Genomic DNA, 144,179 nt, shown 5'->3' with positions numbered 1-144,179 from the left:
TTGAGGGGAGGCCTGTGCCCAGCAGTGGGACATATATAGGCTGTTTATGTATGTATACTTTATAAATAGGTAGTAAAATTCTTACCATTTATCCCATAGACAGCAATGGTCACAATAATAACAATGCTTTTAAAACCCATTTTGGCGACAAAGTATGCAAAAAACGAAAAAGTATCAGTTTAAATATAAATTTGTTATCAACGTTTTATTTAAATTAAATCGTAAATAAAAACTTGTTTTTTTTACTTTCGATACCTTGCGAGTTTACTTGAATAGAAATAAATAAAGATAATAAAATAATTATTAAGGTAAACGCTCCTATTAACGCCACCCAAAAATCGACATCGTTTACCGCCACCTTTTTTAAATTGCGGATATTTTGAATTGGGTCCGAGATAGAAAATTGATTCAAATGTCAAAAGATACATGTATTAATTGACCATGAAACGAACATACCCCTGAGCGTGGGCAACAACAGTCTAATTTGTGATTGGTCTGTAAGTGTGCAGTGTCCGCGCAAGCAACGCGCTCCATACAAGCCACTACTGAAATGCATAAGCATACAACATTTTTTTCTTAAGGTTTTGTGTCCGATGAAACATATTTTTCTTCATTTTAGTAATTATAACTACTTGTTAATACGTTTAAGAACTGAGAAAGCATGCTATATTTGATATTTGTGTTAGTTTTAAATGATTAATTTGAGTTTTAAAATGTGGCGGTGATAGAAGCATACATTTGCAGTTTGGTTACTATTACCGCCACCTATGGCGGCGATCGATATTTGTATGATATTTGTATTTTTTAGTTATTTAAGGTAACATGCCCAATCATTCATAATGTTATCATCTTATTTTATAGTATGGTTCATGAACTATATTAAAATCTATTAACGCCACACATTTGGTGGAATTCAAGTATCCTGTGCTGCATATAAGTTAATGTATTTTTTTAAGAAATGTTTGAACAAGTAGTTGAAGTAATTATGAATTTCTAATTTAAATACTTTATATATTTATTAAAATATGCTTTGAAACTGGTTATTACATAGGTAGCTCTCATTTTGAATATTTATTTGTTTTCTTAAGGCTAATTTTTATGTGGCGGAAATTGAAACACAGAAATTACATACATGTTTCTATTACCGCCACCATAGATTCCCTCTTATGATTTATAGACAGGGTGATGCATTATTCTTCGGACTGACAGAGACGGACGGACAGACCGAAACAGACGAACAGATAGAGACAGACGGACGAACAGACCGAAACGGACGGACAGATAGAGACAGACGGACGGACAGGGACAGACGGACGGACAGAGACAGAAGAACAGACAGAGACAGAAGGACAGGCAGAGACAGACGGACGGACAGAGACAGACGGATAGACAGAGACAAAAGGACATACAGAGACAGACGGACGGGCAGAGACAGACGGATGGACAGAGACAGACGGACGGAAAGAGACAGACGGACGGACAGAGACAGACGGATGGACAGACGGACGGACAGAGACAGACGGATAGACAGAGACAGACGGACCGGCAGAGACAGACGGATAGACAGAGACAGACGGATGGACAGACGGACGAACAGAGACAGACGGATGGACAGAGACAGACGTCAATTATGTATATAAATCTATGAAACCAAAAGATTTTTCTGTAGTTTATGTCATAATTCATTTAATAAAAAAATAACAATAAAGTTTATTGAAAACTCCTCATACAGAATCATTTCGTCGACTCCCGAAATCCTGAGGGAGATTGGGAGTTTCTATAGACAGCTATATTCCACGAAAACATCAGGCGAAAACATGGCTCGAGACCCTCGAGCCAAGCTTACCCGACACTACACTGAAGATATCCCGGACGTCAGCCTGTACGAGATTAGAATGGCCCTCAAACAGCTCAAAAACAACAAAGCGGCAGGAGATGACAGAATCACAGCAGAACTTCTGAGAGCGGGCGGAACGCCAATACTCAAAGCCCTCCAGAGGCTCTTCAATTCCGTCATATTTCAGGGCAAAACGCAGAGGGCATAGAGCGGAAGCGAGGTGGTCGTGTTCTTCAAGAAAGGTGATAAAGCCCTACTGAAGAACTACAGACCTATCTCGCTTCTGAGCCATGTCTACAAGTTGTTTTCGAGGGTCATTACGAATCGTCTCGCTTGCAGATTTGACGACTTCCAGCCTCCCGAACAAGCCGGTTTCCGAAAAGGCTTTAGCACCATAGACCACATCCATACGCTGCGGCAGGTTATACAGAAGACCGAAGAGTATAATCTGCCACTTTGCTTGGCGTTTGTGGACTATGAGAAAGCCTTTGATTCGATCTAGACCTGAGCGGTGTTGCAGTCTCTTCAGAGGTGCCAAGTGGACCATAGGTACATCGAAAAGCTAAGGGACCTCTACCAAAATGCCACTATGTCAGTTCGAGTACAGAACCAGAGCTCTAATCCGATCCAACTGCAGCGAGGAGTGAGACAGGGAGATGTCATCTCTCCGAAACTGTTCACTGCTGCATTGGAGGATATTTTTAAGCTTCTGGACTGGAAAGGATTTGGCATCAACATCAACGGTGAGTACCTGACGCACCTTCGATTTGCCGATGATATAGTCCTAATGGCTGAGACCCTGGAAGAACTGAACACCATGCTCGACCATCTCAGTAACGCATCCCAACGAGTGGGTCTTAGCATGAACATGGCAAAGACAAAAATTATGTCCAACGACCATGTCGCACACACTCCAGTTCAGGTTGGGAACGTTGCACTCGAAGTTGTAGACCAGTACATTTACCTAGGACAAATAATCCAGTTACGTAAGTCCAACTTCGAGAAAGAGATCTCTCGTTGGATCCAACTCGGATGGGCAGCGTTCGGGAAGCTGCGGAATATCTTCTCGTCCAAAATACCAGTGTCTCAAGACGAAAGTCTTTGACCAGCGCGTGTTGCCAGTGATGACCTACGGCAGTGAGACGTGGCCGCTTACTATGGGTCTCGTGAGGAGGCTCGGTGTCGTTCAGCGGGCAATGGAGAGAGCTATGCTCGGTATTTCCCTGCTTGATCGAATCAGAAATGAGGAGATCCGCAGGAGAACTAAAGTCACCGACATAGCTCGGAGAATTGCAAAACTGAAGTGGCAGTGGGCAGGACACATAGCGAGGAGAACCGATGGCCGCTGGGGCGGAAAGGTTCTGGAGTGGCGACCACGTGTCGGACGACGCTCAGTGGGTAGGCCCGCTACAAGGTGGACCGACGATCTGGTGAAGGTGGCGGGAAGCCGCTGGATGCGGGCAGCGCAGGACCGATCGTTGTGGAGATCCTTGGGGGAGGCCTATGCCCAGCAGTGGGCGTCATACGGCTGTTGATGATGATGATTATTGAAAACAGTTCGTTTACAGTTTTTGTTGGAACGCTGTCTTTCAAACTAGGTGAACCTGTATTTTGAGAGACAGTGTCTTCCCAATTTATGTATCTATTAACTACATTAACAGTGGTAAAAACAACTTTTTTTTAAAATAAAGTATTTTATTGTACCTACCTGAATAGTTGGTTAGATATCTCGTTGGCGGTATTCGATGCAGCAAAGGCGGTAATAGAAAGAAACCGCAATTTATGTGGCGGTAATAGAGGAAAGTGAGTTTTCGGACATAAAATTATTTTTTATCCAAAATATTCACTCAAAATTAAAAATTCGTGATGTATTTAGCAGAAGACAGTCATAACAATACAAATAAAATAAATAAGCTGCACTAGCAAATACAGAAGTACTTAATTTCTGAGAGGTAATCAGAGCATAGCTTAACCTGGCGGTAATAGGAGCGTTTACCTTAGTTAATTGAACAATTCAATGACAGATTTATTATGCCAATTAGTTGTATTAAGCTTCGATTATTAAGTAATAAAGATTAAGTATCTAACGAGTTGTTTTGTGTTCAATTAATTTTATTTTCTGTAGGTACTTAATTAAAAACTTTACACGTACGACTTTCCAGGCTACGCTCCAGACAAACAACATAGATGGCGTTGTACAGCTTTAATGTGATAATTACCTATTTTCTCATTACTCGGGTACATAATTATTCCAAAATACAATTTAATGGCAGAACCATACATAAAAATAATTGTTGCTTTATATTTGGAATACATTGGTGCTAATTCCTGTAAATACCATCTAATTTTATTTTAAGTTACCTATATCTGTCATTTTCTTATCCGCCGAAAAGGAAAGGGACGGGTAATCGACAAGCATAAAATTTATGGAACACACGTCAATTTTAAGCACAAATCTAAACCAACCGTCTAAAAATTTTACATCAGTCAATAACCCGACACATTCATTTACTCATTCTTCCTAAAATTAAGAGCTGTGAATCATCCGTCCCTTTCCTTTTCGACGGATATGAAAATGACGGATATAACTTAAAATAAAATTAGGCGGTGTCTCCAGGAATCGGGGCCATTATGTATAGAATTATATTGCTACTTATATTACTTCTCTTTATTTTGATCAAAATACCTAATAATTGAGGACCTCGGTGGCGCAGCGGTAAACGCGCTCGGTCTGCGATTGTTGAAGTTAAGCAACTTTCGCAAAGGCCAGTCATAGGATGGGTGACCACAAAAAAAAAGTTTTCATCTCGAACTCCTCCGTGCTTCGGAAGGCACGTTAAGCCGTTGGTCCCGGCTGCATTAGCAGTCGTTAATAACCATAAATCCGCACTGGGCTCGCGTGATGATTTAAGGCCCGATCTCCCTATCCATCCATACGGAAGGCCCGTGCCCCAGCAGTGGGGACGTTAATGGGCTGATGATGACCTAATAATAGGTGGAAAATGTGTTGTGCCTGCGTGCATTGCAGTGGACGCGAGCACATACATCTTCTTACAAAGCGATGCGTAAAACACGTGCGTAGCCTCTTCGTGCAGTGCGATGAGCCCGCGTTTTTATTCAAATTGTATGTACTTAGGTATGATCAACATGGACCTCCGATATGTAGGTAAGTAAGTATACAGCAGGGTTAAGGCTGTGTTTCGCTTTCTCGAAACGCTGTGATTGGTCAAATCCGCACATCTCCGTTCTTCTCCGCCCACCTCCGCGCCAGTGAAAACACGGCCTAAACGCCGTGCCTCGCGCCGTGGCTTGTCGTACCTAACCTTATATTGAAAACCACATTTTGATGTAATTTTTCTTCAACGAAACGTTAAAATTTAGACCACTTTTTACCTACATTAAAACTAGATTGTCCGCGCAGTGGAGCAGCTAGTGGAGTATGAGTAAGTAATTGAGTATGGAGGTCCAATAAGGTGAAGCCTGTACCCAACAGTGGAAACGTATATGGTCGTTTATGTTATGGTATGTATATTTATTGTCTATTGCGAGATTTACCTTTTAATTACTTCTTTATCGAATATACAAGGAAAGAACACAGAAGCAAAATCAATAAATAAATGAATCTGGTTTCATCACAGCGATTTCCAGTTTCTGTACTAGGATAACAGAAGCTGGTAGGAGTTCGTCAGATACAGCCGGGTACTAATGCTTGTGAAACCAGCTCTCCGAACAATACAGATCTCTTTCGCACTGGCCCGTAAGCTATCTTCTGTCTCTGTTGTCAAATTAATCTCAAAGTAATGCGGGTGGTTTAAAATTTTGTGACTTCACATCAACTCTTGACGGAGCAGCTGGCAGAATAATGACCGTCTCTTTCGCACTAGGCCGTACGCTATCTTTCTGTGCTGCTCACTGGCGTAAGCGCATGGTTGTGTGTAGTTCCGCCACTCGACAATAGATGGCGATTATATGTGTGCGTCAAGCTAGCGGCCTCAAAAAAAAAATGGGCACGAAAAAATAATTTGACCATACCAAAAAATAGTACTCTTATTGAAAAAAATAGTACCTGTTGTAAAAAAATTAGTACCATCACGGTTCTGGATTTATAGCCATGTTTTATTGCACTTGCTAGCTTGACGGTGAGCGAAATTTGGCGAGAGTTAACGACAAGGTCTTTCGCTTTGATTTAAACGCCAAAAAATAGTACCGAAATAGTACTCACCCCCTGCAAAATACCGAAAGTAGTACTTCAACGGTTCCAAAGTTATAAAGGCAGTTCTTTGATCCCGCTAGCTTGACGTTTTGAAAATACCTATTATCTGGGGAACGCTTGCATACTTCAGTATGTAACTAATGTCAATAAACTCGTATGAAATAGTACTCCCTACCATCATAATTTTGATCCGATTCTCTTTGTAGAAATGTTAAAAAATCATCATAACCTATGCCATACATTTGTTGTTGATACAGTCACGTAGACAATTACATAACCTCACAATTTATTCGTAAGTATTGCCATTTTGGAGGTCTACCCTACCATTTCTTTGCACTTCAGAGTGCTGCTATTACAAAAAATTCCTATTGCATACACCCATATGCACTAATTTTAATAGAAAATGGCTGCATGGGTCTAGTTCTTATCGAAAACAATCTGTGATTTTAATACATCATAATACATTTTTAATCTGCTGTTTTATTTTATAATTTATACCTTCATGTTGAATTTCTTACGGATCGAAGTGTTTGTTAATAAACAATTTGCAGTATTTGTAGAATAACTCAAAGAGTTTCAACAATGATATTACTTTCATCTGACAACATTCTTGACCATGTGTAATAATTTTGTTCGCGACTGTACTTGTCTTGATAAATGTATGACATAGGTTATAATGACTTTTTGACATATTTCTACAAAGAGAATCAGGTCCAAATTATGATGGTAGGGAGTACTATTTCATACGAGTTTATTGACATTAGTTACAAACTGAAGTATGCAAGCATTCCCCAGATAATAGGTATTTTCAAAACGTCAAGCTAGCGGGATCAAAGAACTGCCTTTATAACTTTGGAACCGTTGAAGTACTACTTTCGGTATTTTGCAGGGGGTGAGTACTATTTCGGTACTATTTTTTGGCGTTTAAATCAAAGCGAAAGACCTTGTCGTTAACTCTCGCCAAATTTCGCTCACCGTCAAGCTAGCAAGTGCAATAAAACATGGCTATAAATCCAGAACCGTGATGGTACTAATTTTTTTACAACAGGTACTATTTTTTTCAATAAGAGTACTATTTTTTGGTATGGTCAAATTATTTTTTCGTGCCCATTTTTTTTTTGAGGCCGCTAGCTTGACGCACACGATTATATTAACTATAATACACGTTCATAGATGTCGCTAGTTTCATTTGTTCCGTCATTCGCTGCACAAGTCACCTTCTATTGATGTATGAGGTCCTAGTACTCAAATTAATATTTCGGCAACCTCGAATGTGAGTATCGATCTCATTCATCATCAACCCTGATGTCAGGGTTATTTATTACTGAGCAACCAAATGTTATTAATTTACGCGGCTCATGTAACTACTTACATACTTAATAAATAGTAGTCAGGACTGACTGCTTAACATGCCCTCCGAAGGAAAATCTGGTGAGCAGCTTGCAAATGTCCTAACATTCCTAACCAAACTGGTTTTTGTGACATGTCCTCACCGGGATTCGAACCTGGTAACTCCAAATCATGAACCCGACACTCAACTCTGGACCACAGCGGCCGCAAATCTGGGTTATTTCATAAGAACATTGCTGTTATATATTGCTGTTATATACTATTCTATTGTTGACAGTAATTGCAACATTAAAATACCTTTTAAAAAGGTAAAAAAATAGTTTATTTTATTACTTTTCATCTCTTTAATTTATAATTTGGTTTTGTTAAGATGAGTGTGGTTTAATTAGCTTCACCACACGAAGACTGTAGTAAAAAGGCTGATTGTTTTGCCACTTCGCATAATTATATAATTCACTTTAAGTAATTACAAAATGTTACATAGGTACACGTCCGACATTAAGATAGCGATGAATAAAAAAAAAACACGTTCGATAATAGAGAAAACTGTCATTATACTGTTGACAATTGTAACATAAAAATACCTTTAAAAAAAAGGTTACAAAAAAATATTCATTCTTTACTTTTTAATTAAGTATCTTTTTATAACCTTTTTTTACTGTTCAGCCTAGCAGAAATAATTCTCGCTCTCAATAATTTTACAAATAAAGAAATCTTTTTTTATATTTTTGTAAGCAATTTGTAATCATATTGAGAATATTGAGAATACGACATTCTAGCTTTACTTCTTGTCGAATATGCACAAATAAGTGAAGCGCAAAAAACATAAACAATTCTAGTTAAAATTTTGCTTTCATCACAGCGATTTGCAGGTCTTGTAATAGGATAGCAGAAGCTTGTAGGAGTTCGTCATTATACAGCCGAGTAGAAATGTTTGACGGACCAGCTCTCAGAATAATTACGTCTCTTTTGCACTAAGCCTTAAGCTATCTTTTGTCTCTTTTGTCAAATTAATCTTAAAGTAATGCGGGAAGTTTAAAAGTTTGTGACTTTACATCAACACTTGACAGACCAGCTGCCAGAATAATCCACGTCTCTTTCGCACTAGGCTGTACGCTATCTTTTTGTCCTGCTCACTGGCGTGAGCGCATGGATGTGTGTAGTTCCGCCGCTCCACAATAGATGGCGTTTACATTAATTATAATATACGTTCATAGAGGTCGCTAGTTTCCTTTGTTTCGTCGTTCGCTGCACAAGTCGCCTTCTATTGATGTATGAGGTCCTAGTACTCAAATTATTATTTCGGCGTTTTGTAAGCTAACTTCTTCTCTTGTGTGAGAGAGATGTGAGGAGACCAATGATGGGACCCCATTAACCATGGTGTCAGGGTACTATTGAGCCTCTAAAGGCCTTTGACTTACGTAACGGATACATGCTTAAGTAAATAGTAGCAGGGACTGACTTCTTAACGTGCCCTCCGAAGCGCGGATCATCTTATTTGTGGACAATCGGGTAATCAGCCTGCAAATGTCCTAACCAAACTGATTTTTGTGACATGTCCTCACCGGTATTCGAACCTGGTAACTCCAAATCATGAACCCGACACTCAACTCTGGACCACAGAGGCCGCAAATCTGGGTCATTTCATAAGAATATTGCTGTTATATACTATATTCTATTGTTGACAGTAATTGCAACATTAAAATACCTTTTAAAAAGGTAAAAAAATAGTTTATTTTATTATTTTTCATCTCTTTAATTTATAATTTGGTTTTGTTAAGATGAGTGTGGTTTAATTAGTTTCACCACACGTAGACTGTAGTAAAAACGCTGATTGTTTTGCCACTTCGCATATATGTATAATTCACTTTAAGTAATTACAAAATGTTACATAGGTACACGTCCGACAATAAGAGACAGCGATGAATAAAAAAATACTTAATTAAAAAGTAAAGAATTAATATTTTTTTAAAGGTATTTTTATGTTACAATTGTCAACAGTATATTACGACAGTTTTCTCTATTATCGAACGTGTTTTTTTATAACATTGAACAATTTACATTCCTATAAAGCAAAGTGGATATCAAACCAGCATTTTATTTAGCTTACTACTTACTGTTCAACCTAGCAGAAATAATTCTCGCTCTCAATTTTACAAATAAAGAAATCTTTTTCTATATTTTTGTAAGCAATTTGTAAGCCTAAAATATTTTTTGAAAGATACACAAACTATTTTGATCAAAACATATTGAGAATATTGAGAAAACGACATTCTAGCTTTTCTTCTTGTCGAAATATGCACACATAAGTGAAGCAAAAAACATAAATAAACAATTCTAGTTAAAAATCTGGTTTCATCACAGCGATTTGCAGATCTTGTACTAGGATAGCAGAAGCTTGTAGGAGTTCGTCATATACAGCCGGGTACAAATGTTTGACGGACCAGCTCTCAGAATAATAACGTCTTTTTCTCACTAAGCCTTAAGCTATCTTCTGTCTCTTTTGTCAAATTAATCTTAAAGTAATGCGGGTAGTTGAAAAGTTTGTGACTTCACATCAACACTTGACAGCCCAGCTGTCAGAATAATCCACGTCTCTTTCGCACTAGGCTGTACGCTATCTTTTTGTCCTGCTCACTGGCGTGAGCGCATGGTTGTGTGTAGTTCCGCCGCTCCACAATAGATGGCGTTTACATTAATTATAATATACGTTCATAGAGGTCGCTAGTTTCCTTTGTTTCGTCGTTCGCTGCACAAGTTGCCTTCTATTGATGTATGAGGTCCTAGTACTCAAATTATTATTTCGGCGTTTTGTAAGCTAACTTCTTCTCTTGTGTGAGAGAGATGTGAGGAGACCAATGATGGGACCCCATTAACCATGGTGTCAGGGTACTATTGAGCCTCTAAAGGCCTTTGACTTACGTAACGGATACATGCTTAAGTAAATAGTAGCCGGGACTGACTTCTTAACGTGCCCTCCGAAGCGCGGATCATCTTATTTGTGGACAATCGGGTGATCAGCCTGCAAATGTCCTAACCAAAATGATTTTTGTGACATGTCCTCACCGGTATTCGAACCTGGTAACTCCAAATCATGAACCCGATACTCAACTCTGGACCACAGAGGCCGCAAATCTGGGTTATTTCATAAGAATATTGCTGTTATATATTATATTCTATTGTTGACAGTAATTGCAACTTTAAAATACCTTTTAAAAAGGTAAAAAATAGTTTATTTTATTACTTTCATCTCTTTAATTTATAATTTGGTTTTGTTAAGATGAGTGTGGTTTAATTAGTTTCACCACACGTAGACTGTAGTAAAAACGCTGATTGTTTTGCCACTTCGCATATATAATTCACTTTAAGTAATTACTAAATGTTACATAGGTACACGTCTGACAATAAGAGATAGCGATGAATAAAAAAATACTTAATAAAAAAGTAAAGAATTAATATTTTTTTAAAGGTATTTTTAAGTTACAATTGGCCCCGATTCCTGGAGACACCGTCTAATTTTATTTTAAGTTATATCTGTCATTTTCATATCCGTCGAAAAGGAAAGAGACGGATGATTCACAGCTCTTAATTTTAGGAAGAATGAGTAAATGAACGTGTCGGGTTATTGACTGATGTAAAATTTTTAGACGGTTGGTTTAGATTTGTGCTTAAAATTGACGTGTGTTCCATAAATTTTATGCTTGTCGATTACCCGTCCCTTTCCTTTTCGGCGGATAAGAAAATGACAGATATAACTTAAAATAAAATTAGATGGTATTTACAGGAATTAGCACCATTGTCAACAGTATATTACGACAGTTTTCTCTATTATCGAACGTGTTTTTTTATAACATTGAACAATTTACATTCCTATAACGCAAAGTGGATATCAAACCAGCATTTTATTTAGCTTACTACTTACTGTTCAACCTAGCAGAAATAATTCTCGCTCTCAATTTTACAAATAAAGAAATCTTTTTCTATATTTTTGTAAGCAATTTGTAAGCCTAAAATATTTTTTGAAAGATACACAAACTATTTTGATCAATCTATTGAGAATATTGAGAAAACGACATTCTAGCTTTTCTTCTTGTCGAAATATGCACACATAAGTGAAGCAAAAAACATAAACAATTCTAGTTAAAAATCTGGTTTCATCACAGCGATTTGCAGATCTTGTACTAGGATAGCAGAAGCTTGTAGGAGTTCGTCATATACAGCCGGGTACAAATGTTTGACGGACCAGCTCTCAGAATAATAACGTCTCTTTCTCACTAAGCCTTAAGCTATCTTCTGTCTCTTTTGTCAAATTAATCTTAAAGTAATGCGGGTAGTTGAAAAGTTTGTGACTTCACATCAACACTTGACAGACCAGCTGTCAGAATAATCCACGTCTCTTTTGCACTAGGCTGTACGCTATCTTTTTGTCCTGCTCACTGGCGTGAGCGCATGGATGTTTGTAGTTCCACCGCTCCACAATAGATGGCGTTTACATTAATTATAATATACGTTCATAGAGGTCGCTAGTTTCCTTTGTTTCGTCGTTCGCTGCACAAGTCACCTTCTATTGATGTATGAAGTCCTAGTACACAAATTATTATTTCGGCAATCGACGTCATCAATCCTGGTGTCAGGGTTATTTATTATTGAGCAAGCAAATGTTAATAATTTACGCGGCTCATGTAACTACTACATACTTAGTAAATAGTAGTCGGGACTGACTGCTTAACATGCCCTCCGAAGCACGGATCATCTTACTTCTGGACAATCTGGTGATCAGCTTGCAAATATCCTAACATTCCTGACCAAACTGATTATTGTGACATGTCCTCACCAGGATTCGAATCTGGTAACTCCAAATCATGAACCCGACACTCAACTCTGGACCACAGAGGCCGCAAATCTGGGTTATTTCATAAGTATATTGCTGTTATATATTGCTGTTATGTACTATTCTATTGTTGACAGTAATTGCAACATTAAAATACCTTTTAAAAAGGTAAAAAAATAGTTTATTTTATTACTTTTCATTTCTTTAATTTATAATTTGGTTTTGTTAAGATGAGTGTGGTTTATTTAGTTTCACCACACGTAGACTGTAGTAAAAACGCTGATTGTTTTGCCACTTCGCATATAATAATTCACTTTAAGTAATTACAAAATGTTACATAGGTACACGTCCGACATTAAGAGATAGCGATGAATAAAAAAAAAACACGTTCGATAATAGAGAAAACTGTCATTATACTGTTGACAATTGTAACATAAAAATACCTTTAAAAAAAAGGTTACAAAAAAATATTCATTCTTTACTTTTTATTTAAGTATCTTTTTATAACCTTTTTTTACTGTTCAGCCTAGCAGAAATAATTCTCGCTCTCAATTTTACAAATAAAGAAATCTTTTTTTATATTTTTGTAAGCAATTTGTAATCATATTGAGAATACGACATTCTAGCTTTACTTCTTGTCGAATATGCACAAATAAATGAAGCAAAAAACATAAACAATTCTAGTTACAAAATTTGGTTTCGTCACAGCGATTTGCAGATCTTGTACTAGGATAGCAGAAGCTTGTAGGAGTTCGTCATATACAGCCGGGTACAAATGTTTGACGGACCAGCTCTCAGAATAATTACGTCTCTTTTGCACTAAGCCTTAAGCTATCTTCTGTCTCTTTTGTCAAATTAATCTTAAAGTAATGTGGGTAGTTTAAAAGTTTGTGACTTCACATCAACACTTGACAGACCAGCTGTCAGAATTATCCACGTCTCTTTCGCACTAGGCTGTACGCTATCTCTCTGTCCTGCTCACTGGCGTGAGCGCATGGATGTGTGTAGTTCCGCCGCTCCACAATAGATGGCGTTTACATTAATTATAATATACGTTCATAGAGGTCGCTAGTTTCCTTTGTTTCGTCGTTCGCTGCACAAGTCGCCTTCTATTGATGTATGAGGTCCTAGTACTCAAATTATTATTTCGGCGTTTTGTAAGCTAACTTCTTCTCTTGTGTGAGAGAGATGTGAGGAGACCAATGATGGGACCCCATTAACCATGGTGTCAGGGTACTATTGAGCCTCTAAAGGCCTTTGACTTACGTAACGGATACATGCTTAAGTAAATAGTAGCAGGGACTGACTTCTTAACGTGCCCTCCGAAGCGCGGATCATCTTATTTGTGGACAATCGGGTGATCAGCCTGCAAATGTCCTAACCAAACTGATTTTTGTGACATGTCCTCACCGGTATTCGAACCTGGTAACTCCAAATCATGAACCCGACACTCAACTCTGGACCACAGAGGCCGCAAATCTGGGTTATTTCATAAGAATATTGCTGTTATATACTATATTCTATTGTTGACAGTAATTGCAACATTAAAATACCTTTAAAAAGTTAAAAAATAGTTTATTTTATTACTTTTCACCTCTTTAATTTATAATTTGGTTTTGTTAAGATGAGTGTGGTTTAATTAGTTTCACCACACGTAGACTGTAGTAAAAACGCTGATTGTTTTGCCACTTCGAATATATGTATAATTCACTTTAAGTAATTACAAAATGTTACATAGGTACACGTTCGACAATAAGAGATAGCGATGAATAAAAAAATACTTAATTAAAAAGTAAAGAATTAATATTTTTTTAAAGGTATTTTTATGTTACAATTGTCAACAGTATATTACGACAGTTTTCTCTATTATCGAACGTGTTTTTTTATAACATTGAACAATTTACATTCCTATAACGCAAAGTGGATATCAAACCAGCACTTTATTTAGCTTACTAATTACTGTTCAACCTAGCAGAAATAATTCTCGCTCTCAATTTTACAAATAAAGAAATCTTTTTCTATATTTTTGTAAGCAATTTGTAAGTCTAAAATATTTTTTGAAAGATACACAAACTACTTTGATCAAATATTGAGAAAACGACATTCGCTTTACTTTTCTTGTCGAATATGCACAAATAAGTGAAGCAAAAAACATAAACAATTCCAGTTAAAAAATTTGGTTTCGTCACAGCGATTTGCAGATCTTGTACTAGGATAGCAGAAGCTTGTAGGAGTTCGTCATATACAGCCGGGTACAAATGTTTGACGGACCAGCTCTCAGAATAATAACGACTCTTTCTCACTAAGCCTTACGTTATTTTCTGTCTCTTTTATCAATTTAATCTTAAAGTAATGCGGGTAGTTTCAAAGTTCGTGACTTCACATCAACACTTGACAGACCAGCTGTCAGAATAATCCACGTCTCTTTTGCACTAGGCTGTACGCTATCTTTTTGTCCTGCTCACTGGCGTGAGCGCATGGATGTTTGTAGTTCCACCGCTCCACAATAGATGGCGTTTACATTAATTATAATATACGTTCATAGAGGTCGCTAGTTTCCTTTGTTTCGTCGTTCGCTGCACAAGTCACCTTCTATTGATGTATGAAGTCCTAGTACACAAATTATTATTTCGGCAATCGACGTCATCAATCCTGGTGTCAGGGTTATTTATTATTGAGCAAGCAAATGTTAATAATTTACGCGGCTCATGTAACTACTACATACTTAGTAAATAGTAGTCGGGACTGACTGCTTAACATGCCCTCCGAAGCACGGATCATCTTACTTCTGGACAATCTGGTGATCAGCTTGCAAATATCCTAACATTCCTGACCAAACTGATTATTGTGACATGTCCTCACCAGGATTCGAATCTGGTAACTCCAAATCATGAACCCGACACTCAACTCTGGACCACAGAGGCCGCAAATCTGGGTTATTTCATAAGAATATTGCTGTTAATACTATATTCTATTGTTGACAGTAATTGCAACATTAAAATACCTTTTAAAAAGGTAAAAAAATAGATTATTTTATTATTTTTCATCTCTTTAATTTATAATTTGGTTTTGTTAAGATGTGTGTGGTTTAATTAGTTTCACCACACGTAGACTGTAGTAAAAACGCTGATTGTTTTGCCACTTCGCATATTATATAATTCACTTTAAGTAATTACAAAATGTTACATAGGTACACGTCCGACAATAAGAGACAGCGATGAATAAAAAAATACTTAATTAAAAAGTAAAGAATTAATATTTTTTTAAAGGTATTTTTATGTTACAATTGTCAACAGTATATTACGACAGTTTTCTCTATTATCGAACGTGTTTTTTCATAACATTGAACAATTTACATTCCTATAAAGCAAAGTGGATATCAAACCAGCTTACTAATTACTGTTCAACCTTGCAGAAATAATTCTCGCTCTCAATTTTACAAATAAAGAAATCTTTTTCTATATTTTTGTAAGCAATTTGTAAGCCTAAAATATTTTTTGAAAGATACACAAACTACTTTGATCAAATATTGAGAAAACGACATTCGCTTTACTTTTCTTGTCGAATATGCACACAAGTAAGTGAAGCAAAAAACATAAACAATTCTAGTTAAAAAATTGATTTCATCACAGCGATTTGCAGATCTTGTACTAGGATAGCAGAAGCTTGTAGGAGTTCGTCATATACAGCCGGGTACAAATGTTTGACGGACCAGCTCTCAGAATAATAACGACTCTTTCTCACTAAGCCTTAAGCTATCTTCTGTCTCTTTTGTCAAATTAATCTTAAAGTAATGTGGGTAGTTTAAAAGTTTGTGACTTCACATCAACACTTGACACACCAGCTGTCAGAATAATCCACGTCTCTTTCGCACTAGGCCGTACGCTATCTCTCTGTCCTGCTCACTGGCGTGAGCGCATGGTTGTGTGTAGTTCCGCTACTTCACAATAGATGGCGTTTACATTAATTATAATATACGTTCATAGAGGTCGCTAGTTTCCTTTGTTTCGTCGTTCGCTACACAAGTCGCCTTCTATTGATGTATGAGGTCCTAGTACTTAAATTATTATTTCGGCGTTTTGTAAGCTAACTTCTTCTCTTGTGTGAGAGAGATGTGAGGAGACCAATGATGGGACCCCATTAACCATGGTGTCAGGGTACTATTGAGCCTCTAAAGGCCTTTGACTTACGTAACGGATACATGCTTAAGTAAAAAGTAGCCGGGACTGACTTCTTAACGTGCCCTCCGAAGCGCGGATCATCTTATTTGTGGACAATCGGGTGATCAGCCTGCAAATGTCCTAACCAAACTGATTTTTGTGACATGTCCTCACCGGTATTCGAACCTGGTAATTCCAAATCATGAACCCGATACTCAACTCTGGACCACAGAGGCCGCAAATCTGGGTTATTTCATAAGAATATTGCTGTTATATACTATATTCTATTGTTGACTGTAATTGCAACATTAAAATACCTTTAAAAAGTTAAAAAATAGTTTATTTTATTACTTTTCACCTCTTTAATTTATAATTTGGTTTTGTTAAGATGAGTATGGTTTAATTAGTTTCACCACACGTAGACTGTAGTAAAAACGCTGATTGTTTTGCCACTTCGCATAATTATATAATTCACTTTAAGTAATTACAAAATGTTACATAGGTACACGTCCGACAATAAGAGATAACGATGAATAAAAAAAATACTTACTTAATTAAAAAGTAAAGAATTAGTATATTTTTTATAACCTTTTTTTAAAGGTATTTTTATGTTACAATTGTCAATAGTATATTACGACAGTTTATTATCGAACGTGTTTTTTTATAACATTGAACAATTTACATTCCTATAACGCAAAGTGGATATCAAACCAGCATTTTATTTAGCTTACTACTTACTGTTCAACCTAGCAGAAATAATTCTCGCTCTCAATTTTACAAATAAAAAGAAATCTTTTTCTATATTTTTGTAAGCAATTTGTAAGCCTAAAATATTTTTTGAAAGATACACAAACTATTTTGATCAATATTGAGAAAACGACATTCGCTTTACTTTTCTTGTCGAATATGCAATAAGTGAAGCAAAAATCATAAACAATTCTAGTTAAAAATCTGGTTTCATCACAGCGATTTGCAGATCTTGTACTAGGATAGCAGAAGCTTGTAGGAGTTCGTCATATACAGTCGGGCACAAATGTTTGAAGGTCCAGCTGTCAGAATAATCTACATCTCTTACGCACTAGGCTGTACGCTATCTCTCTGTCCTGCTCACTGGCGTGAGCGCATGGTTGTGTGTAGTTCCGCTACTCCACAATAGATGGCGTTTACATTAATTATAATATACGTTCATAGAGGTCGCTAGTTTCCTTTGTTACGTCGTTCGCTGCACAAGTCGCCTTCTATTGATGTATGAGGTCCTAGTACTCAAATTATTATTTCGGCGTTTTGTAAGCTAACTTCTTCTCTTGTGTGAGAGAGATGTGAGGAGACCAATGATGGGACCCCATTAACCATGGTGTCAGGGTACTATTGAGCCTCTAAAGGCCTTTGACTTACGTAACGGATACATGCTTAAGTAAATAGTAGCCGGGACTGACTTCTTAACGTGCCCTCCGAAGCGCGGATCATCTTATTTGTGGACAATCGGGTGATCAGCCTGCAAATGTCCTAACCAAACTGATTTTTGTGACATGTCCTCACCGGTATTCGAACCTGGTAACTCCAAATCATGAACCCGATACTCAACTCTGGACCACAGAGGCCGCAAATCTGGGTTATTTCATAAGAATATTGCTGTTATATACTATATTCTATTGTTGACAGTAATTGCAACATTAAAATACCTTTTAAAAAGGTAAAAAAATAGATTATTTTATTATTTTTCATCTCTTTAATTTATAATTTGGTTTTGTTAAGATGTGTGTGGTTTAATTAGTTTCACCACACGTAGACTGTAGTAAAAACGCTGATTGTTTTGCCACTTCGCATATTATATAATTCACTTTAAGTAATTACAAAATGTTACATAGGTACACGTCCGACAATAAGAGACAGCGATGAATAAAAAAATACTTAATTAAAAAGTAAAGAATTAATATTTTTTTAAAGGTATTTTTATGTTACAATTGTCAACAGTATATTACGACAGTTTTCTCTATTATCGAACGTGTTTTTTTATAACATTGAACAATTTACATTCCTATAACGCAAAGTGGATATCAAACCAGCATTTTATTTAGCTTACTACTTACTGTTCAACCTAGCAGAAATAATTCTCGCTCTTAATTTTACAAATAAAGAAATCTTTTTCTATATTTTTGTAAGCAATTTGTAAGCCTAAAATATTTTTTGAAAGATACACAAACTATTTTGATCAAAACATATTGAGAATATTGAGAAAACGACATTCTAGCTTTTCTTCTTGTCGAAATATGCACACATAAGTGAAGCAAAAAACATAAACAATTCTAGTTAAAAATCTGGTTTCATCACAGCGATATGCAGATCTTGTACTAGGATAGCAGAAGCTTGTAGGAGTTCGTCATATACAGCCGGGTACAAATGTTTGACGGACCAGCTCTCAGAATAATAACGACTCTTTCTCACTAAGCCTTAAGCTATTTTCTGTCTCTTTTATCAAATTAATCTTAAAGTAATGCGGGTAGTTTAAAAGTTTGTGACTTCACATCAACACTTGACAGACCAGCTGTCAGAATTATCCACGTCTCTTTCGCACTAGGCTGTACGCTATCTCTCTGTCCTGCTCACTGGCGTGAGCGCATGGATGTTTGTAGTTCCACCGCTCCACAATAGATGGCGTTTACATTAATTATAATATACGTTCATAGAGGTCGCTAGTTTCCTTTGTTTCGTCGTTCGCTGCACAAGTCACCTTCTATTGATGTATGAAGTCCTAGTACTCAAATTATTATTTCGGCAATCGACGTCATCAATCCTGGTGTCAGGGTTATTTATTATTGAGCAAGCAAATGTTAATAATTTACGCGGCTCATGTAACTACTACATACTTAGTAAATAGTAGTCGGGACTGACTGCTTAACATGCCCTCCGAAGCACGGATCATCTTACTTCTGGACAATCTGGTGATCAGCTTGCAAATATCCTAACATTCCTGACCAAACTGATTATTGTGACATATCCTCACCAGGATTCGAATCTGGTAACTCCAAATCATGAACCCGACACTCAACTCTGGACCACAGAGGCCGCAAATCTGGGTTATTTCATAAGTATATTGCTGTTATATATTGCTGTTATGTACTATTCTATTGTTGACAGTAATTGCAACATTAAAATACCTTTTAAAAAGGTAAAAAAATAGTTTATTTTATTACTTTTCATTTCTTTAATTTATAATTTGGTTTTGTTAAGATGAGTGTGGTTTAATTAGTTTCACCACACGTAGACTGTAGTAAAAACGCTGATTGTTTTGCCACTTCGCATATAATAATTCACTTTAAGTAATTACAAAATGTTACATAGGTACACGTCCGACATTAAGAGATAGCGATGAATAAAAAAAAAACACGTTCGATAATAGAGAAAACTGTCATTATACTGTTGACAATTGTAACATAAAAATACCTTTAAAAAAAAGGTTACAAAAAAATATTCATTCTTTACTTTTTATTTAAGTATCTTTTTATAACCTTTTTTTACTGTTCAGCCTAGCAGAAATAATTCTCGCTCTCAATTTTACAAATAAAGAAATCTTTTTTTATATTTTTGTAAGCAATTTGTAATCATATTGAGAATACGACATTCTAGCTTTACTTCTTGTCGAATATGCACAAATAAATGAAGCAAAAAACATAAACAATTCTAGTTACAAAATTTGGTTTCGTCACAGCGATTTGCAGATCTTGTACTAGGATAGCAGAAGCTTGTAGGAGTTCGTCATATACAGCCGGGTACAAATGTTTGACGGACCAGCTCTCAGAATAATTACGTCTCTTTTGCACTAAGGCTTAAGCTATCTTCTGTCTCTTTTGTCAAATTAATCTTAAAGTAATGTGGGTAGTTTAAAAGTTTGTGACTTCACATCAACACTTGACAGACCAGCTGTCAGAATTATCCACGTCTCTTTCGCACTAGGCTGTACGCTATCTTTTTGTCCTGCTCACTGGCGTGAGCGCATGGATGTGTGTAGTCCCGCCGCTCCACAATAGATGGCGTTTACATTAATTATAATATACGTTCATAGAGGTCGCTAGTTTCCTTTGTTTCGTCGTTCGCTGCACAAGTCGCCTTCTATTGATGTATGAGGTCCTAGTACTCAAATTATTATTTCGGCGTTTTGTAAGCTAACTTCTTCTCTTGTGTGAGAGAGATGTGAGGAGACCAATGATGGGACCCCATTAACCATGGTGACAGGGTACTATTGAGCCTCTAAAGGCCTTTGACTTACGTAACGGATACATGCTTAAGTAAATAGTAGCCGGGACTGACTTCTTAACGTGCCCTCCGAAGCGCGGATCATCTTATTTGTGGACAATCGGGTGATCAGCCTGCAAATGTCCTAACCAAAATGATTTTTGTGACATGTCCTCACCGGTATTCGAACCTGGTAACTCCAAATCATGAACCCGATACTCAACTCTGGACCACAGAGGCCGCAAATCTGGGTTATTTCATAAGAATATTGCTGTTATATACTATATTCTATTGTTGACAGTAATTGCAACATTAAAATACCTTTTAAAAAGGTAAAAAAATAGATTATTTTATTATTTTTCATCTCTTTAATTTATAATTTGGTTTTGTTAAGATGTGTGTGGTTTAATTAGTTTCACCACACGTAGACTGTAGTAAAAACGCTGATTGTTTTGCCACTTCGCATATATAATTCACTTTAAGTAATTACAAAATGTTACATAGGTACACGTCCGACAATAAGAGACAGCGATGAATAAAAAAATACTTAATTAAAAAGTAAAGAATTAATATTTTTTTAAAGGTATTTTTATGTTACAATTGTCAACAGTATATTACGACAGTTTTCTCTATTATCGAACGTGTTTTTTTATAACATTGAACAATTTACATTCCTATAAAGCAAAGTGGATATCAAACCAGCATTTTATTTAGCTTACTACTTACTGTTCAACCTAGCAGAAATAATTCTCGCTCTCAATTTTACAAATAAAGAAATCTTTTTCTATATTTTTGTAAGCAATTTGTAAGCCTAAAATATTTTTTGAAAGATACACAAACTATTTTGATCAAAACATATTGAGAATATTGAGAAAACGACATTCTAGCTTTTCTTCTTGTCGAAATATGCACACATAAGTGAAGCAAAAAACATAAATAATTCTAGTTAAAAATCTGGTTTCATCACAGCGATTTGCAGATCTTGTACTAGGATAGCAGAAGCTTGTAGGAGTTCGTCATATACAGCCGGGTACAAATGTTTGACGGACCAGCTCTCAGAATAATAACGACTCTTTCTCACTAAGCCTTAAGCTATTTTCTGTCTCTTTTATCAAATTAATCTTAAAGTAATGCGGGTAGTTTAAAAGTTTGTGACTTCACATCAACACTTGACAGACCAGCTGTCAGAATTATCCACGTCTCTTTCGCACTAGGCTGTACGCTATCTCTCTGTCCTGCTCACTGGCGTGAGCGCATGGATGTTTGTAGTTCCACCGCTCCACAATAGATGGCGTTTACATTAATTATAATATACGTTCATAGAGGTCGCTAGTTTCCTTTGTTTCGTCGTTCGCTGCACAAGTCACCTTCTATTGATGTATGAAGTCCTAGTACTCAAATTATTATTTCGGCAATCGACGTCATCAATCCTGGTGTCAGGGTTATTTATTATTGAGCAAGCAAATGTTAATAATTTACGCGGCTCATGTAACTACTACATACTTAGTAAATAGTAGTCGGGACTGACTGCTTAACATGCCCTCCGAAGCACGGATCATCTTACTTCTGGACAATCTGGTGATCAGCTTGCAAATATCCTAACATTCCTGACCAAACTGATTATTGTGACATGTCCTCACCAGGATTCGAATCTGGTAACTCCAAATCATGAACCCGACACTCAACTCTGGACCACAGAGGCCGCAAATCTGAGTTATTTCATAAGTATATTGCTGTTATATATTGCTGTTATGTACTATTCTATTGTTGACAGTAATTGCAACATTAAAATACCTTTTAAAAAGGTAAAAAAATAGTTTATTTTATTACTTTTCATTTCTTTAATTTATAATTTGGTTTTGTTAAGATGAGTGTGGTTTAATTAGTTTCACCACACGTAGACTGTAGTAAAAACGCTGATTGTTTTGCCACTTCGCATATAATAATTCACTTTAAGTAATTACAAAATGTTACATAGGTACACGTCCGACATTAAGAGATAGCGATGAATAAAAAAAAAACACGTTCGATAATAGAGAAAACTGTCATTATACTGTTGACAATTGTAACATAAAAATACCTTTAAAAAAAAGGTTACAAAAAAATATTCATTCTTTACTTTTTATTTAAGTATCTTTTTATAACCTTTTTTTACTGTTCAGCCTAGCAGAAATAATTCTCGCTCTCAATTTTACAAATAAAGAAATCTTTTTCTATATTTTTGTAAGCAATTTGTAAGCCTAAAATATTTTTTGAAAGATACACAAACTATTTTGATCAAAACATATTGAGAATATTGAGAAAACGACATTCTAGCTTTTCTTCTTGTCGAATATGCACAAATAAATGAAGCAAAAAACATAAACAATTCTAGTTACAAAATTTGGTTTCGTCACAGCGATTTGCAGATCTTGTACTAGGATAGCAGAAGCTTGTAGGAGTTCGTCATATACAGCCGGGTACAAATGTTTGACGGACCAGCTCTCAGAATAATTACGTCTCTTTTGCACTAAGCCTTAAGCTATCTTCTGTCTCTTTTGTCAAATTAATCTTAAAGTAATACGGGTAGTTGAAAAGTTTGTGACTTCACATCAACACTTGACAGACCAGCTGTCAGAATAATCCACGTCTCTTTCGCACTAGGCTGTACGCTATCTTTTTGTCCTGCTCACTGGCGTGAGCGCATGGATGTGTGTAGTCCCGCCGCTCCACAATAGATGGCGTTTACATTAATTATAATATACGTTCATAGAGGTCGCTAGTTTCCTTTGTTTCGTCGTTCGCTGCACAAGTCGCCTTCTATTGATGTATGAGGTCCTAGTACTCAAATTAATATTTCGGCAACCTCGTTTGGGATATAAGTACGGGGTATTTATTGAGCAACCAAATGTATAATTTACGCGGCTCATGTAACTACTACATACTAAGTAAATAGTAGTCGGGACTGACTGCTTAACATGCCCTCCGAAGCACGGATCATCTTACTTCTGGACAATCTGGTGATCAGCTTGCAAATATCCTAACATTCCTAACCAAACTGATTATTGTGACATGTCCTCACCAGGATTCGAATCTGGTAACTCCAAATCATGAACCCGACACTCAACTCTGGACCACAGAGGCCGCAAGTCTGGGTTATTTCATAAGAATATTGCTGTTATATACTATTCTATTGTTGACAGTAATTGCAACATTAAAATACCTTTTAAAAGGTAAAAAAAATAGTTTATTTTATTACTTTTCATCTCTTTAATTTATAATTTGGTTTTGTTAAGATGAGTGTGGTTTAATTAGTTTCACCACACGTAGATTAGTAAAAAGGCTGATTGTTTTGCCACTTCGCATAATTATATAATTCACTTTAAGTAATTACAAAATGTTACATAGGTACACGTCCGGCATTAAGAGATAGCGATGAATAAAAAAAAAACACGTTCGATAATAGACAAAACTGTCGTTATACTGTTGACAATTATTGTAACATAAAAATACATTTAAAAAAAAGGTTAGAAAAAATATTAATTCTTTATTTTTTAATTAAGTATCTTTTTATAACCTTTTTTTTACTGTTCAACCTTGCAGAAATAATTCTCGCTCTCAATTTTACAAATAAAGAAATATTTTTCTATATTATTGTAAGCAATTTGTAACCCTAAAATATTTTTTGAAACATACTTACTTCTTGTCGAATATACAAATAAGTGAAGCGCAAAAAACATAAACAATTCTAGTTAAAATTTTGCTTTCATCACAGCGATTTGCAGATCTTGTAATAGGATAGCAGAAGCTTGTAGGAGTTTGTCATTATACAGCCGAGTAGAAATGTTTGACGGACCAGCTCTCAGAATAATTACATCTCTTTCTCACTAAGCTTTAAGCTATCTTCTGTCTCTTTTGTCAAATTAATCTTAAAGTAATGCGGGTAGTTTACAAGTTTGTGACTTCACATCAACACTTGACAGACCAGCTATCAGAATTATCCACGTCTCTTTCGCACTAGTCCGTACGCTATCTTTTTGTCCTGCTCACTGGCGTGAGCGCATGGATGTGTGTAGTTCCGCCGCTCCACAATAGATGGCGTTTACATTAATTATAATATACGTTCATAGAGGTCGCTAGTTTCCTTTGTTTCGTCGTTCGCTGCACAAGTCGCCTTCTATTGATGTATGAAGTCCTAGTACTCAAATTATTATTTCGGCAATCGACGTCATCAATCCTGGTGTCAGGGTTATTTATTATTGAGCAAGCAAATGTTAATAATTTACGCGGCTCATGTAACTACTACATACTTAGTAAATAGTAGTCGGGACTGACTGCTTAACATGCCCTCCGAAGCACGGATCATCTTACTTCTGGACAATCTGGTGATCAGCTTGCAAATATCCTAACATTCCTGACCAAACTGATTATTGTGACATATCCTCACCAGGATTCGAATCTGGTAACTCCAAATCATGAACCCGACACTCAACTCTGGACCACAGAGGCCGCAAATCTGGGTTATTTCATAAGTATATTGCTGTTATATATTGCTGTTATGTACTATTCTATTGTTGACAGTAATTGCAACATTAAAATACCTTTTAAAAAGGTAAAAAAATAGTTTATTTTATTACTTTTCATTTCTTTAATTTATAATTTGGTTTTGTTAAGATGAGTGTGGTTTAATTAGTTTCACCACACGTAGACTGTAGTAAAAACGCTGATTGTTTTGCCACTTCGCATATAATAATTCACTTTAAGTAATTACAAAATGTTACATAGGTACACGTCCGACATTAAGAGATAGCGATGAATAAAAAAAAAACACGTTCGATAATAGAGAAAACTGTCATTATACTGTTGACAATTGTAACATAAAAATACCTTTAAAAAAAAGGTTACAAAAAAATATTCATTCTTTACTTTTTATTTAAGTATCTTTTTATAACCTTTTTTTACTGTTCAGCCTAGCAGAAATAATTCTCGCTCTCAATTTTACAAATAAAGAAATCTTTTTTTATATTTTTGTAAGCAATTTGTAATCATATTGAGAATACGACATTCTAGCTTTACTTCTTGTCGAATATGCACAAATAAATGAAGCAAAAAACATAAACAATTCATTCTAGTTACAAAATTTGGTTTCGTCACAGCGATTTGCAGATCTTGTACTAGGATAGCAGAAGCTTGTAGGAGTTCGTCATATACAGCCGGGTACAAATGTTTGACGGACCAGCTCTCAGAATAATTACGTCTCTTTTGCACTAAGGCTTAAGCTATCTTCTGTCTCTTTTGTCAAATTAATCTTAAAGTAATGTGGGTAGTTTAAAAGTTTGTGACTTCACATCAACACTTGACAGACCAGCTGTCAGAATTATCCACGTCTCTTTCGCACTAGGCTGTACGCTATCTTTTTGTCCTGCTCACTGGCGTGAGCGCATGGATGTGTGTAGTCCCGCCGCTCCACAATAGATGGCGTTTACATTAATTATAATATACGTTCATAGAGGTCGCTAGTTTCCTTTGTTTCGTCGTTCGCTGCACAAGTCGCCTTCTATTGATGTATGAGGTCCTAGTACTCAAATTATTATTTCGGCGTTTTGTAAGCTAACTTCTTCTCTTGTGTGAGAGAGATGTGAGGAGACCAATGATGGGACCCCATTAACCATGGTGACAGGGTACTATTGAGCCTCTAAAGGCCTTTGACTTACGTAACGGATACATGCTTAAGTAAATAGTAGCCGGGACTGACTTCTTAACGTGCCCTCCGAAGCGCGGATCATCTTATTTGTGGACAATCGGGTGATCAGCCTGCAAATGTCCTAACCAAAATGATTTTTGTGACATGTCCTCACCGGTATTCGAACCTGGTAACTCCAAATCATGAACCCGATACTCAACTCTGGACCACAGAGGCCGCAAATCTGGGTTATTTCATAAGAATATTGCTGTTATATACTATATTCTATTGTTGACAGTAATTGCAACATTAAAATACCTTTTAAAAAGGTAAAAAAATAGATTATTTTATTATTTTTCATCTCTTTAATTTATAATTTGGTTTTGTTAAGATGTGTGTGGTTTAATTAGTTTCACCACACGTAGACTGTAGTAAAAACGCTGATTGTTTTGCCACTTCGCATATATAATTCACTTTAAGTAATTACAAAATGTTACATAGGTACACGTCCGACAATAAGAGACAGCGATGAATAAAAAAATACTTAATTAAAAAGTAAAGAATTAATATTTTTTTAAAGGTATTTTTATGTTACAATTGTCAACAGTATATTACGACAGTTTTCTCTATTATCGAACGTGTTTTTTTATAACATTGAACAATTTACATTCCTATAAAGCAAAGTGGATATCAAACCAGCATTTTATTTAGCTTACTACTTACTGTTCAACCTAGCAGAAATAATTCTCGCTCTCAATTTTACAAATAAAGAAATCTTTTTCTATATTTTTGTAAGCAATTTGTAAGCCTAAAATATTTTTTGAAAGATACACAAACTATTTTGATCAAAACATATTGAGAATATTGAGAAAACGACATTCTAGCTTTTCTTCTTGTCGAAATATGCACACATAAGTGAAGCAAAAAACATAAATAATTCTAGTTAAAAATCTGGTTTCATCACAGCGATTTGCAGATCTTGTACTAGGATAGCAGAAGCTTGTAGGAGTTCGTCATATACAGCCGGGTACAAATGTTTGACGGACCAGCTCTCAGAATAATAACGACTCTTTCTCACTAAGCCTTAAGCTATTTTCTGTCTCTTTTATCAAATTAATCTTAAAGTAATGCGGGTAGTTTAAAAGTTTGTGACTTCACATCAACACTTGACAGACCAGCTGTCAGAATTATCCACGTCTCTTTCGCACTAGGCTGTACGCTATCTCTCTGTCCTGCTCACTGGCGTGAGCGCATGGATGTTTGTAGTTCCACCGCTCCACAATAGATGGCGTTTACATTAATTATAATATACGTTCATAGAGGTCGCTAGTTTCCTTTGTTTCGTCGTTCGCTGCACAAGTCACCTTCTATTGATGTATGAAGTCCTAGTACTCAAATTATTATTTCGGCAATCGACGTCATCAATCCTGGTGTCAGGGTTATTTATTATTGAGCAAGCAAATGTTAATAATTTACGCGGCTCATGTAACTACTACATACTTAGTAAATAGTAGTCGGGACTGACTGCTTAACATGCCCTCCGAAGCACGGATCATCTTACTTCTGGACAATCTGGTGATCAGCTTGCAAATATCCTAACATTCCTGACCAAACTGATTATTGTGACATGTCCTCACCAGGATTCGAATCTGGTAACTCCAAATCATGAACCCGACACTCAACTCTGGACCACAGAGGCCGCAAATCTGAGTTATTTCATAAGTATATTGCTGTTATATATTGCTGTTATGTACTATTCTATTGTTGACAGTAATTGCAACATTAAAATACCTTTTAAAAAGGTAAAAAAATAGTTTATTTTATTACTTTTCATTTCTTTAATTTATAATTTGGTTTTGTTAAGATGAGTGTGGTTTAATTAGTTTCACCACACGTAGACTGTAGTAAAAACGCTGATTGTTTTGCCACTTCGCATATAATAATTCACTTTAAGTAATTACAAAATGTTACATAGGTACACGTCCGACATTAAGAGATAGCGATGAATAAAAAAAAAACACGTTCGATAATAGAGAAAACTGTCATTATACTGTTGACAATTGTAACATAAAAATACCTTTAAAAAAAAGGTTACAAAAAAATATTCATTCTTTACTTTTTATTTAAGTATCTTTTTATAACCTTTTTTTACTGTTCAGCCTAGCAGAAATAATTCTCGCTCTCAATTTTACAAATAAAGAAATCTTTTTCTATATTTTTTCTACTCCTCTACTTTAATCTGGCATTTAAATAACCAAAAAGTCTAATATAAGTACATACATAATTAAACTCTTTGAAAAAGTGTATGCTCTATGGCCTATAAAAGCATTGTTTACAAAGTGTAACTGTACTATAATGTCGCCAAAAAAGCATTGTTGTTGTTTTTTTTTTTTTTTTGACCTGGAAACTGGCACCTTTACTTTGTTTGGTGCCATAGATATACTATAAAAAAAAAGTATACATTTGCCGCCATTTTCCCGCGCGTTGGAAAATAAATTGGAAAATTTTTGTTTCATTTAAAATTACGTCGTCGTAGAAAAAGTATTGTATGCAACGTTGTATAACTAGGTCAAAAAATGCTCGTGGCGTCTCTTATTGCGATGTTCGCCAAGGCTCACATCGCAACTCACGCCACTCGCATTTTTTGACCCTTCTTATACAACTGTTGCATAAAATACTATTTGTAAGCAATTTGTAAGCCTAAAATATTTTTTGAAAGATACACAAACTATTTTGATCAAAACATATTGAGAATATTGAGAAAACGACATTCTAGCTTTTCTTCTTGTCGAATATGCACAAATAAATGAAGCAAAAAACATAAACAATTCTAGTTACAAAATTTGGTTTCGTCACAGCGATTTGCAGATCTTGTACTAGGATAGCAGAAGCTTGTAGGAGTTCGTCATATACAGCCGGGTACAAATGTTTGACGGACCAGCTCTCAGAATAATTACGTCTCTTTTGCACTAAGCCTTAAGCTATCTTCTGTCTCTTTTGTCAAATTAATCTTAAAGTAATACGGGTAGTTGAAAAGTTTGTGACTTCACATCAACACTTGACAGACCAGCTGTCAGAATAATCCACGTCTCTTTCGCACTAGGCTGTACGCTATCTTTTTGTCCTGCTCACTGGCGTGAGCGCATGGATGTGTGTAGTCCCGCCGCTCCACAATAGATGGCGTTTACATTAATTATAATATACGTTCATAGAGGTCGCTAGTTTCCTTTGTTTCGTCGTTCGCTGCACAAGTCGCCTTCTATTGATGTATGAGGTCCTAGTACTCAAATTAATATTTCGGCAACCTCGTTTGGGATATAAGTACGGGGTATTTATTGAGCAACCAAATGTATAATTTACGCGGCTCATGTAACTACTACATACTAAGTAAATAGTAGTCGGGACTGACTGCTTAACATGCCCTCCGAAGCACGGATCATCTTACTTCTGGACAATCTGGTGATCAGCTTGCAAATATCCTAACATTCCTAACCAAACTGATTATTGTGACATGTCCTCACCAGGATTCGAATCTGGTAACTCCAAATCATGAACCCGACACTCAACTCTGGACCACAGAGGCCGCAAGTCTGGGTTATTTCATAAGAATATTGCTGTTATATACTATTCTATTGTTGACAGTAATTGCAACATTAAAATACCTTTTAAAAGGTAAAAAAAATAGTTTATTTTATTACTTTTCATCTCTTTAATTTATAATTTGGTTTTGTTAAGATGAGTGTGGTTTAATTAGTTTCACCACACGTAGATTAGTAAAAAGGCTGATTGTTTTGCCACTTCGCATAATTATATAATTCACTTTAAGTAATTACAAAATGTTACATAGGTACACGTCCGGCATTAAGAGATAGCGATGAATAAAAAAAAAACACGTTCGATAATAGACAAAACTGTCGTTATACTGTTGACAATTATTGTAACATAAAAATACATTTAAAAAAAAGGTTAGAAAAAATATTAATTCTTTATTTTTTAATTAAGTATCTTTTTATAACCTTTTTTTTACTGTTCAACCTTGCAGAAATAATTCTCGCTCTCAATTTTACAAATAAAGAAATATTTTTCTATATTATTGTAAGCAATTTGTAACCCTAAAATATTTTTTGAAACATACTTACTTCTTGTCGAATATACAAATAAGTGAAGCGCAAAAAACATAAACAATTCTAGTTAAAATTTTGCTTTCATCACAGCGATTTGCAGATCTTGTAATAGGATAGCAGAAGCTTGTAGGAGTTTGTCATTATACAGCCGAGTAGAAATGTTTGACGGACCAGCTCTCAGAATAATTACATCTCTTTCTCACTAAGCTTTAAGCTATCTTCTGTCTCTTTTGTCAAATTAATCTTAAAGTAATGCGGGTAGTTTACAAGTTTGTGACTTCACATCAACACTTGACAGACCAGCTATCAGAATTATCCACGTCTCTTTCGCACTAGTCCGTACGCTATCTTTTTGTCCTGCTCACTGGCGTGAGCGCATGGATGTGTGTAGTTCCGCCGCTCCACAATAGATGGCGTTTACATTAATTATAATATACGTTCATAGAGGTCGCTAGTTTCCTTTGTTTCGTCGTTCGCTGCACAAGTCGCCTTCTATTGATGTATGAAGTCCTAGTACTCAAATTATTATTTCGGCGTTTTGTAAGCCAAGTTCTTCTCTTGTCAGGGTAACTAACTATTGAGCCCCTAAAGGCCCTTAACTTACGTAACGGCTACGCTTAAGTAAATAGTAGCCGGGACTGACTTTTTAACGTGCCCTCCGAAGCGCACGTCATCTTATTTGTGGACAATCGGATGATCAGCCTGCAAATGTCTGGGATTCGAACCCAGTAACTCGAAATCATGAACCTAACGCTAATTAGTGAAGCAAAATCAAACAACTCTTAGTTAAAAATCTGGTTTCATCACAGCGATTTCCAGATTTTGTACTAGGATAGCAGAGGTTTGTAGGAGTTCGTCAGATACAACCGGGTACTAATGTTTGATAGACCAGTCAGAATAATCATGTCTCTTTCGCACTGGGATGTAAGCTATCTTCTGTCTCTGCTGTCACATTTATCTTAAAGTATTGCGGGTGGTTTAAAATTTTAAGACTTCACACCAACACTTGACAGACCAGCTGTCAGAACAATGCACGCCTCTTTCGCACTAGGCCATACGCTATCTTTCCGTCCTGCTCACTGGCATGGGTGCATGGCTGTGTGTAGTTCTGCTACTCTATAATAGATGGCGTTTACATTAGTTATAATTTACGTTCATAGATGTCGCTAGTTTCCTTTGTTTCTTCATTCACTGCACAAGTCGCCTTCTATTGGCTGCTAGTACTCTCAAACTGATATTTCAAGAAAATTATAAATGAGGTTGTTAAACTTTTGAGGCCCTAACTACTGAACCGATCATCATGAAATTTTGCATTTGCGTTGTCATGATGTCAATGAAATACTGGGATTGACAGGAGCACATACATTTTCTTAAATGACGGCAATTTTTATTGTTTTTCGTGTGACAGACACTATTAATGTCTAAAAGGGATCACTTGGAAATGAAAACACAGATGGTAAAGGCTTAAAAATCATTTTATTCATAACTATAGTACATTAATATAATTATCAGTATTATTAACCGTTTCAATACAATATTACGTGTATGTTTGACACAGCGGCACAAAAGCTGTTAATTTAAAGATAAATGCAATGGATCCTAACTTGCTTCTTGAATATGTATATGACACTTCAATATAATTATGAAATTATGGAAAAATAAGAAAAAGTAGCAGAAATACATTTCCGTTACAAGAAAAAATACGAAAAACTTGTAATTAGAAGTCAACTTTTATACAAAAAAAATGTCAGAAAAGTAAAAGTGTATTGTCTATGTATAATTTACAGCAGATAATAAATATAATGGACGAGTCCCACACATTTTCAAGAAGCAACATCGTTTTACACGGATTTTTCATTTCATAAGAACATTTTCATATATAATTAGATTTCTATTTCTATGCTATTACAAATGACGAAATCTTTTTTCTATATTTTATAAGCCTAAAATAATTTTCGAAAAATACACAAAGTATTAAAAATATTAAGGCGCCATATTGAAAAAACGACATTCTAGTATTACTTAATTTGTCTATGTACAGACTATACAATGACGCCTGTTGTAACAACTTTTCGACACGATATTTTAAGTCTAATAAATTATTTTATTGTAACAGACGTTTCTTTTTGTATTTTTCGACAATTATTATTCGTTTTTTTTTTACATAATTTCGTAATATATTTATTTAGGAGATTTGTAATTATTTAATATTAGATCCGTAGTATTCTTATGAAATGAATGTTTGTGTAAAACGGAATACAGAATACAAATTTCAATGTATAACATATTTATTAATAAATAAAAGAATAGAGAAATGAAACATTTTCTACAACATTAAATAACAATTCTGTAATATTGGTGAAATATCAATTAGTATTGGAATATTTCACTAATATTCAAAATGAGTTTTAAACATGATCACACTTTTATAAAATATTGTAAAGGTGCATACATACAGACGTTTCGCATAGCTTTTTTTAATTTTAATTATATTATACCAATTTCGTATGAACATTAAGTTTTTTATAGCGAAATCAACAAAGATAATACAAGGTTTTATTTTCCGCTGCGACTTAATTCTAAACGACACTGCCCAATGAAAAAATCAAATCAATTCAAATCTAAATAAAAAAAAAATGTGTTCTGTTACGAAACGATCACGGAATTAGTAAAAATATATGAACAATGAAAAAAAAAAAGGATTTGGCTTCCTGGGTAATATTGCTTTCAAACTCTTTTACATATCGGCGATGAAGTGTAATGAAGTCCTTTCTTAAAAAAATGACATGTAATGTTTTATTTAAATGTTCAATGTTCTTCATGACCCCGATTCCTGCAGACACATCCTAATTTTATTTAACTTATACCCGTCATTTTCTTATCCGCCGAAAAGGAAAGGGACGGATGATTGTCAACAAGTTAATTTTAAAACGAATGAACAACCCGCGCGAACAAAATAGGCATCTCGCTGGTATGCAATCCTTTTGACGTGCTGTATACTTAACCCTGTCGGGTTATGGGCCAATGTAAAATTTTTAGACGGTCGTTTTAGATTTCTGCTTAAAATTGACGTGTATTCCATAAATTTTATGCCTGTCGATTACCCGTCGCTTTCTTTTTCAACGGATAAGAAAATGACGGGTATAACTTAAAATAAAATTAGATGGCGTCTGCAGGAATTAGCACCATTATGTGTTTAAAGCGAATAAATGAATTATTCATTAGTTAGGAGGTCATTACACTTTTTCGTTATCTTTAGATTGATATTGAGTGTCGATCGATTTAGAAGATTTTTTTGTCTGCTTCAGTGGACTTGGTAGGTTTAGATTCACTAGCGGACCCGGTAGATGGCGCTGCGATCGGACAAGACAACATCTCCCGGACTCACTAACATAGAATTGGTTCCGTTCCCTATCCGGTATATTTTATTATTGAAAAGTTTCCTCGTTTTAACGACTGCACAGTAACAATATGAAAAGATAATTATTATTAAAGACTAACTCACGATTTATCACTGGCGCATCGCTAGCCGCGGAAGCCAGAAGAAAAAAAAAAACATAGAATTGGGTAGTTTCTTAGGTCAAAGATGACTAAGACCGATCTAAATCTGACAAAAAGTTTTTTAACTTATTTATGAATTTTAATAAAGAAAACTGTAATAAAAAGCGCGAAATTTTATCACGTTTTTCTATGACGTCACAGGTTGCTTTTTCATACACATTCCATAGTAATTTGATCTTTTGACGTTTATTAAAAAGTAACTGATTTGACTAGTTGGAAACTACCCTATTCATATCAAACGCATTTAGTAGCTAATCTGTGTACACCTTTACACCGCACCTTTATAACGCGAAGTAAACAAAAATGAGATTCACCTGAAAAGAGTTTATACACTGAAATTTGTGAAACTATTTTACAATAATTAACATTAAGGTAAAATAAACATGATAAAAAAAAAAAATTAGTTGCTTACATTAAAGCGTTAGGAAAAAAAATATAGTTATTCCTTACGAATGACTGATGTCCAAAGAGAAAAAAAATACATGTCATTTGTACGAAAAGAATTTATAGTGTGGAAATTACTTTGTTATACATTTTGTACGATATAGCGAAACGGGCCTACGTACATAAACTCACGCCCATAATCATTAAGGGGTGGGCAGAGCCACAAGTAATCAAGGACAACTTGCAGCCACTGTTGATATGAAGTCCTAACGCGGATATGATGGATGCGAAAAGGCCCTGCCTACCCTAATAGGGAGTATAGGGATTATGATATTCGAAAAATGTATGTATGTATTTTATGTCATATATTATTTAACACGCACACGCGGTTTATTTTTTTATTTAGGCACGCTAAGCCGTTGGTCCCGGCTATTAGCCGTAAAAACAACCCGCAGTGGAGCAGCGTGGTGAAGTATGCTCCATACCCCCTCCGGTTGATTGAGGGGAGGTCTGTGCCCAGCAGTGTGACGTATATAGGCTGTTTATGTTTTATGTAATATATTATTTAATAGAAACTGCTGATAGATGAAACGATTGATGAATGTGGAGGAAGCAAGGGAAGTGTGTCAGGATCGAAGCAAATGGGTTTCCATAGTCTCTGCTTACCCCGGTGGGAAATAGGCGTGAAGTTATGTATGTACAGACAAAAGCGAATCAAGACAGATTTGTATATCATAAAAGTAAAGTTGCGAACATAGAGCAACACGGACCTCCGCGGCGAACGTAACTTTAGTTTTATGATTTACTAAATATTTTTATGTACTTTATGACATGTAGTTAATTTTCTTTCTTCTAAAAAATACTTTTGGAAGTGTTTTTCTATAATCTCAACCGTACTAAACACCGTCACAAAAATATTAAACCTACCGCCATTTTGTGAAAATATTTTTTACAATCTTCTTTTTTTTTTCGACAAATTAATAATTATTAGTTATCGAAAACGTGCCTTTTTGGCGAATATATTATTTTTTTGTGGAATATTCAAGTTTCACTGTACTGAATTTGATGAAGCTTTGACTAAGCGATTCTTTCGAGACAAGTATTAAGCGAATGTTGGACACCCGTATTTTTGGTTTCTACGAATATTTATCATTGTGAAATATTATTTATAAATCAAATAGTATTTTTAAATAGACCCTTCCGAAATGGCGATAAACTTGCCGCCTATTACATGGGATTTAAACATAGCCGAGTGGGTGTACTATACACTTCTGCCTACCCCTTTAGGGATGCAGGCGTGAAGCTATGCTATGCTGTCAAATTGGGGAGGAAAAAAAATCTTGTATTAACATTATTCGTATGATAAATCGATCTGTAGGATATCCAACAAAGCCAAAGTCACATTTACTATCATACAAAAAAGAAAAATACAATATAATACATACAATACCTCACAAACACGCGTAAACTGCGCCTCCCATACCGTACGACGTAGCCAATATCGACTGACGTCAACCCATAGATTTTCACACAACAACATTATTTTTACAACTTCCTATTTATACATTAATTTGGTTGAGTGGGAAGTTATGTTCATATAAAAGTTATTGGATAACCGTTTTCAAGTTGCTTCGCATATCTTAAAGCACTCAGAGATATTATTCTAGCTAGCCGTGGTAACCCGGTTGGAAAAATACAAAAATTTTTGATTAGTTTACGGCCACCGAAAGGAGACTGGTCATTTCGGCCCCAGGCCCGGCGCGAAACAAACTTATCTCATAATGTTCGTAAAATTAGGTAAATTAAATCAAAAAAATCCGCATCGCTGAAATAAATGGCGAACATACTAAATTTGCCTAATTTTTTTGTTAAGGCGCAACATTTAGTTCGTTCGCCAAATATTTCAGCGATACGGACTTTTTAGATTTACTTTACCTAATTTTACGAAAATTATCAGATAAGTCTCATTCGCGCCGGGCCTGGGTTAATTTTGTATGGGCCGTGACCAGTCTCCTTCACCTATTTAAATCCTTTAAGAATGTTGTTTACGGCCACCCGGTATGAGTTTTATGTGGCCGCTATCTAAACCGATAAAGATAGTTTGCGGCCACGGTGAAATTTTTGGTTGATTTTGGCGCTCCCTGCCCCCTATTTCGGCGCCCGGTGCGGTGGCACACCTCGCACTGCCCTAGGGTCGTTACTACTGAGGCCGAGTGGAGTGGAAAAGTACTATAAGAACATTTCAACCCACACAACCAAACGCTCTAAGTCAATGCTCCAAGCTTTACAAGTTAGAACGTAACGAAACGCAACTCAACAGTAAAGGCACGATCTATCATGACACAGAACACAGAATATTTGACAGTTAAATTTTGATACAAATTAAAATGACTTGTAAATATTCTTGGTAGGTGCCAAAAATGTCTCCTACTGGAATATCAACCAATTTTATGCAGAAAACGATAAATTATGTAGTCTATGGTCATAGAGAAAGCACTTGTAATGAATTTAAAAACAATTTATAACTTTTTTACGATATGGAGGAAGCAAGAGAATTCCATAGTCTCTGCTTACCTCGGGGAATAAGCGAAAGTTTAATTATGTATGTAAGTACATTAAACTTTTGTTTTATGACCAAATTAACTTTTATTTTATGATCAATACAATACAATACAATACAAATACACTTTATTGCACCAAAATAAAAAGAAATAATTACAAAAAGTCTCTTAACTAAGTACATGATCGTTGCAATTAAATGTTAAAGTGCAATTTATTTGTCTTGTAACTTCTCTATAACCATAGACTAAATGAAAAAATAAACAAACTTAATTTTCCATCAACATTTTTCGATCATATATTTTTTTTAATTTCTGTGTCTGTTAGTTGGAATGCATTTTCGAGTCATTTCTCTTCATTTTGACAAAACATTAACATTTACAAGTTGCAGACGCTATGCGATGGTTTTGACATAGTTATAAATTAATACCAAACGTGCTGACCACGACAAAGCACAGCTTTTGCTAATTATTAACGGAAAATATATATATTTTTTTTAATCAGGGTCTAATGGAAAGCTCTGTGAGGCGTGGGTACTAATTTAGTTCACCACGTGATGATTGTACCTCTGACTACCCCAATTGGAATACAGTCTTGACCTTCTGTTATGCGTCCAGCTATGATCAAACCCATCACCATACACCGACCACTTTGTACAAACATCGAACTGTGCCACTTACAACATCGATAACACATCTGTTATAACAAAATTGATTGAGTTTTAAGCGAAAATTCATTGACGAATTTGAAGTAGGATTTGTTCCATAAGCAGATGTATAATAGGGTAAAACAAAGATAAATTATAAAATGCTAATCTTCTTTAAATATGAAAATCAACTGCTGTTTGTTTGTCTCAGTAAAACTCGAGAACCAATCTAATGCGGATAATAACTGCCTATTTCTCCCATCAGGGCGGTTAATATGGCCACATCGAAGCAATTCATCTAAGAAAGCAATATTGCTATTTGACAGTTGTTTGCACTGCGCACTTACTTTTAAATTGCGCAAATGTCAAATTGCAATATTTCTTTCTTAGATGAATTGCGTCAATGAGGCCATTTTAACCCCGCAGGTGTCGCTCATGTTCCCCATACTATTTGAGTAAACAAACATATTGTTTTGGTTACATTTTTACATTATAACCCTTTGCGCAGCGTTCAACTGCAAAATCATAGTGGATTATATAAAAAGACGGATTATAACGTTATGAAATCGCTGTAAAATAATCAAACTTATGGTTCTGATTTAACACATATATTAAATTCGTCAATGAATTTCCGCTCACTCCTATACAATTTGAAACTCGTGTCAAACATCCATAGCCTTTTAAATATTAAAAAAATAATTCAAAAACACTTAACAGCAGAAACAAAACCTACCAATTTTAGTAATATTTCTACTCTTAAAATAGCAACACTGCTATCGCTCTCGCGCTGTCATTGGCTGAGTGACATTAATGTTGCCATTTGACAGAAATAAAATTGCAATTGGTAGTTTTATGAGCTTTACATATTTAGAAAAATCTAAGACTTAAAGCGGAATTTCGTACAAACATACAATTTGTTCATCGCACACCAATCTACCGTTATATACAGCCATCGGCGTCTCGTTTGAGCCACGTATTTTTTACTATGGCAACGTGAACCTATGGAAATCTAAAGTATGAAAAATTTATTCTAACTGTTGCTACACAAGGCGATTGGGTCTCATGGAGGCTTCTTGCGTTTGCTTTTAATTCGGGTATTATTGTTGGTACCTCGATCACCAAACTAGAAGTTACTATAAAACCTTAACACAGTTCAACATTTATGCTCCATACAATATAGCTCGATTAAAATAACAGACATTATATCTCGGCTTTTTAGCACATAGTAATAGCTCTGTTCGGAGAACAAATAATGACTTTCTGTCCAAATATTGTAATACAATTAAAAAGTTAGTTCGTGCGAACGCTCATAGATGGCGCCACGTGTATTTTAAAACGCATACGATTTTGTTAGGTTAAGTTGTGGCACCCAATAAATGTCGCCTCGCGGACGTCGAGAAGACAACTGGATCGATAAATGTCTATACTTTCCGGGATTTTGGAGTTTTATTCATATCCTGGGCTAGGGGACCCGTACGGTCACGAGCATTAATATGTATGCACTTTGGTACCATGTCACATTAACTTTTTTGACAAATTGAACTGTGAGTCTCACCAAATGTCGAATATGTTAGTGCGACAGAGTCCTAAAGTGGGTATATTATATTGCTCATGACTGTACGCACTCGTACACTTACAGTCATGAGCAATATCATGTACACATTTTACAACCCTGTCGCACTAATATATTTGACATTTGTCAAAAAAGTGACATGGTTTCAAAGTGTATACATATTAGTACTCGTGACCGTCCATCGTAATGTTAAGGGTTCGACTCTCAGCTCGGGATTTAAACCACTTGAATTCATATTTAGATGACAGATAATTGATATCACGTGGTTGTAGTAGGCTGAGCTGTAGGCCATCTACGGGGTCCACAGGTGGCGGATAGTGGAACGGCCATCAGATATAATGGTTAGCTGCGAATATAAAAATAAGCAGTCCCCGACCAAACAGCGACAGGATTAGCAGAACGTAGTGGGTAGCTCACTGGGACGGGCTAACCTATAAAATGCTACTTAGGTTCTATGACGATCTTGTGACGTAGCGAGTAGGCGCCGCTACTTCAAAAGGTTACCCCTGATGCCGGGCAGCAGCGGTATCAGTACTGGTTGGAGGCCGAGGAAGTGGATTCTGGTAGGGCTCTAGCTAGAACATCACCGATTGAGAAATTGGTCGGTGTACTGCGGAAAGGAAGGCGATTGGGGCAACCACCGTTCTACACGCCCTATCTATGGAGTAATGAAAATGGAGGCGATTACTCCACCGACAAGAGTGCAGCTCTTAAATAAAGAGAGTGAGGTTACCAGGACTTGTGCGGTTGATGGCAGGTCCGCCCCTTATTACGAGGGATTTAAACATAGCTGGCGAGGATTGGGTATGTATAACTGTATACCAAACACCTCTGCCAACAGGCGTAATGTTATGTCATTCTAATTAAGCTATATTCAACGAAGCATACTATCCAATTTAATGCTCCATACCTCATGGTTGGTTGACGAGGCCTGTGCCCAGCAGTGGGACGTATACAGGGTGTTAGTGACATCGTAACGAAAACTTTGAGGGATGATTGACATTATGATTCTGAGTTGATATCAAGCGGAATTTTCCGTCGCAAAAGTATGGAACTGTAAATTATAAAAAAAACACAAAAAAATTCTTGAATATTCAGACTGAAAATTCCACTTGATATCAACTCAGAATCATGGTCTGAATCATCCCCTCAGTATTCGTTACGATGTCACTAACACCCTGTATTGTATAGTTTGTCATGTTATATTATCTAAGCCTCAGCGAGACTGACTCAATTCGATTATCAACACTACCTTACCTATCCTTATCTAATCTATGACGCGCGCGATCCTTTCCCGAGATTTTGGCAAACAAACAAAAAAACAGTCAAAGTCATTTATTTCTGTGAAAAATTTAATATTTTCCTTGTGATTTTGTTCTGATTTTTAAGTAAACCTTAGATGACAAGGGCAAACTTTCTGCTAGTAGCTCCTTAGTAATGTATGAAACATCAAGCCTACACCATAAACATTTTTTTTATGTTTTCCCCGAAGCGCAAGGCAAAGGCAACTATGCCCGTACAGCCATGTCTTATGTTCTTTATATACATAAATACGGTCAAATGCGTTGGACAACATACAAAGGCCGAGCTATGCCAGTGTTAAATATAGCTGGCTAGGAGTGGGTGTGTATACTATGCACCTCTTCCCACCCCTCAGGAGATACAGGCGTGGTGCTGTGTTATGTCTGTATTTGTATCATTTTATTTGATTATTTTTTTTAAAGAAAATATTAAATTCAGCACGTACCGCAATCCGTAAATAAATAATAAATTAAAATCAAATCATCCTTATACAAATAAGAATTAAGATCCATAATATATCGTCGATTCCAATGGTATTCTATCGGCATATTGTTGACTTTTTTGTTTATTATTAGGTAACCGATTTTTATTCAAATTATTTTTATTAATATTTCTTTTTATTTTATTTCTGTGTATTATAACATAACCTAAAAACCATGTTTTAATAACTTTCCCCATTGTAAGAAATCCACATTCGCGAATGCGTTTCGGAGGTATGTGACCTAACCTGTATTGGATTGGTTATCCTTTCGCGGGTTAGAATGTCAGACAGGTAGTCGCTTCTGTAAAAAATCGGACCTGTCACATCTTTAGGTTACGTACGATAACGCTAGAGAGATGAAGTGAGGTTTCTCACAGTGCGATACGACATCGCATCGGTCTGCAATTCTGGAGTAACATTGCAATGGTAACCATGGTAACCACCCGTGACCTTGGCGCGTCGAGCCTGTCGGACAGGTAGGTGCAATAACCGTTTATATTGAAAGTTTCGTCGTCAACGAACCGCGTCGTACTGTGAGGAAAGTCACTTAGGTGCCAGTCAATTTGTTATTTTAATTGGTAAAGGAAATGTTTATTTTCATTCTGCATCCAATACTAGACAAATACTGTATAGTTTATATACCAATTTCGTTATAAATACAATGTTAGGTTTCCCGTGCGAAGTGTTATACATATACCGTTTGGGTGGCGAAGGAGGTAAAATAAACTTTCCGTGGCGGCAATAGGCGATAGAATACCAGCGGCCGGCGCCGGCGCCCGGGCCCGCCTAGCCTGTGGTCTGCGTGGCGCGGCTGGCGGTGCGCGCGCGGCGCCGCCGCTACGAGGGCGGCGCGCGCGCACACTCCTCGCGCTGCTTGCTCACGTACACCTGCGGGAGGGGGCGTCACTACTCCACATCACACATACTATATACAACTCTCCGCTCCCCACTGAGCTAGGTTTACCTCACCCCCCTCGGGCTTACTTTAGTCTCCAATTGTATAGGCGTCTCGTACGATAACGTTAATGTGTAGTGTCTGTGTAAAACTAAATGTTTTGTATGAAGTGTTCAGGGTTGCCAGCGGGGAGGGAGTTACTTAAAATTTGTCTTCTTTTCTCGTGTGGGTGAATAACTAACACTAACACTAACACCCTCTGTGTGGGCGTTGCACTGTACAAACTTCGCTAGCACTTTCTAGGCCTACATTAAGTGAGCGCCATCTGTTGATTATCTTCGTAACTAGCTGGTCAACTAGTTGGGTCCACAAACGTTCTAGGCTTGCATTAAATGCGCGCCATCTAGTAGCTATATCTACAAGTTATGTGACGGCCTCCGTGGGCCAGTGGTTGAGCGTTATGCGCACGATCCGGAGATCCTAGGTTAGAGTCCCGATAGGGAAAAATCACTTTGTGATACCTAATTCGATTAGGACATAACAGGCTGATCACCTGATTGCCCAAAAGTAAGATGATCCGTGCTTTGGAAGCCACGATAAGCCGTTGGTCCCAGTTACTACTTACTGATGTAAGTACGTAGTCGTTACATGAGTGATGTCAGGGGCCTTTGGCGGCTCAATAATAACCGTGACAGCAGGGTTGATAGGATTGGTAATCCACCTCACAACCCACACCATAGAAGAAGAAAGAAGTGGTTATATGCAGAACTAGCTGGTAGTACAATGGCCCCGATTCCTGCAGACACCGCCTAATTTTATTTTAAGTTATATCCGTCATTTTCATATCCGTCGAAAAGGAAAGGGACGGATGATTCACAGCTCTTAATTTTAGGAAGAATGAGTAAATGAATGAATAACCCGGGCGAATCAAAAGGTACGTCGCTGGTATGCAATCCGTTTGACGTGCTGTCTACTTAACTGTGTCGGGTTACTGGCGGATGTAAAATTTTTAGACGGTTGGTTTAGATTTGTGCTTAAAATTGACGTGTGTTCCATAAATTTTATGCTTGTCGATTACCCGTCCCTTTCCTTTTCGGCGGATAAGAAAATGACAGATATAACTTAAAATAAAATTAGATGGTATTTACAAGAATTAGCACCATTAAGTGCGCGCCATCTGTTGGATATGGGCGGAACTAACTAGCCAATTAGTCGGGTTCGTCACAGATCCTTACCTGTAACAGTCGGTACTTGCTAACGGAGAGGTGTTTGAGGTGCGGCTGCATGCGCGTCTCGCCAAGCGCGAACGTGAACGCGACCATACAGAACACGGCCGCCTTGCGCACCGCTGAGTTCTGGTGGTCGGCCAGCTGGGGACAATTGAATACATTATCATCTCTCTAGCATTATCCCCTTTATCACGGGGTCCGTTTACCTAACCTGAAGATTTGTCCAACACGCAAAGGGAAAACCAATCCAATTCAGGTTAGGTCACATATCTCCGAAAATGCATTTCTCGGGAATGTGGGTTTCCACACGATGTTTTCCTTCACCGCTGAGCACGTGATAATCATTTATAATCCAAACATGAATTCGAAAAAATATTCGACATTGGTTTAGGCCTGTGCGTTCTACCAACTGGGCTACTACCACGGCTCACACCTGACACCAAGGTTGATGAGGTTGGTAATCCACCTTATAACCCACACGATAGAAATTCAAATTCAAAAATATCTTTATTCAGTAGGTAACATAGTTACACTTTGAATCGTCAATTTTTACATAACGAACGCCTCATCCGCCTAAAACTACTGCAGCTTCTTACAACCTGTATAGCCGGGGAAAAGAAACTGGAAGAAAAACTTCGGCACAGGGCCCTAGACGTTCTTTAAAAAAAAACAACATAAAATATTGGTATACAATTGAGTAATTTAGCTGCCTAATATCAGTTCTCAGACAGTTAATCCCATGCATTCATATCTTCTAAATAATCACTAACTTTATAATAACCTTTTTTGTAAAGTTTTTGTTTAACTACTGTCTTAAAACAGTTGAAAGGCAAATTCTGAATGTCAATGGGAATGTTATTTTTATACAATTGAGTAATTTCGCTGCCTAATATCAGTTCTCAGACAGTTAATCCCATGCATCCAAATCCCATTACCTGCCCAACCCCCTCCATGAGTTGTCCGACAATGTCGTCTGTGAGCTCCGGCCCGCGTGCCTTGGCCACTTCAGCCGCCAGCTTCAGCGCGCACAGCGACGTGGGGTATCCTCGTGTACGGATCACCGGCTTCAGCAGGGCGAGCACCTGTGGAAGATACAGCATGGGCATAGAATTAGTGACAACACTATACAGGGTGTTAGTGACACATACATACATAAACTCACGCCAATTTCCCACCGGGGTATGCAGAGACTATAGAATTCCATTTATTTTCCATTTTTTTTTATTTTGGTGTTAGTGACATCGTAACTAAAACATTAAAGGGATGATTCAGAGCATGATTCTGTGTTGATATAAGTGGTATTTTTCGTGGCGTGGAAATTAAAATAATTTAAAATATACCAATTTTACCTACCAATAAAATTGTTATTAAGCGTACTTCCCTTACTCCAAGTCTATTGACAATTGAGAGAGGCGACATCTTTCGAGACAAAAGCGAACTTCTTACCCCACGTAGCCATACTTTCCATCTCCTGACACATTTTCAACCACGTGAATATAGCCAACCAGCAGCCAGCAAATGCGGATTGCGCCAACTTCGCTCCAAATATCAGGCGACGTCGCGCGAGTCCGCCATTTTCCTCATTGCGAATCAATTGGCTTGTTACCGACCCGATCGTGATAAATATGTATGCAAGTACGATCACGTCGGCTTACAACAAACCTATTACATACTGAAAAGAAATTGTAATTAGGTGCACAGCAGACAGCTATACAAATAGACTTGGAGTAAGGGAAGTACGCTTAATAACAATTTTATTGGTAGGTAAAATTGGTATATTAAGCTCCCTGTGCCTTACTCCAAGTCTATTGACAATTGAGAAGTGTTTGGTATCGGCTGCTGGATCAATCAATATCAATTTGTTAAATCACAAATTATAACACAACATATTTTATAATATAAAAAGCAAGTATTTATATAAAGAAATCAAAAAGAATCAAACTAAACTACTTGAAATAAATTAGATAGAGAATGAGAAGAACCACGAGAAGTCGATGTGGTAACTTCTTTTTTATAATACTTATGAAAGGTACCGGCCGATTGCCAATTACCTCTGGCTAGAATCTGATCAATGGGAGTGTTATCTAGCCAACTAGAAGAAGCGACCGCTGACCGCACGCTTCCTGGGCTACAGTGAATCCCTGCGTCCTGCAAAGCCCTTCTGATCCACCCACCTATGATAGAACGGGAAGCCGGTTTTGGTGGACCACATACACTAACAAATAAACTTTTAATGTCTTCTCGACGAGATGAAGTACAAGCCAGTAATTTCCTAACCCATAGGACGGGACAAATATTTGGATTAGACTCACATTTAAGTAAGCGCCAACCAGATTGCCTATACGACTTAGAGTCCGTCTTTGAGCCGTATTCTGGCCATAAAACGATAGAATCTTCTTCAAAAATCAAACTATTACGATCCATTCGTAAAAGAGTCAAGTCGTGAATCCGTCGACCGGAGCACAACAAAAGTAATATAGCTGTTCGCTTCGACACCTCAAATAAAGAATCGCTACATGGGTCATGCATTGCTAGGTAAGAGGCCAGAGTATTTACATCCCATACAGGTGGCTTGTGTTTTGGTGGTTGTTGCAAAGCTATTCCTTTCAAAGTTTGTCTAACTATGACATGTGAGCTAAGTGGATCACCTGCTACTGGTTTACAAAAAGTGGAAACTACAGATTTATGGAGGCAGATCGAGCTGTAAGATAAATTCACTTTCAAAAACAAATCTGTTAGAAAACGAGCCAAATCCTGAGGAGAAGGATTATCGACACTCACATTATTTTCTCTAGACCATTTACACCATCTCTGCCAAGCGGGCTTGTAGGAACCTAGAGTCGATTTTCTCCAACTCCGATCGAGAAGTTCTACTTGTTCCCGATTCCATGCACTTAACAGTGACGACCACCCTGTATCAACCACACTTCTAAATGTAACTGGCTCACCTGTGGCGGAGGACAGTTCGTTTTTGTATCTATCAGTAGTAGTAGTAGTGGTCTAGGTTGTGAATTAGCAGTGGAAGTTGCAGCGAACGAGCTTGGAGATCCGCTCTCCAGAACACCTTTTCCCAACGGGGAGCAACTATTATGTATTTGCCTATCGCCTGGTTCAAATGTGCTAACACCTTCGGAATTAGACAGGGGGGCGGAAATATCCATGCTAACCTGTATACCCATATCCGACTGAAAGCGTTTATGAAAAGAGCTTTCGGATCCGCTATTTCTAACGTCACGTACGACGGAACTACATGTGCCCTTCGGGACGCAAAGAGGTCTACCTGGGGTACGCCCCAAAGACGAAAAACCTCGGAGGTTAAGGGGCTCAAAAGATGCCATTCTGAGGTCGAATCTGCTCTCGAAAGTCGATCGGCTACGTAATTGTAACGACCTGGAATGTGATACACAGTCATATGAATATGATAACGATCTAGTTCGCCTAGAACCTTGTAAGTGAGATCGAGAAGGGACTCCGACTTCGTGCCGCCTTCGTTGCGCAGGTAAGCTACAACAGTTCGGTTGTCGCTTTGTACAAGTAGACTTGAGTTCTGCATCATCGCCCCTTTCAGCTGTAAAACCCGTACAATCGCTAACATCTCTAAAATATTGCCGTGAAAAGACGTTTCTTCCTTCGACCACCTTCCTGATAAAGTTTCCGTGTTGAGCTGCGCGCCCCAACCTTGACTCGACGAATCCGTGGCCAAGTAAAAGTTTGGAGGTGGGAAGTGAATTTGTGAAGAGGTTCTGTGATTGAGAAGCCACCATTCTAGATTTTGACAAGCACTGAAAGGTAATTTTATCACTCTGAGATTTAAAAGAGTCATTCGATGCAATAATTTTAATAACGCCCGCGCATTTAGGCGTCCTCTTGGGACTACAAAGCTGGAAAAATTCCATAAACCAAGAATACTCTGTACTGCTTTCAGAGTCACAGCCTTTGAGCGAAGCATCTTCTCTGTCTTGCCTTTCACACCAACTAACTTGTCCCGGGGAAGCTCCTTGCGGTTCAGCCAAGTATCCCACTTTATTCCCAGGTACTCGATGGATTTTTGTGGATTCAAAATGGACTTTTGGAAATTCACTGCCCAACCCAGATCCTGTAGGGTCCGAACAACCAGATTGGTATGGTCCTGTAGCGTCTCCTTCGACTGGTTTGCAATTAAAAAGTCGTCTAAATAGACTATAATCCTCACCCCTTGTTCTCGAAGCATTTGGGCTATCCAATTCGTTAGACTGGCAAATACCTTTGGCGCTGTTGCGAGACCGAAAGGTAGACATGTCATTTGATACAGCTTTTCCGCAAACATTAGCCTTAAGAAAGGTCGATGGGAGTTCAAAATTGGTAAGTGGAAGTAGGCATTCGAAAGGTCGATTTTTGTAAGCCAATCTTGAGGTTGGAGGAAATCGGGCACCCTGTACATGTTCACTAGACGAAATTTGGTAACATGTACGAACTTGTTCAGACATTTTAAATTGAACACTGGGCGATATGACATTTCGATTCCTTTCTTTTTCACTAGAAACATGTTGGAAATGAAGCTCGGAGAAACGCGAGCTCTTTCCAATACGCCCTGATCTATTAAGAGATTTATTTGAATTAACATATCTCGTGACAACTTGGTGTGAAGTTTTTGAGGTATGCGAGACGGGTGAACTAACGGGGGCTTTATAAGGAAAGGAATTCGATAACCCTGAATTATGTTTAATATGTACTGGGGTGCTCCTAATCTCCTCCAAACGTCTAGCCGATGTTTGATTTGGCCGGCTTGAAAAATCTGATGTGAACTGTCAATCGTCCCTTCTGCCAGAGTACCGATGAGACTTGCGGGAGAGCGATTGCTTTGCACGCTTCGCTTGCGAGCGAAATGCACTCTCCCCCTGCCGCTTCCTCCCTTGCGCAGGTATGGAAGTACTGGGGGCAGGGCCGAGGCCTCCTCCGTTGCGCACGGGGGCCGTAGGTTTGCGTGTTGCACTCCCTCCTTGCGCAGGAAGGGGGCGTTTGGTAGAGCCTTGCGTAGACTTCGGGTGAGAGAAGACCTTGAATAGGCCTCCATGTTTGGAGATGAGCTCGGAGAGCTGCATCTCATTGAACAAATGTTCATTTGTGGGGGGAATTTTTCGTAAAGACTCCCGTGTGAACAAGTTTGGAACACAAGTGAGAATAGCGTCGCGCCGTTGCTGAATAATATCGGCACGTCGGCCGCAAATCATCTGAAGGATATGTAAATTGACCTTTAAATAGGTAGATTCTTCGTTAGTAAAGATTTCATTTATTTTATCGCAGATAGCGTCCGCAGTGATTTCAGCCTGATCATTTAACCAAGAAACCAACATATTTAGCCCTTCCTTTAAGGAGTCGTATTGAATAATGAGCGCGTGGGTTATAGCGGCGATGGACCGCTCTGAAATTTGTAGGGCACGAGTACGGTCGAAAGATTTGATTAAGTCATTACTTTCGAGTTCAACAAAACCTGGTGTAGAATTGTACAGTTTTTGCGCATCCGAGAAACGAACTTGATGCCAGTCAGGGGAGTCAAAATGTTGCAATTTATTTAATAACTCTAAATGAGCTTCCGAAGAACGGGTAGTCTCATTTTTGAGGGTAGTTTCAAATTTTAGTTCAATATTTTTTCCTACGCTTTGTTCTCCCGTGACGACGCCCTGTTCAACTCTCGAGCACGTGCTCTCAAGGTCACTCGAAACGATACCCGGAACAGCGTCACCATCGTGTGACTCCCTATTCGAAATAAAGTGAGCATGCATTTCAGACACCTCCTTGCTAATTTTTTCAAAAGCATATTCGAGTCTACTTAGCCGAGATTTTGATGATCGATGGCGTCGGTGGTGCTGTCTCCGGCGGCTGCGGGATCGTTTCCGCCCTCGACGGCCGCTGCTCGAAGATGAAGACCGCGATGACTCGTCGTATTCGCTTCCGCCACGTGGGGGATCCATCACGTCAAAAATTACGCAAAAATAAACTTTTAACGCGACTTTTAACGAAACTTTTAAAATTTTGTAACAAAATATTTACTTGAAAATTTTATAAAGAATATAACGAAAAATGTATTCGATATTTAAAAAACTGTAAGAGTTTACGTCCGCGCTGTTCGAAAAACGAAAAGCCAATGTGGAAAATGGCGGACTCGCGCGACGTCGCCTGATATTTGGAGCGAAGTTGGCGCAATCCGCATTTGCTGGCTGCTGGTTGGCTATATTCACGTGGTTGAAAATGTGTCAGGAGATGGAAAGTATGGCTACGTGGGGTAAGAAGTTCGCTTTTGTCTCGAAAGATGTCGCCTCTCTCAATTGTCAATAGACTTGGAGTAAGGCACAGGGAGCTTAATACATAAACACAAACATTTTCAAGAATTTTGCGACAGGAAATTCCACTTGATATTAACTCAGAATCATGGTCTGAACCATCCCCCTCAGTTTTCTATGTATTGTTTTTAATATAGTCTATCTTATCCTATACCTAAAGGTTGCCTGGAAGAGATTGCTACCTTAGCAATAAGGCCGCCTGTTGTACTACCAATTTAATTATAATACTTTTTTTTAATGTGATTTAAGTGCAATAAAGAGTTTTTGTATTGTATTGTATCTCCCCGTCCCGCACCTATTCGAATTGGGCGCCGATCTCACCCCCTCTGCGACTGAAAGTCTCACTTGATATTTACTCAGAATTATGAGCTGAACAATCCCCCTCAGTATTCTGTACGGTGTTTTTAACAACGTATATTTCTGAAACGCGCTAACGCGTACAGGCCCTGTGCCCTGTTTCAAGTCTACACGTTCACATGCTACAAGTTACAAGTACGGGTAAATTACGTTTACAAAAACTACAGAGATTGTAAAATATACTTGTGAAATAAATATTGACACTTGTAACATGCAATTTACATGCATAGTTTTGATAAAAACATTCTTGTGATAATGAAATTTTTTACAAGACAATTGCTCGTAAAAGAGCTTGTAATTTCTGGGGGGTTAAAATGGCTACATCGAAGCCATTTGCGCATATAAAAGTAAGTGCGCAATGCAAACAAATGTCAAATAGCAATATTGCTTTCTTAGATGAATTGCTTCGATGTGGCCATTTTAACCCCCCAGATAAACAGGGCACTGGTGGTGCCGTCCCCCCACCTGGTGCGCAGGCAGCGCGTGCGCCACGTGCGGCATGCCGGCGTCCACGGCGCGCATGACCTCCTTGTTGAGCGCGCCGTACGCGTTGATGAGCTTCAGCAGGATCAGGTCGAAGTAGTCCAGCCACTGCGGCCGTGTCTCCGGCCGCCGGCACAGCCAGATCAGCACCTTCACGGCCTCCGCCGCCGCGCGCTCGTTGGCCGAGCCCCAGCCTGGACGACATCGACAGTTCTAATTACCAGCATTCGTAACAACGACTTTCGTGGTCCAGTGCTTGAGCGCTGGGCTCCCGGGTCGCGGGTTCGAATCCCGATGGGGACATATCTCAAAAATTACTTTGTGGTCCCTAGTTTGGTCAGGACATTACTGGCTGATCACCAGATTGTCCGAAAGTAAGATGATCCGTGCTTCGCAAGGCGCGTTAAGCCGTTGGTCCCGGTTACTACTTACTGATGTAAGTAAGTAGTCGTTACATGAGCCATGTCAGGGGCCTTTGGCGGCTCAATAGTAACCCTGACACCAGGGTTGATGAGGTTGGTACTCCACCTCATAAACCACACGATAGAAGAAGATACCATACCAGAAACTGACGACAATCAGCCCAAGCCCGGGAAGCTCACTCCACATAGGCTGTTGGTTTCACGATTTTTTTTGTCCAATGTAATAATGAGTCCGACATTTTGTCACGTTTTGCTATGACGTCACAGTGTACTTTTTAATACAAATTCCATAGTAATTGCGTGTTTTGACGTTTAGTAAAAAGTAACGGATTTGAGTAGCCTATTGATACTTTTTTGATAGTTATCTAGCCTACTTGATTCCACTGCTGGGCAAAGGCTTGATTTTTTCACACCTCTCGACTTTGCGCGATCTCCAGCCAATCCCTCAATTGTAGTATAATATATCCCAATTGCGGTAGTCAAAAGATCCATCGCAAGATGAACTAAGTACCCACACCTCACCGAGCTTTCTGTTACACCAACGTGATAGGTGATCCGTATCACCGTATCGAGTTTATGTGAATAAATAATGCAAATATAGAGAGATATTACATACCGGAAGACTGTTGTGCATTGGAAGCGTTTTCAGAGTTTTCTTTATCACCAGAGCTCTCCTCTATAGACAACGCCGCTAGCGCCACCCGCACTATGTTCCTGAAATAATAGTAAACGTGTTAGAAGCCGTGTAAGTGCAGTGTTTAGTGCAGTGTCTAGAGCAATGTCGAGTGTAGTGAGGACGTTTAGTAAAAAAGCAACTGATTTGACTAGTTGGATACTGCCTATATGTATAATTGTATATATCACAGCCAGATCTTAGAACTGATCATTTCATAATACAACATACATTTGCGCATATAAAAGTAAGTGCGCAATGCAAACAAGTGTCAAATAGTAATATTGCTTTTTTAGATGAATTGCTTCGATGTGGCTTTTTAACCTCCCCCAGATCTTAGAATTGATCATTTCATAATACAATATACATTTGCGCATATAAAAGTAAGTGCGCAATGCAAACAAGTGTGAAATAGCAATATTGCTTTTTTAAATGAATTGCCTCTATGTGGCCTTTTTAACCGCCCCCAGATCTTAGAATTGGTCATTTCATAATACAATATACATTTGCGCATATAAAAGTAAGTGCGCAATGCAAACAAGTGTCAAATAGTAATATTGCTTTTTTAGATGAATTGCTTCGATGTGGCTTTTTAACCTCCCCCAGATCTTAGAATTGATCATTTCATAATACAATATACATTTGCGCATATAAAAGTAAGTGCGCAATGCAAACAAGTGTCAAATAGTAATATTGCTTTTTTAGATGAATTGCTTCGATGTGACTTTTTAACCTCCCCCAGATCTTAAAATTGATCATTTCATAATACAATATACATTTGCGCATATAAAAGTAAGTGCGCAATGCAAACAAGTGTCAAATAGTAATATTGCTTTTTTAGATGAATTGCCTCTATGTGGCCTTTTTAACCGCCCCCCAGATCTTAGAATTGATCATTTCACGATGTGCTCGGTCATTTCATGAAATGGCCACATCGAGGTCTTTTTAGCCATCCTGGCGAAGACATATTGTGTGTAATATACTCACTTGAAGTACTCGCAGGGTTTCCGGCAGTCCCCGTACTTGAGTATCTCGTGTGTGGCCAGCAGTAGCCGTTCCCACTGCTCGGCGGGTGCTTGGGACACGTCCAGCTTGCAGAGGGCTTCCAGGACCTCTTGTTCGCGGAGGCCCGCTGTTGGGATATCATACGTACATTTTTTTTATTTTTTTTGTTCAAAACACTTTACAAATTATTTATTTACATAGTATAAGACGCTTATCTAAAAGCCTGAATAAGGCTTATGCGAGAAGCGAATGAAAATTTCTCCCTCGTTACAATAATATCGTAACATTACGTTACATCTTTAGAACCCAAGTATAAATTCCTTAAAGTACGTTTACATGTTTTTATGGTTAGTAAGTATGTCCGTTTGTTTGTCTTTAGGTAACTTATTCAATATATCGGGTAATATGTATTTCCACGTCCTCATGCCATATGCGTTATTAGTTTTAGGTAGTTTGTAGGTAGGCAGGTTGCATAAGTTAGGTTACATAAGGTCACGCTTATTTCAGAGACTATGGTATTCCATTTACTTCGATTCTGACGCACTTCTCTATACAGGTTGGCCCAGAAGTTTAGGTTCAAAATGAAAAATTAGATAGCGGTGCAAGGTCGACAGATTTCCAGGAAAATTTCTGAAGTAAGGTCTTCTTCTTATCGTGTGGGTTGTGAGGTGGAATACCAACCTCATCAACCCTGGAATCAGAATTATTACTGAGCCGCCAAAGGCCCCTGACATGGCTCATGTTAACGAAGTAAGAAGTAAGGTGGAAAATCTAGAAAAAGATACAAAATGGATCATATCTCCTAAACCGTAAATAATCGCTGAACATACATACATGGAAGTGTTTCTGGTAGCTAATGAACCCCTCTATCTAATTTTTCATTTTAACCGTGAACTTCTGGGCCACCCTGTATATCTTGCGATGATAGGTGCGCGGCTCGACTGCCCGTATCTGCGTAGATGCTGTGACTTGCATGTCATAGCATCTAGTATTAGAAAATGCTACTAACATCTAGAATAAGTTTACTAACACATATGAGACATATTTCTTGAAATAAATAAATTATTATTTGAAATAGACTACTCTAGGCGCCATCCCACTTGCGTCGAACAGAGTACTGCGGAAGGCAAGAGGGAAACCACTGCCTTATTTTTCCCTGAAAAATTAGGAAGGGGGAATGCTACAAGAGCATCATCATCAGCCCATTAACGTCCCCACTGCTGGGACACGGGTCTTCCCTATGGATGGATAGGGAGATTGGGCCTTAAACCACCACGCGGGCCCAGTGCGGATTGATGGTTATTAACGACTGCTGATGCAGCCGGGACCAACGGCTTAACGTGCCTTCCGAAGCACGGAGGAGCTCGAGATGAAAACTTTTTTATTTTGTGGTCACCCATCCTGTGACCGGCCTTTGCGAAAGTTGCTTAACTTCAACAATCGCAGACCGAGCGCGTTTACCGCTGCGCCACCGAGCTCCTCGTCCGACAAGAGCGTGGCTCTTAGTGTTGAGGTAATGCCCGGGCCGGGACTCGATAACCTGCCCCCCCCCCCTCTTTTTTTTTTGACGTGACTTATTGTAGGTTTGCCGCAGATGGCATTAACTACTTGGCCGGACAAATGGGGAGCGCTGAAGGCTCTCACCCGGTACAACGTTTAAGACAACAGGCCTGAGGGTGCTAAGTTGGGCGCGAACCTCGGCTCAGGGCATCGTCTAAGAGGAAAAATATTTGAAAGAATTAATCGACCCTAGTGGGTCGATAGCGATAAGCTCTGATTGAGGGAAATCGTCGACCACGCCGGCGGGGTCGGTATCGGGGTCCTGAAGTGTTTGGTGTGGCGAGCTGATTGGCTGCCTCTATGGCTAGAGTAATAGGGTTGTCGGGATTGTATATTCCCCCTCCCCTCGCCCCCCGCTTGCTCCACGATAAAGCGCTTCGCCTCGGACCCTACGCCCCCGCCGTTTTTACGGCAAATGGTACAATGTCAGTCGATTTGTCGATGTGATTCAACTTACATTTGGTAATTATGAAGCCGTTCTCATCCGTCTCGTACAGTTTCATCTTGTCGCGCGTCAAATGACCAGAGTTGTAATCTCTGAAACAATACAATAGAATTTATTTATTTATTAGGTACTACTTTTATATTTTTTATAGGCTGTTTATGTATGTTATGTAGGTACTACTAACGCCAAAAACACAAGGATCGTCCCAAACCCACCTACAGCTACACCTTTAACTCGGATGGATAGCTATTCTGCCTCCAATGTGACCGGGTTTTCAGAACAAAGTTTGGCTTTGCCAGTCACATTCGAGCGCACGAGAGAAGAGACTGAGGTCGCCGTTGTCAGATACGACAAGGAGGACTATATATATAGGTACTACTACATCAGCCTCCGTGGTCTAGTGGTTAGAGCGTTAGGCTCACGATCTGCAGGTCCGGGTTCGATTCCCGATGGGGACATTGTCGAAATCACTTCGTGAGACTATCCTTTGTTTACTAAGGACTTTTCAGGCTTGAATCACCTGATTGTCCGAAAAAGTAAGATGATTCCGTGCTTCGGAGGGCACGTTAAGCCGTTGGTGCCGGCTATTAGCCGTAAAAAAACCTCTACCAACCCGCAGTGGAGCAGCGTGGTGGAGTAGGCTCCATACCCACTCCGGTTGATTGAGGGGAGGCCTGTGCCCAGCAGTGGGACGTATATAAGCTGTATATGTTATGTTATAATTTTAAAGATGTTAAATCCGATACATCGAAAAAATGACTTTTTATAGTCGATAAAAAAGAAGAAAGACCCATATAAGGGATGACTTACGCATGCGGGAAGTCAAGACGGTGGTGCGCCGGTACCGGCGAGGACTCCTTCGTGCTGTTGGCCTCCTCTGAACTGTCTGCCGACGCCGCTCGCGCTACCTCGCTGTTGGCAAACAATTGGGTCGTGTACGGTCACGAGCATTAATATGTATACACTTTGGTACCATGTCACATTAACTTTTTTGACAAACTGAACTGTAAGTCCCACTAAATGTCAAATATGTTAGTGCGACAGAGACCTAAAGTGGGTGCATTATATTGCTCATGACTATACTAGGCTTAAGATAAATTATGAAATTCTAATTACTAAATAAAGACATCTAAAACTAACTAAAAACGTTTTCTTTTTTTCTCTTTAACTTGTTTATTAATTTTAATCATCATATCATTACGTTTTTCTATTACGTCGAAGTGTGCTTTTTCATACAAATTCCATAGTAATTTCGTGTTTTGACGTTTGGTAAACAGTAACTGATTTGACTAGTTGGAAACTAGCCTATTACGACACTTTTACTGAATTGAGTTTGAATTCACTTTTGGATCGTCACCGCATCCAATCAATCAAAATAAATTAAATACCGGGGTTCGGACCGGCGCTCCCCGTTTGAGAAGCAAGGTGGTGAACCACAGGACCACAGTGACTATACAGGGCCACAGTGACTATACAGGGCCACAGTGACTATACAGGGCCACAGTGATTATACAGGGCCACAGTGACTATACAGGGCCACAGTGACTATACAGGGCCACAGTGACTATACAGGGCCACAGTGACTATACAGGGCCACAGTGACTATACAGGACCATAGTGATTATATATTATATAGGGAGTATGTTACAGCAGATAATCAAGTCAACACTACTTACGCATTATAATGTCCATTAGGCACCCCGTTGGGTTTGTTGGAGAGCGTCGCGTCTGACATCTGGCTGATGCCCGAATCCTTACTGGACATGTGGTTACCGCATTCTGTCGAATGAACACACGTTTTCAATATAGTACAGTAGGGCCATCATTTATACCCAAAAACAATGATAAAAGATGCATTATGTCTGTTATCCATGAAATTAAAAGGTTAAACGAAGGAAAATCCTTACAGCGCCATCTATATTGATTTGTGGCACGTAGTCTAGAAAGTCCCGCATTGAAATTGTAGCGAAAACTGTCCAGGAAATGAAACTTACTCAGCTTATTGTGGCGAATAGTATATAGTACTATTTCTAACTCTAAGCAACACTGTTATTCTGTCAGCACCAGTGGGGGAACAGTGTGGGAAGTGTGTGGTCTGCGTGAGAAGTGTTTTGTCTTCATGGGAAGTGTATGGTCTGTGTGAAGTATAATATAACATAATATTCAACGTATACGTGTATATCTCGGTGCAGGTCTTGCGTGAGTACACGCCCTCTGCGGTATTTTTGTATTATTATATGTCGTTTAAGCCTGTACTGACGCTAAAATATTGATATGTTTGTCTTTAGTTCAGGTATGTGTAGCCCCTGTGGGGATAAGTGTGGGAAGTGTGTGGTCTTCATGGGAAGTGTGCGGTCTTTATTAGAAATGCGTGGTCTTTATGGGAAATGTGTGGTCTTTATGGGAAACGACCACAGTCTTTACGGGAAGTGGGTGAAAACAATATATAACATATTCACCGTTGGCGTGTTGCGCGGTATACGTGTGTATCTCGGTGGTGGTTTTGCGTATGCGGGAGTACACGTCCTCGGCGTTGGCGCAGTTGGATGTCGCGCTCGTAGTACGGAGCGGACTCTCGCTGCCGGCTGGGGAATTAAAAATAAATAAATAAAGGATTTGTGTAAACCAAAGCTTTAAATTCAAATTAAAAAATATCTTTAGTCAGTAGGTAACATAGTTACACTTCGAATCGTCAATTTTTACAGTCACGAGTACTAATATGTATACCCTTTGAAACAGTAACTTTTTGACAAATTGAACTGTAAGTCTCACTAAATGTCAAATATATGTTAGTGCGACAGAGTACTAAAGTGGGTACATTATATTGCTCATGACATTATGGGTACATTATTTTTCCCTAAAAAGTTGCATAGATGCTACACCGTTGGGAGCGTGGCTCTTAAATGTATCTATCGGTTTATGTATGAAGCTAAAACAACTTGTAAAAGACACACAGTGTAGATTTATAGAGTATGTTAGAGACTGGTACAACATTGTCACTATTTTGTATGACACTATGTTGAATTCGATAAATTAGTGATGTGATGAATATATTTAAGCGAAAGTTGATGGTAGGGCTGGCAGAGGAAGACCGAGAAGGACTTACGATGACCAAATTGGAGATGTCCTTAGAAAAGGTTTAATACGATCTACTCTGAACCGGCGTGCGTGTATGAAGCGATTGATGAATGTGGAGGAAGCAAGAGAAGTGTGTCAGGATCGAAGCAAATGGAATTCTATAGTCTCTGCTTACCCCGGTGGGAAATAGGTAGGAGTAGGAGTTTATGTATGTATGAATATACTTACTGCTGGAAGTTCTCCGGACATGCTGTTGCACCACGCCGTTGACTAGCGACTGTGTCTCCGGGGGCAGCTCGCCCATCAGCGCCGTGAACTGTGGACATCATACAATTGGGTCGTGGACTAGGTTCAAGATCTCTGAGTATTATTATTATTGCGTATGGCAGACAAAAAATCAATATCCTGGGTGGATCATATATCCAGCTGAAGCTCCCCTAACCAAGTCTCTGCCGCATCCGTCACACAGTGCAGCTCGGCTATACCACCTGGGAACCGGTGCAGAGGGCACTCGTTCACTATGTGAGATACGGTTTGATCCGAGTAAGTAATCTGAAATTCTGATTACTAAAGAAAGTCAGATTCAAAGGTAAAAAAAAAAAACAAAAAGCTTTAGGGGAAAAAGCGTTTTCTTTATTCAAAGTCTCATCCGCCTAAAACTACTGCAGCATCACACTGGGAAAAAGAAGCTGCAAGAAGATCTCTGTCCAAGACCTGCTGCTCCCTTGACAGCCACAAACAATAATCACTCTCTCTCTCTCACACACACACAAAGACAGACAATCGCTGCTGAGCCGCTTCATGCTGACTTCTGGCCAGAGGGAGTGGTGTTCAGAAGTTTCAGGGGGGCGAAGACGAATAATAAATTCCCTAAATAGTTTAAATAATTATAATATTGTATGTATTCTAAGGTCAAGGTATATATTGGGGCCTTAGTTGCTTAGTGGGGGTATGCGTTGAGTCGGTTATAAGAATCGGAGGGAAAAATCGGCCCGACTATCGGTCCTACAAAGTCTGACAGCCTAAATTCAAAAATATCTTTATTCAGTAGGTAACATAGTTACACTTTGAATCGTCAATTTTTACATAACGAACGTCTCATCCGCCTAAAACTACTGCAGCTTCTCACAACCTGTATAGCCGGGGAGAAGAAGCTGCAAGAAATACCTCGGCACAGGGCCTTAGACGTTCTTTTTTTAAAAAAAAAAAAAAATAAGATGCATGACTCACGGGCACAGGGTTGCAGTCGTAGAGGCAGGCGAGCGCCCGCCTCGCACACACGCGCACGTCGGCGGCGCGCGGGTCCGCGGCCAGCGTCGCCACCTTCACCAGGGCGCGGCCCGCGATGCCCGACGCACCGCCTGCACGGGACAAACACATTTACAATAACAATTATTATAATTAAAACACATAATAACGGGTTCTTACCGCATCTGAAATAGGGATATGAGACTCCCGATATTTCGACACTGTTGCAGATTGGAGTGGAGTAGGTAGATTTATAATTTTCTACGGGCAGACATATCTGTCTATTCTCTTTCTTTGCCGCTTATTTATGTATTTGATATCGGAATGTTCGGAACCATCTGAACAAAATCTGAAAACTCACTACGACAAACCGCACTCACTGTGTCCTCACGTTTTGTCACCACATCAGGCCGTTTTAAGCTTTTTACAACACCTACTACTGGATTCCACATACTAGATAATTTGAACCCGTCTTCGCTATTAAAATTTTTGTGTTTTCTGATTTCAATAACAATTATTACGCTAATGGCGTCATTACTATTAATACATTTCATATTTTATTTTAAAATGAAATGCACTTAATACGAATGAAAAGTATGTCTGTAAGTCCTACGTATAAATTCTGGTATAAATAGGATAACCTTTAACGAGTTACCATTATATTGACGTTGCACATCGAAAAATCAAGATGAGGATTCGGTGGTTGCGGTGTTACTTGTGTGGGGGTTGAGTAGAAAGAACCGAGGCCATTTGAGAAAGGTTTGAGATCTTTATGGGCGGTGCGGCGACTGTGTGCGGAATGTGTAGTGGCTAAGTGTGGAAAGTGTAGTGGGTGAGTGTGTGAGGTGTGGGAACTATGTGTGTGAAGTGTGGGAACTATGTGTGTGAAGTGTGGAGGGCTAAGTGTGTGAAGTGTGGAGGCTGAGTGTGTGAGATGTGGGGGCTAAGTGTGTGAAGTGTGGGGATGAGTGTGTGAGATGTGGTGTATGTGTGTGGGAAATATAAACCGTGTTACCGTGGAGAGCAACGGCGAGGCTGTTGGGCGTGCAGTAGTCGTGCGCGAGGTCCGCCAGGAAGCGAAGCGCGGCCGCCTTCGTCTTGGTCGTGGGCGCCGTCGCTGAGTCAGCTAAGAACCTGCAATAAGTTATGTATTATTCACTAAGATCATAGATTCCAGGTGGGATATTTAAGGTGAAGAAATAGTTATGGAGTAGTATATAAGTCGAATTATGCTTGGATAGCAAACATTAATTGGGAGCGGAAAAATGATAAAAATAACAGTCGTGTTAGTCGTTCACTCTATCATCGTCTTTTTTATTGACACCAATTTTAGCAACATGACATGACTCATGTAACGATTACTCACTTACATCAGTAAATAGTAGCCGGGAGCAACGGCTTAACGTGCCTTCCGAAGAACGGATCATCTTACTGTCGGACAATCAGGTGATCAGCCTGTAATGTCCTAACCAAACTAGGGATCACAACGTGATTTTTGTGATATGTCCCCACCGGCATTCGAACCCGGGGACTCAGGATCGTGAGACCAACGCTCAATCACTGGACCACGGAGGCCGTTATCGCCGATCTCCACTTAAGCCTCGTATACCTACATATTCGAGAAAATTCCACGAGAAGAAAAAATAATGTACCTGAATATATTATGTAACTGCAACTCGGCTGGGAAGCACTCGTGGATGACGTCAAGCGTCTTCATGATCTTGCTCTGTACCGAGCCCAGGATGTCTGTGCCCAGTTTCATTAGTAGCCTGCAAACATAAATATGATAATCAGGATAAAATCTGCCTATTTCTCCATTCAGCCGGCACTGTACGGAAACCGCGCCGCGCGCGACACGAATTACATCGTGGGCTGTTGACCAATAGCCATACGAAATCTATACAATACAATACAATACAAATACACTTTATTGCACCAAAATAAAAGGAATTAACTAGAAAAAGACTCTTAACTAAGTAAATGGCAAATGGCGGCCACCACTGCGACTATCTAACGTAGATAGCATTCCCTGCGTTTATTGGTGGAGATCCTCAATATAATTCGCGCCGGTTGTCATGCAAACCCTGTTCCTTCTATGCTTTTTGTAATTGTTTTGTAAAAAAAAAAAGTGATGTTATTGTCTTGTCTTTGTGTGTGGCGTCCTTTTATAATAAACGATTTCTATTCTATTCTTAAATTTTGACAGATCGATACTACTTGAGTGAGGTCTCCTCAGCTGCTGATAGAAATCAGTGAGCTGCCGTTCTATATATGCCATACATAAATAAACTCACGCCTAATTCCGCCGGGTTAAGGTGATGTGTTTCAGTCAGCTAGGTAACGCTGCGTCAGTAGATGGCGTTACTTCTGCAGTTTTCGTATTTTTTTCCATTTATTCGTTTAGTGTTGAGTTCTGACCCAGTGAAATGTTAGGTGGCGAAATCTTACATACATTATCTTTAAGTTAAGCTACAATTTTGAAGTATTTACTGAAGATATCATATTGAAACATTGCATCAAAAGTTGGTGTCATTTCAATTTGTGTACAAACACGAAGCTGTCACACACACATGCGAACTAGGTTAGCTATTAAAAGAGATGCATAATTTGAAGTCTACTTCTAACTTCTAAATGGCGCATTTGGTAAAGCAGTAGCCGCCATTCTTAAGGTTCACGGTTCAAACCCAACTGCATGTTCTAATTGTTTTTACTTTTTGTATTTTTTTTTTACAATTGAATTTGGCGAACCCGTCTATTTGTTACGGAATTTTCAAAAAGTATCACTTTTACCAATAATATTATAATTAAGTATACAATAATTTACTTTGCACTAAAGTACCTTCCGTAATTTCCGTATTTTTTATTTTGTAAAATTCTAACAGGCATTAATCGCATCAGTGAACATGCGGCTAACTAAAAAACTACTGAACGGATTTTCATACGGTTTTCACCAATGAGTAGAGTGATTCATGGGCGTGCTTTAGGGTTTATAATTTATACAAGTATTTTTTTTGTATAAAATGGTTCAAAAATGATGATGAATGTCAAACATAATTATCGTTACAAATATAGCCGACTTGGAGCTTTCGGCGAAAACGCTGCCTGAGCCCATTGAGATATAACAAAACAACGTATGGTTGAATTGTTCCTTTTTTGTAGGTATACCGAAAAGTCCACAATATGTCATAATAATTATATTGTGTATAAAGAATTGTGTATATGTATTGTATGATTTTACAAATAACGATCACAGTACAGTAATAATAAGGTAGATTTTTCCTAAATTGCGTAGGTTCAAACTTTGTCGCATCGCGTTTGAAAGATGTAATAGCGCTTCAGGACGTCCCGCAAGCACGGCGCTGATGTCGCAGTATCCGCATATAATTATTATGACTTGTCATTTAGTTCCAAGAAAATCCGCGGGACTTCATACGTATGTCAGTGACAGCTGGTGATAGCATGCGGGACACTTAGCACCTAATCGAATTCTATGTTGTTTTCGCGCCCAGTCCAGACGACTCACAGCGCATTTCTGGACATATATTTACGCGTGGTGTTTATTGTTAGGTTAGTTAGTTCAGGTTAGGACGTCTTTTTATAACGAGGACGTTAAAAAAAGACGAGGCTGGGACGTATTGAAGTAGTATTTCCATATATACGCGGCCTGAAATGGGCTGTTTCGGGGACCTGAACTGGTTGCTGTCGAACTTATTATCACGTTTTCTTGATTAAAATTCATAAATAAGTCAAATAGAAAAAAGAAAAAAGATTTTATTTAGTTTTAGATCTGTCATGATGTCTGTGATGTTTGTTTATTATACATAAGAATTTCAAAATTTATCTTATTTTTTTTCCCAAAGGGCAAGGCAAAGGGAACTATGAACATACAGCCATGTCTTGTGTTTTTTTTTCTTGATGATGATTAATGAAATGATGAAACCTAAGCCCCCACCCTCGGAGCAGACTCCTACTCCGAACCCCAAACGAAGTAATCGGCTTGTTGGCGCAAAGCGAAAATAGATAGGTACACTTTGTTTATTGAATATTCCGATTTAATAATACTATCGGGAATGTATTCCGACTAATGTGATCATTAACCACAAAACACCACTTCGTATTGATTATTTAGATTATTCAATGAAGAAAGCAACCTTCCCGTTCCCGGTCCCACCAAAAAGTCGGCGACAAAGAGAATATAAATAAATCTGTATGTTGGATGGAAAAACAATTAATTATAAATGACTACTATTTAGGCCGGCAAATGCAACAACTTCTTTTTTGATTTGGTTTTCCCCGAAGGGTAAGGCAAAGGGAACTATGCTCATACAGCCATTTCATTTTACGTATTGATTTTTTATTATAATATATGTCCTCTTTTAAAACACTATTTAAAAATGTTTAAATAAGATACGTTATTACAAAAATATTTTTCCAATATTCCTTTTCTCAGATTGTAGTATTTTTAGTTTTTTATTTATATTTATTCTCTTCATACAAAATCTCTTTATAAATTGTCACTGACATTCTATTACACTTGTCAAGTAGTCAAAGCCTTTAGAAAAAAAAAACTATCACGCACACAAACTAACATTGACACCTCTACACGCTCAGCAAATACACTGTAATCTGCACCACTACAAATGTAGAATTGATCAAAATTGAGGGTCTGAAATATGGTACTTCTCGTATTCGGACCCTAAATTTTTGTTAGTTTGCGAAAATAATACACCAAAATATTACTATTTATCGGTTTTATAACAATATTCCTCTATCCGTTTTCCTGTAGCACTGCATCAACTTTTGTATGGAAAACGAATCACCTTAATCAGATACTATGTAATTCCATTTACTTCGATCCTGACACACTTCTCTTGCTTCCTCCACATTCATCAATCGTTCCGTTCGTTGCCGTTCTATACATAGTATTATTCTATAGTAGTCAACATAACTGACCTGAACATGAGCTGGTATAGCCAATCCTTCAGCTGCTGCCAGTGCACCAGCAGCAGCTCGCAGACGGCGTCCAGCAGGAGGGAGAACACTTTGGTGTGCGCGTCGACGAACATCTTGTTGAGCAGCTCCGTGAGGCGGCGGAGCTGCTCCTCGGTGAGCAAGCGCCCGCTGTTCAGGTAGTTGGCCTGCAACGATGATTGAGGTTATCTGAAGGTCTTTTCGGTGTTCGGAGGGCGCGTTTAGCTATAAGGTCGCAGATTATTGCCTATTGTTTACGGCCTCCGTGGTCCAGTGGTTGAGCGTTGTGCTCACGATCCGGAGGTCCCGGGTTCAAATCCCGGTGGGGACATATCACAAAAATCACTTTGTGATCCCTAGTTTGGTTAGGACATTACAGGCTGATCACCTGATTGTCCGACAGTAAGATGATCCGTGCTTCGGAAGGCACGTTAAGCCGTTGGTCCCGGTTACTACTTACTCATGTAAGTAAGTAGTCGTTACATGAGCCATGTCAGGGGCCTTTGGTGGCTCAATAGTAACCCTGACACCAGGGTTGATGGGGTTGGTACTCCATCTCACAACCCACACGACAGAAGAAGAAAACTATTGTTATTTTTGACTTCAAAAAGAGGTGTAATTATGTAAGGAGGGATTATCCAGGGTACATTCCTCAAGAATATGGATGGCGCGTTAAAATTTTTCCTTCGTTTAACATTTTAATTTCATGGATAACAGACAAATGCATCTTTTTATATTTGTTTTTGGGTATAAATGATTACCCTTGTTATTACACCCAGGCCCAACACGTCTTCCACTCATTAATATTCTGATCAAAATAAAGAGAAGCAACATAATTCTATACCTGATCTGATCTAAACATTAACCAACATAATTGATGCTTTTGCAATTACATTATATTTTTGAATAATTATATACTCGAGTACTGAGATGATAAGTAATCATCACGTTAAATCTGAACAGCGCCATCTACATTATTTTAGTTGATACATATGCAATAACGTTTTGTATTGATAAGCTGTTGGTCCCAGCTATTAGCCGCAAAACACCTTCACCAAGCCGAAATGGAGCAGCGTGGTGGCGTATGATGCTACATATTCCTTGAAGGGAGGCCTATGCCCAGCAGTGGGACGTATATAGACTGTTTATGTTATCAAAATGGGGGTCTTGAAGATTTCTTTACGAGTAGTAGTACCAAATGCGTAAGTCCGTCCTTCCTCTCTGTCCAGTGCGTACACGCGCAGAGCGCGATGATGTCATCTGGGGGCGGCGGCGGCGGGGGTGAACACTCCCATCCTAGGCGAGACGCTGAACCCGACCATGATACGCTCTGAAAAAATAAGAAAGGTATTCGATAACAATGGAGCCGACGTGGCGGACCTAACTAGTTGACCAGCTAGTTCCGCCCGCATGCAACAGATGGCGCCACCATTCAATAATGCAGTCCTGACACTCGCTATCGAAGTTTACAGAGCGTGACGCATGTATACAACTTCCAACATAACACCGTTGGATCGTCGATCCCTATTCACACTACCAACTTGTCCAGGGTTCGCATTAGTTCCGTTGCTTAGTCCCATGATAGTATTACTGCTGGCTAGTGCAAAGCGCTTCGCATCATCCTTCATTATGCGCACTGTTAGGAAGTGGAATTCTTTGCCGTCTTCTGTGCTTTCAAGGCCAGAGTGAACAGGCAGCTTCTGGGCGAGCTCGCTCCATCTTAGGCGTCGTGAATACCTTTGGGCAAGTCTGGGGCCAAGAGCTAACCCATCAAAAGTAAAAAAAAATGCTCTGTTCGGTACCCCGATATCCTTCGGCAACAGCACACTCTCGCCGGCGTGGTAGCCCACTTGGAAGAATGCTTGATTCTAACTGTGAGGTCGCAGATACGTATCTATCACAGGCCACGTCATTAAGTAGTAACTGGGATCAACGGTTTAAAGTGCCTTCCGAAGCATATGTTTTAGCGTAAGACATATTTTTTGTGGAATTTTTGGCCAGTAATTTAAGTATATATGCGCCTTACCGACCCTTCCGAAGCATGGATCATCTTAGTTTCGGAGAATCAGAGAGAGAGAGAGAGAGAAAATGTTTATTCAACAAATTGTGACACATTACATACGAAGTGTAATCATCGTGTGTGTAGTGTGTGTGTGTGTGTGTGTGTGTGTGTGTGTGTGAAGTGTGTGTGTGTGTGTGTGTAGTGTGTGTGTAGTGTAGTGTGTGTGTAGTGTAGTGTGTGTGTAGTGTAGTGTGTGTGTGAATCAGGTGATCAGCTTGCACTGTCCTAACCAAACCAGGGCTCACAAAGTGATATTTATGACACGTCCCCTCCGGGATTCGAACCCGGGACCTCCGGATCGTGAACCTTCTTCTTCGAATCCTTTTATACCCTGTTGGGATGTAGAGCTCGAATAACAGATTTCCACTCCTCGCGATCTTTTGCAGCTGTAGTTTGCTCCCATGACATGCCGAGAGTTTTCAGCTCTCGGCCAACCGAACGTCGCCAGGTTTCTCTGGACCGCCCCCTTTTGCGTTTTCCACGCGCACACCAGGTCAGAACCCATCGGGACGGGTGTTCCACAGGTCTTCTAAGGACATGACCAATACACCGCCCATACAATGCTACTAGTTAGTGATACCTAACTAAATGAATAAATAACTAGGTGAACTCACATCATGCCTGCGGTACGAGTCGAGGCTCCGTTCAGAACACACGCTAGAAGCTTCGGAGTCATCGTCGCGCATGCGCCCGCCCTCACACGTCGAACTATCTTCCGGACTCTGTTGAACAATATGACATTAGCACCGGACACTTCATATAACCTTGTTTTACGCAGATACTACACATTGACATTATCGTACACGCGCAACATCACCGTACACACACACGTGTGACCTCTGAGATCTATTATTATTATGATCATTTCGACAAACATCCATCTTGCTTTTTTGTAATTGTTTAGTGGAAATTTGATATGATGTTATTGTCTTTTTTTGGGCGCCCTTTTATAATAAACTATTTCTATTCTATTAGCTGCCAATTACAATACCTAATTTAATCTTCATTACTTACTTAGATATGATGTCAACTTAATTCTGTCGGGTTATTGGCCGATGTAGAATTTTTAGGCTTGTTTTACATTTCTGCCTAAAATTGGCGTGTGTTCTTTTAATTACTTTCTTTTACAGCGGATAGAATTAGATAGTGTACGTAGCACCATTGGCTGTCTACTTGTTATACGATGCCTATGTTATGACATTATGGACTTACCCTGAGAGATCCCTCAGCGTCTCTTGTTTGTTGTAGCAGGCGTAGAGTGGCAGCGGGGGTGCGGGAGGGCGCAGTCCTCTCGACGGACTCTCGCCGCCTGATGGCCGAGCCCACCACGCTGCTTGAACGTCCGGTTCTGATGGAAAGATAAAGATCTTCTCTTCTTCTATCGTATGGGTTGTGAGGTGATTACTAACCCCATCATCCCTGGTGTCAGGGTTATTATTGAGCCGCCATAGGTCCCTGACATGACTCACGTAACGACTACGTACTTACATCAGTAAGAAGTAACCGGGACCAACGGCTTAACGTGCCTTCCGAAGCACGGATCATCTTACTTTTTGGACAATCAGGTGATCAACCTGTAATGTCCTAACCAAACTAGGGATCACAAAGTGATTTTTGTGATTTGTCCCCACCAGGAATCGAACCCGAGACCTCCGGGACCGTGAGCACATCGCTCAACCACTGAACTACAGAGGCTATCAAGGCCGTAAGATAAAGATTTTTATTGTGTATAAATGTAGGTACAGTTCTACGAATAAATAAGTACAGTTATAAATAATAGTTGCAGTTATAGTTGCAAATTACGTCTCACAAAATTTTACCTCTGCAGGCATATATATACACATTTCACACAGGCAATAAAATAAATAAAAAAATAAAAACAAAAAGCTATTGAAGAATATACAATGGATAAGTAGGTCTATGAATTAACTATTAGTTTTCATTCAATCACGTCATAAAAACATTTTTGTGCAAGCCATGTCTTAAGACCAGTTCTGAATCAATTCAAAAAATTTAAATTAATTATCATCAATTTATCATCATCATCATCAGCCTTAGAAAAGAAGAAAAAGGAAGAATAGGCCACTCACCTAGTAGGACTAGTCTCTCTGGAGTTGGCCAGAGAGCGGGGTATCCCCGAGGGTCGCCTCCGGGCGCTGGCCAAAGACATCGGACCGCTGCTGCGAGATGACGGCGATGATGAGCGGGATGTCGCTGCAAGTATAAAATTTCCCACATTCAGCGCGTCTGGCTATCGTCCATTGATATATAACTGCCATAAATAAAGCGCGTTATACAAAAATACGACGAAAACTTGACGCTGACATAGCTACATTCATACGCAACGATATATAGATTCAATAAACACATACATACATACATAAACTCACGCCCGTAATCCCTAATGGGGTGGGCAGAGCCACAAGCAATCAAAGACAACTTGCAGCCACTGTTGATACGAAGTCCAAAGATGGATATGATGAACCTTATGGTGACAAGGGATCAGCCTATCGCCCATAACATTAGTCCATCATGTTAGAGGACACAATCCCTCTCTCGGTTTTTACGACATGCCCGGGAAGAGAAGCAGCTGAACGTGTTCTATGTTTTTTATATGTTCCCAGAACAGCATAGAAGACAAGCAGTATAGATTCAATAAAATCGTCAAAAAATGCGTAGGTACGAGTACGATTTTGAGGAGCTCGTTGGCGCAGCGGTAAACGCGCTCGGTCTGCGATTGTTGAAGTTAAGCAACTTTCGCGAAGGCCGGTCATAGGATGGGTAACCACAATAAAAAAGTTTTCATCTCGAGCTCCTCCGTGCTTCGGAAGGCACGTTAAGCCGTTGGTCCCGGCCGCATTAGCAGTCGTTAATAACCACCAATCCGCACTGGGCCCCGTGGTGGTTAAAGGCCCGATCTCCCTATCCATCCATCCATACAGGACGTTAATGGTGATGATGACGAGTACGATTTCTGAATGGTGGCCAAGAGAGGAGGCCTATACCCAGCAGTGGGTGGATACAGGCTGAGTAGATAGTAGATAGAAGATCAGGGCCACAGATTGATCATACTTACGTTGTGACTGCGACACTCCGGGGCGGGAGCGCGAGCGCCCGACTACTCTCTCAGGGCTGGGAGGCACGCCACTGGCCGCATTCGAAGGGGATCTCTTCGCCCGAGCTGTTTCGACATTCAAAAATAATTAAAGTTTCGAAGGCCTTAACATAAACCAAACATGCAGTAGATTTTCTACGATATAAAAGTTACAAAGGCATAAAATATTAACAGTGTCACTACAAAACACAAACTAAAAATAAACTAGGTTTGAAATAGTATTTCGCGCCACGAAAGAAGTCGGCGGATTTGAATGAAAATAACTTGACAAGTCATAATAATTCTATGCAGAATCTACGACAGTAGCGCCGCGGCGTTCGTGACTTCTTTCGTATACGGATTATATTTGAAACATAGTTTATCTTTTAGTCTTTGTTTTGTAGTAGCACTAAACGTTTTGCCTCTTCCTTTTTGATGCGAAAAACAACTGTCTGGATCTGTCTGGAGTCGTCTGTTTTTCCAACTCGTTACAATCCGGGAGTCTTCAAGGCTAGAGTGAATAGGCATTTGCTAGGTAAGCGTGATCCACCTTAGACCACATCATCACTTACCATCAGGCGAGATTGTGGTCAAACGCGAGCTTATATTATTAAAAAAAAGGTGCTGTAGCAATAAACGGAATATGGAGTGAAGTGGAACAAAAAAGCTCAAGTAAGACAATAGCATGATAGAGTAGCGAATATACTACGCAAGACAGACCCTGTATGGATACTTGAAAACTTGCCGTTAAAACGCACGCAAATGGAGCGCAGGTGGCAAGCAATTCAATTAGGGACTTTCCAATCAGCGTTCCCCAAAAACACGATAGATGGCGTTGTTAAGTTTTTTCTTAGCTTAAACTTCTAATTTCATGAATAACAGACATAACGCATAACGCGCTTTGTTTTTGGGTATAAATGATGACCCTTTTTATTACACCCAAGGTACAATTACAACTTCCACCCATTATCATTCTGATCAGAATAAAGAGAAGCAATATAGGTAGCAACATCATTCTATACATAATGTGATCCAAATATCAAGCAACACTTAGTTTTATATATGCTTCTGCCATTACGTTACATTTTTGAGTAATTATCTATTTTCTCATTGCTGGGGTACACAGCAATGAGAAAATAGATAATTATCACGTTAAAAGTGAACAACGCCATCTATCGTGTGTTTGGGGAACGTCGATTGGAAAGTCCCTGATTTAAAAACACTTTCAGTCAGTGTTCATAATGATACGACACACTGTGTGTCACTAGATATTGATCAATTCATGTCTATTTTCCAATTATACTGAAAAACGTATAATTTTTAATATTTTTCAACTCCCACATACAGCTATTAAGATTCTATCATGCTATTGTGTTACTTGGGTTAAAGGCAACGAAATAAAGTGCCAGAGCAAAATACGGAACGACATAGGAGTGCATCTAAAATGGTATTTTTATACAAGTGTATGATGGTTGCAAAATGAATGTACAGCTAAACAATACAACACTATTTGAGATTTATGCGGTTAATACACATAATGGCCCTGATTCCTGCAGACACCTCCTAGTGATACCCGTCATTTTCTTATCCGCCGAAAAGAAAAGGGACGGATGATTGACAAGTGTTTCCTCGAGAATGTGGGTTTCCTCACGATGTTTTCCTTCACCGCCGAGCACGTGATAATCATTTATCCAAACATGCATTCGAAAACAAATTCGACATAAATTAGTTTAAGCCCGTGCTAGGATTTGAACCCGCGTCCTCACAAGACTGTACCTATAATATAGTCGTTTATTATAGAAATAACATATTGGTTGTAAATAACTTTAAGATCCCCATTTTAAAATGAATGAATAACCCAGGCGAATCAAATAGGCATCTCGCTGGTATGCAACCCGTTTGACGTGTTAATTCTGTCGGGTTCTTGGCCAATGTAAAATTTTGGAAGGGTGTTTTAAAATTCCTGCCTAAAATTGACATGTGTTCCATAAATAAGCCTGTCGATTACCCGTCCCTTTCCTTTTAGGCGGATAAGAAAAAGACAGATATAACTTAAAATAAAATTAGATGGTGTGTACAGGAATCATCACCTCTAGCAACTTAAAAAGTGCATTTGCAACATCTATTAACATAACGATTTATTTATTATCTGTACCTTGTTGTGCCATTTCACCCTCTTCCGAAACGCACAAACCAATATTTACATTATTATTATAATCCTTAACAAATATAACGTTTCATTCTTGATTTGATTTAATAATTGATTATTTCTAAGACTTGGATACTGAAAGGCGAGAATATTTCGTGTTATAAAAAAGACTTCAAATTCATAATAAAAATAAAGGTTGTTAGTAACACCGTACGGTCACGAGCATTAATATGTATACACTTTGGTACCATGTCACGTTAACTTTTTTGACAAATTGAACTGTAAGTCTCACTAAATGTCAAATATGTTAGTGCGACAGAGTCCTAAAGTGGGTACATTATATTGCTCATGACTGTACTAAATACTGAGGGGGATGATTCAGGGGGGTTATAAAGGCAACATCGATACAATTCATCTAAAAGAGCAATATGTTTTGATGTGGCATTTTTAACCACCCAGCAAATAATTCTGAGTTAATATCAAGTGAATTTTTTCTTCGCACAATTGACAACATTTCAAATTTTTAAGCCGTGGTTGTTTTGTGCTATTTCGAAAGTACTTGTTTAAATAGAAGACACGTATTTTTCCTTGTCAAGATTTTTCCACTAGAAGTTACAAAAAATATTTTTTGAAAATTGGATTCTGCCATTGATAGAATGAAGGCAGTATAATGTAATGTACCTTTGCATGCGTATTTAAAACAAGTCGCAAACAAAGTGTCATGTTATGTATGACATTTACTTTTTTTATAATTTTTATGTAAAGGTCTGAACTTATTATGCCTTCCTCTTCTGACCTCGTGGATTTTTCAATATATTTCTATTATTACTGAATTAAAAAATCTGAAAAAATGTGTTTTGTGTAAATCATAGAAATATCTCGAAATGGTTTTCGATTTAAGGCACCTTAGTAAAAATGAAATGTTGTCAATTGCCAGTGTCCTAGGTCAAAGATAAATTATGTTATTCTGGTTCCTAAATAAAGACAGATCTAAATGTGACATTTTTTTTTTCTTTTTAATTTATTTATGAATTTTAATAATGAAAAATGTAATAAGTGCGACATTTTGTCACATTTTTCTATGACGTCACAGGTTGCTTTTCCATACACATTCCATAGTAATTTCGTGTTTCGACGTTTAGTAAAAAGTAACTGATTTGTCTAGTTAGAAACTAGCCTATTCTGAGTTAATATCATGTGGAACTTTTCTTCGCACCAATTCACGTTCTTCTTTGTTTTTCAAGATTAATATTCAATTCTATACTTTTGCGACGGAAAATTTCACTTGATATTAGACTCAGAATCATGAGGTGAATCATCCCCCTTAGTATTCTTTACGATGTCACTAACATCCTGTATACATTATTGACATTTATTTAGTTTGGAGACTTAAAGACCTCTTTAGATCTTAGGACAATAAGACCTTTGTGTAGAGATTTTGACAGCCGTATTCTTAGATGTTAACTCGACAATTCCCTTTCGTATTTTTCGTCTCAGACAACGCCCTGACCCGAGGTTCGCGCCCGACTAGGCACCCTCAGGCCTGTTGTTTTAAACATTGTACCAGGTGAGAGCATTCAGCGCTCCCCATTTGTCCGGCCAAGTAGTTAATGGCATCTGCGGCAAATCTACAATAAGTCACGTCAAAAAAAGAAAACCCCAACTCTGTCCTCACCTCAACCCACCAACCTCAACTCTGTCTGTCTGTCTGTGTTGACGCGACGTCGATCTCTCCTCAAAACATCGCGAGTTTACTCCAGTAAGGTTGGGCGGAGGCATGACGTCATTATGTTCGTATTATTATGTTGGCAGTATTGTATTCTCGCCTCCAGTGAGTAAAGTATTTAAATCGAGGACGTAAATCGAATGGAGGAAGATTCGAGTTAACATCTTAGAGTACATGTGAAAGCAATGATGTGCCGTTCCCGGGATGTTCCCAAAGTGGGAATTTTCCCGTGGTTAACCCTTTCACGGGGAGAAACCACGGGTCATTGATGGTTCATAATAGATAGCATGACACCTTAAAATCGGAACGTCATTAGATGTTCTGTCCTTGAAAGTGTTTAAACTCTTTAATAGTAAGGATACTGGCTGCTTTCTTTTATCAAATTATTCTTTCTTGCAGTCTTAATTTTATTTACCTAAAGGTTATCTAATAAAGCTCTTTTTACACAACTTTAAGGCCATTTTCCTGCTGAGAACGTTCCCAAAGTGAGAACCGCACATCACTGGGTAACCAAGAGGTTTGTGTGGAAACGTTGATTAGGATACTCACGCAGGCTGGCGGTGCCGGCGGCCATCTTGGCGCGGCTCATGTGCGAGTAGAGCGCGCGTGCGCGAGCGCGCTGCGCCGCCGCCGCGTCCACGGCGGACACCGAGCGGGCCGCGCCGCCCGCGCTGGGGGACCGCTCTGTGGGGGACACGGGGGTCATGCGCGGTGGAACAACACCAGCGGGCTTAGCACCGTAAGGGCGCGACTCTTTCTCGCCTCAACATACGTCACCCGTCACTCTCTCACAGTACTACACAGAAAGAGACAGATGTTCTCTGACGCGGCGAGAAAGAGTCGCGTGCTTACGGTGCTAGGCCCGCTGGTATGCTCAATCCTATGATAAGCCGCCATTGCTAGCCATTTAATGATGCAAGTGTTACCATTAAATGGTATATTTAACATTCCAAGAACGTAAATTTTATCATTGAAAATTAAGCGAATTACTGGCTAATGTACTTAATTACTATTACTTGTCACATATATAAAATGATTAAATATGTACGTAAATCTTTTACTAAAAGTTCAAAATCTCCGAAAATGCATTTCTCGGGAATGTGTTCTCTCTCACGACGTTTTCCTTCACCGCTGAGCATGTGATAAATAATCATTGACGATCCAAACATGAATTCGCAAACAAATTCGACCATCATTTGTTTAGGCTCGAACCTGCGACCTCAAAGTGAGAGGCAAGCGTTCTACCAACTGGGCTACCGATGCTCCTATGCAATGCTATAGCAACGTCTGTATATTGTCATATTATTCTACTTTAAGGTTGATAAATGAAGTCTGTGGCTACACGTAAAATGTAACTATATGATGCTACCTGCCCCGCAGCATGTTCCCTAAATCGCGCGCGATAAGCGGTTTACGTCTACTGTATGTTAATGGGGGATTAAAATGGCCACATCGAAGCAATTCATCTCAGAAAACAATATTGCTATTTGACATTTATACATAGTTTTAAGTTTACGCGGTTATTATCATAATTAAAACACATAATAACGGGCTCTTACCGCGTTTAGTCATCCCGTGATCATGGCACTTGTAACAGTGTCGAAATACAGTTTCATATCCCTGCTTTAAACGCGGTAAGAACCCGTTATTATGTGTTTTAATTATTTGACATTTGTTTGTATTGCGCACTTACTTGTATATGCGCAAATGTCAAATTGCAATATTGCTTTAATGTGGCCATTTTCACCCCCCCCCCCCCCTGTTCTGACTAAATATGCGACTCTACGTGGATACCTCTCATGGCCACGGGTATGTGCGAGACTGGCGGTCTCTCCTGCGAGGCGCGGCGTCTGCGCAGGGAGCCAGCGCGACTCATGCCGCTAACTAAGTTCTCAGTCGAAGCTGTATACGTACCAATCCATAGAAGCGGGAAAAATGGGATAGTTTGTTAGTTAGGTTACGTAATATCTAAGGACTGAGATCGGTCGCACTTTGGAAGCGTTTTCCTATGAATTTGCATCGTGACATTGAATAAAGAATCAGAGTCATTTATTCAACGTCATCATCATCAATTTAAGAGCCACGCTCTTGTCGTTGCAGCATTTTCCAACGCATTTATTTTTTATTTTTTTTATTCAACGTAATAACATTTTTGAATCGGTTGGGGTTTGTCGTGCGTGTTCGTACGTGTATGCACGAGATTAATGCGTACGAATACACGTCCAAAGTGCGACCTGGCTTGAACACCAAATGGTGATTTTTGTTTTATAACCTATTGAAATATACCCTATATATTATATGACAAAAGTTAGTATAATTATTGATGTTTTAAATGTTATTCTCACCTGAAACACTGGCCGAAGGACTTCTCGGACTAGTAATTGTTCTTCTTTCTGTAACAACACAAAATAAAACTTAAAACATAGTTTATTTATTGCTTCATGTACATAATTATACAGGATGTTATAATGATTTATTATTAACAAGGTAAGAACATGACCCTGGTAGGGTGTTGCGAAATTTGAGCGGACTGCGTGATGGTCAAAATAAATAAAAACATTAAATATGTACGGTTTATACCACACATCGTTATAATTTGTAGTTATTGTATCAATTTACGCTGACATATTACAATAAATCAGTTTACGTATAACAAGCGCCGCGTGTACTTATTTGCGCTCCTTTCCAAACAATTTAATAATTTTAACATTTTAAATCAATCAAGTTACGGGGGGTTAGTTATGGGATTGGGCTGGACACGTGTGCCGCATGCATCCGGAACGATGGGCAAAGATCATCACGCACTGGGTACCACGGGACGGACACCGTAGACGTGGTAGACCCCGGAAACGATGGCGCGATGATCTCGACGGTTATCGAAAAGACTGGATAGAGCTCGCACAGAACCGGGATACTTGGAAAGATATGGGGGAGGCCTTTGCCTAGCAGTGGGATCCTACAGATAAATCTTTAAAGATAGTGCGGCAACATCAAGGACCGTACAAAATATATAGATATAAATTAGTGGTATTGGATCATGCTATATAGCATATTTGTCATTTTATTATTAGAATTATATATGATCATGCTGTAAACATACATAATATCACGACTATATCACAATTGGGGTAGTCAGAGGTGCATCGATCGCTGAACTAAGTACCCACACCTCACCGAGCGATCGAGCGGGGCGAATTTATGTATGTAATATTTTATGTTATATTCTTTTTGCACACATAAAAAGGAAAAAGAAAATGTTGTTATACAATTCAGTTATTACTGCCGCTTCCCACAACCTGTAAACGAGGAAAAGAAGCTGCAAGAAAAACCTCCGCACAGGGCCCTAGATATTCTTAAAAAAATATATAAAATATTGTTATATAATTTAGTAATTACAACATAAACACAGTTTATATATCTTAACATATATAAAATAAACAGCCTATATACGTCCCACTGCTGGGCACAGGCCTCTCCTCAATCAACCGGAGGGGGTATGGAGCATGATGCCAAATACCTCCACCACGCTGCTCCACTGCGGGTTGGTGGAGGTATTTGGGCTAGTAGCCCGGGACCAACGGCTTAGCGTGCCTTCCGAAGCACGGAATCATCTTACTTTTCTATGTCCGTACCAAACAAGGACAGTCACACAAAGTGATATCGACAATGTCCCCTTGGGAATCTGCCCCAGTTGACAGGCGGTTTTATATATCTTACCCTGTCCAATATGGTGCAGACTGTCGACACTGCCGACGTTTCTCTCTCTCTCTAACTGCTTCTGGGCAGCCGCGTCGAGGTTTGCGAACAGGTGTTCCGCGTCATCGGGGAAGAGACGCTTGTACGCCCAGTACGCTCTGTTGAAGGACAAATGGTGTTAGTGACATCGTAACGAATACTGAGGGGTATGATTCAGACCATGATACTGAGTTGATATCAAGTGGAATTTTCCCTCGCAAAATTCATGATTTTTTTGTGTTTTTTTTTATTATCTATTCTATACTTTGGCGATGGAAAATTCCACTTGATATTACATGTGTGTGGCAATGTGTCAAAATACTGAGGGGGATGATTCAGACCATGATTCTGAGTTGATATCAAGTAGAATTTCCTGTTGGAAAGTTCATGACAATTTTAGTGTTTTTTTAATTATTTTCAGTTACACTTTTGCGACGGAAAATTCCACTTGATAACTACTCAGTATCATGGTCTGAATCAAAGGTCTCAAGAAAACTCTTTGTGATCCCTAATTTGGTTAGGACATTACAGGCTGATCACCTGATCGTCCGAAAGAAAAATGATCCGTGCTTCGAAAGGCACGTTAAGGTGTTGATATGCTTATCGACTGCCCGTCCCTTTCTACTTCAGTGGATAAGAACTGACATGTATAACTTGCAGAGATCGTACAACGTCTGTCATAATCTCCCTAACATTATCCCGTTTTTCACAGGGTCCGCTTACCTAACCTGAAGATTTGACAGGTCCGGTTTTTTACCTAAGCGACTGCCTGTCTGACCTTCCAACCCGCGAAGGGAAAACCAGCCCAATACAAGTCAGCTCACATACCTCCGAAAATGCATTTCTCGGGTATGTGGATTTCCTCACGATGTTTTCCTTCACCGTTGAGCACGTGATAATCATTTATGATCCAAACATGAATTCGAAAACAAATTCGGACATCATTGGTTTAGGCCTGTGCTGGATTCGAACCTGCGACATCAAAGTGAGAGGCAAGCGTTCTACCAACTGGGCTACCGCGGCTCCGTACGTCTGTACGTAGTGCTATTGTTTATGTGTACTTGGTTAAAATGGCCACATCGAAGCAATTCATCTAAGAAAGCAATATTGCAATTTGACATTTGCGCATATAAAAGTAAGTGCGCATTGCGAACAACTGTCAAATAGCAATATTGCTTTCTTAGATGAATTGCTTCGATGTGGCCATTGGAACCCCCCAGCACTTACTTCCGGCCGCAGTTCCGCGCGTGCGCGTCGGCGTCGACGCATGCGCGGCGTATGGCGTCCCGCACCGCTTGCTGTTGCTTCTCTATAGTCTGCGCCGGCCACTTCTCGAGCAGTAGGACTAACACTTCACTGTAACAAATAAACAATACAATAACTTTTTATTCAAATCAAAGACACTTTATTGCACAGACCATTCTTTGATATGAAAAATCAAATCAATTTATTTGCGAGAACACATAAAATACAAAAAGGTGGTAAAATTATTCAGATAACAATCAAAATGAATGAAAATGAATGGTAGCCCTTTTATCTCGGGACGTTCAACATTCTCTATGCTTGTTGTAATTGTTTCGTGAAAGTTTTAAGTGATATTATTGTCTTGTTTTTGTGTGTCCTTTTATAATAAACAGTTTCTATTCTATTCTATTTTAACATAATAGGCTACTTGACAACCTAGTAAAATGAGGTACTTTTTACGAATCTTTGTGTGTGTGTGTGTGTGTGCGTGCGTGCGTGCGTACGTACGTACGTACGTACGTGCGTGCGTGCGTGCGTACGTACATACGTGCGTGCGTGCGTCCGTGTATGTATATGAATAAATACAGGTTATTAGTGTCATCGTAACAAAAACTTTGAGGGATGATTCAATCCATGATTCTGAGTTTGATATCAAGTAGAATTTTCCGTCGAAAAAGTATGGAATTAATAAAAAAACACTAAAATTTTCATGAATTACCACTTGATATCAACTCGGAATCATGGTCTGAATCATCCCCCTCAGTATTCGTTACGATGTCACTAACACCAGGATTGATATGTATACACTCTGGTACCATGTCACATTAACTTTTTTGAGGAATTGAACTGTAAGTCTCACTAAATGTCAAATATGTTAGTGCGACAGAGTCCTAAAGTGGGTACATGGTATTGCTCATGGCTGTATATGAAGTGAACACTGTACCTGAGCGTGGAGCGGATCTCTTTGGACTTGTTTGTGGTGAGGTTGGTGACGATTACGGGCACCAGCCGCGGCGAGTGCACGTACGTCACTATGTAACGCACGCACACCGTGCCCGCTGACGACACCACCTGCGGGGAAAGATAAAGATAAAGTAAGGAAAGAAAGAAAGAAATAAAATAATAATTATTATTAATTTTGTTAAAATTAAACAGATTATTAAAATTGGCATACAGAAACAATGAAAAATATTTGTGTTTTTTTATAAATAAAAACAGAATTTTCATACATAAAATAAAATACCTAATATTACAGGTTGTTATCATACGTTTACATACAAATGTACTTAACAGCGGCCGTAGCGAATTTAAGTAAGTAGATACTTATTCGCAGGCACGTACACAAGTTTTGCTCAATTAACTAATTGATTTATTAGTTTTAAAGTGTACCAACCTATATCGAATTCCATCGTGTCCGTCACCAACGACGCACGACGTAATACAATCTATCTACTTAGCCTGTATCCACCCAATGCTGGGTATACCCTTCTCTCTTTCACGCCATCTTACCCGGTCCTGTACAATACAATGTCAAAAAATATGCTACTTGACAACCTTTTTATGAAATCTCACTCAATTCAAATCACTTCTCCTTCTCTTCTATTTACGTGGGTTCTGAGATGAATTACCAACCTTATGAACCCTGGTGTCAGGGTTATTATTGAGCCGCCAAAGGCATGACTCACGTAACGATTACATACTCACATCAGTAAGTAGTTACCGGGACCAAAGCCTTAACATTTTAGGGTAAATTTGGTCGACGATGTTGATTTTTTTGTGTAACTCACCTTAGCAGCATTCTGTATGAGGTTGATGAGCTCTTGGAGGATATACAAGCTGAACTGGTCCAGCTTGTTACGAAGCACCTTCGCCATGTGAGCGATCGTTATGCACGCTTCGCGTACCACCTGTTGACAAATATATTATCAATGAGGATAAAAACTGCCTATTCCTCCCGTCAGGTGTCGCTTGTTTTAAGTTTACGCCGTTATTATCATAATTAAAGCACATAATAACGGGTTCTTACCGCGTTTGAATGGGTTTATGGGGGTATTTAAACGCGGTAAGAACCCGTTATTATGTGCTTTTGTTGACAAATATATTATCAATGAGGATAAAAACTGCCCATTTCTCCCGTCAGGTGTCGCTACTGTTGAGTGTTCTTATACTTTTGACAGTTCCCATACAATTTGAGTAAACAAACATATTGTTTTGGTTATATTTTTACACTGTAACCCTTTGCGCAGCGTTTAACTGCAAAATCATAGTGTTATATTCATTCCCTAAATGAAATATTTTAAATTTGACAGAGAATAAATTTAAAGCTCACGTGAAGCTTACTTTATGTAAAAAAGCTTATTATAAGATTAATGACTACCTAAATGATAAAAATGTCTGGTATTGAATGTGTTCCTCTAGTTATTAAATAACTTGTAATGTACCCTCCTCATTGATTTAAAAGATGTGTTGCTGTTGCAGATTCTTGTCATTTCTTCTCCTCAGCCATAACACCTTGCGAAATGACGGAAATTCAAAAATGTTACATTGACCTTCAACAAGTTTATCCATGATAATTACGTTGAATAAATGATTCTGACTGAATAAAACTTATTTCCAATCAAAACTGCCTTTTTCCAATTGGCTGCTTCAAGCAACAATTATTTTTATATATGCCTCTGCCATTATATCTCTGAACTAATCAAATCAGTTACTTTTTTACTAAACATCAAAACACGAAAATATGATAAGAAACCTGTGACGTCATAGAAAAACGTGACAAAATGTCGCACTTATTATAACATTTTTCTTTATTAAAATTTATAAATAAGTTAAATAGAAAAAGGAAAACGTTTTTCGACACCTTCAGAACTGTCTTTATTTGGTAATCAAAATTTCATAATTTATCTTTGACCTAGGAAATTACCCAATTATGTACCCAAACAATTGAGAAAATAGGCAATTATCACGTTAAACCTGGACAGCGGTATCTATATGTTTTTTGGGGAACGTATCCTGGAAAGTCCGTCATTAATGATGATGATATTTGAACACATACCTGACTCCTCAAATCCTTGATGACGACTAGGAACGGCACCGATAGGTCCTTGAGATGCGCCGCGAACTCCGTCGGATATTGGACGTGGGCGTTCGCCGTTAGCAGAGACCGGATTTTCTTGAGCTGGTGGAAGAAATAACATTGATTTATGAACTGATATTTTGGTACAACTTGGCGAAAACTAGAAAACCGCAAGCCGTCTATTTTAGTTTGGTTTGTGTGTACATCAATCACATTTTAGGAAGAATTACTACATACCGAAATAAAAAAAAGAAAAAAGCATATAAACATAAATAATAGCCTATGTACAAGGGGCTGAACAGGCCCCCACTTAAACGAAAGTTGGCATTTACCCAAATTTTAGGGTAAATTTTGAACGTAATATTTTGCCACAATCAATCGTTTCATATAGTCTGCCTAAAATATGATAATATATCTACATTTTGGAGACAGTTCGTTTCTCTCAATCCGCAATTTGATTCCCCGACGACTCAAGTCATCTAGACCCGGGCGCCATAGATATTTACCCCAAAAAGTTATAATTTACCCACATTTTAGGGTAAATTCTATCTTATTTGTTACTGCATCTCGTCGTTTCTCCCAATCCGCAGTTTCATCTTCCAATAACGGAGTCAATTGCTTTTTAGTTCGTTAGTACACATAACAATTTACCCTAAAAAAATATAATTTACCAACATTTTGGGGTAAATTTCTTGTAGTAAAATTCAATCGTTTTCCCAGTCCGCAGGTTGTTTTCTTAACAATGCAACGGGCATATCGACTTAAGTCACCTAGCACCCGTGCCATAGGTATTTACCCCAAAAAATATCATTTACCCACATTTTAGGGTAATTTCTATCTTATTTCTTACCGCATCTAACCATTTCTACCAATCCGCAGTATTATATCTTTCTTCAACGGTAGACAACAACAAAACAAATTACCCTCAAAAATTTTGATTTACCCACATTTTGGGGTAAATTTCTTACACTTACCGCATCTAATCGTTTCTCCCAGTCCGCTGCTCTATCCCCTAGCAACGCAGCGGCATGTCGACAGAGGTCGTCTAGCCCCCTCGCGCCATACACCGCTGCGGGGGCGCTGCAGGCGAAAGCTGCTTCGAATGCTTCGGAAGACACCGCGCCCGCTTCGCCGCCGCAACCGCTGCCGCCTACACTTGATACTGGAAAATAAGTTGATGGTGTTGTACTTATGAAATGGAAAGATAACTATAGGACGAACTACCTATTTTGATGTTTGTTTATGTGGTGTTTGTCTTATGTTAATCAGTATTATTTATGTTGCTCCACTGTGAATTGTTGGAGTAAAACTCAAGTCTCCAATCCAAACAAACAAACTGGGTGAAGAAATAGGTATTGAGAATAACTGAGAGCGCAAAATAAAAGCCGTGTTTCGCCTTGATAATCGTAATTATATAATAATAGGCGATGGTCAATAGCGACATCTATAAGGTTTTCTTGTTAATACTTTACATTTTCAAATATCTTGGACATTGTCAGAAAAATAAACGAATGAAGCGAACAAGTTCCTAAAATATGCGCTAGATGGCGCTATTCCGTGACACCTGAAGGGCTAACATGCGCAATGTAGTATTTTTTTCGATCGAGTGAATAAATACAATCGAAATCGACAAGTTAGTCATTTTCCTTAACATGCGCGTCACTGTTAAGATCGACAAAATTACCGTCATGATAAAAGTTTATTATTTCGAGAGACCGATGTAGCCATTTTGTAAATAAAAAACATTTTTGTATTTGGCAACTACAAAAAAAAAGTATAATGATGTTTAGGCCTGTCGCACTTTGGATGCTTTTTTTACCTTTGATGAGTTTGCACTTAGCCCCAGACTTGCCCGAATATAAATACATATAATATTATTATTTTTTTTTGAATATATATTCTTTGCTTCTAGCCTGTTCTGGGAGCAAATAAAAAACATAGAACACGTTCAGCTGCTTGTCTTCCCGGGCATGTCGTAAAAACCGACAGAGGGATTGCGTCCTCTAACATGATGGACTAATGTTATGGGCGATAGGCTGATCCCTTATCACCATATGGTTTATCATATCCAGCTTACGACATCGTATCAACAGTGGCTGCAAGTTGTCTTTGATTTTGTAGCGACATAGTAAATATTATATAAGTATAGCATATTAATCGCGTATCTGTATTCCGATGTCTTAACGGGTCGGCAGTCTTAGCCCGGCCGCCGCACTATGGATCGAAAAATGACTTTCATAGACATAGGGATTTAAAATTTTAAGTGGTGGTTTTTTTGCTGGATATAGCTTCTATTGCCTATTACTATATAGGAAAATGATACCCGAGTTGATTCTGTGCAAAAGCGGATGAATTATAATTTTTTTATGAAAAATTTGTATGGAGCTACTATGAAAAATCCGATTATCTCGAAAACGGCAAAAAAAACCGTAATATCCTGACAGATGGTTATTGTACTAATTATTTATGATTTTTTGACATAACTCATATAACGGTTTGAGATGCCGTTTTTTTTTAAAAATCGTCAAAATAAAAAATATTTATTTTTTGTTTAGAAACGGTTTCTTTCAAGTAACACAGGTATTTAACAACATTATAAGACAAAATGGCATCACGCCTGTATTCCTGATGGAGTAGGCAGGGGTTAAGTATACCCAAGTAAGTATAAAAATGGCTTTCATAGACATGGGGATTTCAAATTTTAAGTGGCGGTTTTTGTTGCTGGATATAGCTTCTATTACCTATTCCTATATAGGAAAATGATACCCGAGTTGATTCTGTGCAAAATAATCATAAATAATTAGTACGATAACTAGCTGTCAGAATATTACGGTTTCTTTTGCCGTTTTCGAGATAATCGGATTTTTCATAGTAGCTCCATACAAATTTTTCGTAAAAAAATTATAATTCATCCGCTTTTGCACAGAATCAACTCGGGTATCATTTTCCTATATAGTAATAGGTAATAGAAGCTATATCCAGCCAAAAAAAACCGCCACTTAAAATTTTAAATCCCTATGTCTATGAAAACCATTTTTATACTTACTTGGGTATACTTAACCCCTGCCTACTCCATCAGGAATACAGGCGTGATGCCATTATGTCTTATAATGTTGTTAAATACCTGTCTTACTTGAAAGAAACCGTTTCGAAACAAAAAATAAATATTTTTTATTTTGACGATTTTTTAAAAAAAAACGGCAGCTCAAACCGTTATATGAGTTATGTCAAAAAATCATAAATAATTAGTACGATAACCATCTGTCAGGATATTACGGTTTTTTTTGCCGTTTTCGAGATAATCGGATTTTTCATAGTAGCTCCATACAAATTTTTCGTAAAAAAATTATAATTCTTCCGCTTTTGCACAGAATCAACTCGGGTATCATTTTCCTATATAGTAATAGGTAATAGAAGCTATATCCAGCAAAAAAACCGCCACTTAAAATTTTAAATCCCTATGTCTATGAAAGCCATTTTTCGATCCATAGTGCGCCGCTCCGGTAATATGTACTGTGTGTAATAGGTACGTGCGCTACCTAACTCAATACAGTGAACTGATATCAGGAAGAGTGCTTTCATTTATTCTCCCGAACTAAAGAACTGAACATATAACTGAACACGATAAATCTGGCCACCCTACACAAAAATTTCTTGTGGCTCTGCCCACCCCATTAGGGATTACGGGCGTGAGTTTATGTATGTATGTATATATTCTTTGCTCAAGAATACAGCTAATTATGATATTAAATCTGTACAACGCCATCTATATTGTTTTTGGGGAACATATCTTGGAAAGTCCCTTATTGGTACAAAAACGCTTCCAAAGTGCGACCGGCTATAAAGTAACACGTACCAGTTCCGCTTCCAAGTTTCGAGGGCGGAGGCTTTCTATTAGCTGACGGCAAGCTATATAGCCCCGCGACTGTCTTCTTCGGAGGATCGCACGCTGTTTACCCCAATTTTCGGGAGATTCGCAACATTTACCCCAAAAAGTGGTAATACCTCACATTTTGGGGAGATTCGCAATATTTACCCCAAAAAGTGGTAATTCACCCACATTTTAGGGAGATTCGCAACATTTACCCCCAAAAAGTGGTAATTCACCCACATTTTAGGGAGAATCGCAATATTTACCCCAAAAAGTGGTAATTCACTCACATTTTAGGGAGAATTTTGATAGTGAAATTGGAAAAGTTTAGTGATATACGGTGCAAATAACAATGTGATTGCGGAATTAGTATGATACGGTATAAAGTGATAGATTAATTTTGTAATTATTGAATATGTACGGATCAATAAGCAGATATAAATTTATGGATAGGTGCAAAGAAATAGAAAATGGGAAAAATACATGATTCACCACGCAAAATACATAAAACAAAAAATATCGTAAAAAAATTATAATAATATAAAATATAAATAAAAAGGTCGATGGTATATAAAAAGTGATACATAATTCCAATAGTGACAGAAAAAGTGATGAAAGATGATCATATCACCAGATTTAGTTTGCGATGATGGTTACGGTGACAGCGCCGGCGACGATGCACATGGTGGAAGAAACATGTTAAAGTTAGTATTCATAATTATTATTTTTATTCACTTAATTAATATTATTATTTCTATTAAAATGCTCGAAAGTAATAAGGAGTTTTCCAGTAGGTATAGTAATTAGTTCTTTCAATAAGAGATGGCGATCAAAGCTTTGAAAGTTTATTCAAGCAAATGAAAACAAATTATGACAATCCATTTACTTGCATCATTCGCTATCATTTATGTTATTAACACGTTCAACGCCACACAGCCCACAGGTGGGCCACGAGAGAATACTCATATCTAACTCTCTTCTATCAGTTTTACATGAGATCGTTGCTTTGTGACCCGTAAATCGTGTTTAAATCGAAACCGTCTCTTGGTTCACGGGTGACCCCCACGGCCTAAATGGGTCAATACAGTTTGGCTCACCCGTGTCCCCCATGGCGTGGCATTGAACGTGTTAATAAGAAAAAAACATACTGGCCCCGATTCCTGCAGACACCTCCTAATTTTACTTTAAGTTATACCTGTCATTTTCTTATCCGCCGAAAAGGAAAGAGACAGATGATAGTCAGTTGTAAATTTTAGGAAGATTGAGTAAATGAATGAATAACCCGGGCGAATCAAAACGACATCTCGCTGGTATGCAAACCGTTTGACGTGTGCTGTCAACTTAATTCTGTCGGGTTATTGGCCAATGTAAAATTTTTAGACGGTTGTTTTAGATTTGTGCTTAAAATTGACGTGTGTTCCATAAATTTTATGCTTGTCGATTACCCGTCCCTTTCCCTTTCGGCGGATAAGAAAATGACAGATATAACTGAAAATAAAATTCGATGGTGTTTACAGGAATTAGCACCATTGTTACTATATCTTCATGCGGCCGAAATTTCCAGACACAATAGTTACAGGACATTCTGTTTTATGACTACATTAATGGATTACTTCCCTTCAAAGATAAATTATGAAATTCTGATAACTACATAAAAACTGATCTAAAGTTGACAAAAAACGTTGCCTTTTTTTCTATTATCGTTTAGTTAAATGTAACTGAATTGACTAGTTGGAAACTACCCTTTGTAATACAAGCGGCTTCCGTGGTCCAGTGGTTGAGCGTTGGGCTCACGATCCGGAGGTCCCGGGTTCGAATCCCGGTGGGGACATATCACAAAAATCACTTTGTGATCCCTAGTTTGGTTAGGACATTACAGGCTGATCACCTGATTGTCCAAAAAGTAAGATGATCGGTGCTTCGGAAGGCACGTTAAGCCGTTGGTCCTGGTTACTACTTACTGATGTAAGTAAGTAGTCGTTACATGAGCCATGTCAGGCGGCTCAATAATAACCCTGACACCAGACCCGGACACGATAAGAAGAGAATACAAGTGTATATTGTAGACACTGACCTGGAGTGGACGCGCCGGAGCTGTCGCCGTCTCTCGTGCGGGCCGACGTGGGTATCGTCATGGTACGCTTGACGGTGCGAGCCACGAAGTCCGCCTCGTCCACGCCTTGGGTAGCTGAGAAACGTTCAGAAATCAGAATCATTTATTCAACGTAATTATCATGGATAAACTTGTTGAAGGTCAATATAACATTTTTGAATTTACGTCATTTCGCAAGGTGTTATGGCTGAGGAGAAGAAATGTCAAGAAACTGCAACAGCAACACAACTTAGAAACTACAACTTTTAAAAACCAATGAGGGTATACATTACAAGTTATTTAATAACTAGAGGAATGGTTATCAAACCATATACGGGTACTAATATATATACACTTTGAAACCATGTCACATTAACTTGTTTGACAAATTAAACCGTAAGTCTCATTAAATGTCAAATATGATAGTGCGACAGAGTTCTTAAGTGGGTACATGATATTGCTCATGACTGTACATAAACGACAGAAACAGCCTACATAATCCCCACTGCACTCGCGTCAAACAGAGTACTGCGGCGCGGAAGGCAAGAGGGAAACCACTGTCCTATTTTTCCCTAAAAAGTAGCATGGGTGCCGCGGCTTATGCTGAGTGAAGTGAAAAGTGAAGTTACAAGGAAAGAGAGGAAGGGGAAGACCAAGTAGAGCTTACATGGAACAGATTAAAGAGAAGGTGAACGTCGTGTCTTATAAGGAAGTGAAAGAATTGGTCTTTGATAGACAAGAATGGAGAATGCCAAGAGCGTGGCTCTTAAATTTGTAATGCGATGAGCTAAATGCCTTCCAGAACACCTGAACGATGCCCAAGACAGGGATGGTTGGAAAGAGAAGGAGCCTCCTCCTTCTGGATCTTTCTCTTCCTTTGCCCAGCAGTAGGACATCAACTAGGCTACAGAAAAATAAATGAATATTATTATGGGAGCTTACCAGTAGGCAGCAGAAGTCCCGCTTCTCTAACTTCATCAAACTTCTGTTCCAGCAGCGCTAGCTTAGAAGCCGGTACCAGCTCTTTCTTCCTCAAGTCTTGACGCAACCTCTCACCTGGAATTAGGTATTACACATTTACACATGTTTGTATATTTTCGAATTGATCTAGTTAAAAACACTGTACTGCGCTCAAAAACCGGTATAGCTGATGTTGGCAAGAAGACCGCCAGGCTAAAGTGCCAATGCATCCGGAATGATGGGCAAAGATCATGGTACCACAGGACGGACACCGTAGACGTGGTAGACCCCGGAAACGATGGCGCGATGATCTCGACGGCTATCGAAAAGACTGGATAGAGCTCGCACAGAACCGGGATACTTGGAAAGACATGGGGGAGGCCTTTGCCCAGCAGTGGGATCATACAGGCTAATAATAATAATACATATTTTCACAGTACATTACCCGAGTCATCATCATCCCCCTAGCATTATCCCGTTCACAGGGTCCGCTTACCTAACCTGAAGATTTGACAGGTCCGGTTTTTTACAGAAGCGACTGCCTGTCTGACCTTCCAACCCGCGAAGGGAAATCCAGCCCAATACAGGTTAGGTCACATAGCTCCGAAAATGCATTTCTCGGGAATATGAGTTTCCTCACCATGTTTTCCTTCACCGCTGAGCACGTGATAATCATTTGTGATCCAAACATGAATTCGAAAAGAAATTCGACAATCATTGGTTTAGGCCTGTGCTGGATTCGAACCTGCGACTTCAAAGTGAGAGGTATAAATATTGTAACATAAACAATGTAGATGTATAACATCAGAACAGCCTCCGTGGTCTGACTTGACATTTTCTTATCAATCTAAGATGGTATGTGAAATGAAAAGCTTCCTTCTCTCTTTTAAACTTCTATTTTGTTGTGCCCGAAAGGGTCTATGATGTGAAACTCGTATGTAACTTACTTGTACACCATCATAGTATGCAAATAAAGAATATTGAATATTGGAATACTTACCATCATCATCATCAGCCCATTAACGTCCCCACTGCTGGGGCACGGGCCTTCCCTATGGATGGATAGGGAGATCGGGCCTTAAACCATCACGCGGGCCCAGTGCGGATTGATGGTTATTAACGACTGCTAATGCACCCGGGACCAACGGCTTAACGTGCCTTCCGAAGCACGGAGGAGCTCGAGATGAAAACTTTTTTTATTTGTGGTCACCCATCCTATGACCGGCCTTTGCGCAAGTTGCTTAACTTCAACAAACGCAGACCGAGCGCGTTTACCGCTGCGCCACCGAGCTCCTCAATAATGAATGAATGAATACTTACCAACATGTCTATATACATCGACCAGCAGCTGCATGGCGGCGTCTCGCACGGCACCGCTGGGGTCGCCCATCGACGCTGCTAAGCTAGGCACCGCGGCCCGCAGTTGGAGCTCTGACGCTCCATGACTGTTAAATAAACTCATCATTATCCCGTTTTTCACAGGGTCCGCTTACCTAACCTGAAGATTTAACAGGTCCCGTTTTCTACAGAAGCGACTGCCTGTCTGACCTTCCAACCCGCGAAGGGAAATCCAGCTCAATACAGGTTAGGTCACATACCTCCGAAAATGCAATCTCGGGAATATGAGTTTCCTCACGATGTTTTCCTCCACCGCCGAGCACGTGATAATCATTTATGATCCAAACATGAATTCGAAAAGAAATTCGACAATCATTGGTTTAGGCCTGTGCTGGATTCGAACCTGCGACCTTAAAGTGAGAGAATTCATCTAAAAACGCAATATTGCAATTTGACATTTGCGCATATAAAAGTGCGCAATGCACACACATGTCAATGCTTTTTTAGATGAACTGCTTGGATGTGACCTTTTTAACCTCCCTGGTGGCAGAAATAGGCAGTTTTTTATCTTCATTACTTAAACAGGCTCTGGTATTGTGAACTTTTTTTTAGTCTAGGGCCCTGTGCCGAGGTTTTTCTTGCAGCTTCTTTTCCCCGGCTATACAGGTTGTGAGAAGCTGCAGTAGTTTTAGGCGGATGAGACGTTCGTTATGTTAAAATTGACGATTACTATTACTACCATAACTATGTTACCTATAGAATAAAGATATTTTTGAATTTGAACTCACGTGTCTAGAAGCGCGTGTATGCACTTGAGCGCCTCCTCGCGCGCGTGCGGCGCCTTGTGCTGCGTGACGGGCGTGAGCCGCGCCAGCAGGGCCCGCGGCGCGGCTGCGCGGCACTCGCCCAGAGTGCACACGCACACGCGGGCCGTGTGGCGCACGCCCTCCTTCGTGTCCGCCAGCCTGCGGGGAGTGGGTGGCTTACGTGGGGTGCATTGGTGCCCGAGGTATGGGCCATGGTATAACAAAATGGGCCATGGTATAACAAAATGGGCCATGGTATAACAAAACAAGGTATGCTCGTTTGATGACGTGTTACCACCGTGTTTTAGACGATGCGTACCCGACATGTGCTTAATACGATTTCAGCTCGCCTCATCGAGGCAACTTCCGACCTTAGAGCGGTCAATTAGGCGGTGCATAGAAGCAAGGTGGCCAGTATTCTGGGGACTTTGCCTCGATGTCGTGAGCTGAAGGACATTTTGTATTCTTATTTTAAAAGGACGATAAGTCAAAACGTGCCCCTCCACCAACAGATTTCAGACATATCTCATTTGAAGCGTTGTAACAACTTGATATTTTGTCCTATGGGGACTTCTCGAAATACGAGGGGTTTAGCTGGAATTCAGGTTTTTTAGTATTAATTTTGGGTACCTCCTTTTACATCATTGTCATCATTTTATGACAAACCTTCTTTTAATTTTATTTGAAGTTAAGACTAGAATTAAATGTTCTGGGAGCAAACAAAAAACATAGAACACGTTCAGCTGCTTGTCTTCCTGGGCATGTCGTAAAAACCGACAGAGGGATTGTGTCCTCTAACATGATGGACTAATGTTATGGGCGATAGGCTGATCCCTTATCACCATGAGGTTCGTCATATCCAGCTTACGACATCGTATCAACAGTGGCTGCAAGTTGTCTTTGATTACTTGTGGCTCGGTCCACCCCATTAGGATTTACGGGCGTGAGTTTATGTATGTATGTGTGTTGTTACAATTGTAGTTGAATGGAATGTATTTGCTTATGTTTTTTTTAATTTATACAAGATTAAATGATCTATCTATCAGAAGTATGACATCATACTATAAAGTCTTCATCGAAGTCCAACCAAGCAGAACATAATAGGACTGTTGGAATCTTGACAATGGATAGTTAGAACCTTGCATAATGTGTTTCAATATGATTATTGTAATTATTTAGAAGCTATTGTAAAAAAGGTCAACGGTTTAATTACGATTATTGATTAACCTTCACCAACCCGCAGTGGAGTAGCGTGTTGGAGTATGCTCTATTCCCCCAACCAACTTGTAACCAACAAGTTTTTAAAGAATCTCTAGGGCTCTGCCGAGGTTTTTCTTGCAGCTTCTTTTCCCCGGCTATACAGCTTGTGAGAAGCTGCAGTAGTTTCAAGCGGATGAGACGTTCGTTATGTAAAAAATGACGATTCAAAGTGTAACTATGTTACCTACTGAATAAAGATATTTTTGAATTTGAATTAACGATATCAACCCTTTGGTTGGCATCGCTCCTGGCCAATAACTTCAAATTCTGGCTGGTTGTCTTGTTATCTTATAAAACCGCCCTTTCAGCATTCGTGGGTCACATGTGGTACACAGATAGGTCTCACCCGACAATCTTCATTAGAGGCATTCGTGGGGCACATGTGGTACATAGGTACGTCTCACCTGACAATCTGCATCAGGGGCATTCGTGGGTCACATGTGGTACACAGGTAGGTCTCATCTGACAATATGCATCAGGGGCATTCGTGGGTCACATGTGGTACACAGGTAGGTCTCACCTGTCAATAATATGCGGCAGGATGGTAGGCACGAAGTGTGTGAAGTCGTGGCCCATACGCTCCGCCAGGGCCGCTATCCCCTCCAATCCATTCTGGGCAACCTGAAAACAGACATAACACATTTAAGCGATAAGGCCGCCATTTGCAGTCATGAGCAATATCATGTACCCACTTTAGAACCCTGTCGCACTATCATATTTGTCATTTAATGCGACTTACGGTTTAATTTGTCAAAAAAGTTAATGTGACATGGTTTCAAAGTGTATGTTATATTAGTACTCGTGACCGTACCTAGTTAAGTCTCTTTTCTAACTCATCTATTCCCTAGCATTATCCCGTTTTTTACAAAGACCGCTTACCTAACCTGAAGATTTGACAGGTCCGAGGTCTGTCAAGGAGGTTTATCAAGTCTCTTTTCTAACTATTTTCTTTTAATTAAAGCACATAATAACGGGTTCTTACCGCATTTAAATGGGGATATGAGACTCCCGATATTAAACAACGCGGTAAAAACCCGTTATTGGTGCTAATTCCTGTAAATACCATCTAATTTTATTTTAAGTTATATCTGTCATTTTCTTATCCGCCGAAAAGGAAAGGGACGGGTAATCGACAAGCATAAAATTAATGGAACACACGTCAATTTTAAGCACAAATCTAAACCAAAACGGATTGCATACCAGCGAGGTACCTTTTGATTCGCCCGGGTTATTCATTCATTTACTCATTCTTCCTAAAATTAAGAGCTGTGAATCATCCGTCCCTTTCCTTTTCGACGGATATGAAAATGACGGATATAACTTAAAATAAAATTAGGCGGTGTCTGCAGGAATCGGGGCCAGTATGTGCTTTAATTATGATAATAACCGCGTAAACTTAAAACAATGTATTTTCTTTTTTGGTGCAATAAAGTATATTTGTATTTCGAACACTTGGTTATCCAAACTCCACACCATTATCACAACCCGGACACTTCATACAAAACACCTCGTTTTACACAGACACTACACATTGACGTTATCGTACACGCGCATCTGTGTGTATGACGTCTGACGCCCGTACGACTGAGTCTCTGCGTAACCCGGTGGAATATATTCGTGAGTTTATGTATGTATGTATGATATGTTTGATTAAAGCACTCACTACTTATAATTAAAGCGAACTATTCCAACACATAAAATATATCCGTTTAGAGCGGCATCTCGTAAGCTACTGGCACGTTCTAAGTTAGTCCCGGCTGCGGGAGTATTCTGAATGCATAAATATGTAAACTCGCGATGTTGTTACTACTCCGCTCTCAAGAAGGGTCACAAAGGCCATATCGAAGCACATAAACGGCCTATATACGTCCCACTGCTGGGCACAGGCCTCCCCTCATGGGGTACGGAGCATACTCCACCACGCTGCTCAAATGCGGGTTGGTGGAGGTGTTTTTACGGCTAATAGCCGGGACCAACGGCTTAACGTGCCCTCCGAAGCACGGAATCATCTTACTTTTACATCTTTCATCATCTCATCATCAATCATCTTTTTTTCATATCGAAGCAATTCGTCTAAAAAAGACAATAATGCTATTGACATTTAATCACATAAAAATAAGTGCGCAACGGTTAAGTTACATACATACATAAACTCACGCCTATTTCCCACCGGGGCAAGCAGAGACTATGGAATTCCATTTGCTTCAATCCTGACACACTTCTCTTGCTTCCTCCACATTCATCAATCGTTTCACGCACGCCGGTTCAGAGTAGATCGTATTAAACCTTTTCTAAGGACATCTCCAACGGTTAAGTTATACCCATCATTTTCTTATCCGCCGAAAAGGAAAGGGACGGGTAATCGACACGCATGAAATTTATGGAACAACTTAAAGTAACCTTTTTTATTTAACTTGTGAAAGAAGCGAAAGTGGTGTGTCAGGATCGTTAGTAAGTGGAATTCCGTGGTCTTTGCCTATCCGAGAAATAGGCGTGAACTTATGTACGTGTATACATCTAACTATTTGTTGTTTTTTTATCATTTAACCTCTATTGTGCGTGCGGGACTCAATCTTCAACAACGTTGCTTACTGTCAAGACTCAACGCTTTTTTTTTGTAACTAATTATTCTAATTCTGTTTGTGAGAACCTTTAATTGGTTCTGATGTTGTTATTCCAGTCTTTAACTTGTTTTTGATAACTGTTGGTTCTCCTAAAATTTAAAAATAAAAAAATAAAAATAAAATAAATAAATAATATGTTACGGCTAATACCCGAAGTACGGCTATACCTAGTTTTAGCCGGTTAGAACTAGGTGTAGCCACTCTTGGTTAAACCTAGTACGAGCCGATAGTTTTCGGGTAAAACTAGGTCTAGCCTTCATCATGCCGGCTATAACTAGGTCCAGCCATTCCCTGTTCCCCTACTAGGTTTAACCAAGATTAAGTGGCTACACCTAGTTCTAACCGGCTATAACTAGGTGTAGCCGCACTTCGAGTATTAGCCGTAACATATATATACTAACTTTAATCTAATTATACCTCGTCCAGAATACGGGTGCGCGCGCGCAATGAAGCGCGGCGCTAGTAATCACCGGCGGAATCAGAGTGTGTATGATACATGTTTTTCAGACGGGATGTCGACCAATCCAAGATATGGATCGCTCTACGCCCAAGTACAGTCATGAGCAATATCATGTACCCACTTTAGAACCCTGTCGCACTACTATTTCATGAAATGTTCGAACACATCATGAAGTGATCACTACATAGTATAAAACACTATATATTCTGTTCCTATGTCCCTATGTCCGCTTAAATCTTTAAAATTACGCAACGGATTTTGATGCGGTTTTTTAATAGATAGAGTGATTCGAGAGGAAGGTTTATATGCATAATAACATCCATTAAATAGTGGAGAAATACTGTTATTTTGAGGTTTTTAATGTGATGTCGTAAATAATTTAATTTTTTCCTCAGCATTGCACCCGAGCCTGAATCATCTCTCAAAGTTTCCGTTACGATGTCACTAACATCTATACCTACTTGTATGGCTACCTGTATGTACTTGTATGAGTCACTTACACCAAGTACTGCAAACCAACTGTGCAGCATGACTGCACGCCGACTGCTATTGAACTGCAATCGGACTGCCCGTTTGGTTTGCAGTTCTATTGTAGTCGTGTCAACTGCATTCAAACTGAACCTGAACTGCAAATTGCGGTTGGATTGCAGTTGAAATGCGGTCCGTCTGTCTAGCGCCTTAGAGAGTATGCTAGGTACGCATTCGCGCCGGACCACAGTCGTTTTGATCTCTTTAAGGTATAAATATAGATCGGACAGAGCACTCTTCATGTACATCGGACTCAATGATATGCAGTTCACTGGCATATTCCCGTTGTAAAAAAAAAACTCTTCAATAGTAAGGACTAGGGAATGCAATCCCGACCCGAGATCGCAAATTCGAGAAAGTCGCCATACAACAAAAATATCAACTCAGGCTTCTTATCGTGTGGGTGAGGAGGAATACCAACCTCATCAACTCTGATGTCAGGGTTAATACTGAGCCGCCAAAGGCCCCTGACATGGCTCATGTAACGACATCAGGGAGGGTTAAAAAGGCCACATCGAAGCAATTCATCTAAGAAAGCAATATTGCTATTTGACATTTGTTTGCATTGCGCACTTACTTTTGTATGCGCAAATGTCAAATTGCAATATTGCTTTCTTATATGAATTGCTTCGATGTGGCCTTTTTAACCCCCCAGTAAGTATTAACCGGGACCAACGGACACTACTCAGTAAGATGCTTCGAATGACGTGTCTGGAATCTGTTTAGGGGGACGTTTTGACTCATCGTCCTTAATTTCATAAGTTTCGCGCCTTTTTACAATAAGCGTTTTTACAATAAGATTCCATTGACATTCAGAATTTGCCTTTCAACTGTTTTAAGACAGTAGTTAAACAGAAACTTTACAAAAAAGGTTATTATAAAGTTAGTGATTATTTAGAAGATATGAATGCATGGGTTTAACTGTCTGAGAACTGATATTAGGCAGCTAAATTACTCAATTGTGCACCAATAATTTATGTTTTTTTTTAAAGAACGTCTAGGGTCCTGTGCCGAGGTTTTTCTTGCAGCTTCTTTTCCCCGGCTATACAGGTTGTGAGAAGCTGCAGTAGTTTTAGGCGGATGAGACGTTCGTTATGTAAAAATTGACGATTCAAAGTGTAACTATGTTACCTACTGAATAAAGATATTTTTGAATTTGAATTTACTGCCGGGAACGGCACCTCACTGATAGCACTAGTCGTGCCTCGTTTATCGCCCTTTCGTTTCAGTAATCGTGTCGTCGGATCTGCGTGAACTTTCGAAAGTAAAGACGCTTACTTTGATATAGCCTTGACTTTTGCCGTAATGCCTACACATAGTACTGCATAGTATAGTACTGGCCCCGATTCCTGCAGACACCATCTAATTTTATTTTTTTAAGTTATATCCGTCATTTTCATATCCGTCGAAAAGGAAAGGGACGGATGATTCACAGCTCTTAATTTTAGGAAGAATGAGTAAATGAATGAATAACCCAGGCGAATCAAAAAGGTATGTCGCTGGTATGCAATCCGTTTGACGTGCTGTCTACTTAACTGTGTCGGGTTATTGACTTTAAAATTGACGTGTGTTCCATAAATTTTATGCTTGTCGATTACCCGTCCCTTTCCTTTTCGGCGGATAAGAAAATGACAGATATAACTTAAAATAAAATTAGATGGTATTTACAGGAATTAGCACCAATGTATCTATAAATATGTTGGCGAAAACTTTTATAGCGCATTTTGGAAATGAGTAAAAGACGTCATACGTCGATCCCTCTGTTGGATTTTACGTCATGCGCAGGCTGTTTTTTTATTGGCTCCCAGGGCCATATTCATCTTTTTTGACGCGACTTATTGTAGATCTTAAATTCCTGGCCACAATTTAAGCAGTTCATCTAAAAAAGCTTATTGCTTTTTTACATTTTTAGAAATGAGTAAAAAACGCTGAGGGTTTAATCAGAAACCGCAATATAACATAAATTTTTTAACAAAAAAAACCGACTTCATACGCAAAACTAATAAGCAATAAATAAATTTACTTCGCACAAAGTAATAAGTACGTATTTTCAATTAGTTAATTAATTTTATAATTCTGAACTCGGTGCCAAGTAAAGAAAAAGAATTATCAAAATCGGTTCATACCCAACCCCCCGTTATCCCCGAACAAACATAAAAAAAAAATACGGTCGAATTGAGAACCTGCTTCTTTTTTGAAGTCCGTAAAAATGAAGATTAAAGGTAATACCAAGTTTAAATTATAGTTCACCTATCGTGGTGGTCTAACAGAAATACCACTAGTCTTTCTGAGGCCGACTAATCGACCAAAACCGTAGCCGACACATCCCTAAAGTAATCCCGAGCCTTCTAATTCTACAAATAGCAACCTTACGCACGTGCTAATCTGCACCTATTCAGGACGAGAGGTGAGAACGGGAGGCAAGGATTGCGATACGGGAACCGCCTCAATACCATCCAGCATCGACTGGCGAAGGCAACTCGGACCATCCACGCCATGAGCCCGCACGTTTACAACAGGCTTCCGGAATCCATTAGAGGCTCCGAGCACGGCATCTTTCAAAGTCCAACTAAAACGATGGCTCGTTGAACAATCGTTCTATAGCTACGATGAATTTATAAATCGGAATTGATGGTATTATATATTGTTAGTAATTACGATAAATATAGATATTATTACTAATTTATTACCTATTGGTTTTAGTACTTATTAATTTATTTATTTTTATTGATATTATTTTTAAGACTATTGTCTAATGCATTCTGTATGACGTATAATGAATATTATGAATAAATGATTTGATATGTTTGAGGGTCGTAAATAGTTTGTGAAATCGAAATATTTGATCAAGGGCAGTCATCTCGTCTGAAGAATCTTACCTTGAAGTTCCCCCCGTTGAGCCAGGATATGAGCGCATCTAACAGCTGCGCGGCGAGGTCGTTGGATATCTCCGGCTCGCGCCGCACCAGCGCCGCGAGCTGCTCGCCGAGCGCCTGCCGCAGCCGCAGGTCGGGCCGCAGGAGCAGCGGCAAGGCCGCCTCTAGCGACGCGGGCTGGGGGAAGTGCGCCATCTGTTGGCGAGCGGCAGTACTACGTTTAGAACCTTGTCTATTTAACGTTGATACAACACTAACACGCGTATTATAAGATATTTCCTCGAGTTTTCCACCACTCCGCACCGGTAGTCGCGTGTATCAAGGTCCTTATTGTATCTCGAGTCGCGTCGCGTCGCGCTTACATAGCGTGCTGGGCCTGCTGAACTCCAACTTAGCTATATTCGCAGCGGTGTATAGATTTAATAAAATAGTCAAATTAAATAGGTACGTCGTCGCCATGTAACGTCTATTAGCGCGTGGTTCTTCGTAACGCGGTCGGGTTATACAAGTCCACGGATTTAGAGCACGTATTGCTATTAGTGCTCAAACTTTTTGTCCCACTTTTTGAACGTTCATGTTCTATCTACGATAATTGTATGCCAATAGCACACCCCAGACACTTCATACAAATCATTTCGCTTTACACAGACACTACACATTGACGTTATCGTACACGCGCATTTGTGTGTGTGACGCCTGACGCCATACGATTGAAAACTAAATTAAGTCCGAGGGGGGTGAGGTAAACCTAGCTCAGCCGCTGGTGGGGAGCGGAGTGTTGCCGTTCTATACGTAGATTCCTTATTCTATGTCAATGGTAAAAAAAATTAGAAAAACAAGATGGCGACTCACCTTTTACAAATCTAGGTCCTCCTGGATAACTATCAAATTGTCCGTGTTTGAATACAAAACTGTCCAAGTCCAATCCCCTCTCATTTCACAGCACTAATTAGCACTATCGAGCACTAACCGCACTACAGGGCACTACACTAAATCACAGATGGCTTTGAGGCACTGGTTTTTGTCACACCTTCTGGAGCATTCTAGAATGTACTCGAGGATTTCTGGTAGCTGCAAAGAAAAAAGTATAGTTAATAGCATGGCGTAAGAAGACCAGAAACGCTGTTTGAATCATCTGATAAAGATGTAAAGGCCTGAGATGAAGAAGACCAGGGGGGTTAAAATGGACATATCGAAGCAATTCATCTACTTCAACTTCAACTTTATGGTTTTACGGCAACCGCTCGTCATAGAGTAGAGACAACCATTACTGCCAATGTCAAGAATGCAATATTGCAATTTGACATTTGATTGCATTGCGCACTTTTATAAGCGCAAATGTCAAATTACAATACTTTTTTTTTTAAAATGAATCGCTTCAATGTGGCCATTTTAACCCGCCAGGTATGTTCAATCCTATGACAAGCCGCCATTGCTAGCCCATTGATAACGTAAGTGTTACCATTCAATTGGTATCTCCAACATTCCAAGGACGTAAATTTTATTATTGAAAATTAAGTGAGTCAACAGCCTCCGTGGTCTAGTGGTTAGAGCGTTAGGCTCACGATCTGGAGATTCTGGAGGTTGTCGAAATCACTTTGTGAGACTGTCCTTTGTTTGATCAGGACTTTTCAGGCTTGAATCACCTGATTGTCCGAAAAAGTAAGATGATTCCGTGCTTCGGAGGGCACGTTAAGCCGTTGGTTCCGGCTATTAGCCGTAAAAACACCTCCACCAACCCGCATTGGAGCAGCGTGGTGGAGTATGCTCCATACCCCTTCCGGTTGATTGAGGGGAGGCCTGTGCCCAGCAGTGGGACGTATATAGGCTGTTTATGTAAGTGAATTAATGGTGTCTACACACCTCGTACCACCCTAGGGCCGCCACTGGATTTCCATTTGCTTCGATTCTGACACACTCAAACGGAAAAGCTTAAAATTAACGCTATGTTACGAAACGATCCCCAATAGAATGACTAAACGCATACTTGACGCCTACCTAGTTAACTTTGTTAATCATACTCATCAACAAACACCTAACGGCCTCTATGGTCCAGTGGTTGCGGGTAGGGCTCGCGATCCAGAGGTCTCAGGGTCGAATCACGATGGGGACTTAGCACGGAAATCACTTTGTCATCCGTAGTTTACTGGCTGATCACCCGTTTGTTCGAAAGTAAGCTGATCCGTGCTTCGGAAGGCACGTTAAGCCGTTGGTCCCGGTTACTACTTACTGACTTTTACTACTGACTGAAAGTAGTCGTTACACGAGCCATGTCAGGGGCCTTTGGCGGCTCAGTAATAACCCTGACACTAGGGTTGATGAGGTTGGTAATCTACTTAACAACCCACACGATAAGAAGAAAAATTGATGATTTGATCATCATTAAACGCTCTAAACTATGAGGCTGGCATAACCACCAAGAGTGGCTCAAGCCTCGAAAAAAAATTAGATTAAAAAAAAGATAAGAAGAACTCAACATAATAAAAATGTTGGATTTCCATAACAAATAATACCTACACACTCCAATATATCGGAAAGAGATAACAAATCTAATCAAACGTTAAGTATTATAATAGTTTATGAGGGCAATAACCATTACCAAAACGAGATATACTTTGAAGTCTATTTAAGTCATTCATAACATGTGAAAGAGCACTTTATAGATCATGTTTGATGTATAGGCTTCAGCACACCAAAAGCAGGTTAGAAGCAGCGCATTGTACTATGCAATGTACTAAATATCATATATGTGTTAGCATGTAACACTACGAAACAATATTATTAAATATCATCATATCCATTATCCCGTTTTTTCACAGGGTCCGCTTACCTAACCTGCGAAGGGAAAACCAGCCCAATACAGGTAAACTCACATACCTCCGAAAATGCATTTCTCGGGAATGTGTATCTCCTCACGATGTTTTCCTTCACCGCTGAGCACGTGATAATCATTTACGATCCAAACATGAATTCGAAAACAAATTCGACAATCATTGGTTTAGGCCTGTGCTGGACATGTAAGGTCAGACAGGCAGTCGCGTCTGTAAAAAACCGGACCAGTCAAATCTTCAGGTTAGATAAGCGTTCCTTGCGAAAAACGCGAGTGGGATGGCGCCCAGAGTAGATCATTTCAAAGCCGTGCAAGGGCTCCCGTCTTCCGCCTCTGAATAATACTAATTAAAACTCATAATAACGGGTTCTTACCGTGTTTAAAGTAGGGATATGAGACTCCCTACATAAGAGTCTCATATCCCTACTTTAAATGCGGTGTTTTAATTCTGAATAATACTGACAGTACTGGCAGTAGCTGTTCCTGGATTAGCATTTTATAATCTATCTTTGACCCAGTCCAATACCCTATTCTATTTTTAATATTCAAGTTCTACTTTTTTTTCACACAGCTTTCCAACATGCGCTTATAAGCATGAGAACTGCTTTATTGGTTATGGGAACTTACTTTCATTAAATATGTATTGTACGGCTTGATTTTGAAGATAAGTACACATAGGTAGGTATTATTAAACAGAACAACCAGTTCAGTGCAATGAGTGACTGTCCAGGCTACGTTCCCTCAATAAATATAGATGGCACTGTATAGAGTTGCCTTCGTTTAACCTTCTAATTTCATGACAGACATAATACATCATCATTGTCATTTTTTTTTATAATGCATCTTGTACCTTTGTTTTTGGGCATAAATGATGACCCTTTTTATTACACCCAGGCACAACACATCTTCCTCCCATTATTATTCTGATCAGAATACATGACAGGTCTGGTTTTTTATAGAAGCGACTGCCTGTCTGACCTTCCAACTGCAAAGGGAAAACCAACCCAATACAAGTTAGGTTAGAAAATCAAGCTGGAGAATATTTAAGGTCATGAAATTTTTGTAAAATTAAATACAATAAAAGTTGAACTCAGTTAAATAGTGGGATGTATAAAGAGTATGTCAGCAACATATTGACTTGTTTAATTATCTATTTATGTATTATAATGTCTACCCACACCTACTGCCAAGGCCCCAATACCTTATGTAAATTGATCATACATTTGGTACTTGTTTTTAAACTTATTTTAATGTATTAATGAAGATAAAAACTAGAAGCCAAATGTAGGCGGCAGCACTGTTGATTGTGTTCCTCAATGTTGACAGTTCTCCAGCTAAAATGCGCGGTAAAGTTAGGGTTGCCATCCGTCCGGGTTTCCCCGGATTTGTCCTAGTTTAGAGGACATCCGGGGAGCACCCGGGGATGGTTTCATTTGTAAACTGGGTTTTAAAAAATGAATAAATAAAAAAAAGGCCGCCCGCGAGCCACGCACACCACGATCAACTGACGAACTAAGTATATATATATGTTTTTGTTTAATATTTTAATAACGTTTTGTTTTCTTATTTTAATAATTAAAAAAGCTGATTTATACATTAATTTAAGTTTACGCGGTTATTATCATAATTAAAGCACATAATAAATCATATCCCCATTTAAACGCGGTAAGAACCCGTTATTATGTGCTTTAAGCTGATTTATATAAACAATTTGTAACAAATTGTAATATGATTTTGTTTTGTTAAAATAATGAATGAATAAAAAAGGTGATTTATGACTTTTCAACCGTTTTTTATTACATCGAATATGTTTCATTGATCTTGTTGCGTTGTCCGGCTTTCGGACTATAAAATCCGGGGTTTTCACGCGTCTTCTGTTTTCAAATTTTAGAGATTGCCACCCTAGGTAAGGTGGAACATGGAGTGTATCTCATCTGAAGGATTAATTACGAAAAAGAAAAGCAGTTAGTTGGAAAAAGGCAGTTTTGACAGAAGAGAAGTTTTTATAAGTTATCTTCTTTCAGATCTTTATGAAATAAATAGAACATTACGATTTTGGAGTTAAACGCTGCGCAAATGATTACAGTGTAAAAATATAACCAAAACAATATGTTTGTTTACTCAAATAGTATGGGGAACTGTCACTAAATTTAAGAACACCCAACAGTAGCAACACCTGATATGACAAAATAGTTTTTATCCTAATTAAAATTTTAAAACATTTTGTTGTGTAACTAATATGAAGCTGCAAATTATTCCTAATAACACTCTGTAATGTACATTGAATTGTCAATGTAATTTACAATTGTAAGTATTATGAAACAGGCTCCATAATACACCAACACATTACTATATTTTACAGTTATTTTTGTTATTCTTTTCATCAAAACATCCTTTACAAGCTAAAACTTGTAGAGAATCATTACAAAAACAAAATAACAAAAACAAAACTGCCTGCCCGAGATAATAATACATGTATACATACATAAACTCACGCCTATTTCCCACCGGGGTAAGCAGAGACTATAGAATTCCATTTGCTTCGATCCTGACAAACTCTCGTGCTTCCTCCACATTCATCAATCGCTTCATACACGCACGCCGGTTCAGAGTAGATCGTATTAAATCTTTTTTAAGGACATCTCCAATTTGGTCAATGTAAGTCCTTCTCTGAGTTAATAATAATATATTCTGAGAGTCTCCCGAGTGGCTCACCATCTTACAAGTTAACAAGGGGCATGAATGCAGCATACGTTTTTAAGAATTTGACATTCTACTTCTAGAATTTACAAGCGTTCAATTTTACAAGCTCTGTAATTTGTTTTGATAAACGTAATTTACACATACATGTGAGTAACGTGTAGCTTGTGAACGTGTAGACTTGTAAGTTTTGATAAACAGGGCACAGCTTGAAGTGTTTAAAACATAGCTAAGAAGCCAAATAAATAGAAAAAGAAACATAGCTCTTAATAACACACAACATAACATAAACAGCCTATATACGTCCCACTGCTGGGCACAGGCCTCCCCTCAATCGACTGGAGCATAATCCACCACGCTACTCCAATGCGGGTTGGTGGAGGTGTTTTACGGCTAATAGCCGGGACCAACGGCTTAACGTGCCCTCCGAAGCACGGAATCATCTTACTTTTCAGACAATCAGGTGATTCAAGCCTGAAAAGTCCTTACCAAACAAAGGACAGTCTCACAAAGTGATTTCGACGATGTCCCCATCGGGAATCGAACCCGGACCTCCAGATCGTGAGCCTAACGCTCTAACCACTAGACCACGGAGGCCGTTCTTAATAACAATATTATTTAATTTACTTTTTGACATGTACTTTCCCTGGATGAGAGACTAAAACAATGAATAAAATAAAAAAAAAAAAAAAAAAAAAAATATAGATATCAAATTCCAGTAAAACATAGCCTTGAGGATAGTAGTTACTGGACTGCACCTCTAAATAAATAAATATAACCACAAACCATCTGATAAAGACTTTCAAGTCGATGGCAGATCGCAGTGCAGTGCAACAAAGAAAAACTTTTTGACATTCTCAGTCTACACATCAATTTCGTACCAAATTAATGAATATTTAGGTCTAAATCTCAGAAATGATCTCAACTTGAGTCTCAGATGACCGTACAGCAATAAGAGCAATAATTTTACGACTGATATAAATACTTTGCCCTTCTTACTGTCTAAATAAGGAGAGGATGTCACGCCTACACCCATTAATGTGTTCAAGAAAACTAAAATTGACTGTGTAGTCTGTCCTTTTCAATAATACTTTTGGATTACCTGAAATAATAACGATTATGGTATAATAAAACCAGGTATGCTCAATCCTATTACAAGCCGCCATTGCTAGCCCTTTGATGACGTAAATTGGTACCTCCAACATTCCAAGGACGTAAATGTTATTTTTTTTAAATTAAGTTAATTACCGACTAATGTATTTAATTACCATTACTCGTCACATATATAAAAATCATTAAAACGGTAAGTAAATCTTTTACTAAAAGTTCAAAATTTCCTTGCAAAGTAAATTAAAATCATTGGTCGTAGGTATTTTTTTTTACGAAATGGCAAAGCAGGGTGGTATGATGGTTTTCTTATACCATGATCATGTTAATTAAGTAATATCCTAAGTCAAAAATAATTTATGAAATTCTGCTAATTTAGCTAAACAAAGACAGATCTAAAACGGACGAAAATAAATTCCTATTTTCTATTTAATTTAACTTAGGTATTTATGAATCATGAAAATCATAATAATAAGTTGGACATTTCATCATGTGTTTAAAGTATTATTGATTGATTGATGTTTTGACAGTGACGTCAAAGTGTGCTTTTTCATACAAATTCTAAAGTAATTTTAGTTTTGTTTTGTAAAATAAAAAGTAACTGATTTGACTTTAAGTTGGATACTAGCCTATTAATTTATCTGCTAATTCAATACTTTCTTCTTGACAAGAGAAACTTGTTGAAATAAAAAGAAATTATTTTAATTATTGTTTTTAAGATAATAAATAAAAAGTGCCAGAGAAATTTACTGTGTATATTAAGAATTGACCTACAAGGTTTAACCGCTTTAGAGTGTATCTTGGTAATGGTGAGGTTGGATGAGGAGTGATAAACTAGAGTTACCTATATCTCTGGAAGTCAACAAATGTGGCTGAAATTACTACCTTTACTACTTTTCCGTTTAAACAATTCACGGCACGGTTTTTTGTTGGCACGTTCAATTCATTTATTACTAATTATAAGTGTAATATGGGTACTGGCAGAATATCAGTGTTGGTGAGAGTGGGCATTCGTACCATACTCTTAGCAACAATATGCTGAGTCAGTCCCATTTCCCTGGGCAGTGTTAGCTACTAGTCATAAATTGTTAAACTTAATTTATGTAAATGCTTTTGTAACCTTCACTGTTTTGGGAATAAAGTTATTCTATTCTATTCTACTATTAGAGGTCTAATGCCAAATAGCGGGACAAATTACCTTTATAGAAGAAAATTCGATTCTGATAAGATTAAATAAATGCCATATTGGATGTTTTGTCTTCTTCCCACATTGTCGCAACCACATGGTCATGTATACCAGAAAAATTACATATGGATATAATTTTCCAATGTCGATACTGGTCCTATTTTGGACCCTAACTTTCATAACCTTTTATCGCAAATTACTATTGCAGAGATAAGACTTATTACCGCCTATTTCAGACAATTTATCCTGTTGTTTTACGACCATATAAAGTAGGTAACGAATGTCGTTTGCACGTATATAACATAAGTGATGTCATCTACGGACGAACAATTGAGATTTGTGGGCTAAAAATTAAGATGTTAATACGATGTTGCAACCTTGTATCAACCCGTGAAAACCTCGAATAATCGTACGCTGACAATTTCGACAAAACCCGTAGACCTTGTGTTTTGACTTCTACAAGAGATAATGCGAAAACGAAGGCCCTCAATGCAGATTCATCAACGAAATATGCTGTTGGACAAAGCAAACGTCAATTCGGCCAAGATTGACAAACCGTTCTAACGACCAATACAACACAAATATTTTATTACAAATGCTAAAATATTGTACAGTAACGACCAACATACCACTTTGGAGCAGGAAAACGTCTAGAACAAAGCACTGAATAAGTAATCCTAAAGAGAAACACCATTTGGAAAATATTCCTTTTCTAGATTGACCTTTGCAACAACATTTTTTTAACACACAATTTCACACACTAAAACCAATTATATCGTAGACTTACGGTCGGAAACACGTTAAGAACATCACACTAAACAATTTCCACTGGGTATTTTCACGGAAAAAATCTCACCGTTGCAAATATTACACAGAAAATTCAGCGAGCTTGCGCATGCCCGACAAAAATTTACATCACGTGACCTGTCATGGCGTCATGCAGATGTGTTTTTTAAGAATTTTGCAGTATAGCAACAGAATTGTATTCTATTCAGCCTATAAAAATAAATTAAAACACGTTTTGTTTTATGAATATTTGTTTTACTGACAATTTAACCCTTTACCGCATGGATTTTTTGATTAAGCTCAAATTAATTTACTAGGTAAAATGTACTTTTTAGAACATAGGAAAAATAAGAAAAAAATTAAATACACTAGGAAAGCTGAGAAAAATCCCAATAATATCAGTGTACCATATTTGGTACAACATGCAGTAACGTAGTATTAAGCTGACTGGCCAAATATGGTACAATATGCATTCATGTAAAAAAAACTGCTTATTTATATACATATTTCGTAATAAAAATTTATGTATGTTTGTTGCATTGTTTTTGCAAAGTATTTGTTTGAAAAATGAAATGAAAAATAGCCAGATAATATTTCTTTTACAAAAATCAACTTTATTTGAAAAACTTAATAGAAACTAAAGTATTATAAAATGCCGTTTATTAAGTACCTAATAACGAGATTATTATGAGTTGAGAGAATTGTCTGTAAATTTGTGCATCATTGTGTATGAAAACTTTGAAAGGAGTTTCTATCTTTATTAAAACATAAATTAACTCGGCATTTGCTACACTTTACGTGTGATTTTTGAGAACATCCTTCGCTTTTACATCTCGGACATTGGTCGTCAGTCCATATTAGCCAATGTCCAATGCCATCTAGAGCTACTTCTAGTGGAGGTAATTCAAGTCTGCGACGTCGCTTGATACGTTCTACCTGCCACCACATGTGGTGATTATCTTCATAAAACTTAAAAACTTTTAAAATAGGGACACCTAAAGTTGTAGCAAATATTTTTGAAACACCTAACATGTCTGCTCTATCTTACTGCATACTGTACCAAATTTGACCAAAGACAAAAAACTACCTTATTGCATACTGTACCAAATTTGCCAAGGAAAAATTACCATAAGTGCATGGTGTCCCAAATTTGGAACAATGTTTGGATGGATAAAAACCTGTCTTTTAGTTGAGCTTACATACATTTTTTGCTGGTTTTACGCAAAAGGAATGTTCTTCTTCAAAATTTATCAAAAAGAAGATTTATTACTCCATAAATTTCACAGATATATTTCTTTTTGCTATCCGATATCTCAAAAACGCACTTTATTCCGAACTTTCAACTACTAACTGAAAAATACGCAAGATGGGGGTACGATTGGAAAAACTATTGTGATTATGTGTTCGGATATACGATACTCTAAACAAATAACAAATGTCTTGCAAGAAAGGTGGAATGTATCCGAATATTTCAATCAGTAAGTGACGTGTACCAAATATGGGTCTGTATGCGGTAAAGGGTTAAGTATTTCATAGTGATTTGAACATTACGAATTTATTTATTTATATATTTAAAAAAATATTATCTAATCTTAAAATCATGCTAGCGTTATATTATAAGCAAGATGATTGGACACGATGAATTTATTAAAGGCCTAGGCGGCGCTAGTCTCATATAATTAAAAAGAGGTTAATATTCAGTTCAATTATTATCTCTGCTCTCTGCTGAGAAAACCGCACACTAAAATCATAAGAACTAGTTAGGTTGGTACATGTTTATTCAATCACAATCACAGAACTCCAGTATCTCAGCTTAGAATAAGTAAGGATAAGGCACTTCGGATACATCGCCGCAACTTTCACAGATACCCAGCATTGTTATTGGCATACCCAGGTGGCTACTCACACACGGTGGCAAATACGGGTACAGATCACAGTAACATTCTTCGGGAACTTCTTGGTCTTCTGCGTGTTCGTTTACTAACTGTCTTACGGCGCCACTGTGCTGTGGCTTAGCTGTTCGCGTGGTTCCAGTTGGAATGGCTTCATACTGTACGCCCGTGTCTGTAATAGGGACTATTGACGGTATTTGAGCGCTGATTTGTACTCCAGTTTCAGATATCGGCGGTGGTAGACGAGAAACAAACGAAGACTGCTGATCTAAAGATGAACGAGGTGTTGGGGGACCCAAATACTGACCGTTCTGTAGCCTCCGTGGTACGTACGTTCCTGTATTCGGAACATATTCTAAAGCATTCGGTCTATGAACGTCTACATTGACTTTCTGTTCGCCTAGCACAGCTCCGGATTCAGAGCCAGTCCACGTCTCAATAGCGTCTCCAGTTGGGAATGACATTATCAGGGGCTTAAGGGCTTTCGATGGACTAACTGGATCCAGTCTTACTCCTTGGTTCGATGCCGAAGTTTGGGTTCGGATGGACGCTGTCTGAGGTTGCATCTGACTGGAGGTTGAAGGTTGTATCTGCCTGGACGTCATATCGGACAGAACTTGACACGACGGCATTGAAGGTTGAATCTGATTGGATGGTATCGCAAGTTGCATTTGATTAGGAGTCATTGAAGGTACAATCTGATTGGGTATTATTGCTGGTTGTGTCTGATTGGATGGAATCGCAAGTTGCATCTGATTGGGGCTCAATGAAGGTTGTGTCTGGTTGCATGGCATGGCGGGTTGAATCCGATTGGATGGGATCGCTAGTTGCATCTGACTGGGTGACACTGCAGATTGAATCTGATTGGAAGCCATGGGAGTTGCTGAGCATGAACTTGGACATGGCATTCCAATTGGCAGAGACTGAGACATAGGCCCAACGTTATGAGCTGAATAGTTCCCTTCATGCATATATGCTGGTAAACTCAAATTACCATCACCACCTTTCCTTAAAGGTGGCGCTTTACGGAATTTCTCGTTTTCTTTTAACTTAGTAATAAATTCGTCAAGTTTTTGGTTACTTGTTTCATAACTTAGTTTCTTCAAAGTTTTAGAAATGAGACTCTTCATTCTGTTCTCGTTTTCAGGAGTGTATCCTTTTTTCTCGACATAACATAATTGCTTGGCTAAACTATCCTTCAGTCGGTTTCTGTGAATATTTTTATCTTCTTGGCCTCGTTGAGGAGAAATTTTGTTAAACAATTCGTCGACTTGTTGCTTCATTCTAATGTCTTGAACTTCATCGTTCAATGCCGGGTCGTTTGGTAACGGTATTTTGGCCATTTCACATATCAATTGATTTCCGAGCATTAAAGCTTCTCCTCGCGATTTCCCCACGTCTTTTTCCGTTGAAATCTTGTAATTATACCTCGCCAGTGTTTCCAACATCTTATTTTTATAGTACTGTTTACCTTCTTCGTCGTCTCGATTGTATTGGTATTCCACAAAATCATCAATAATCTTGTCTTTAACACTGCTATGTAGAGCTGCCTTTGCAGTAGTGCTGCGTTCTGGAACATCTATAAATATATTTATTGTATCTTCTAGATCTTTAATATAGTTATATCTGGTTTTTTCTTGACGTACTAACGGTTTCATTGAAACTATTGTCGATACGAGCTGGTCTTTCACTGCTTCTTTACTTTGTAACAATAAGTCACATTGTGGTAATGTACTGAGTAGCTTTTCGAGTTGTTCATTTAATAAATAGTTGTACATTTGATTCTCATTAAATGATTGGGGATCGCTGTTTAGTTCGCTAATTTTAATTAAAATTTTAGTTGCCAGATCGTCCCGAAGTGATCGTTGTTCTTCTTGTGGTACATTGGGAGGCAAAGGTAGATTGTTACACCACCTTTCTACAATATCTACTAATGCGTCGCCAGATTTTTGCATTTGTTTATTTTCAACAGGCCCTATTGTTGTGTTTGGATTTATCCAAACCTTAACTTCGCTACTAGCTCTCTTTTTATCTTTACTAGCTTTATTTGTATCACCAAATTTGAACATAATTTTACTTTCTTTTGATTTAACATCCCACGGTCTAAAACATTTTCTATCATTCTGAGTGTGTTTCAGTTTCTCATGAAGGTTACTTGCGTATTTATTAATATTATTTTGTTCGCTAGCCGGTAAAGGCATTTTATTTAACCATTTAACGATCTCATTTAATACTTTTTCAGAAGCCTTTTTTTCTTTTTCGAGCAATTGGATTTTCTTAGCTAATATGTCTTGTTTGCTGCAGTATTCTAGTATTTGAGCTATATCGGTTGGTTCTGGCATAGGCAAAGTTTCAAACCAGTCATTTATTTCACATTTTGTTTTTATCACCCGCACTTCATCACCCAGCGGACATTGGTCGGGTAACTGTATTTTGTACATAGAGCTATACAGCTCATTGTACAGTTGGTCCTTAGTCATTGGTATCGCATTCCTATGCAAAGCTTCCGGGGAAAATTTGTCAATTTCACTTTTAATTTTATTTTCGTACTTTAATTTGATGGCATCATTGCTGTGATCAAAATTGTCTAGCAGAAATATGCTCGCTAGATTAGATTTGTACAATTCAAACCCAGGGTCATCATGTTCAACTGGTAATGGATTAGGCATAGACGTTTCAATGATACCTTCCAAGCGTTTTTTGTAATTAATACCGGCGGTTATATTTTCTACTTGTGTTCTAGCTGCCAGTAAGCTGTCAACAAATTTTATTTTTAAATCTTCTTTCTTGCCTTTTAGTTTGAGGGTTTCAGGTACACTGTTTAACAGTTTATCAACTTCATCTGATATTGCTTGTTCATACACGGCTTCGTAATGGGTGTAACGAGTATCATCGTTTAATTCGCCAATCTTTTGATAAAGTTTGCTTGCAATATCGTCTTTCGCTCTTTTAATGTCATCTTTCTTTCCTCCTTCTAGAGGAAGATTCTTACACCAATCTTCTACGGCTTTAACAACCACAGCACCGGGATCTTCAGTAGCGGGACATGTAGCACAACCTTGTTTGGAGGATTTTCTTCGATTTTTTGTTTTTGTAGTATCTAATGAAGGTAAAGTTATGCTTTCTTTGCGTTGCACCTTATCTATCCTATTTTTCAGCTGCTGTATGACAAATGGCATATCAATTTCTTTGCTTGGATCTAAAGGAAGTTGTAAAATCCACTGTTTTATATAATCGTTTAACTCTTGATCGTACATAACATCTGGCTGTGTAGATTTATCACACTCATGATCAGCTATTTTCTTAGCTAAGTCATATACCATGTTAACGTCAATGGGACTTGTTACCGGGAAATTTTTCACCCAATCAGCTATTTCTTTGGCATAGTCTAATTCAAGATTAAACCTCCTTACACACTCATCTCCAGGTAGAGCCACTGTTGCAAGTTTGTTCTTGATATCTTCTGGACTCACATTTTCTAAATTAGTTTCCACTATCATTTTCTTTATTTCTTTAAGTAGGCGTGCTGTCCATACTTCTAACTTTAATTCATCGTCGGCTATTTCCTGACCATATACTCTTATATATTCTTCAATTATTTCTGGCACGCTGAGTCCTGTTTGCTGTACTGAACGTGGACTTTGATTGACCCTAGCAACTACCTTTGTTAGTAATTGGTCTATCATCAAACGTACATTCTGTTTTTGATCAGGTAGAACAGGTAATTGTTCTAAAAATTGCAAAATGATTCCTGCTAGATATACAGAGAAATCCATTGCCTCAGGTGTTCGTTTAACTTCTTCTTCAACCTCTACTATGTTTTTAGCAAGGCCGATGACCAATTCAATTCTTTCTTTGTTCCCAACTCTGTTGTAAGAACTCTCGATCGGTATATTTTTTAACCAATCAGAAATATCTTTGACGTATTCCAGTTCTCTGTTTAGATTGCCAGAAATAAACGCATCACCTGTTGCGCCTGCTTCTGCCTTATTATATAGTTCCTGACGCTCCAATGGGCTAAATCTTTGTAGTTCAGATTTTAGTAGCTGTATGTATGCTCCTTTGGCCAATGAGTCATGTGTATCGCAATTGTGTTCAATATATTTAAGAACAAAGCTTTTTATTGTGTTTTCATAATCATCAGACTCGGTAGTTTGACATACACTGTTTGCCGATACAGGTGGAGCAACTTCTGTTTTTGCTTGCATTTTTGCATCAATTTTAGCTTTTATAGTTTCATCTTGAGGCACTTTTTTAATTCTTTCCAAGAGACTATTTGACAAGCTATCTACTCTATTTCTTTCATTAGGTTTGATGACCTTCTCCATCCATTGTTTAATATCCTTCGGAACATCGTCGTTTTCTTTATCTGCAGCCAATTTTCCTTTAATTTTTTCAGCGATTTCATGAACCATTTGATTTTGCACGGTTTTATCATTGTTAGCATAAATATCTGGAGGTTGCTGGTTCATCCAAATCGATATTTCGTCTTCTAAAATATCTTGAGCCTTTGGAATGAATGGTTCTGTCCAAGCTTCTTCCGTTTCCATATATTGTAAATTTTTCATAGCTTGTCGGTTTCCATACTGTGATCTTGTCAAATCGGGAACATTTAGTTGTAGTAGCTGGGTTACTAGTACTTCAGTATACGGTTCTGCATCACTTATGTCCTCCAGTACCTCGAATTTTAGTAGCCATTTATATATGTAATAGGTAATAAAAGTTTTGGCGTCGCAATTTGGATTTGGTGCTAATTGTGATATTTTGACATGATCAACGATTTCACCGGCTAAATCATTTTTCATTAGTTCAAACATATTTCCGTCGGTTTCCACAGTGAAAGGATGTTTCATGTTCTTCATCCATTCTCCGATTTTCCTAGCAACATCACTCGTGTAGGCTTTTTCTTCAGGAGTAAACTTTTCAACATCTGCTATCTTTTTCGGGGTCGATGAACCTATTGGTCCAGTATTGAATGCAGATGTAAGCTCATGTTCAGATGTATAAATTGACAGCGTTCCTGATAAACAAGAACTTGCTGTGATCATAGTACCAAATCCAGTTCTGTTGTCAGTACTATTAATGATTGTTATAATTTCTTTAGCCCCATGCATGATACAGTTTGTAACATTTTCAATATCTTCGTCAGAAAGTTCATCTGTATGACTTAAAACAAATTTAATATCTTCTCTCGCGACATCGTCCATGCCTGTTCGTATGAGCTCTATTCTGGCAATAAGCAAATCAGCAATATCCTCTTCTACGAAGCGATTGTGAGCAAGCCTGGTATTTAACAAACATTCTTCTATTTCTTGTATTAAATCATATTTTAAATCAGCTTTGAGCACTTCGTTAGGCCCTATTGTGACTTGTTCTAGTTTATTAAATGGTCTACTGGCCATTACTCCGCATTTCCAACTTCCTCCTCCAGAGCATTCCAAACGGTTCATTATTCCAATAAGTCTATTTGTCAAATCATCAGCAAATTTATTAATATGAGACTTCATGTTAGTCATGTTGCTAGGACATATTCCCAAATTTTTAAGTATCTCAGCCACCTTCGCTTTAAGAACCGTTTTGTTTATTTGGTCACTTGATTTAGCCAAAAAAGGACCAAGCTGAACTAAAAGCGCATCTACTATTTCTTTTTTGTTAATGCTTGTTTCTTTCAGTATTGAAGTACGCTTCAACCAATCAGATATTTCTTTTTCCATGTCAAGTTTCTTAGGGCCGCAACAGACTTTTTTCTTGACTGATTTTTGTTTGTCACCTTGACAGGAGCATAAGTCTCCACTTGGAATTGTAGCTTTTGTTATATTTTCCAAACCAGCACAAATACCGGAAATACTGTATCTTTTTTTAGGTTTCCTTTTCTTTTGTCCATAGCTACAGTTGTCAAGGGAACATTCGTTCTTGTCTGCGTTTGGCATATAATTCGGTTTCGTGAAAATGTTTTGACAATTGTTGTTTCTATCAGTTGCATCTATATTACGTTTGAAGGTGTCACTGTTCGGATTATATAGATCTTTTAATTGATTTCCTCTGGGCACATTTATTCCGTAGCGATTCATCCCATAGCTATTAGAACAAGTCGGTCCGTAACCTTTGCTATCATCTTGGGGATCATAGGGTAAATTTTTACCGTTATTATTACTAATCACATAGCTTTTACTGGTATCAATATTGTTTGTTCCACCTGAAAATGCACTTCCCATTTGACTGTACTCCTCGGGGCTACTGCTAGGTCTAGAATTTTGATCATAGGTTAGATTTTCATCCAACGGCGTGTTTAATCCGTAGCCTGTGTTAGTCGTTGTTGTTCCGTCAGTCGTATTACTATAAGTTCCAGAAGCTGAAGTTGATTGACTAGTCGCAGATCCTAGCGGTTCAAAACTAATATCGAGGGTCTTATTTGGTGCTACATTGAGCTTCGTCCCAACAATTCCATAATTATTGCTATCAGTTTCGTACACTACGCCAGAAGTAGTTTTAGTTGGTAAATTAATGTTAAGTCCGGCAGGAGCTGTACTTGGTCTTTGCCCGCCAATTGCTATGCTCTGTCTTACTGCACCCTGTGTAATACTTTGTCTGGACCCTGGTAAGTAACTTGTCCTACTTCTATTATTCCCATAATTCTTGTCAACTATCTTATTAGATGTTATGGATGATCGTGTTCCGGTTGGCGATATACTTTGCCTTTGTCCTTGTGCGTAATTTTGTCTCTGATCAACATTGTTTTGTCTTTGTCCCGTAGGTAAAATACTCTGTCTTTGATTTGGTCCTGGGCCGGTTGCAATGAATGGGTTTTGCCTTCCTCCAGCAATGTTGTTCTGATTACCAGGTTTATAAGCATTTCGATTAGGTTCATTGCTTGTTGTCCGTTGGGTATCCATTTTGTTCTGTGCATAACTCTGTCTAGGTCCTGTGGGTACCAGGCTTTGTCTCGGAGCGCTAGGTGCGTTGGGATAGTTTGGAGTTGGTATACCGGGTGTAAAATTATTTGGACCTGTGTTTTGGTTTGGTGTGACGTTCTGGTTCAGAGGTGACGGACTGTACCTTGCTCCGCTTGAGGTGATACTCGGTCTTCTGACATAAGGTGTGATACTTTGTCGTTGCCCTCCTTGTGCGTAACTCTGTCTTGCTGCACCGCCATAGTTTTGGACTGCGCCTTGAGTTGGAGTAGTCGGTGAAATACTTTGTCTCACTCCTCCAAGTGCTATGCTCTGTCTTGGGCCACCTGGAGCATAACTTGGTCTAGGCCCACTAATGTAATTCTGCCCATTAGCTCCATTTGGTGTTGGTATTCCAGGTATAATACTTGGCCTCGCTCTTCCAGATGCAAAATTCTGCCTGCCACTATTAGGTACTATGCTTTGCCTTTGATTTCCAACATTTTGGTTGGTAGCTTGGCCCTGTCCTGTTTTTACTGGACTTCCAGGTGTAATGCTTTGCCGCGGCTCTCCTGGTACGAAGCTCTGTCTTTGGCCACTTGCATAATTTTGAACAGCGCCATCATTTTGTGCCTTACTTAGTCTAGGCGCGTCAGGTTGGACATTTTGCCTTTGTCCAGGTGATATACTAAGCTTCTGACCATTAGGTGTAATGCTCTGTCTTTGTTCGCGAGGAACTAAGCTCTGTCTTGGACCGCCTTGTGCATAACTTGGACTTTGTGCATTATTTTGAATTGGGGCACCAGGGGCCAAGCTTTGCCTAGGTCCACCGGCAGTAACGCCTTGCCTTGTTCCACTAGATACAATGCTCTGGCGTTGACCTTGTGCTATACTCTGTCTTTGGCCTCCTTCATAGTTTTGTTGCGGACCTTTGGAGTTAGCATCATTTGTTACGTTCGGTGGAAAATTTGGTATCTCCGTATTCGCTATAAAGCTCGGCGTACCGTCGCCTGTATAAACCACATCGCCTTTGTTGGAGGATGGATTTGGTCCATTAGCTCCAGATTCATACTTGTGTGGAGCAAAACTCAGTCTTTTCCCGCCAGCTCCATCATTCGCAGCAATACTCCGTCTGTTCTGTCCAGCCCCGTAATCATCAACTACATATGTACCATCACTATTGGCATCTACAACCCGATCTTGGCCTGATAAAAATTTTTCGTTCAGTTCCTTTAGTCTTTGAACCATATTCTCTCGCAAACCTTCTTTGAACGCAGCCTGGTCTCTTTTAGGGCCTGGATAAAACACTTCTAGCTTACTCACAGCATTTTCTATAAGGGTTTTTACTCTGTCGGTGTAATTCGTTGCTTGCATTTGACTGGCCAATCCTTCAAGAGAATTGATTAACGTGTTCACTGTATTTTCTCTTCTGAGTACGTCAGCTTCGGTCTCGTTGGGTCGGAACGGGATGTTTTTGGCCCAATTTTTGACTTGTTCTTCAACATTCATTCCGTAGCGATGCGCGAATTCCGCTGGAGTTTCGTTGTTTTCGTATAAATAGCTGTTTTGAAGAGCCTCCATGTCGAGTCCTTCGCTACCGTCGGTGATAGCTGGTCGTCCTCTAAGTGAATCCGTGGACCCCGTCTCAATACTGATAGTAAGGGTTCCTAGATTGGATAGTGTGATTTTGGTCTGAGCTGTATTTCCTTTGGTGTCACCGTAAATCTAAAACAAACAAAACTATCTGTTAATTCTACTACGGAAAATAATATAGCGATCCGAGTGCGCAATAAAGTAATTCTTAAGTTTAATCTGCTGATAAATCAAATTCCACAAAGGAATTTATTTATCGTGAGGTGAATGACCAACATCAGCCAAATTGTCCCGCCAAAGGTCCCTGAAATAGCTCATTTACCGATTACGTACTTACATCAGTATTAGTGTTCTTATCGTGTGGGTTGTGAGGTGGTATACCAACCTCAACAACCCTGGTGTAGCGGTTATCACTGAGCCGCCAAAAACACCTTACATGGCTCGTGTAACGACTACATACTTACATCAGTAAGTAGTAACCGGGACCAACGGCTTAACGTGTCTGAAGCGAGGATCATCTTACTTTCGGACAATCAGGTGATCAGCCTGTAATGTCCTAACCAAACTAGGGATCACAAAGTGATTTTTGTGATATGTCCCCACCGGGATTCGATCTCGGGGCCTCCGGATCGTGAGCCCAACGCTCAACCACTGGACCACGGAAGTACGTAACACAATCGTAGTATAAGTAGTTAGACTGAAGACAGTCGGGTAATCAGCCTGTAATGTCCTGACTAAATTAGGGATCACAAAGTTATTTTAGGATTTGGGTCCGAAATTGAGCGTCTAGGATCACTGGATTCACAGAGGCCAATAATATGAGATGAAAGCAACATTAGTAATGGCCTTACGAGTACGTCGTCATGATGATGTTGAGAACAGTGGTCTCCGAGTCGATGCTGTAGACTCGAACATTCGCGTCCAAGATTCTGCATTGGAAGAAGATTATTTTAAATACAGACTGTTAGTGACATCGTAACGAATACTAAGGGGGATAATTCAGACCACGAATCTGAGATTTCCGACGCAAAATTCATGATTTTTTTTATTTATTTTTTTAAATTATTTTCAATTCTATACTTTTGCGATAGAAAATTCTACTTGATATTAGCTCAGAATAATGAGCTGAATCATCCCACTCAGTATTCGTACATACAGGTAGCCATACAAGCAGGTATGGGTGTTAGTGACACCGTAACGAATACTGAAGGGGATGATTCAGACCATGATTCTGAGTTGATATCAAGTGGAATTTTCTCTCGGAAAATTCATGAAAAATTTGTGTATTTTTTTTAAATTATTTTCAGTTCCATACTTTTGCGACGGAAAATTCCACTTGATATCAACTTTAGATTCATGGTCTGAATCATCCCTCAAAGTTTTCGTTACAATGTCACTAACACCCTGTATATTTTTTTTGCTAATTCATCATCACTAATTTAAGAGCCACGCTCTTGTCGGTGTAGCATTCTCCAAGCTACTTTATAGGGAAAAATAGAGCAGTGGTTTCCCTCTTGCCTTCTGCCCCGCAGTACTCTGTCTGACGCGAGTAGAATGACGCCCAGAGTAGTCTATATATTAAAGCCGTACTAGGACTCCTGCTAATTAAGCAGCGAAAATAATAGAAAGCAATATAATTGCTATTTGACAGGTTGTTAACGTTACGAACACACTTTTTATGGGCAAAAATCAAAGCACCTGATGTACCTGTTCATCTGGTTGATAGTCCTCAGGGTGGTGCTGGCTTCGATGGTTGTGAAGACGCTCTTTCAGGGCTGGACACCCCTTGGGCTCGCAATTCTAAAAAAAAAACATACTTACAAAAGACTTATAATACAGAACATATATTTATGGATTCGGCTCTAATCCATGAACATAACATAAACAGCCTATATACGTCTCACTGTTGGGCACAGGCCTCCCCTCAATCAACCGGAGGGGGTATGGAGCATACATACTCCACCACGCTGCTCCAACGCGGGTTGGTGAAGGTATTTTTTTACGGCTAATAGCCGGAACCAACGGCTTAACGTGCCCTCCGAAGCACGGAATCATCTTACTTTTTCGGACAAGCGATTCAAGCGTGAAAAGTCCTTACCAAACAAAGGACAGTCAAGTTAGTGCTTAGAGCGTTAGGCTCACGATGTGGAGGTTCGGGTTCGATTACCGATGGGGACATTGTCGAAATCACTTTCTGACACTGTCATTTATTTGGTAAGGACATTGCAACCTTGAACATACATACATACATACATCAACTCACGCCCGTAATCCCTAATGGGGTGGGCAGAGCCACAAGTAATCAAAGACAACTTGCAGCCACTGTTGATACGAATTCCAAAGATGGATAACCAACCAACCACCACAACCAACCAACCACCCAACCAACCACCCACCCAACCAACCTTGCAACCTTGAATCACCCTGATTAACCGAAAAAGTAAGGTGATTCCGTGTTTCGGAGGGCACATTAAGCGGTTGTTAAAACCCTCCATCTACCCTCTCATCCCCCATCATGATGATGTTAAAAGGTTTAGTAAGACCTACTCTGAACCGGTGTGCGTGTATGAAACGATTGATGAATGCGGAGGAAGCAAGAGAAGTACCTCTGACAAGTATGTAGGAATTCCATAGTCGTGAATAAGAAATAGGCGTGAGTTTAATTATGTATGTGTTATACAATGATGACTGAATGTGGGACTGTAACCTGGAACCTGACAGAGGGCAGCAGTAACTGTCAGTACTATTCAGAGGCGGAGGACAGGAGTCCTAGTATGGCTTTGTAATAGTCTACTCTGGGCGTCATCCCACTCGCGTCAGACAGAGTACTGCGGGGCGGAAGGCAAGAGGGAAACCTCTGCCCTATTTTCCCTAAAAAAGTAGCATAGAAAATGCTGCACCAACAAGAGCGTGGCTCTTAAATTGATGATGATGATACAATGAGGAGCTCGGTGGCGCAGCGGTAAACGCGCTCGGTCTGCGATTGTTGAAGTTAAGCAACTTTCGCAAAGGCCGGTCATAGGATGGGTGACCACAAAAAAAAAGTTTTCATCTCGAGCTCCTCCGTGCTTCGGAAGGCACGTTAAGCCGTTGGTCCCGGCTGCATTAGCAGTCGTTAATAACCACCAATCCGCACTGGGCCCGCGTGGTGGTTTAAGGCCCGATCTCCCTATCCATCGATAGGGAAGGCCCATAGCAGTGGGGACGTTAATGGGCTGGTGATGATGATACAATGATATCGCAACAGGTACTTACGTAGATGGATTTGATCTTGTCAATGTAGCTCTTGAGTTGCGTGATGTATCGAACATCCATGTCTCGTGCTAGGAGCCGCTCCATGTACTGTCGACTCTTATCTCTACATCTTCTGTCATCGTATCTACGAACACAACGATAATCATCATCATAACGGCCTCCGTGGTCCAGTGGTTAAGCGTTAGGCTTACGATCCGGAGATCCCGGGTTCGAATTCCGGTGGGGACATATCACAAAAATCACCCTGTGATCCCTAGTTTGGTTAGGACATTACAGGCTGATCACCTGTTTGTCCGAAAGTAAGACGATCCGTGCTTCGGAAGGCACGTTAAGCCGTCGGTCCCGGTTGCTTTTTACTGATGAAGTACGTAGTCGTTACATGAGTCATGTCACGGGCTTTTGGCGGCTCAATATAGTAACCCTGACTCCAAGGTTGATGAGGTTGGTAATCCACCTCACAACCCACACGATAGAAGAAAATCATCATCATCCCCCTAGCATTATCCCGTTTTCACAGGGTCCGCTTACCTAACCTGAAGATTTTGACAGATCGGGTTTTTTACGGAAGCGACTGCCTGTCTGACCTTCCGGAAGGAAGGTAAAACAGGCAGTTTTTTGCTGTAGCCTAATCAATGTCCCACTGCTGGGCAAAGGCCTCCCCCCTCTCCTTCCAACCTTCCCTGTCCCGGGCATCGTTCCGCCTGGTGTGCCGGAAGGCGTCCAGCTCGTCCCTCCACCGTCGTCTTGGTCTACCTCGACGTCGACGACCCTGTGGGGACCAATCAGTTGTAATTTTGGCCCACTTTTCCGGACAAACAGGCAGTTGCCTCTGTAAAAAACCGGACCTGTAAAATCTTACAACGAAAACGGGATAACGCTAGGGAGATTACCTGGATTTGGACCTGATGTCTGGCGACTTGGTCGACCGGTGGACTCTGGGTTTGCAATCCCGCAGAGCCCGACGCCGACGGCGGATGTTTGATGCTGCAACAGCGAATGAACATTTATTTTACACGACGAATTCATTAAAAACATCATAGAAGGAAAGCTAGAAGGAAAGAGAGGAAGGGGAAGACCAAGAAGAGCTTACATGGAACAGATTAAAGAAAAGGTTAACGTCGTGTCTTATAGGGAAGTCAAGGAATTGGCCTTTGATAGACTGGAATGGAAAATGCTACACCGACAAGAGCGTGGCTCTTAAATTGATGATGATGAACATAACAAATAATAGTTTATTGCACAAATAGGAAAAAACAAAATACAAAACAAAAGAGAAATAGAACAGTGAGATACGAGGCCGTTTTTTGATATACATACATACGTACATAAACCCACGCCTATTTCCCATCGGGGTAAGCAGAGACTATAGAATTCCATTTGCTTCGATCCTGACACACTTCTCTTGCTACCTCCACATTCGTAAATCGCTTCATACACGCACGCCGGTTCAGAGTAGATCGTTAAACCTTTTTTAAGGACATCGCCAATTTGGTCAATGTAAGTCCTTCTAGGTCTTCCTCTGCCAGCTCAACTTTCGCTTTATACACCGCTTTTGCAATTCTACTATCCTTCATTAACCCCCGACGCAAAAACGACGGGGTGTTATAAGTTTGACGTGTCTGTGTAAATGTGTATTTGTCTGTCTGTGGCATCGTAGCTCCTAAACGGATGATCCGATTTTAGTGCGGGTTTTTGGTTTGAAAGGTATATCAGTCGAGAGTGTTCTTAGCTATGTTTGGTGGAAATCGGTTCAGGTCTTCAAGGTCATCAGGTCGTTTGTTAGGTATGATAGGAATGTTAGGCGCTCAGTTTGCTTGCAAATAATGCTAGGGGGATGATGAGTATGCCCTCGTGGGCCACAGTGAGGCTGAATGAGGGTCAACAATACAAAAAGCCTACAATCCGAGGCCACAAGTGCCGCTTCTAAGACTGTGACGTTGCATTTCCTGCAACCAGAGGGGACCACAAGAGCTAGACCTTCAGACGCCATGCTCACTTTATAAACATCAATACTGTCACTGGCTCATTTTACACTGGCTTAAATTTCGCAGAAGCCGAAAAATTTCAATCCTTTTCCTTGGCGTTTTTAAATTTACAATTTTTTTGCGGTTGATTTTCCTGGTTATTTTTCTATCAAAATATTTATAAATGTCAAAGAGTGTTTTGTTGTGACGTGTTCATTATTCATAAATAATTTTTAAAAAAATATGTAAGTATACCTCTCAGAACAATAACTAAAGCATAGAAGGAAGGCTAAAATAGCAACAGAACTCTATAATTCTGCTCTACTTTATCTTACGGAACCGGCGTAATGTTAGACAAAGACGCATACTTATACAAAAATTGTTTCGTAATTTCGTAGGTTGTCACAAGTTTTTCATTGCCTAGTGTTGGGTTTCACTTTACTAATATGTCGATAAAATTAAATTTACTTACAATTAATGTCGATATTTTTTTTTTACAAGATTTCTTTTTGTAGGATGCAATTATCTTCTTCTTGATGAAAGGAGACTCTGTCTCTGATAGGTAAGTATCTAACCATTTTTGGATTATATTGTCTGGTTTATATTAGTTTGGAGCTGCAGCTCACATTCAGGAAGGAAAGAAAATAGCCAACTGTTATCGTTTCATCGGTAAGTATTTTGTAATATTCGAATTTATTTATGATGTCATCCGCCGTGCACTGGTGTCGATCGACGTGCCGTGCAAATTGGAACCGCCGGGTCTAAGCCGCACAGACGGTAAGAGGCCCGATGGGCTCACGCCATAGACATAGAAAAGAGTATGGACTGGAAATACCTACAGAAAAAACGTGCCACTCTGTAAACATAAAATGCCGGTCTTTACTAGGGCTACAAGCTGTTTCAATACTAGGATTACCATACTCGTACCTACTAGATATAGCATTATACTTAAAAAAATACGGCATACAAGTATTCATAAGAGAACAGAAAGGGAAAGTAAAAGGTAGGTAGGTGGTGTACTGTATCTTTCGTGTAAAACTTGTAAGTATTGTATGTTGTGTGCAATAAAGTATATTTGTATTTGTAAAGGAAGGTTTAGTCAAGATTTATCTAAGTCGCTTACACAAATCTATAACATTCATTACATTCTTTATTGGGCGCAGTTCGTATCAACCTGGAGTGTTGGAATAGGAGTAAATAAGAACAAGAGGTAAAATGAAATATAAATTAGATCGTAAATCTGTTCATTAGCAAGTATTTATTTCACACGTTATTAATTATGTACATTATATTTACAATAAATACAAATTTATTAAATTTACAAATTTATTAACCCTGTCACATTGATTTTTTTTTTTCATTAAGTCGTTTGATCTTGAGGCGTGACTTGTTAAGCTTTTCTTTTAAATTTTTCATCTCGTCTTCTTGAACTGACTGAAATAAAGTTTAATAATAATGTTAAAATAGTGTATGTACAAAATAATCTATAAAAATAAAAGTAAAATATATCTGATTTAAGTGCATTGTGCAGCTGGTTGAATTATACACTCTATATATGTATATCATGTTAAAAATATAAAAAAGAAAATTATTTGATATACCTTTTCATGTAAATCCAGTCGACACTTTTGGATTTAATATCTGAAATCAAAGATAATAATCATTTACTTATATAAAACGTGTACAACTCATAATTATTTAGACAAAACAACTACAGACTTAGTATATACTAAGTTTATTAAGTACATAATAATATGTAGTTGAATGATAGATAATATAAACGTGTTGTGATAACATGATACAAATATCTTATCTATCTAGCCAGCAGTGAGATGATGCAGGCTAGGCTGAAATTTAAATATAAATTTAAACACCATTTCATCTGTGTGATCTATAATGTTCAATGTAGGAATAGCATCGTCTCGAAGACGCCTCCACTTTGAATTAGGAACACACATAAATGAATCCGCAGAAAATGTTTCGAGCAAATACGGCTGTACTTATTTGGAATCCAATTTCGTCTATTAATGCGAATTATCCATTCTTTCTCTTTGTTATCGTCTACAGGAAATCTAAAAATTAAAAGTATCGATAATTTTAGTACATCACTATGGACAATCAACATAACCTCAAATCAATTCCGTATTCATCGATAAAACGTATAATATAATGGATATCTCAAATATTTTATGCTACAAATCTATTCAGCAAAACATATTACTTTCCTAAAATTGTTCAGCAGTTCACATTTCACTAGAAAATTACAAAAAACTTACCGATGAAACGACAGAAGTTGTTGGCTATTTTCTTTTCTTCCTGAATGTGAGCTGCAGCCCCATACCACACAAGACATAATGTCACAGAGTCGAGACACTCAAATATTTGATATAAATAAAAGTTTCTTTCCATTTATTTGGAAAAATATTGTTAAATTATCACTTAAAACAATCTGAACACAAGACACTCGTAAACAAAGTTCACGCGACCGTGTCAAATAGTTCGGTAAATATAAGTAAAATCTTCTTATGTTATGTTACTATGTATTTGGCCGAGTTAAAATGAGTCCAATAGGTCCAAATGACATTTCATGTTGTGACAACTTGTGACAACCTCGGAAAAAATGAAGCAAAGAGCGAATCATTTGTCCTTTTCTCACTCATAGTTTGTGTCGTAAGCTAGAAGAGAGCCGGTTTATAGTTTCTGAATTCTTATTTTAGCCTTCCTTCTATGCTTTAGTTATTGTTCTGAGGTATACCTATCTACCGGTGTTTAATTCAATGTCTGTGGTTTTCTGAAGAGCTTTTTTCCTAGGTTGCGTGCAGGGGGGTTAAAAATTCAACATCGAAGAAATTCATCTAAACAAAAGCAATATTGCTATTTGAGATCCGTGGTCCAGTGGTTGGGCTCACGATCCGCAGGCCCCGGGTTCGAATCCCGGTGTTAACATATCACAAAAACCACGTTGTGATCCCTAATTTGGTAAGGACATTACAGGCTGATCACTTGATTGTCCGAAAGTAAGATGATCAGTGCTTCGGAAGGCATGCTAAGCCGTTGGTCCCGGTTACTACTTACTGATGTAAGTATGTAGTCGTTACATAAGCCATGTCAGGGGCCTTTGGCGGCTCAGTAAAACCCTGTCACCAGGGTTGATGAGGTTGGTACTCCACCTCACACACGATAGAAGAAGAGAACAAGAAATTGGGTAAGCTATCTAAGCCGGACTGCTTCTACTAAGGAAAAAAGTAAGAAGAACCGGACTCCTTGCAAGTTCCAATTATTTCATAAATCCAAAGACCTTGCTGACTTACCGTTTAGACCGATTTAGACACATGAAATCAAAGAAAAATTTATAGAATGTCCAATTTGAAACTTATTCATAGAAGATTTGAAATTGATTGGTTATGTTTATGTGAATATTGTAAATTTTGAGCTTGTTAAGGCTAAATTCTAAATTATCAAGCGAAATATCATGTTCAGTGGAGTTTGTAAGTTAATTCCGGATTTGATTTGAACTTAGTCGGGAAATGTAAGTTTTTTTTTCCTATTTTTAATACAGGGTGTTATTGATGCGATTTACTCATCGCCATTGCCCGCGGAGAGTACAGTCATGAGCAATATCATGTACCCACTTTAGAACCCTGTCGCACTATGAGTAACATCATGTACCCACTTTAGAACCCTGTCGCACTATCATATTTGACATTTAATGAGACTTACGGTTAATGTGACATGGTTTCAAAGTGTAGACATCCTACAGGGTGTTAGTGACATCGTAACGAATACTCGGGGGGATTATTCAGACCATGTTTCTGAGTTGATATCAAGTGGAATTTTCTGTGGGAAAATTCATGAAAATTTTTTTTTAATTATTTTATTTTCTGTTCCATACTTTTGCGACGGAAAATTCCACTTCATATCATCACTTTTCTTTTCGGCGGATAAGAAAGTGACAGGTATAACTTAAAATAAAATTAGATGGTGTTTACAGGAATTAGCACCTTTGACTGTTTGTAATAAGTGCTCTGTTACAGGCCAGCGCCCCATTCTGATGACTGGCAGGCTTGTTACCGGCCTGACGTGTGTTATTCCTGTCTCAGGGTGTTGAAGATGACAGTAAGGATTAACTTTTTTTCAATGATTGCTAAAAAAACACGAATTGGGTCCAATGTTGCAGATATGAATGTTATATTCCAAAGAACCTAAACCTAAACCTAAACCTATAAGAAAACCCGCGGGCCTAGCACCGTAAGCACGCGAGTCTCTCTCGCCGCGAGAGAGATCATCTGTCTCTTTCTGTGCAGTACTGTGAGAGAGTGACGCGTGACGTAGGTATGTCGAGGCGAGAAAGAGTCGCGCGCTTACGGTGCTAAGCCCGCAGGTATGCTCAAAAGTGACAGCTAACATTTCAAGGTTAGCCCAGCTAACGTCATCGCACCCTGTGTTGCCATTTCGTTAAAAATAAATTACCCACGACCAATGTTTTTATATTTACTTTGCAAGGAAAGGAGATCATCGGCTCTCCATACTTTGGCCGGCCCAAATTTGAAAGTGCCGGCCAGAGAAAAAAAATGTGTCGAACCTTTCGAGTAGATTGCTCTGATCATTTTTTACTATGACACCAAACGTGTATGACCATTAGTTTGGCTTTAATTGGATTTTAAAAATCTCGATTTTTCATACATTTTGTAAAAAAAAATATTATGTCCGTTTGGAAAAAGGGGATACAGGCGTATTACAAAGGACCGTTAGAACATTTATTAGTATGGCGCCAAACTTCTATGACCATTATGTTGACGTTTATTAGACTTTCCGTTTTGGTTAATATGTTAAAATGCCGGCAATCGAAAAGAATACGTCGAATCCGTCTAATAGTTGCTTCTCAATATTTTTTAATATGACACCGAACATCTATGACCATTATTTTGACTTTTATTGGAATTTACGTTTTAGTTCAAATGTGAAAAGTGCCGATCAGCAAAAATACCATGTAGAGAGTATCGAGTAGATGCCTATTAACATTTTTTTCTATAGCACCAAACGTGTACGATCATTAGTTTGGCTTTTATTTTATTTTAAAAATCTTGATTTCTTATTTATTTTGTTTAAAAATAAAGTGCTTTGGGCAAAAATTGCGATACGGCGGATTACAAAGGACCTTTAATACAACTTTGAATATTTAATAATCTGGCGCAAAACATTTTGACCATTATTTTGACTTTGGCTTTTATTGGACTTTTTAAAAATCTTTATTTTTTTATACATTTTAACAATGACAACAAGCAGAGCTTTCCCAATGACTAGTTATTAGTCAGATAAATACTTTGTTTTTGTTTTGTGTGTTGTTGGGTGAACTTCAATATTAATACTATCTAATCTTAGATATGATGTTGGCTGTGGTTTTTGCATTCCACTCAACGTTACGGCCTAAGTTTAGTTTGAATTATTATGACCGTAGATGGTTGCCACCCTGCAAAGATAAGCTTGCCATCTAGTGACGAAACTCGTAATTTGGTATGACGTCTGAAGTAGCTGTTAGGGAAGACAGGAGTCGGGCAGTTGTACTTTGCATGTATGCCGATCACAATGTCCTGGTGCTACTCGGCCAATAACGTAGTACCTCTATCAACCCACTGTATTTTCCTTGTATACACACTTTTCTTAAAAAAAAGTAGCTTCTAAAGCGTAAACGCAAACCTATTTTTAATTTACAAATAAATGTGTCAAAAAGACGACTATATTACGCCTTTAGCAAGATAGTTCCATTATCACCAGATAAAAGTTTTTTTCGCCAAAGTGTAGGTATCTATGAAAACACCAGATTTTTGAAAAATCGAATTAAGTTCAAAATAGTGGTCATAAACATTTAATTCCATTTAAATAACGCGCCTGTTATGTTTTATTTTTTACAAAATGAATCAAAAATCAAGATTTTTTTAAATCCAACAAAAGCCGAACTAATGGTCATACACGTTTTTGTCATAGTGAATAATGTTTACAGGTATCTTCTCGATAGCTTTGACATGTGTTTTTTGCTAACCGGCACTTTTCACACAGAAACTATAACGTAAAGTCCAACAAAAGTCAAAATAATGGTCATAGACGTTTGGTGCCCTAATAATAAATGGTCAAACGGATAAGTTATAACGGAGTATACCAATATTGTTTCTTGGCCGGCACTTTACATTTTCACCAAAAATGTATGAAAATTCATGTTTTTTTTTAATTCGAATAAAACCGAAAATATTGACCCTACAGCTTTGGTGCCATAGTAATAAATGCTCAGACGGATAAGTTCTAAGGATATATATCATTATTGTTACTTGGCCGGCACTTTACATTTTCACCAAAAATGTATGAAAAATACAGTTTTTTTAATTCGAATAAAACCGAAGATATTGACCCTACAGCTTTGGTGCCAAAGTAATAAATGCTCAGATGGATAAGATCTAACGGAATATAGCAAAATTATTTTTTGGCCGGCACTTTGACTTCTGGGCCGAAATCCGATGATCTCCTTTGAAACTTTTAGTAAAAGATTGACTTACGGTTTTAAACAATGTTTTGTCATCTTCCTAGTACTGTCCCGTTTCTCACAGAATCCGCTTACCTAACCTGAAGATTTGACAGGTCCGGTTTTTTATAGAAGCGACTGCCTGTCTGACCTAGCGAAGGGAAAACCAGCTCATTACAGATTAGGTCACATACATCCGAAAATGCATTTCTCGGGAACGTGAGTTTCCTCAAGATGTTTTGCTTCACCGCTGAGCACGTGATAATCATTTATGATCCAAACATGAATTCGAAAATAAATTCGACAATCATTGGTTTAGGCCTGTACTGGATTCGAACCTGCCACCCCAAAGTGAGAGGCAAGCCGTACCAACTGGGCTACCACGGCTCCCAAAAAAATAAATATTAATTAAAGCAAAATTATTTAAATAATAATGACACCTCTGTTATGGTAAACATTCAATGTATTCTTAAGTGTCTATCTTTGTATTTTATATGTACAAGTATTCCTTTGCTGCACTATTCAGTAATTCAAATTCAAAATTCAAAAGTATCTTTATTCAGTAGGTAACATAGTTACTACACTTTGAATCGTCAATTTTTACACAACGAACGTCTCATCTGCCTAAAACTACGGTAGCTTCTCACAACCCGAATAATATTATATCATATGCACCTCACATATGCATATCACATGCATGGGGCGGAAAGGTTCTAGAATGGCGACCACGTGTCGGACGACGCTCAGTGGGTAGGCCCGCTACAAGGTGGACCGACGATCTGGTGAAGGGCGCGGGAAGCCGCTGGATGCGGGCAGCGCAGGACCGATCGTCGTGGAGATCCTTGGGGGAGGCCTATGCCCAGCAGTGGGCGTCGTACGGCTGATGATGATGATGATGCACCTCTGCCTACCCCTTTGGGGATACAGGCGTGATGCTGCGTTGTATTACAGCACATCCCCCTGGACCACAACTGAGCGTGGTGCGGGCTGAGGGTGCGGTATGGACGGTATGGTGGCTGTGGTGAGGGGACTTCGCGACGCGGGGCTCGCCGTCACACTGCTCGACAACGGAAAACAGTTCACGCTTGCGCCCAACTGCTGTTAGTAGTTCAAATTCATTCAAATACACGATCCCGACGACCCGATTACTCTAGTCATAGAGGCAGCCAATCAGCTCGCGACACCAAACACTTCAGAACCCCGATACCCCGCCGGCGTGGTCGACGAATTCCCTCATTCAGCGCTTATCGCTTTCGACCCACTATGGTCGATTAATCCTTTCAAATATTCTTCCTCTCAGACGACGCCCTGAGCCGAGGTTCGCGTCCAACTGGGTACCCTCCTGAGTGTACCCACTTGAGGACTCTGTCGCATTAACATATTTGACATTTAATGAGACTTACAGTTCAATTTGTAAAAAAAAGCTAATGTGACATGGTACCAAAGTGTATACATATTAATGCTCGTGACCGTACTAACATAAATAGCCCATATACGTCCCACTGTGGCCTGGGCTCCCCTCAATCGACCGAAAGAGGTTGGAGCATATTCCACCACGCTGCTCCAGGAGTGTGGAGGCATTTGGGCTAGTAGCCCGGGACCAACTTCTTCGAACAACCAGGTGATCCAGCCTGAATTTGACAGTAGACCTAGCCAAACAAAGGACAATCTCACAGTGACTTTCGACAGTATCCCGGACCTGGACCTCCAGATCGTGAGCCCAATGCTCTAACCACTGGACCACGGAGATTGTTGATCGAATAAAACCTCAACAAAATTCCCCTTTTCAGACAACCAACCTGTAGCAGACGAGAGGGCAACGACCTCTACGATGCCACTTCTGAACATGCAACACGGGTTAGACCGACACGTGCAGCAAGGGTTAACCCCGCACATGTCCCAAATACCACACCTGCCTAACATGCAAATGCACATGCCTTATTCGGACGTGCCGCACTCATCGCACCTCACGCATTCGCACACGCATTCGCACACGCAACCCGTCACGCATACTCCGCACGCTTCGCATTTGAGAACGACAGCGACCGACGCAATGCCTGACAGGGCCTACAACAACTCTTCCACGCAGGCTATTGACGGGAGATACGCTTCTGTTTATCAGGTAACTGCAAATACAGATTACGAATTAGATTTCATCAACCAGCCCATTAACGTCCCCACTGCTGGGGCACGGGCCTTCCCTATGGATGGATAGGGAGATCGGGCCTTAAACCACCACGTGGGTCCAGTGCGGATTGGTGGTTATTAACGACTGCTAATGCAGCCGGAACCAACGGCTTAACGTGCCTTCCGAAGCACGGAGGAGCTCGAGATGAAAACTTTTTTTTTTGTGGTCACCCATCCTATGACCGGCCTTTGCGAAAGTTGCTTAACTTCTACAATCGCAGACCGAGCGCGTTTACCGCTGCGCCACCGAGCTCCTCAATCAAAAACTTAAAACAAAACAGTTTGTTTACTGCCCGCGTGATGGTTTTAGGCCCGATCACCCTATCCATCCATAGGGAAGGCCCGTGTCCCAGCAGTGGGGATGTTAATGGGCTGATGATGATGATGATGCTTGTTTGCTAATCCTATGCGTGTATCACGCTTGTAGAGTTGCATAAAGCTTTTAGAGTTAGGCAACATGTAGGTATATGAATGCTACAATGGAAACTATGTGCACGCATAGAAAGTGAGGCGCGAGCTGGAAATGGATATAGCATCAGAAATCACAATGCCAGAGAAAAACAACAGGAAGACCAACAAGAAAATCTTTAAAAGGCGACGAACAATTAGATGTTTGGTAAGAAATTCCCCAATGAGGAATTTTCCAGGCTATGTTCCACCGTTCAAAAAACCAATATAAATAGCGCTGTTCAATGTTGCTCTCGTTTAAGGTTCTAATTTCATGGATAACTGACATATGCATTCTTTTATCTTTGTTTTTTGGTATAAACGATGACGGGTTGTTCTTCTTTTTTATCGACAATGATCTGTCCTTCGTTCTGCTTCTGATAAGTTATGTTTTAGAATTTTATTTCATGTTTTGATTGTCCAAAAATATAGTTATCTTATTATACTCAAAATACAAGCAAAATACTAATCGGTTCCTCAATTAGTTATTAACGTAGCTTGATCGTTTTTCACAAAATTATGTGACAGAGTGGTAAATTGAAATGCTGTCTCCGATGAAAAGGGCCACTCTGTCACAATATTTTTTGGAATGCGCCTGCAAAGAAAAGTATGTTACCAAGATAAAGAGAACCACTAAATAGTCCTATACAGACACATCTTTATATGATGTTTTAAAATATTTATCGTCGGTATAATTTTAAAGATGTTAAATCCGATAAATCGAGAAAATGTCTTTTTATTGTCGATAAAAAAGAAGAACGACCCTGACCCTTGTTATTACACCCAGGCACAACACATCTTCCACCCATTATTGTTCTGATCAAAATAAAGAGAAGTAATATAGGTAATTATAATTATGTGTATTATTATTATGTAGTTTACGTAGTCGAAAGTGTATTTATTTTTATACGTACTTACAAGTATTCCCGTGCTGCACTATCCCGCTATATTACATAACATTGAATATCTTCTATACTTAATGGTTGCCTGGAAGAGATTGCTACTTAGCAATAAGGCCGCCTATTGTGCTCATTTTATTTCTGTTTTGTTTTGTATTTTGCTTTTTCCTGTTTGTGCAATAAAGTGTCGGGAAAACTGTAGTTCAAATGGACACAACAATAATTTCCGTTACACAAAGTACTTAGCACAAGTAATCACACAGTCACTGCTCTGAGCACGTGATAATTCGAATGAATAACTGACTCGTTTTACCGCCTTCGCCCCTTTTTATCATAAGTACGTCGTAAACAACTTTGACGGGTGAGAAGGTGGGGATATTTTCTGGCTTGACACCTTGTTATTTTGCGCCAACTATCGATTATCGACGATGTTGCCAACAAAAGTATTTGTTATGTTATAGGTAGCAACATAATTTTATACATATCTGATGCAAATATCAAGCAACAATATTTTTCATAAATGCCTTTGCCGTTACATTGTATTTACAATACAATACAAATACACTTTATTGCACCAAAATAAAAAAGAAATAATTACAAAAATACTGTTAACTAAGCACATGGCTAATTCTTTCTTTCTTTCAAATGGCGGCCTTATCGTGTATTTTAAGAATAAGAATAAAATAAATTTTAACCTTTAACCTTCTACATACATACATAAACTCACGCCCGTAATCCCAAATGGGGTGGGCAGAGCCACAAGTAATCAAAGACAACTTGCAGCCACTGTTGTTGTTGTTTAACCTTCTAATTTAATATATGAGTTCAGAGGGGCCTTCACTATCACACATCTCGATCCAAGTAATTTAAATAAAGTTTAGACACTGAATAAAACGATAACTTCAAGAAACACTTCAACTCTATATAATGTAATAAAAATTCAATTTAGGTAATTCAATAACATTACAAAGTTAATTACACCGACAACTAATCCTTAACTGCAATAACACAACAGTTCACAAATTCTAATTAAAATCACAATAATTACACAGGAATTTAGCGATTCGTCGCAAATCTTGGCGCGCTAGCTCAAAAAGTCATAAACAAGATGGCGTAGTGCTGCCAGAGACACGACGCTTCGCTAGAGTGTCGGCTGTCGAACACTCTGTTCCAAGTTCGTCCAGACGAAACCACCCGACGCAGTAGGATGCGCCGTCAAATACATAATAGACATATTTGTCTTTTATCATTGTTTTTATTTATTTTTGTCTGTTATTTGTTTTATACATATGATTCTGCCGTTACATTATATTTTTGAATAATAACGTACCTACCCGACAAATGACAAAATAGGTAATTATCACGTTCAATCTGTACTGCGCCATCTATGTTTCTTTCGGAGAACGTAGCCTGGAAAGTCCTTCATTCACTTGGTTCCCTGGTACACTTGGTTAAAATGCGCGACTACTGCAGCGTAAACGGAGAGGACGGATTAAGAGTTAGCATTTGGTCAACATTGAAATTATCGAACATACCTACTTATCATGAAATGGTCAATTCTACGATCTGGCCACGACATTCGTATTTTGACAGAACGACATTACTTATTTGCAAATAAAACACATAATAACGGGTTCTTACCGCGTTTAAACGGGGATATGAGACTCCCGATATTTCGACACTGTTGCAAGTGCCATGATCACGGGATGACTGATGATATTGGAGTGGAGTAGGTAGATCCATAATTTTCTACGGGCAGACATATCTGACATACTGTCTACTCTCTTTCTTTGCCGCTTGTTTATGTTTTTGATATCGGAATGTTCGGAACCATCTGAACTCGCACCAAACTCACTACGACAAACCGCACTCACTGTGTCCTTACGTTTTTTCACCACATTAGGCCGTTTCAAGCTTTTTACAACACCTATTACTAGATTCCCGTTATTATGTGTTTTAATTATGATAATAACCGCGTAAACTTAAAACAATCTATGACTTTATTTACACCAAGCGACAAAACGACATAATTATATCGTTAGAATAGTTTATTTATTTATTTATTTTTACAGTTTTACATTCAGCCATTACAGTAAAAACCAATTCGACTGAAACAAACACATATAAGACATAACAATTATTATTATTTAACTTGAACAATAGCGAAATGCCACATCTGTGAATTTGGCCACCGAACAGCTGTACAGGTCAACGTCCGGGTTGTCCTGGGCCAGGGCGTTAAGCATCCGCATCGCGCGAGTAACCAGCGAGTACCAACCAAGATTGGTTCTCGACAGCGGGACTTTAAACATTTGCGGTTGCCGTCGCACGTTGCAATAATTGTCCGGTACATAAAGACATAGTGACGACAAAATTTCCGGATTGGTAAATTGTCCTCTAAATACTTTAAAAATATATTTTAACAAAGTCACATCCCGTCTTACCTGTAACTGGTAGTACCCAACCATTCCTAGTACAAATAACGATGGGTACATAAGTGGGTAGAAAGGATACACACCATATTGTACTAAATATAAATACCTAGTGAATTTGTTTTGTATTTTCTCCACCATAAGACAATATTTATTCTCATGGGGAGACCAAATGATTGCACTCATTTCTAGCTTACTTCTCACTAACGCGTTATATAACGTTTTAACTATCGCTATACTTAACTCATCCCTCGATTGACGCAAGATGAATCCTAAATTCCGAAAAGCATGTTTACACGAATCGATAATGTGATCACGAAATGTCAAATCACAGTTCAAACGCACTCCTAAGTCTTTTATTGAGGAAACACGCGGCATCACCGCCCCGTCCACCAAGTAGTCATGCTGCAGTGGAGCACGCGCCCGACTGAAGCTTATCACGTTACATTTAAAATGACCGTGACAACATTTTATCACGTTGTGGTGAGCTGATTGGCTGAATCTTTGGCTAGAGTAATCGGAATCTCGGTTCTGTAGGTATGTTTACAATGACCTGTTTCAGACGACTGTTTGCAAGTTGAAGCCGACTAACCCCCCAGTCCAGCTGACGGAGTTCCCCCCACAACGACCGGGGCGAGAATCCTTACCTGGTAAGTCTGATCGTATTTTTTCCGGACCTGACAAGCTTACTGGGGCTTTCGGCATGAAATTGAACTGTAAGTCTCACTAAATGTCAAATATGTTTGTGCGACAGAGTCCTAAAGTGGGTACATTATATTGCTCATGACTTTACTGGAATCATTGCATAATAATCTATCTATGACCTATGTTATGTTTTTGTTGTCCAGGTCAAGACAACTTCATCGTAGGCGGCACAGGCAGCGGCGACACAACGTATGCTCCAGTCCGGGTAGCCAACAACTACAGAGGAGCGATGTGCTGGACCGATAGAAGTTAGATTCTTTATTACATACATCATCATCATCACCAGCCCATTAACGTCCCCACTACTGGGGCACGGGCCTTCCCTATCGATGAATGGATAGGGAGATCGGGCCTTAAACTACCACGCGGGCCCAGTGCGGATTGGTGGTTATTAACGACTGCTAATGCAGCCGGGACCAACGGCTTAACGTGCCTTCAAGCACGGAGGAGCTCGAGATGAAAACTTTTTTTTTGTGGTCACCCATCCTATGACCGGCCTTTGCGAAAGTTGCTTTTTTAACTTCACCAATCGCAGACCGAGCGCGTTTACCACTGCGCCACCGAGCTCCTCCAGGAGTTTTTATGTATTCCATACATAAACCTTATTATGTATTACATACATAAACTCCGCCTATTTCCCATCGGGGTAACCATGGAATTCCATTTGCGTTGATCCTGACACACTTCTCTTGCTTCCTCGACATTCATCAATCGTTTCTTACACGCACGCCGGTTCAGAGTAGACCTACTGAACCTTTTCTAAGGACATCTCCAATTTGGTCAACGTACGTCCTTCTAGGTCTACCACTTATTACAGTTTGTATTTTATTCATACATATTCATACAAATTCGCAGAAGTGGGCTCCTGACGACCCGATTACTCCAGCCATAGAGGCAGCTAATCAGCTCGCGACACCAAACACTTCAGGACCCCGACACCGACCCCGCCGGCGTGGTCGACGATTTCCCTCGATCAGCGCTTATCGCTATCGACACACTAGGGTCGATTAATTTCAAATATTTTTCCTCTCACACGACGCTCTGAGCCGAGGTTCGCGCCCAACTGGTCACCATCAGGCCTGTTGTCTTAAATTTTGTACCGGGTGAGAGCCTTCAGCGCTCCCCATTTGTCCAGCCAAGTAGTTATGCGGCAAATCTATAATAAGTCACTAGTATCTATAGTAAGTATGTTTATGTCCTTTGTATATGTTGTTGTGCAATAAAGTGTATTTGTATTGTATTGTATTGTAAAGTATTATTGATTGATTGATTGATTGGTCACATCAAAAAAATCCGCAGAAGTGGGCCGGCTCGTCCGGAGACTATGGTCTCACAGGAAAACCAACGTGGAGCAATGGCTGCGTTTCGTCGAGTGAGTGGGTGCCAGATGCTTGGGCATTGAAAATCTACAATAAGTTGCGTCTGTCAACGCCATTTGCGGCAAATCTACATTTGATCACATCATCATTTACCATCAGTTGACCAGGGGGGTTAAAACACTATATTGAAGCAATTCGTCTATGCGCAAATGTCAAACAGCAATATGCTCTTTTAGATGAATTGGTCTGAGATGGTCTTCTTCCTCCTCTGAAAGTGGCGCTGGTTAGTGAGGAGCAACAGGTTGGCATGGTATGGCCATGTAACGAGGAGGGATGAAAGGCATATAACGGTGGAAGTTATGAGTACTATTCATAACACGAAGCTATTCATGAATATACTTCCTCTTCAGGGTCCGTGTGCTCCCCGAGGCCGTCTCGTCAACCAGACGCGTTCGCCAGCTCCCTCCGCAAGTATCCGACCAGGATGTCACCAGACAGATCCTCGGAGATCGTCGAGAGACTTGTCACCTATACTCAGGCGAAGAATTGTAAGTTAGATCACGCTCCAGCGCGTAAAAAAAATATGAGGAGTTCCGTTTTCAATGATCGAAATATTGCCCCTTTTTTTGACGTAACTTTGAATTTGACCTGACAAATAAGGAGCGCTGAGAGCCAGTACAAAATTTAAGACAACAGGTCTGAGGGTGCCCGGTGGGGCGCGAACCTCAGCTCAGAGCGTCAGCTGACAGGATCACGTTTGAAAGAATGAATCGACCCTAGTATGACGATAGCGATAAGAGCTGAATGAGGGAAACCCTCGTGGGATCGTTATCAGGGTACCTGAATATATATATATAGCTATCTCATGTTGCAAATGGCAAGTTCAGATGTGCTGCGTGAAATAGGTATACGGGGTGTTAAGGACATCGTAATGAAAACTTTGATGGGTGATTCAGACCATGATTCTAAGCGGAATTTGCCGTCGCAAATTAACTGATTGGACTTTTGCACCTTATCGTAAAGTATAAGCCAGTCATGAGTTGAGGAAAGGAAAGCTATCTGGTGCTCTCCCTGCAGATGGCAAGTCTCCGCCGCGATATCAAACAGCGAACTCTCAAACCCGTAGTTTTGAGATTGCTGACCAGGTGGAAGATCGCAAGTGCAAGTCACCATCGAAGCTGGTCTGCCGTGGGGTTGACTCACCCCGACCAAAGTTCTGTGAAGAATCTCCTACTAGGTACCTCTCTCGCTTAAACCTTTTTTCTTAGTAGAAGCAGTCCGGCTTAGATGGCTTACCCAATTTGTTGTTCTCTTCTTCTCCTATCGTGTGAGTTGTGAGGAGGATTACCAACCTCATCAGCCTTGGTGTCAGGGTTACTATTTAGCCGCCAAAGTCTCCTGGCATGACTCATGTAACGACTATGTACTTACATCAGTAAATAGTAACCGGGACCAAGTGCCTTCCGAAGCATGGATCGTCTTACTTTGGATAAAAGCTGGATCCGGTCCTGCGCTAAGGAGACAGATAGGTGGTTCAGCCCTCAATGTCCTTAGCCTTCGCAAACTTCTACGTAAGAAGTCTCACAAAGCGGTCTTTGATAATATCCCAACTGGGAATTGATCCAGGACCTCCAGGACCTGATCTTGAGCCGAACGCTCGAACCACTAGACCGAAAGCTAGTTTTTTTCTCCAGGGAAAAAAGGAGAGTGGAGCTGGATCCTCAGGACTACAAGAGGGCGACGTACGCCAGAAGTTATGACGTCAGATATCTTAGGGATGTATCCCGGATGGTCAGAGACAATATGAAGGGTGGTTCTTGTAATGTGAGTCATATTCGTTTATTCGTATTTTATTGCTCAGTTCGTAACGAACTGCGCGTTCACTTCGGATTCGGAGCGTCGGAATTTACGACTTTTCACACACACTCACTCACCCAAACCCACCACATACACACAGATTGTTTGATTGTTAAACGATGGGGTTCGAATTTCAAAAATCAAAGTATTCAGTCTGCTAAAGAAAAGGAACAGGAAAAATAAACAAAAACTCCTTTCTTACAAGATAAATTATTGAATAAGTGACCACACAAGTAGTTCAACATATTATCTAGTAGGACTTCGTATTAAAAGTAGCCGCAGGTTGCCTTCAGCAGGCCTAGCACTCTATGTAAGCGCGACGCGAAGCGACATAAAATAAGGACTTTGGTACACGTGACTATCAGGACATCCGCGATTTTGTCAAAATGTCGCACTCCAAAGGAAATATCTTATTATTGTATATTGCTTATAGAAGAGCCGAGAGCCGTGGTAGCCCATTTGTTAGAACGCTTTGCCTCTCATTTTGAGGTCGCAGTTTCGAATTCATGTTTGGATCATAAATGATTATAACCTGCTCAGCGGTGAAGGAAAACATTGTGAGGAAAGCCACATTCCCGTGAAATGCGTTTTCGGAGGTATGTGACCTAACCTGTATTGGGCTGGTTTTCCCTTCGCGGGTTGGAAGGTCAGACAGGCAGTCGCTTCTGTAAAAAAACCGGACTTGTCAAATCTTCAGGTTAGGTAAGCGGACCCTGTGAAAAACGGACGGCTTATAGAACAGCCGCGAAAAAGAAAAAACAGATAGCTATTTTTATAGGAAATGAGAAAATTTATAGTTTTTAACATTTGCGTGACAGACTTTTCGAATTCAAGGCGCAAGCAAGGCGATTTGTGAACGAGGAACCTTTTTTATTTATTTATAGCACTTCATAAATTCAACATACATTGGTTACGAACATCGCTAAACCTAAAAAGGTTTGTCTCGATGCCTTCTTCTTTGGCATAGGTGACTTTAATAGCATGCTTTCTCATTATCACATTGAAAATACACAGAATAAATCTTTATACCACCTTGGTGCTTACTTCAGGTAACTTTACCTAACTCGTTATTTTAACCCATGTTATAAGAAAACCAGGTATGCTCAATCCTATGACATTTTCCTTTCTTTCTTTCTTTCTATTTCTAGTACCATTAAATTGGCATCTCCAACATTCCAAGGACGTAAATTTTACTATTGAAAATTATGTGGATTAATGATTTATGCATTTAATTACTATTACTTACCTACTTGTCTCACATATAAAAATTATTAAAACTGCAAGTAAATCTTTACTAAAAGTTCAAAATTTCCTTTCATAATAAATATAAAAACATTGGTCGTGGGTAATTTATTTTTTATACCTGGTTTTTTTATACCATGGTTTAACCTTAATTCGTCTGTCAAATTTGACAACTCGCGCTTTAACATTTACTTGCGCCGTTAGCGTGTTAGGCCTGCAGCGGGCTTAGCACAGCATACGCGCGACTCTTTCTCGCCTCGACATACCTACGTCACCCGTCACTCTCTCACAGTACTGCACAGAAAGAGACAGACGATCTCTGTTGCGGCGAGAAAGAGTCGCGTGCTTACGGTTCTAAGCCTGCTGATAAATTTATATTTTCAGCCGTATCACCAGCCTGTTTGTTCGGTCATTCGGGAGAGGCATGACACACCGCCCTCAACAAGACGGTCGATGCCGGAGCAGAGTGTTAGTATAGCTTTGTTATTGTTGGGGCCTTTGGCGGCTCAATAGTATCCCTGACACCAGGGTTGAAATAAGGGAATACTGACGGAGCTGATTCAGACCATGATTCTGAGTTAATATCAAGTGGAATTTTCCGTCGCAAAATTAATGTTTTTTTTTTTGGTTTTTTAAATTAATTTCAATTCTATACTTTTGCGATGGAAATTCCATTTTATATTAACTCAGAATAATGAGCTGAGTCATCCCTCTCAGTATTCTCTCTTACACTCCATATAAGTACATACAGGTAGCCATACGAGTAGGTATGGGTTTTAGTGACACCATAACAAATACTGAGGAGTAGGAGTCAGACCATGATTTGAACTAAAAGTTTTCGTTACGATGTCACTAACACCCTGTATTAACATCTCTATGTTTATATTTCAGACACCAAGCATGGTCAATTCCGAAATTCAAGGTAATAACAACCCCTATAGTATAATTTGCACTTTGTAAAAACAGTACGAAGTATGTATTTCTCTAACACAGTTGTACATGTTTGTATGGTTTGTACCAGGGATGTTATGGAATTGAAATTGAAATTTCGGATACGAATTGGATACGGATTTAAGAATGATTATTAGGTATACCGGATACGGATACGGATAATAAATTATTTCGTATTATCCATTAGTTTCGGATAATTTAGGTTACGGATATATTTTTAAGGAATTTCAAAAGTAAGTTACAAATAGGTAATAAAGTGATTTTATTTATAACGTCAAGTTATATATGTTATGACTTATGACGATAAAAGAAGAAAAAAACAAACAATGCGCGCGGCTTGTGTGTCGGCATTGGCAGCGGCCAGCCGATCGAAACAACATAACGTATCTCAATTAGGCTCCGATATTCCGATATTATCCGAAACTATCAATCAATCAATCAATAATACTAACTAACAACTAACTCTAACTATTACCTTTGTTAACTTTTTTTCGGATTCGGTTACGGTTACGGAGCTCTCTAACATCCCTGGTTTGTATATTGTATTTGATTTGATTTTGCCTCGACCATTGTAGACGGCGATACGGCTCACCTATCACGTTGGTTTAATAGAAAGCTCGGTGAGGTGTCGCACTTAGTTCATCTTGCGATGGATGTACCTCTGAGATATAGTTATGAGCTTATGTTAGTATGCAATGCAAACAATTTGTCAACCATTGCAGCAGCAGCCCAGATGGTATGCAGGGAGGTGTCTACGACTCCAAGAAATGACCCCCCGAAACGAAACGTAAGTAACCCTTTTGTTAATTAGCGTCTTCAAATCTAAGGCAGTCTCGCTTACCTAAACAGGCAGCCAGCACTAGACTAGGCGAAAGTATGTGGGGTTTTAGTAGCCTAGAAGTCGGAGCCTTTATTATGAACAAATTGGGGGTTTAAAAACGCCACATCAAAGCAATTCATTTAAAAAAGCAATATTGCTATTTGACATTTCTTGATATTGCGTACTTTTACATGCGCAAATGTCAAATTGCAATGTTGCTTTTTAAATAAATTGTTTGTGAGTTGCCTTTTTAACCCGAGGAGTATAATGACGTAATGTGTTGTTTTTGATAGTATCTGAAGAGTCTAAGAAGACCTCCGGCCACGTAGTTAATGCCATTTGCGGCAAAACTACAATGAGTCTCGTCAAAAAAAAGAATGAAGACGTAACAAGGCCTTCAGTATCATTTCGCAGTCTTCCCTCCAGCCAAGTAGTCCATGCCATTCGAGTCACGTCAAAAAGTATATTTTTTGGCTGGACCTAGATCTCCCCGACCGCCCCTTGTTCCAGGTAGCCGTGGCGTTAACCCCGGACTCGACCCAACCCTCAGAAGGTGGAGTATCCCTTCGTTACATCCACAAGTCTGTACAAGCGTTCGGCCATGCCCGAAAGTCTGTCCAAACTACCCTTAGTTGCATAGAGATATCATCAGAAAGTTTAATCTCTAACACGAGAAAAAGCAAATCCGAAGAAGATGTTAAAAAGAAGAAGAGTTTACAGTGCCAAATTTTGGAGAAACTTGAAGAGATATTTCTGCATCAGGAGCTGAAATTTTTAAGAGACAAGGCTGAGGATATTAGGAGACATGTAACAAGCACTATAGATAGTAATAAAACAAAACCAATTGAAGGCGTCCCTAAAACTCCTTCGGATTGTCATTCTGAGTACGACGAAAACAGTCTCGCTTATAGACGGAAGATTTCTAAAGATCTAGCAACTAATATGAAACACATAGGACAAAGAAATTTCAATGTTTACTGTGCAGAAATTACAAATTTCATGATTTGTAACAATCACATTAGAAGAGTTATATGCGATTGGTTGAATGAGATACCTTTGAAAGCGCGAGATTTTCTTGGAAGAGCTGTTAATAAAGATGAGATATTAAGTTACATAGTTTGTAGATTAAAAATCGTACCGAAAGGAGCTTTATTTAATAAAAAGAAGTTTAGAACTGAGATTTTAGACATAGTCGACGATATACCGGTTGATGTTGAAAACTGTAACAAGGCTATCTACTCGAACAAGTTAGCTGAAGACTTAATAAGTAGATTGGAACACGCTAAGATTAGGGATTTTTACAAAGAAAAGGTTCCGAATAAATTCAAATATCCTAAAAATGAATTCATTGTCAACACGGCGACCACCTTTAAAAGATTCATTCGGCCTTCTGAAGACGAAATAAAAGAGTTTGTAAAGAAGGAATTAGTGGAATCTATACAGAATTCACAATTAGATATTGATTCAAGCAAAATTGGAGATATTGAGACGGATCTTGTCGAAGTTTTACTTGATACGTTGGAAGATGTAAGCAATAGCAAAGATGATGAGGTCGTTAATGAAATAACAACACTACTCAGAAACACAGGGCAAATTTTAAAAAATCAAGCAGAGATATTCTCCAATATATTGATAAAGAAATTGAAAAAGCGATTTTTCCACGCGACGCCAAATGAATGTATTGAAAATATCCTGCACATACAAGAACAAAACAAGTCGGACAGCGAGGCCGATCTAAAAGAGACTGAAATTAGTAATAATACTTGTAGCACTAACAAGGAAGAAAGAAGCGAAAAGCATAGCGAACCGTGCAAAAATGGACATTGTGATACACCTACTTCTTCCCAAATTACAGGCTCAACCAATGAAGGGGATTCTAAATCCAATATAGATGCTTATATGCGACAATTATCCAAAGAAATCGAGCATTGGTTGAACAGTATTGCTACCGCAGTTCCTAAAGTACACGATCATTCGTTTAGATATAAGGTAATCAGAGATCTAGCCGAAGATGTTGTTGATAGACGCAAGTATTTACAGCTAAGCCCTACCTGTCTAGTCACAGAGAAAGATGAGCTTGAACATTTTAAATATCAAATATATAAGTGGATCAATAAGGTAGTTGGTGAAAACAACATGGATACGTTAGAAAAAGCACCAGACTTGATGAAGAGGATTAGAAGCATCCCAGTTCCTGTGTTGACTAAGCGTAGTAGAAGAAGTTCAAGGATACATAATTGTAGTGGTAGCTCATCACAGCCCTCTCGTAGACCTTCGAGCGCTACACAAAATGATCCAACACCAACTTCCACGAAATGCACGATGAGCAGTTTGGATACACCACCCGATGAAAGTCGAGATGATATTAGTACAGCACCAGCTAAACAGGATCGAGGCGCGGAAGCAAACCAGTCTGATATATTTTTTGATATATTACGGCGTAATCGACGTAATACTCCAATTATGAAGAAAACTAAACCGATTATTACACATAATTTGCGGAAAAACGTGTTGGTGACAGTTCAACAGACTACTGGGGTGCCTTCAAATGCATGCACTGCACCTTGTCATCAGCCATGTCCACAGCCTTGTCAACAGCCATGTCAACAGCAAGCTATTAATCATTTGGCACCTACCCCAAATTTAAAACAACTAAATGACGAATATGATGAGTTTCTTAAAAATTGGGTCCAATCTATACCCATGCCTCCAAATACGGATCCGGATTTAGCTGAAAAAATGAGATTAGGCCTTTATCATGGGATCTGGAAAGCAGTAGCTAAGATAAAATCCTCACCCGAGACTATGGCAAACCAGTTTTTTTATGAAGATGTATTAGATGACGAAATCGAAGAGCTATTTTCATTAGTGCCTCCTACAGAGGAGCTGCAAAAGAAAAAGCACCTTCTTAAAGTAGAACTGATCGAAAAAACATCTCAAATCAATGAAATGATTAAACTTCAACACGCACCTGAAACTTTTGGCCAAAAACTCGTTGACAGCGTATCAGTTTATATTCCAAGAACTGAGACAAAAGTTGGAGGAGAAGATCCGATTAAATTGTATGAAGATTTGAAGATATTGTTCTTAACAGATGAG

General features: G+C 39.0%; 3 protein-coding genes across 5 annotated transcripts in view; all 3 read right to left on the bottom strand.

The window, feature by feature from the left end:
• Positions 1 to 140, bottom strand: part of LOC126378295 (fibrohexamerin-like) — a 5,333-nt gene extending 5,193 nt beyond the window's left edge. Inside the window, exon 1 of the mRNA XM_050026488.1 lies at positions 86 to 140. Within this exon, the coding sequence (XP_049882445.1) occupies positions 86 to 140 (55 nt within the window). The remainder of the gene's footprint in view (positions 1 to 85) is intronic.
• A 31,727-nt stretch (positions 141 to 31,867) lies between these two features.
• Positions 31,868 to 106,249, bottom strand: LOC126378333 (CLIP-associating protein). 3 transcript variants are annotated; one of them, XM_050026581.1, is made up of 37 exons: positions 106,115 to 106,249; positions 98,357 to 98,575; positions 97,508 to 97,699; positions 91,537 to 91,637; positions 89,739 to 89,915; positions 88,933 to 89,057; positions 87,595 to 87,708; positions 86,635 to 86,748; positions 84,546 to 84,638; positions 81,664 to 81,851; positions 80,669 to 80,791; positions 79,401 to 79,520; positions 78,557 to 78,684; positions 77,596 to 77,724; positions 76,351 to 76,487; positions 74,979 to 75,026; positions 73,183 to 73,317; positions 68,741 to 68,845; positions 67,755 to 67,878; positions 66,877 to 67,012; positions 66,279 to 66,386; positions 64,798 to 64,932; positions 63,585 to 63,769; positions 60,284 to 60,400; positions 59,647 to 59,765; positions 58,614 to 58,744; positions 57,612 to 57,699; positions 56,765 to 56,890; positions 55,982 to 56,084; positions 55,116 to 55,217; positions 54,318 to 54,397; positions 52,283 to 52,427; positions 51,239 to 51,336; positions 50,183 to 50,394; positions 43,976 to 44,122; positions 43,047 to 43,181; positions 31,868 to 41,804 (listed from the first exon to the last, which is right to left on the bottom strand). In XM_050026581.1, exons 3-37 carry the CDS (start codon positions 97,697 to 97,699, stop codon positions 41,754 to 41,756), a joined length of 4,371 nt encoding a protein of 1,456 aa, XP_049882538.1. In that variant the 5' UTR covers positions 98,357 to 98,575; positions 106,115 to 106,249; the 3' UTR covers positions 31,868 to 41,753. The 3 variants fall into 3 exon arrangements, with proteins under 3 accessions (XP_049882538.1, XP_049882536.1, XP_049882539.1); XM_050026579.1 differs by having other exon boundaries at positions 105,957 to 106,242; XM_050026582.1 differs by lacking the exon at positions 84,546 to 84,638 and having other exon boundaries at positions 105,957 to 106,242.
• Positions 106,250 to 107,924: 1,675 nt separating this feature from the next.
• LOC126378294 (uncharacterized) lies at positions 107,925 to 113,407 on the bottom strand. Its single transcript, XM_050026487.1, has one exon. It carries the CDS (start codon positions 113,405 to 113,407, stop codon positions 107,927 to 107,929), a length of 5,481 nt encoding a protein of 1,826 aa, XP_049882444.1. The 3' UTR covers positions 107,925 to 107,926.
• Between the last annotated feature and the right edge of the window lie 30,772 nt (positions 113,408 to 144,179).

Source organism: Pectinophora gossypiella, chromosome 26, assembly GCF_024362695.1.
Source record: "Pectinophora gossypiella chromosome 26, ilPecGoss1.1, whole genome shotgun sequence".
NCBI classification, from domain to species: domain Eukaryota; kingdom Metazoa; phylum Arthropoda; class Insecta; order Lepidoptera; family Gelechiidae; genus Pectinophora; species Pectinophora gossypiella.
Note: the sequence above shows the minus strand (reverse complement) of the source record. Positions and strands in the feature narration are given on the sequence as shown.

Bases quoted from the DNA above. Each gene is read 5' to 3' on its own strand.
- LOC126378333 (XM_050026581.1), bottom strand. From the start codon at position 97,699: ATGGCGCACTTCCCCCAGCCCGCGTCGCTAGAGGCGGCCTTGCCGCTG. The intron at 59,766-60,283 runs GTACATTATTTT...AACTTATTGCAG, and splicing joins CAGTTACATAATATATTCAG to GTTCTTAGCTGACTCAGCGA. The intron at 56,085-56,764 runs GTGAATATGTTA...TTCATTCGACAG, and splicing joins TACCGCGCAACACGCCAACG to AATGCGGTAACCACATGTCC.
- LOC126378294 (XM_050026487.1), bottom strand. From the start codon at position 113,407: ATGGCCAGTAGACCATTTAATAAACTAGAACAAGTCACAATAGGGCCT.